The 144179-nt window shown below is 32.9% G+C and overlaps 3 protein-coding genes and 1 long non-coding RNA gene across 11 annotated transcripts; 2 read left to right on the top strand and 2 right to left on the bottom strand.

Moving 5' to 3' along the window:
* Positions 1-1763: 1763 nt before the first annotated feature.
* Positions 1764-35466, bottom strand: LOC124366565 (uncharacterized protein C1orf112 homolog). Of its 2 annotated transcripts, none has more exons than XM_046823165.1 (14): positions 35251-35466; positions 30538-30645; positions 29564-29713; positions 28452-28532; positions 28031-28173; positions 26085-26242; positions 23752-23952; positions 22863-22998; positions 18076-18175; positions 14331-14517; positions 11836-12034; positions 8827-9085; positions 4372-4554; positions 1764-2516 (listed from the first exon to the last, which is right to left on the bottom strand). In XM_046823165.1, the coding sequence occupies exons 2-14, from the start codon at positions 30634-30636 to the stop codon at positions 1911-1913; spliced, it is 2502 nt and encodes an 833-aa protein (XP_046679121.1). In that variant the 5' UTR covers positions 30637-30645; positions 35251-35466; the 3' UTR covers positions 1764-1910. The 2 variants fall into 2 exon arrangements, with proteins under 2 accessions (XP_046679121.1, XP_046679116.1); XM_046823160.1 differs by having other exon boundaries at positions 4339-4554; positions 35251-35464.
* Positions 35467-46431: 10965 nt separating this feature from the next.
* LOC124366559 lies at positions 46432-50615 on the top strand. Its single transcript, XR_006922828.1, has 2 exons — positions 46432-46864; positions 50259-50615. It is a non-coding gene; the product is annotated as an uncharacterized LOC124366559 (long non-coding RNA).
* Positions 50616-56330: 5715 nt separating this feature from the next.
* On the bottom strand, positions 56331-126088 carry LOC124366506 (ankyrin repeat domain-containing protein 11). Of its 6 annotated transcripts, none has more exons than XM_046823096.1 (13): positions 125822-126088; positions 119788-119908; positions 111239-111385; positions 84157-84299; positions 83814-83934; positions 76535-76646; positions 73438-73733; positions 72927-73266; positions 71561-71999; positions 70761-70973; positions 67872-68123; positions 64647-64822; positions 56331-56455 (listed from the first exon to the last, which is right to left on the bottom strand). In XM_046823096.1, exons 2-13 carry the CDS (start codon positions 119897-119899, stop codon positions 56449-56451), a joined length of 2358 nt encoding a protein of 785 aa, XP_046679052.1. In that variant the 5' UTR covers positions 119900-119908; positions 125822-126088; the 3' UTR covers positions 56331-56448. The 6 variants fall into 6 exon arrangements, with proteins under 6 accessions (XP_046679052.1, XP_046679060.1, XP_046679067.1 ...); XM_046823104.1 differs by having other exon boundaries at positions 64643-64822; positions 125822-126087; XM_046823111.1 differs by having other exon boundaries at positions 71675-71999; positions 125822-126083.
* Positions 94958-97978, top strand: LOC124366547 (transcription factor Adf-1-like). 2 transcript variants are annotated; one of them, XM_046823145.1, is made up of 3 exons: positions 94958-95466; positions 96450-96530; positions 97446-97621. In XM_046823145.1, the coding sequence occupies exons 1-3, from the start codon at positions 95289-95291 to the stop codon at positions 97475-97477; spliced, it is 291 nt and encodes a 96-aa protein (XP_046679101.1). In that variant the 5' UTR covers positions 94958-95288; the 3' UTR covers positions 97478-97621. The 2 variants fall into 2 exon arrangements, with proteins under 2 accessions (XP_046679101.1, XP_046679092.1); XM_046823136.1 differs by having other exon boundaries at positions 95245-95466; positions 96450-96603; positions 97446-97978.
* Positions 126089-144179: the final 18091 nt, after the last annotated feature.

The following is a 144179-nucleotide window of genomic DNA, read 5'->3' as shown; positions in this document are numbered from 1 at the left end:
CATCATTTTCTAAACAAATCATTTTCACCATTTCTGGATTTTTTCTTTTGTCAAGTCTTTTGGAATACCCTTTCGGTTTCGTCTTAAGGTTCCATAAAGATGAGTTTGTCTCGATAACAAAGAGTTTGCCTAGTTGAACAGAGGTATATATAATTGTCAACATATACGTTGTGGCCACTGTTCAAATGGTTTTGCCATGAGCTCCATTACTACAGAGGTAGCTACTGAGTTTGTCTGTTGCAGCAACGGTACCTTTCCCCATATAAACTTTATATCCATAAGTATAGCCAGTTTTTGTCCACAAAGTTTAAATATTTTTAATAACCGTACTTATGAGCTTTGCCAGGTATGTACTGGGCGGAAATGTAACCTAACCACGGAATGGTATCATTGTCTCATCGATGACAAGGTCTTGTTCGGCTTCTTTTAGTTAAAAAACATACCATTTTATAATAGAAAAGCAAGGGTTTTATTTTGCCGATACGCCCATCTCTTTGCAGATTAGTTGTTATCATTGAAGTGCCAAAAGCGTAAAATTTAATTGGAGAATCTATTTCGGCTCATTACTTTTGAGGCACCTGAGAAGCTGTATAAAGCATTTGTGGACCAATAATCACTTATTCGGGGAAGTGTTACTAGGCCCATGTACAAAAAAAGTAGGCCTATAAACTTTTTCATTTCTTCTGGATTGGTGTCTCGCCAATCTTTAAGCCTACTCTTACGGCTCAATCGTAATTTAGAAAAATTACATCGTAGAGCATTCCGATTTGTTTCTGTGACCATCAGATCAATGACATCGGCATTAAGACACTGTTCAAAGAAGTATCGATCGGTTTTGAATCATTAGTGGTAATAAATTTGAATGTAGGCCTAGAGTTACAACCTCAAAGATCTGCTGTTTACCTTCAAAAACTATGCCAATTGTCACCTTCGTCAGGAGTACTGTTAACTGTCGTTATGTAGCTATTATCAACATCGGCGTCTGTGTCTTCGTTTGGCAATCCATAAACTCATTTTCAGCAGCTTCGGTCCGACGCCATCACTTGGTTGAAAGTCAGGGTCTGAATCCGTGTCGTCAACCACACTATAGTCCCCATGTCCTCAACACTTTCATCTTCACTTAATCCCGCAAATAAAATCACCTTGAGATGAGGTAAGGTCAGATTAATTCTGTCTGTCAATTTTTCCATTGTCGCAAAGGAATCGGCGCCATTTTACGAACGCACTTCCACTTTCTAGGCTCAAGCTTCAAAAACAATAGCAGGTTGTAAATGAGAGAAAAAGGCGCGAAAGTAAACAGTTGAGGTGTCGTCCGAGAGTGATGTAGATACACAGCTGACCTACAGCTGCAGTACACATCCAGATGAGGCTATTCTGCACTACCAACCACAAAAACTTAATATCCCACACCCTAATATTGTGTCGTCCATGTTACGAACCCGACGGCATATTTTATAGTGTACTATGTAAACTGTAAATGATCGTGTCGGCCCAGGAATGACCGACGAATGTAAAAAACGTTAATATATACAAAAAAAATTATCAAAATCACAATGGTAACGTTGGACCCAACTAACAGAAAAACAACATGAATAGTACCTAGTTTTTTTAGCCACGGGATAATTTTGTGGCACTCTAACGCTAAAAACAGAATATTTAGGCTCGGCATCTAAACGTGTTAATAACCAAATAATCCATAAAATTGTATACATTTTGTATACATTTTTTAACTCTTTAAAATGGTTCAATAATGGTTAGCCTTGTTAAAATGTTGATTTTAATGTTTTATTGTTAAGTTTTATAAATGTATAAAATGATAACAGACTTTGTATGTTCGTTTTCTCACATATACTGATAAAGTTACTATATTACAAACAGGATTATTATATCACACAATTTTAGTCTTACATTTATTTAACTATTTTGCCTAATCGCGTATATATATTTATCAAGCTGGAGACTTGAGATGGTGTCATCGTAATACTACTTCTGCACTCTTCAATCAAATCCAAATCCTTTTCCATCCTTTGCAAGGCAATAGATACGGAATCTACATCAAACGAAGACTTCAGTTTTTTAGATGGACGGTTTTCAACTGTCTCTTCAAATTGCAATTCATCTACCCGATTTCTTCTTTTACATTTATGAACAAACTCTTGTTGCAAACATTTTAAATGTTCAGAGAGAGATTTTTCAGAAGCTGTTGTTGGTACTCCTTCTAAATAGTTAGTTATTTCTACTTGCAGTTGACAGTCATTGGCAACAGTGTCGGCAACAATTTGTTCATACTTTGTTACGTAAGCCAAGAATGAAAATGTGTCCATGGCAATTTGCTTGGTCAGTGGATCGGTTTTCTGCATCAGATGTACAAACAGAGATGACATCTTGCAACACACTTGAGTCTGACTTGAGTCATTGACAAGATTTTTTGTAGCAAGGCTTCTTAGAAACAGGCAACTGCCACATTGGAGAATAGATGAATTCACACTGGTTGCTTGTATTAGCACATCCAATATCTGCAATAAAACAAAAAATACTTTAGAAAACCAATTCCAAAAATTAAAATCGTAAAATATAAAAAACTAGTTAATTACCCTTTATGATTATTTATATTTATGATATATGTTGGTTTTTCTATCTGTAAATTTATTTCAAGCTATATAGTATAGGGATGTGTTGATTACAACTCAAAATTTTGGAATTAAATTGATCCCCACGAATATTAAGATATTGCACATCTTTCTGAAATTTACTCAATTACAGTGGTTGCTTGAGGTTCACTTTAAACACATGGATTACCATTTTAGACATGTTTTAATTATTACCCATATATAAACAAAATAGTACCAATTTTATAGAATTTGTTACACCAGCTGATTATCAAGCTCTTAAATCATTATCACAATGTAGTTATGTAGTTGTAGACGAATCAGTGAATATTTGCAATGTAATACGAGGGGTTCCTGGGCAGGGCTTGTTCAATACAAACTTCTGCCTCTAGGTGTCGATAGTACAACTCATCACCATTACTGTGCTGCCTGGATCATGATACTGGCTTGTTTTGTTCTTTTCTGGTGACAGTTTTTGTTTTATATTATTATATTATTAGTGGTTGTTTTGTGTTATTTTCCATTTTTATGACAGCATGTTTGAGTGAACTTTGAGCAGCTGTGAAATTTTGTTTCTTGCTCGATAAAAATGTTGTTGGGTAGAAACTGTTTTAATATTAAAAATTGCCTACAAGGATGCTGACGTGGGAGTAGACGAATGGTTTTTCTCAGTATAAAAGTGGCATGTCCATTGATGTCAAGTCTTGTTTCATATGTCCATCAACTGCACAAATAGATGAAAATGTTCAGAAAATTGATGAAATTGTGCTTTCAGCTCGTTGACAGATCATTGATCAAATGTTAGTGATTAGTGGCTTATCTTGTAACTCAATTCAGCAAATTTTATCTGAAGATTTGGGAATGAGAAGGGTCTGCCAAGTGTGTGCCTCGCATTCTGACTAACAATCAAAAAGTATGTTGAATTTAAATATGTTGTGATTTAAAAAAACATTTTTAAACTGATCCCGATTTCCTATCAAAGGTCATTACTAAGAAGGGTCATGGTGCTACAGTTATGACCCAGAAACAAAGCAACAATCAAGCCAATGAAGGATGGCATTGTCACCCCATCTAAACAACTTTGTAAAGTCAAATGATACATCAAGACAATGTTCATTTGCTTTTTTGATGTGAGGGAGTAGTTCATTCAGAGTTTGTTCCTCCAGCCCAGACTGTTAATTAGGCTTTTATTTGGAAGTTTGGGAGTTTTTGGAGATGTTAGGCGATCTGGAACATGATCTGAGGTAAGAAAAGTACCAATCGGAAATGCCCCTGGCCATCAGTACAGGCTTTGGTGATACTACCCTCACTTCTGACAAAAAAAGAAAAACATCTTTGAGGTAGTACCCAAATTCAAGCTCAGATCATGTAAGTACTCGTAAAGGTTAACTTTAACTTTAGTACTACTAGAAAAATATTTATGATAACTTTATCTACACCTACTTATGTAGAATAATAACAATAAGTAGATAGGGACAGAGTGACCTCAAGATAATACAAATGTAACATATTTTGTTGTAAAATTAATATGAAAAAGTAACTGAATAATTGAATAAGCTAATCACTAATCACAAGGTCTTCTTATTTCTTTTCTGCAAATACATTGATTTAACTAGACTGACTCATTTGATCAGATCGTCCTAGATCTAGAAATCAGATAAAACTTCTACAAGTAGTCATCTTCTTTAAACATAATGTAAAAGTTACAGTAGAAAAAGTGTTATATTACATGGCTAATGTGACAGTTACTGAGCGAGTCTACCAAACCACATGTGATGGTAACAAGAGCTGAATACAATCCTAGAAACCAGTGGGAACTCTCAGTACTTTCAACCTCAGGTAGCACTGATACGTGTCGCCACAGTTCACACACTGCCTCTGTCAGCATAGAATCGGAGTTGGGCAACAAGTCCACAATGTCCTTGACTACCATAAACCTCTCCATCTGAAACCATCATAACAACACAATTGTCAAATCTCAAAATATTAAAAACTTAACAGGTTGAAGGAAATATAAAAATAAGATATGAGTGTACTTTCTTACATTTAACAGGTGTTAGCAAATTTTTTGGAGGGATTCTACTCCAGGATTACTGATACTGACTAACTGATCAGTAAATAATTGATTACCTTTAGACTTTATACATTGTACAGAACAGGATTTTTCTAGACATTTGCCATTAATCAGTGATACAAAAAACAGATCTCGAAACATAATTTAACTGGGTTTTTTGTTGTATCACTTATATCTGGAAATATCCTGTTTCTTTCAAAATCCTTCCATTGTCCAAAACAAACTTCAAACAAAGAATTCTGTAGTGTTTTGTCCGTTAAAAAAGTTTAAAACGATAAAGATATTGCATTCAATCAGTAGATTAAAAATCTACTAACTAACTAGTTAATAACTATTAACAATGAGAAAGATGATTAGAGATTTAAAAATATATTATAGAAAAATGTTGTTGACATAAGCCTGTTAACCAGTGGATATGTGCAGCACTAAGTGTACTCTTTTAGATTATTATACAGGGTGTTTGAAAAGTATGGGTACGGCTTAATATTTTAAAAACCATAGGAGATAACATCTATAAACTTTGCATAGTGTCATATGGCTATGTAAACTATTTTTCCTTGTTATTACCATGACATGCCAACCATGGGGGGACGGCCCACAGAGGAAAACATGGAAATCTTAAATTGAAGCATGGGTCGAGTGATACCTCATTTGAAAGAGCTCACTTAGTAGAGTTGAATGCCGCAAACCGCATCTCAAAAGGTTTATTCAATCAGAAATGGCGGGTTGTTTTAGGTACACATTGTGAAGTACATTATGCGCTGCCATTTCTGACTGGATCGTCGTATTCTGATGCGGTAGGCGGCGTTTCACTCTACTATCCAATGTGTTTTCACTGACTTTTATTAATTAGCAAATTATGACATAAATTTATAACACAATAAATAAAACACAATAAATACCGATGTTTTTTAGTTTTATTTATTGTGTTATAAATTTATGTCATAATTTGCTAATTAATAAAAGTCAGTGAAAACACATTGGATAGTAGAGTGAAACGCCGCCTACCGCATCAGAATACGACGATCCAGTCAGAAATGGCAGCGCATAATGTACTTCACAATGTGTACATAAAACAACCCGCCATTTCTGATTGGATAAACCTTTTGAGATGCGGTTTGCGGCATTCAACTCTACTAAGTGAGCTCTTTCAAATGAGGTATCACTCGACCCATGCTTCAATTTAAGATTTCCATGTTTTCCTCTGTGGGCCGTCCCCCCATGGTTGACATGTCATGGTAATATCAAGGAAAAATAGTTTACATAGCCATATGACACTATGCAAAGTTTATAGATGTTATCTCATATGGTTTTTAAAATATTAAGCCGTACCCATACTTTTCAAACACCCTGTATAAATACACAGCATTAAGTATAGACTGGGAATAATTAGTATGACATTCACCACAGAAAACCATAACAATTTTATGCTGTTATGTTAACATAATTCGTAATAACCATAAATGTATATCTACTCAAGAACCAATAATTTTATTGCCATTGACAAATTTACATTGAATAAGCAAAATCAACTTTATTATACAAATATAATTTATTTAAAGCATTATAAAAATAAAAACAAACTATCAGTAGTTATTATAGAATAAGAATTATTACATAATAGTTAACTCGGATCAATCAATTTGATAATTTATAAATATACAGTTTAAAACATTCTTATAAATCAAATAAAAAATACAATTTTATTATTAAAATAAACTTTGAAAATATTTAATTTAAAACCTGCTTTAAAGCAAACTAAACAAAACAGTAGCATAAATCAATAATTATGCTATGTTTATTTATGTAAAACTACTTAGTCAAAATAGTTAAGAGTTGTTAAGCTAAAATTGTATATCAAAATGCAAGTCGAAAATTCATTTATGCTATAAAATGGATTTTAAATAAGCTAAATAGATATTATGTTTAAGGGTTCTAAAAATAAGAGATTTTGCACAATCAGGCAGTCTAGAGAAAAATAAATACAGGTTAGTTTGAAAGTGGTGCCAATTTTAGCCAGTCTGTGGGGAAGTATATTAAGTTTAACTTCACTTCTAGTATTATACTGGTGAATAACATTTCTAATTGTAAAATTCTGTAAGGTTGATTTGGTTTGTAATAGTACCTGAAAACATACAAATTTATAACTGTGGGAATTTTGAGTTGAATGAAAAGTGGCTTTTACAGTAAGCAAGCAAACACACTCCTACAATATTACGGACTGCCTTTTTCTGTAATAAAAGAATGTCACTTACATGTGGAAAATGACCCCCAGCTAGTATACCATAGTACTGTATATGTAATTGAAACAGATCAAAATATGAAATTCTTAATATTCCAAGCTTACAGTTTTCAATTTCCATAGTAGGTCATTTACTCTTATATTTTTTTATAAACTGTTTCAACATCAGAGACCATTGCAACTTAGAATCTATTTGAAATCCCAGAAGTCTGACAGATTCTATGTTAATTTCTTGCTTGAGCCCACTCTTCTGCTTGTTTAGTGATCTGTCTGTTTTAAGTAATTGAGATTGTTGTGACAGGCAAATTGGTGTTATCAGCTTAAATAAGCGAATAAACATTTAAGTTTTTTAGACAAATGAAATGTATACTAAGGTCTCAGAACAGAGCCTGTCTCAACAGGTTTTATAATTGAACATTAATTATTTTTTACTGAAATAAATTAACTCCTTACATCTCACTCAAACAATACTTTATATTACAAACCCAAGGGAACAACTTTCTATTTTACTAAATCATGTACAGTATCTCTAAACTCCCTAAAATTGTAACCCCTAGAGTGCTTAACCCTCAAAGTGCTACTATCGCACTGTGCGATATGTTCGTACCACTTCAAAGTGCTACTATCGCACTGTGCGATATGTTCGTTTTTTTTATATCACAGACGAACGGTTCGCTCAATAACGACGTGGTTTATAAGGCTACATGTAGGAATAAATTCCCTATCAAGTAACGTAATTAGAACTATGTAATTCAGAAGTTTAGGAGGAAGAGTAAGAAGAATAGTCAGCTGATTTCGATGCGTGTTTGTCTGTTACGGTCGTCTCGCAGCCGACGCTCTGTGACGTTATTGTTTTGCTTCGTTCTTTTGATTTGTAAGTGACATATTATTGTTTATTGAGTAATTATTTGTGCTATGAGTGAACTTAGTAATTCAAGTGCCATTAGGTGCTGTTTTGATGACGATTTGAGTGGTAATGATAGCGATGCAAGCAGCACCCCCACCAGAGAGTGACTCAGACTAATTTTTTTTAGTCTAATGTAAATATGTATATAAGCCATTTTTTTTGTATTTTTAATACTTTATCTGTCATTTTTCTTACTTTTACTCATATCAGTAACTAAATATGTGTTTATTTTGAGGCAATAATCACTATTCAACAACTTACTGCCACTTGTTGATGTGGTAAACATTTTAGTAAAATTTTTGCGAAAAAAAATTGTTTTGTTTTTTACCAATTAGTATTGTGATATGTTGTGCAAAAGGTTAAGAAGTGATATTTTTCTTATTCAGCATTATATTTGGAACATTTTGCATATTTTTAGAACTAGGACTACTACATTTTGTAAAAACTATACGTCAAGGATTTTGAAAAATAAAAATATAAAAAACTAAACAACCGGTTAGCAGTACCAGATTTTTTTATGATAAAAGATAAGCATTTTTATTTTTACTTGATCTTATAGAACATATGTTTGTGTAAAAAACCATATGTAATACATGCAATTTGAACATATGTTTGTATATAAAAAGTTGTTTAAAAAAGAAATGTCATATGCTCGAAAATGGCCTAGCACTTTGAAGTGGTTTAGTCATCACTTGGAGGGTTAATAACAATACGTTGTGACTGGAAAAGAGTTCTCGAGATTTAGGTAGATAGCTTATAACATACAGGGTTAGTCACTCGATTTACTAGCTCACTACTTCAAACAGACTTTGTCTTTTAATATTAAAAAATAATTGTAAGCAGTTATTAACAATATAACATTTTATAATATTAATAAATGTTTTCCCTTTACATTTTAGTTCATTATTTGTATCATTGTTGCAATATGTATGAAATGTAAAACTAAGTGAAGGAATTAAATACTGGTTAATTCGCCAAGTACAAGCGGACTTACCAATGACTGGAACATGACGACAGTGTTAACTGATACAGATGCAGTGAGAAATGTAGTGATGTCAGTCACAAGAGAGGGAAGAGACGGAAGGCATGACGGGAAAGCCTGCAGGTGATGAGGGGAGAGGAGCCGCAACAGTCGGCTGAGAGACCAGCTCACATACACCCACTCAGGCCGTTGCCAATCCCAGGCCTGCCACTCCGACAATAGCGCACATAGCAGGCTCGCTAACTGGAGACACAGCTCGCTGCACCCAAATCTTGACAGAAACAGAATAATGGTGGATTTACATTAATGATATGATTACTATTGAAATTTTATATTGAGCTTTAATAAAACTATCTAGAAAGTAATACATTTTATGCACTTGAAGGGGATAACCATTTATTTGCCAATAAATCATTGAGAAACTGTGAAAAAGATTAACTGCAAATATTTTCTATTTACTGTTTATATTGAATGCTCAATTCTGCTTCAAAATTACCTGTAAACTGTAATTTTACACGATAAATTTCCTTCTTTAGGGTAGCAATGTCATAATGAATATTGTATCTCACAAAAAAATCTTTTATATTTATTATTCAGGATTAGACCACAATGAATAAACATGCTGAGTGTGTCATATGTAAAACAGTTTAAAACACTAGTAATTATTTTTTTAATGCGTTTAACGTTAACCTATATTACACCTTTTTTCTTAATAAAGAATTTTTTGCCCAACAACAACACAATCCTCTTACCTCTCTCTCCATAAAAATCTTCCAACTATTCATGATGGATTAATAGTAACAACATTGTTAGGTTTCAATCAAACAATAAGATATATGTAAACTGTGAGTTATGAAAACTAGAAAGCGAGCACGATAAGTGGAAGAATGTCCCTCTCCCAACAGTTGGAGGACTATATTACCCCTTTAAAAGCATCCTAGCCGAACAGGAATACTCTTAAATCTACCCTTGAAACTGTTTAACCCTTTGGGATTGGCATTAATCTTATATGATTATCCTCTTAGATCACCTTATTGCATTTGTGACTGGAATATACTGCAATCTCTTAGTAAAAAAGTAATTAAATTAATATTTCTCTATTTGCAGCACATACCATAATAAACATCGTATCCTATCAATTTATTACAATATTAGTGTATTTGGTGGAAACGAAGCTCAAAATATGGAAACGAGTTTATATTCTACAATTTATGATACAGGTCTACTTGTGACTAATTGTATTTTTTATTCTGCTAATAAAAATACTTTCAAACAGTTTAACCTACAACAAATTCCGTACTAATTGCTCAATTTAAAAGCAATTAATAAATAACCAATCAATAAAGTTTCAACCTTGAAGTTTTTTAAACTTTGTAAATTATTTGAGAACTTCATTAAAATCTCAGTCACTTAAAGAACCAAAGGTCAAATTCTGCCCTTTTAATCCGAGCAAAAGTTGACGTACATTGTTATGCAAACCCCATGTGGTGACGCAGAATGCAGCCAGAAACTATATGTGGCCCAGAGAGCTGAGAGGACAAATGCCTGAAACTACATCCAAGCTGAGCAAGAGATAAGTTTTGGTTAAATTTGTTACATCCCGATCACAAAGGATTAATAATGTTTCTTGCATAAAATATATTTTATAATTGTTTTATAGTGACTAATACAGACTGAGCTAATAGCTGAAATAAACAACAGTTGATGGCAGTTTTTGTTACTGGCAATGCATGTTAGCACTCTCCCTCAACTATTCCTTATTGAGTATGAAAATATAGATTATCTCCTGGACAGAATTAATAAGTAATATTTATTTAAAGTTTTAGCAATATTTTTTATATTAGTGAGAAATTATATTGTTTAAGAAGGGCATTAAAGAAATAAATGTTCAGTACTATCAACTACCTTTTCATATCCTTTATAATCCATCTAGTACACATTTAGGGCGTTCACACATATTTTACTTTTTAAAAGGCATCAGTCTAAATAAGATAAGTCTTATAAATTATGTGTATGATTAATACATTACTCTCATACAATCCAAAACATAATACCCATTCAAATGTTTTTAAAAGTGATGTACAACTAAAAATGTTAAGTTGAACGATTCTTTACTTGCACAATAGGAACAAGGCATTGAATGAAAATAAGAATTGCACAAATTTTAACTATAGAAATATATTTTGTTTACTAAAACATTGTACATAATTTGAAATTAATTAAAATTTGTTATTGTAAATGGTAAAGTTAAATAAAACATTTACTAAAATTGGAATTTGAAATTCTTGCTAAACACAGTTAAATTCTAACTCCGCGCGTGGTGATTGGTCGGTTTAGTTCGTTTGTTTGGTCGCACTGTTATGACAGGTTAGAGGTTATAATTTGTTATTTTAAATGTTTGACTAGCAATACGCGCTGTTTCTTCTCAATCGACTGAATTACGATTGATTGCAGAGTGATTTAAACTAATAATTTACTTAACACTATCAACATTTGTCAATAGTATGACATAACCTATAAACTCAGTTTCTCAACTTTTGTGTCAATCTAACAATTAATCAATCAATCATAGTTTACGATAATGAAATATCAGTGTACAATTATTTACCTTTATTGTTGTAGTTGTTGTAAATGACGAATCTAAGCACTCCACATTTTCACGAATAAACATAGTTATCTGCTTTATCCCATGTGGCGGACCCACAGTTATCTGCTTTATCCCGTGCGGCGGACCCACTGGACGGGCATCGTAACATTACCGGGCGTTACACTTTTTCATGAGTGACTCCGAGCCGCAACCTAATTTAAGACGTTGTCACGTCAAAATATTAAAACTATGTGAATTAAGATTATGATTACTTCACTTAAAAAGTGGCAGGACTACAATACTGTCACAATTAAGGCCAAATTAAATATTTCATAGTAAAACATCAGCAGGCAGAGTTTGTTTTCCACGAACTTCAGCTGTTACTATGATTGACAGAATCAAGGAGTATACATTAGGAAGAAAAGACCACAAACCTGGCGATCAGACAGAGAAGATCAGATGAGAACATTGCTGGCCACAAGGAAGGCTGCAACAACTGTCTGACTAGAAGTCTCTCCAACTGAGGAAACATTTCCTCAGTACAAGATGCTACGAGAAAAGCCGCAATATGTACAAGAAGTGCCTGGTAGATGTCATCTTCTTGTACCTCAAACAGACCTCCATTCCTAGAACCTTAAGACATAGAAAGTGATATACTTTTCATAAATGACATAACCATCATAACGTAATATAATCTTGACTGTAAATTAATTTCTTGTCAGACAGATGATTGAAATGCCAAAATTGTCAACATTATTACATTATCAGAAACTACTGAGTTAAATACAAATAACTAATTAAAAACGTATAAATAAGATTGTTGTTAGCTTATTTTTTAGCTTGTATACATATTATTGATAAAATTATGTTAATTATCTTTTAATGTTATGGAGCTAAAACTAAAAATAATAATTACACTGGCTTTTAAGTAGAATAGTGATTTGGTGAGTACTCATGATTAAATTAGTATCTAAGGAACATATTATTGTTCGTTCTCTTTAATACTTGCATCACATTTTTCAAACAAATTTGAAAGGATAAAAGATTATGGTTTCTACTGCATTGTTGTTTATGATTAACTAGCGTTATATGTCATATTGGTTATCTAAAAAGGTGCAATAAGGGTAATTAATGTCATATTCTTTGTTGTTTCCAAATCCTAGTTTAAACCATTACAACTTTAATACCAACTTTTCAAGTGTCAACTTTAAGGAATCAATTCTAAACCCAAATTTATATTTTGAGTAATTTATATCTGACTAAAGTATAATTAAAAATGCCTAAATTATCATGTAATTAAACATTTTTAATGGAAATAAAAATGTATGCAAAGCTGTATAATCAACCTGAGAAACTACTACAATCCATATAACGATAATTTTAAGTTTCTTGATAGAAGGGAATGTAGATGACATTTGTCTATATTAATTATTCAGTGCTTGAAAAATGTTAACCAAAAAGGCAAAATATTTAGAAAACTTATTAGATTAAACAAAACATATTTTTGTATCATTATACAGGTCAACCATCAACCCTACAAATACCATCGACGCCTCAGGAAATAACTGAAGTTCGGCAGATGTTTTTAACATAATTTTATTTTCCATGTTGTGGATATAAGTTTATTTGCATTTTTTAATGTTCATAAATAAATAAAACCAACTATAAAGTAAGTATATACTTTGTAATAGGCATGGTAGACTACAGATAACGTATTAAAATATAAAAATATTTCATTGTGTAGGTGTAAAAAAGCTACATTTAAACAAAACTTGGATTACATATTTACAACAATTTTAAATATACACATTTTCAACAAACCGAAAAAAATTTTGTTTTCAAACACTAAAGTATATATAACTATATACTATATATTTTTTAAGTAAAAATTTGGAAAATAAATTAGTTGTCGGTTGCAATGCAAACACAATATTTCAGTGTACACTTCCAGGGGATAGTACAACATAATGTTAACTTTTGTAGATTTTAAATAATTACTTATTTTTTACAAATAAAACAGCTCAATATTAGTTAGATACAATGTATTATTATTCAGCAATTTATTATTGTAAAAATTGGTGGCTAGTGGCAAAAAACAATATATTTCTCGACCTATGCTTAGATGACAATTTTTTAAATGATGAGTACTATTTAGCCACAGAAGTTTGTGACACCCTTTTGTGAACATTCTGTATATATTCTCAAGTAAAAGCCATATGTTCAAGAAGTCCATTTTATTGTCTATAAATTCAGCATAAAAGATAGAGGATGTGACTTGTAATTCTTAACATACAGAAGTTTTCCACAGCCTCTGAAAATCCCTATAAACTAAAGTTGTTTTCTTATTTTTATGTGTTATCAGGTGGCGACCATTAAATTCAGCTTAAGTTGTAACCGTTTTGTGGAACATAGAATAAAAATAATACTCTCAGATAGCTGCCAAACTTACAATTTTTAATATGATAGTTATTAAATATATTTCGTAAGAGTACCCTCAAGCCGTAGCTTGACTGGAAGGTATAGGAAATTCCCAGATTTTCCGATAGTGGTAACCCCCTCCTCCCCTAATAGGTAATTCTGGATATCCCTATGTATGTGTAGGTGTAAGACAGCATCAAATCATAAAATCTAAACTAACTGGTTATTACCAAATCTAGTCCACATTTCTAGTAGTCACTTTCTACTTTATAACTTTACTTTATTGATATATTAAGGTTATAAATAATAGAGTTTCTAAATTTATGTAAGTGTAACAAGTATATTTTTATGCTTGTAATGCATCTTCAGTTTTATACTTCGATATGGCAATCACACACCATATCTGCCTTTCCTCTAACACTGCCTTGTAAGAATGTTTTAATAATAAAACAAAATATGCAAGCAAACATATTACATAGTTAAACAGGAAATACACATGAGAAGGACTTACACTGATGAAGAATCTTGAAAACATTTTCAACAACTGGGACAGATGGCTTAAACCAAAGCTCTTTGATTTCTTCATCTTTTGAATACAAGTGAATCAGTTTCTTCAGTAAAATGTTGTTTAGCTTGCAATAGCCAACTTGTGTATCCAGAGAACACAAATGTAGTTTATCAGCATATTCAAAGTAAATCTAAAAAAAATGTGCAGTAACAATTAACCAATATTGAACAACATATGACTAACCCTAAAACTGGCTACAGACTCACAGCGAGTCCTTTGTATAAGTTCCCCCACTGGCAAAGTCATGGCGAGTCTTTTAAATAAGGCTTTTTTAATCATATTTATTCACATCCAAATACAATTTACAATGTAATCCATATACAATTGAATTCAAATTAATATGGTTACTATTTTGATATAAGATACGAGGTATACACAATAAACAACTTTATAATAGATTATGAACTTTGCTAAAAATCACAATCAACTGTCGAGGAAGCACAAATAACAAACATTTTATATAGTATATCATTTTTGGATTCATTACTGAAGTTGAATGTTTTTTCTCAAGTACCACTGTCTTGTATTTCTCTTTGGGTACAATCTAATCATATGCTCACTAATTCTGCTGCTTTGTTGTTTGAGTAAATGATTTTATTCTACAACGTAGTTAGCAAGTTTATATTTTGGAAAAAGACTTGTGTACGAGTTTTGGGGGTTTTACGGTTTGTAGGAAATTTATAGTACTTATAATGTTACAATCTTATCTTAAAAGTATTACAAATGCGAAAGTACATTTGTTTATTTGTTTTGTTTTCATGTATAAACTATTCTATTGATTGCACTGAAATGATGTTCCTAGGGTCCCTAGGATGAACATAGGCCTATTCCTCTTTCGTAAATCCTTCCGAGCTACGCCCCACTGGTTTTTAAAGCAGGAAAACATCCCATCTTTTGTCTCTAAAGTAGTGTAAAGTGTATTCAAAGAAGTAGTTAAATGAATTCAACCGTTAAGTGTAAACAATGTATTATAACAGCATGACCATATGTTTAATTACTTCAAATTCTTAAATTTTTTTAAATTTATAGAGTGAAAGCATAACAAACGTAGACTAATGGTTATAGTCTCGACTCTCTAACCAAGAGATCATGAGTTTAAATCCCGGGGAGGTCCAATCATGTACTTTGAAAATAAAAACCCGTGAACATCGAAGCCAACATAGCTGAGACGCTGAGGCTTAAATGAGATTAAAAAAAGAAACAATACTTCTTATATCAACATCAACAAGCAAACCATTTTGTTTATTTTGGGTCATAAAACAATACATGAGACACTAAATACAATTTTTATTACAGAAAATCGTGGAGGTGACATCGCATTCATTTCTCACCGATGAGGTAAACGATAGTTCCAGTATACACATACTGATATAATGCCTAGACTGGACCGAGGAAATATTATGATATAGCGAACATGGATTGAAAAGCAAGAACTTTACTGTATCATGTATAATCTTTACATATAGACAGCAACTTACTGTCATAATGTAAGTATTGAAATGTGTTAGTATTATTGGTAACGGTATGGAACATGATGGGGTAACTTTGCTATGTCTATTTTTCATGATTTTTTATAATGTACCTTGCAGACTCCAAAAATGCCTTGCTGGTACAGAAGCTCACCATTACCAGTTCTAGAGTTACCATTGTATTACTATCAGTTTTCAAATGTTTATTTTATAATTACAACTGTAAAAATATTTGAATATCACTGCAATATGTTTTTTAAAGTTTTATAATTTAACCCTTATAAAAAACCCTTTTGGTAGAATGCAAGCATACTTTCAAAAATTAATAGAAAATACTGTTTGTCACTTTAACATATGTACCTAGACTATGTACATATGTATTATGTATGTATAATGAAGGTAAAATTATGAAGGATATGTAATGCCAAGCTACAGTTTTCTGTGCTATTTTGTTTTTTATATATTCACAGAATAAATGTAAAATAAATTATAACAGAAAAAATTTTAACTTTTGGCCTCAAAATATATTATGATTAATTTTTTGGCAAATTGAGAATATGTAAAATATGACTAATATATTGCTATGAACAAAAATGTATAATTCATATTATCTTATTTGTTTTAGAAATGCATTAATAAAACAATTACAGACTATTTGGAATGCACTGTAAGAATTGTATATAAATAAAGTCAGTCAAAAAGCAATATTTACAAATAATTGCCCTGAATTTATAGTTTAGTTGTTAAAATATCATACGCACGCACGCGCCCACACACACACACACACCTGTATATTTAGAGAAAGGAGTAGACATAGTGAAATAAAGTTATTGAATTAAACACATGCACAAATAGCTCAGATTAATCTAAAGACAACAGTTCTAGCCGATCAAGATTTTATGTCTTGTCTGTGAGCGTAACACATTGTATCTGTACTATCGCCCTTATACTGTATCGTTTTCCTTCTTATTATGATTCGATCAGATCTTTGAAAAGGCAGAATATGAGGACCTGCAGAATAAGACTTAACAAACAGTAAGGTCTCTCATTAAAACAAATATTTATTAAAATATTTTATTTGTTAGACCCCATCTAGTTTGCAAATTAGTCGTTGGAAATGTACGTTGGAAACAAAACACACAATTTTTACATCTTAGAGGTAACATGTGGTCATATAACGTGTTACAACTGTTATATACGCAACTGTTGGTGGCGTGGAGACTCTTGAGTACCAGACCGGACGCGCGCTTACGAAGTTATTTTGTGCAACATCAACAAACTAAGATTGAACAGACTTTTGTATAACAACTGGTACTTTACATCGCAATTTAATAAGAAATAAGCATATAAGGAAAGAAAGGTAGCGAAATCTCAATAATACAGAAAAGTGTTTTAAATGTGCAAATGTCTCACCTCTTAATTAATGGTTCACTTTGATATACAATGTTGATATTCCTTGTTAAAGAATTGATTGTAACACACACACACACACACGTGCGCGCGCGCGCACACACACACACACACACAAAACTCAATAAAGCTTTTTACAATAAAAACAACACTAATTACTACCATGACACAAATATGATTACAAAACAACAGTTGCACATACTCATAACGGCCAGTGCAGAATTGCACAAAACCACAACACAAGTAACAACAGACAGAAAGAAATGGCGAGGAATTGTAGTTTACAAATCAGCAGTTGTTAGAATTCTTGGAACTAAATGTAGTTCACCTTAAACTAGATTTGTTCTGTTACTATATAACATAAATACAAAAACAAACCATTAATAAAATCATCTGTTTTATGTAGTTTGAACATATCGGATTTCTGTTAAATGAAAATATTAATGAAACTGGTTTAAAAATATATTATTGTTCCAAAACTTTTCATGCTTAATAATTTAAATGGAAAGATTACAAAAGGAATTTAGACACTCTCATCTATAGTATTACTCTATCTGTTAATTATCAATACGTTATGAATGACTACTTGGTGAACAAAGGTTATTTTCTATGAAGATACATGTATTTTACTATATTTCAGTTTCTCATTATATGCGATTTCATGATAGTGTCTATTTTTCATGTGGTACTTTTTCCATTTCTAAATATCAAGCTCTTTATGTTAATCAATTACCATGTGGATATCATCAAATTCAAATTATTAAAAATGTAGTAAATTTTCAAACATTTAACTAAAGTGTGAGAATTACCTTGAGAAAGAGAGGGTCAGGGATGAGGGTTGTAAGTAGAGGGGCTGCTCCGGCCAATACCTGAGCTGCTACACCCGGAGCAACCTCTTGGCTGGCATGCCTGTAAGTCACAGATAACAAACTAAAACACACAAGAACAAATAATAATTTTTTACAGTTGACAAACATTGTGGAAAGGAACATTGGTTTAGCTAATACACTTGAGATTACCAATGTTTCATATAAAGAAACCTGAGGCTCGTACTGTACGAGGGCTTTTAGAAAAATATTCGTCCTCCTGATGTTGACAGAGTACACGACTGACTGTTTCTGACTTGATATGAGGATGAAGGGAGAACTGAGACAACCATCTGGAATTCACTGTGCTCTGCTATCAGTGAGTCACAGTTAATTAAAAATGCTTTTTTCCACATTTCACTATGACATAAGGTTTTGCCAGAAATTTGGCTATTCCACTTCAGATATACAGTAATCTCAATAATACAAAAAGCTTTTAATGACATGTTTAAGGTTGATACCAGGTCTGTATATAATGCATCACAAACAAACATAAAACCAATATTAACATAATTCCATGAAAAGTTATTTGGCTGGTATAGTAATTTGCTTAACTAAATTTATATATTTATAAATCAATCTAAAATTTTAATATTAATGTAAATAATAAGCTATCATTTGTCTTTCTACGGTAATTTATAAGATGGTGGTGGATTTATATGGTCCATTCCGATCTATACTGTTGAAAAACTCTCTTACTAAGTAGAGTAGTCTTGACTTCAGTTCAGGAACTTCAGGAAGAATCTCTTTCCTGAATTCACGTAGTGAAAGAATCTTGTGTCTATAGGCAGACAACCAAACGTTTTCAGTGCAAGTAGAGGGAAATTATTTAAATTCCTTGCAAGTAACCATTGAGACAAGTCAACATTGTTCCGCTGTCTGGTATTGTTACCATGCACATTCCCCCTTTTTGTGTTCAGATTTTCCCTAACAAACACAAGGCAGTTGAAAACATACTGGCTGAAAACCGTCATAATTCTAAGCTTTAAAAGACTGGCTTACAATGACCAAGTTTTATGTATTGATGCTAAATGAGCATTGGCTCCATGAAGAAGAATGTTCTTTATATATATATATATATATATATATATATATATATATATATATATATATATATACTACACAATTATGTAATTGCAAGTACTTATGTAGGTACAAATTAAAAATAGAGGTGGAGGTACTGTTATATTTATAAAGAAATGTATTGAATTTAATTATTGATTTAGATGATTTTTTTCTGAAAGTAATTTTAAAGTTACAGCTGTTGCCTAAAATTAATTTAATAATTACCACATTGTATCGTACACCAAATTCCAATACATCTGTATTTATAAATAAAATATAAATTTTTTAATTCTATTTAAATGAAAAATACAATAACTGTCATTATGCAATTACAGCAGATTGTAACACAAAATACAGGAGATACACAATTATTTTTTAAATCTGTTATGACCATTTAACACATATTGGGTCACTGAAGAGCCAACAAGAGGCGATGCATGTTTGGATAACGTAATAAAAACGTTGCTAGAGATCATCTGGACTGTCATGTAATAGAGTCTCACATTCCCGATCATGTAAGAGTATTTGTTAAGTTTCATACAACATTTGTAATTGATGATAGCTGTAAGATAACTACAAGTATAAGAGATGGAAGTACTGGAGCAATTTTAAATTGAAGGCAAAATATATCACAAATAAACTGGATGCCGCTTAGTAAGTTTCCATGTATAGAAGATGCATGCGACTTTTTATATTTAATATTGACAAATTCTTTTGAAGAAAGCTGTAAAATTAAGGAACTAAACTTAAGAAGTTCTAATAGATTGAATATAAAATGGTTCTCACAAGAACTGATGACAAAGAATTAGTAATTACTTTATATGATAGGTTTAAAAACAATATAAATGCTACAAATGAAACTGATTACAGAAATGATTATTAACAGGCTATAAGATTATATAGGAATAAAATAACTCATGCTACAAAAATAGTAAATAATAACTATATCACAAATTTTGTCTATAAATCTAAGGCTGATTTGATTATTATTAAAGCTGAGTCAAACAAAACAAAAGAAAATCAGGATATTTTAATACAGTTTCAGGCTTTTAATAATTTTTTTATTAATGTTGATAAAGAATTGGATTTAAATAAAGTAAATAAGGATTTGCCGGATAATAACTATATTTTAAATTACAATATTAGCTGTAATAATATCATTTTCAAGTGGAATGTAATTCAAACAACTGATGTAATGAAATATGTATCAAGCCTTAGTTTGAGAAAGGCTTTAAAATGTTTCAAAGCCAAATTATTACTCATACAGTTTATAGAGATGTTAAACCTGTCATGTTATTAGGAATATATCTGGATAGTAGACTAGGTTGGTACCAATATATCAAAGTATTTTGATTGAAATTTTCAAGTTGTCTATCTATTACGTAAATTAAAAAAAATTATTACCTTAGACATATACTTTTTTCACTCACATTTAAGATAAGGAATAACATCGTGGGGCAATATTAGTGGTATATAAACAACTTTTAATGGCAGAAAAAGGCTTGAGAGCTATTAAGAATGTATCTGAAAGAGAAACATTTGTACCAATGTTTAAGGAACTAGAAATAATGACAATATCAAATTTGTATACTTATTGTTGTTTAGTGAATGTTAGTCATTATGTAATTTTTCAACTACAAAGGAAATTCATAGTTATTTACCAGAAAACCCCATATTCTAGATTTACCTACTATCAAACTTGAAAAATTTAAATAAGCCACATTTATATGAAAATTAAGCTATTTAACAAATTACCGGAAATAGCATGGTCTGTACCTATACAAAGATTTAAAATAGTAATGGAAAGATTAAAAATATACTTCACTCTGTTGATAGTTTTTCGGCCTGTAATACTAATACTACACATTTTTAACTATATTAATATATTGTTTTTTCATTTATTTATTTCTGTGTTTGTGCTGTTGTTATCATATTTGTTTAGCATATATTATTTATATATTTATTTAATTATTATAACTTCTTTGTTACTTGTTGACCTTATACTCTTGACCTTCGAGATTATTAACTGGTGAGAATTTGACAACTGTCTTTTAGACTGAGAGATTTATATTAAGACAATGTTTAATTGTAAATCTCACTTTGTCAATTGCAAAATGTGTTTACAGGACAATAAAAATTCTTGATTATTGCTTCCGTTCCATGAAATTTCCCAAACAAAAGCACAAGGCTAGTTTCATTGTGCTTTTGTTTGGGAAAGTAACAGCATTGCAAATTAAAACATTAATTTGTAAATAAATACTTTGATATTAAAGTTTCATGCTACATTCAATTTGTAAAAATTGACTTTAGCCTGTTTCCGGATCCCAAGTCTACTAAGTAGAGAAATGAGTCTTGAACGCTTTATGACAGGTGTAGAAAAATCGTCTTCATTTTATAAAAACTACCATGTACACACTTTGTTATACCTTAAGTTTACAATGAGAAGTATTGTATATTATAAAAACGTGGTTTAAGTTCAGCTATTGCTTGTACTATTTTTTATCAATTGCACCATGCCTTAACCCTTATAACGTCAGTATATCTTTTCACGACTTCCAGCAAACGGCACAATATTAAAAAAAAAAAAATTTTAAATGTGTAAAGTTCATTTTTATTTTTACTTTCTATAATTATGGTAAGTATAAAAAAGTAAAAATTTTAAAATTATTTTGTACGTACATATATTTATGGGACATTAAATTGTAGATATAAATAAAGTCAAAATAAAAGGCACACAAAATTTTATTAGCTAAACTATAAACATTACCAGACAATTATATAAATGTAATTAAAATAAATTATATATAATAAAATTAAAAATAAATAAAAACAATATAAACAGAAAACACGATGAAGGAAACTGACTCAGCGATGGTTAGACACGCACTACCTGAAGCCAAACTACAAACAAAAGCGCGCGCGCTGTACGGTGTCTGTGCCGTGTGGCGGGGAGTGTCTAGACACCGCGTCTATTGTTTCAAACAATGTAACGCGACAGCTATATTTTGACGCTTGACATAGGTCAATAACCCACGCACATGGTTGACGCATACCGTTAGTGACATTGATCGGATTTAAAAGGAACTTAAATTTGCTATAGACGCAGTTTTGTGTTGATGCGCCGTACCGCATCTTTGCCGTTTGGAGATAGTTTGTCTATGCGCCATACAGCGTCTGTGACGTTATAAGGGTTAAAATATAATCTCTTATCTGCAGCCTGAAACCCCTATAACCTCAGGCCCATCAGGTCCATCTACTTAAGAGACCCTGACTTTTGTACATAAACCAAAAACAGAGCTTAGGTGAAGCAGAGAGAGTGGGTAATAACACGTATCATCGAATTGTCAAGTATGGCCAGCTTTATAAGAAAACAAAAAGAGCATATTTGTTGTTACAACCAAAAAATGTTAACGGAGACATTCAATTTACTGTCACAGTTTACCTTGGGTGTCCGTATCCACTTGTTTCAACCTTTAAATTTTGTTTCTATCACGGCAACCAAGTCAAAGTGTCCAGGTAGCCTAGTGTGACCGTGGTCTTAAAGTTTAAATTGCTATCTTCTGAAGGTTGTTCAATTATAGGGCATAACATTTGTTTCCACATCCACATCCACATACATACTTATCACTTGTAAGAAATAAGACTAAGTGAATTACTCTACTTACATGGCAAGTGAAACGAGACAATTGAGTAACTCCCTGTGACAATTTACCAAATATCCTTTGTAGTTCTCACAGAGCTTGATCAAAACCTTCAATTCTAAAGTGGTTATTTTCAGTGAGCGCAATGCAACCTTCTTGTCTACAAAAATATACAAATCAAATTCAATAGTCTTAAACTTGAATAATACAGTGATAAAACATATACCATAGAAAAAATCTAATTATTTCTTTTTCTTAAATAGAATTACAACTACCAATTTATAGTGATTTATCTATAAAATATTCATGAGAAGGAAATTTTAATCTTGGGATCTGTAAAAAAAAGAAAGGACTCTTCTAAACTTGTGTGTATATGCAATTTTGTTTTATTATTAGTGTTTGGATAGCCCATTTTAACTCTCAAATGTTACATACAACCATGCTTACAATACGTAAAATAGTGATTGAAATGCCACTGAAAAAATCTAGCATTTGTTAGCCAAATTATCCCGAGCAGACAGATCTTTTACTTAAAATTATTCTTTTTAGAAGCATCAATTTTTTCATATATAAAATAATAGTATACAAATACTCATTATGACTATTTTTTATACTATGAATATAAATAAGTATCTACAATAACAGTATTAATACTCAACTACATAAATAGCTGTCTTATACAAACAACAACATTGAGCATACACAATACTTTGGAGAATAGATTTAGTCCGGCTGAAATAATAAATGACAGGAAGTTAAGAGACAATTTAATTTGTTAATGGACATTTAAAAGTCATTCCCATTCCTTTACTGATTAAAAGAAATTAAGAACTCAATTTTACTACACAGTTTCTAAACCACACCGCTACAAACATATTTATATAATTATTTTCTTGACAAATAATTGACTGACCACTACTGGTGAAAATAATATTGGAGAGCTGTTGGTTGATGTTAATGGCTAAATAGTTGATTGGGCGATCAACACAAAGTCTCGAGCGCAAGTAAACAGCATAGTTCAATGTCAGCTGAACATAACCTTTCCAGTGCTCGACCAGGGACTTGGCATCCAAGTCTGCCATCACTTCTCCCATAGAGCTCAGTATGTCTAGAACTGAACAAAACATTAGTGTTGTGGTTAGAAAAATGTATACACAGCAATAAGTTTTATAGGTTCAATTTAAAAAATCAATAATAGACATCAACAGAGGATCTAAATCCTACTTACTTATGATCTCCATCTCAGGAGATTACACAAGTTGTCAGGGAAAGGAATAATGGAGTCTGGGCATTTATTACAGATCAAATAGCACACTATATTAAATAGTTTTTTTATGAGATGGGCCCATACACTATTTTAAGAAACAACATTTTTTATGGTAATATGACGTAAGAAGGGTTCACAAAAGTTTGAACACTGTTAAATCATTCTAAACATATTGTCTAGGAATTTTATTATTAAATAAACTTTTACAATTAATTCCTTAATTCCTTGTTCTCTTTTACCAATCAAGAGATGAAGTGTTTGAGGGCTTTTCCTTCTTTATTTTTCCAATGCAATCTCCCTGGCCCTTCCCTAAACTGATCCTATACCATGATCCTACTTCTTCTTATGTTATCTTACTATTTCATTCTAGGTTTCCTTATTTCTCTTCTGATTTATCTCCCAGGCTCTACTACAATACCTCCTCTAATTCATTTTGTGGATGACCAAATCACCTCAATAAGTTGTAAGTGTTCAATGTTGTTGTTTAAGGAAATGATCCTAAAAAGTTCCTAATCCCTAACCTCTTATAATAGTTGCTTTAAATCATAAAGCTTGTCATATGAGGTGTGTTCAAAAATATCTGTTATTATCCTGAATAAATGTATTTATCAACATTTTTTAGCAAGTTATTTCTTTTAAAATAGTCTCTTAAGACTTCAAGCACATTCCATTGGCTTCTGACTGTTTTGGAAGCAAGTCCTGAAGACATCTTTCAGAATTTACTTCAGTTGAGGTGTTACATTTTGCATAGTATCATTCTTTGTCGCAAATCAGGGCCTTTTAAGGGGAATCTTCAAGCGAGGGGGAGAAAACCGAAATTACATGGTATAATTTCGGGGGAATACACAGCCTGACATAATCAAGGATGCTGTTTTGTAAACAAGGTTGGAAAAGAATATGCTTGAGCAATGTCCTGATGAAGCTCTCTGGAGATTTTGTGATCAATATGTCAGATAGCTTTTGTCATACTGTATTATGTAGACAATTTTTAACTTCTAAAATGTACTCTTTAGTGATAGTCTGACCCTTAGATTGATTTTGCTTTGGACAAGATCTGTTTTTTCAGACAGGAAGATGTTGCATATTTCAACTGGAAATACTGCACTTAGATATCTGGGTCACTTCCACGCACCCATAAATTAACACCTGTTATGACTGTTTAGAAATTGGGGTCTTTCTGTGTGCATTCTAAGATTTTCTAAGCAAATTCAAGCCACAACTACTTTCTTTCTACAGAAAATTTTTTGGAACAAATTTTGCAGCAAGTATGCACATGGCCAAATTTTCTATCAAAACTGAATAAACTGAACCACTAATGTTGCTTACCTCAGTATCTAGTTCACAGACAAAAACACATCAATACATCACTAAAACTTCATCATTTTACTTTGTTGTTAGTCTTTCAGAAAGAAGTTCACTGTCCAATGGAGTGAGACCATCTTAAATACTGTTGTACCACCCCTTTATCCAAGTCACACTCAAAGCATCTTCTCTGAAAGCCTATTAAATTTTGCAATGGTTTAATGGAATTTCCAAAATCTGATGTAAAATTGGTTTATTGTTCCCATGTTTCCTCATACTACACAAAATAAAAATGTGACCAGCATTCGGTACAGGGTTTGATGTTAAACTGGTTGCGTCCATTTAACTGACACGATGTTGAGGTCACATGCATACGCATCCGTACTATGGCTGATTGCATCTAAATGTCAGCATGTACCACACTCCAGTCATTTTCTTGCATAGTACAGGATAAAATCAGATATTTTTGAACACATTTCGTTCAGTTACTAAAAGATTACTTTGCATCACTGGTTTGAAACATTGTCATGAATAAAAATAAATAAAAGTTTGAACTATATACTAATTAATTTTTAATAGTTTTATTTCACAATGTAGTAAGTCATAAATTTATGAAATTTGTAAATATAATACAGTATAATAATTATATTTTACAACAGAGTCAATTTTACATTTACCGTCAAGTAAAAGTTGAACTTCATCTTCCAAAGTGCACTTAAATTTAAGCTTTTCATTGAGTAAAATAAAAAGATTAAGTTGCACATTGTGACACTTGTGAAATAAACACATTAACTCGCTGCGAACAGCCGTGAATGCTTCCTTGTAATCTTCCTGACTGTAAATAATATAAAATGATTAATCAATGATGAATGGCTTAACACATTCAAATGAAAATAAGTACTAAAATAGTTTATAGTACTTAGTGTAATAGCAGTGTAGAAATTCACTTTACAGATGTTGAAGTTTAAAGTAATTAATCATCACCAATACGTCATAGTCTATTATTTCAGATTTTAATATGCTAATCATAATTATGGTTTAAGTATTTTTAAAATATCTTAAATATAAAACAAACAACTATAAACCAATACAGAAAAATACAAATTCAAAAAAATATAAAATTAAATAGAAGGAAGAGTTTTCATTGATTCCAATATTTTAAATAGATTCCATTGAGCTTTACAGTTGCAAAACAACAGTTTCTTACAGACGTTTTAAAAACATTCTTGCAGGCACTTATAGCATTGAATATAACCAATTAAAATTGCAATATAAATTACATAGAGAAGAGAGAAATCTATAAAACAAAACATTTATTTATATTAGAATAAAAAAACACTAGGAAATAAATAATCCAAACATACAAAAATACAAGAGTGATCAGAGCAATAGATTTAAGCCATGAGCCATGAGAAGTCCTGAAGTTCAGAAGATATCACATATTGCCAAAAATTAGACATTTTCAGTTTTGCCTGACTGTTTAGTAAATAATAAAAAATTCCTAAAAATAAAAAGTACTGACAAACTAATTAGGGTAAAAATGATATCTTCTGACAGCCGAGCCTAACCATGTAATAATAATTCAATCATTTTTCATTAAAAGGAAAATTATCTATAAACTCATGCAAGACTAAAAATGTGAAATTGGACTGAAATTAGGGCTTGTGTTACTTAAAGAGAAGGGAGTACAAATACTTCTTCCAAATTTATGTTTAACCCATTTATGCAAAACCATGTCATATTTAAACAGCCAATATTCAAGCTGGACTAAATATTTAAAATTATGGGGAAAATATGAATTTAGAAAATAGCATATAATACTATTACTTTCATTTTTATTCATAAATAATAGCTGTGTGATAAATAATCTAAAAATTTCCTGTAACAATATAAGAAATTTTCACAGACACATGGAGGAGGAAAGGACTTTTAAATGTTGAAATCTGACATACATGAAGGTATTACATATTTGACATAAATTACATGTTTCTTCAGATAAGTATTGAGATATATCCAGAAAGTAAGTGTACTAAGACTCTCACGACCGAAAGGAATCTTTTTGAAATGTTAACTACACTGCTGTGTAGCCTTGTTCCTCCCCTCTGAAACGAGACCAAGTCGAGGTCAGTACAGTGAGAACTATCGATGCGACAATACGTTTAATGAAAAATGTCAATCCAATCTCCCCCTAAGTGGAAAATATACTGTTGTCATCCGGCATCTCATTTGGAAGTGAAAAACTTCGGTTGACATTGATAATAAGGTAAAAATTTCAAAATCGAACCATGATGTACCATGATTATCAAATTATAGTATATAAAAACCTCTTTAAAATAATCTCTCAGCTATCTAGCACTAATAGAACTATAGTTATAGCAGATTTAGATTTACGCACATGTTAAAGAACACTGCATTTTGTAGTTTTTAAAAATTTGTAACTAAAAACTATGAGGGATGGAATTTTTTTAAATTATATTTCAGTTCAGGATCTCAGAGAGTATAAATGTACAAAGCTTCAACCAAACCTGAAATGGTCAGGTTGAGTGCCTTGTTGGTTTAACATGGAATGACCCTACTAAAACAAAATAGTTTTCTGTACTTATAATAGTATTACTGTACTAACCTCTTCTGACAGTGAATAAACACATGGTAGACAATTTCTACAATATTTTTAGGCACGTTAAATGTATCTGGAACTGATACTTGCTCCAAACTGACCAAATAGACAAGCAGACTTTCTATGTCTGTCAGTATATGGACACATACCTGAAAAAAATATTAAAGCGATAAGTAAAGCTTATGTTTGGAATTAACTTTCTAATAACTCAGGTAACTATGAAAAATTGTTTTAAAATCACATAATGAATGAAATTTGTTATTGCAGTACTAGGTTTGCATAATCCTTTAATTTATATTTTTGCATTGAATCACTAACTACATTTTAACTAGTAAAATATAACACTGTCTTTTACTTTACCTACAAAATAGCCTTTTTTTATTTGAATTAAAGGTATAACAGCCAAATATAATGTAAATTTTCATACCTCAAGTAACCTGGTAATTTCTGGGACTAGATGATTGATTGAGACTTGTGATTTTAGTAATTCATGGATAGATGATAGAGTCTGAAATAAAAAGAAACAAAATATACAATTTTATACATACACTATAAACAATTTTTTTCAACCTGTGCAATTGAAAAAAGTTATACTCGTTTAAAAACTCACCAAAAATTTGTTCTTTATAATACAATTCAGTTCAAATTACCATATTAAAAAATAAATTAGAACCATATGACATTAAACATAAAAATAAACTAAAAAATCTTTATTGAAAGCAACAGCAACAAAAATATAGTTTTAAAAAAGTAAACCATACTAAAAGTAATGATTTGACTGGATTTAACAGTATTACTATATATTTGATATAGTACAATACCGGAGTTCAGTGTACATTATACAAGGTGTCCAAAAAGTCACGGGTCAGTTAAATATTTTTCAAAATATTTAAAATAGAGTTACAAAACCTTAAACAAAGTTACTGGACGTAAAAATCTATTTTATCACATATTTAGTGATCCGCTACTTCTTCAGGGGGGCGGCCCGCCAGGAGTCAGAAGAAAATCTTAAATGTAAGCATAGGTTGATATGCATATCAAATAAAAGGTCTTTATTAGTAGAGTACTACAGAGCCGCAAACCCGACCTCAAACAGATAACAGAGTCAAAAATGGCAGCCGTTCAAAGATGGCTAGAGTTTGGGTCCAAAAAGTCCCGGGTCGGTTAAATATTGCATATCAACCTATACTATTATACGGAGGGAAGGGATCCAGGAAAGTTAAATCTGGCACTGACACAAAACAAACATATTTTATTGTTAAAGCTTCGTAACGTTTAAAAACCAAATAATTGGAAGGTATCCTTGCTTGATACACAAACAACAAACTGCTAATAAAAATATACACTGCATGTACTTTTGCACCTTAACTTTGTATTTTAGGATGTGGCATCTATAGGTTTTCTTAAAAAAATGACCAAAAATTGTTCAATTGGTGCTAACTCAAAAATGAACAAAATGTACCTGTTTGGCTTCAAGGTTCCGATCAGACCTTCACATCCACATAATAGAAACATAAAAAAAAAAAAAAAAATACTAACCTTGGAGAGGTAATCTTTGATCAGAGGGAGGAAAGGTTGGAATATTGTACGGTCAACATCCGGTAATGGCAAAGCTTGTACAGCCGGTCCCAACAATAAAGAGATCACTTCCGTTAACACTTCTGCATTTTCTTCATTCACAAAACACTCGTAGTTTTAATATTAAGGAGAATACAGTATTAAACTAGAGATACTCATATAAAATTCAATCTTAAGAACAGAATTAAATTATACGTGATTAACTAACAACTACATTAAGATTATTACATTATATCTGTTCAATGAATACCAACGGAATAAAACAAGTTCTCTTGAGTGTTCTTTTAATAACTTAAGAGAAAATCAGCGATGGTCTATCACTCTCAACAATTGAGTGTTAAATGTTTTAAAAAGTAGACTTATTCAAAAGCTTATATCTTGTATTTACAGATATACAACATTTACTATAAAAAATAATAAAAATTAAAAATACTTTTATTCCAATCATACGACAAAGAAGAAATATACGATAACCTTTCCAATACTGGAGTACTTCAGTGATCGGACACTTCAACTTTGTATAACACCCCTTTGCAGACAATAAACTTTCTAAAATGAACATTACATCCACAGAATAAAGACTTAATAAAATAATAATATTGTTTTAATTTTCAACTAGAACTATGCAATCACTAACAATGTCAAACAATACAGCTCGGAGCAAGTCAATAAATAACTAAAGTAAACAATGATGAAAAATGTAATTGTTTCAAAATTTTAATAATATAGATAATATTGTTAAGTTACTCTCTGGTAGCATAACATAAGACAGAATTGTAAACAACTCTTTACCTCAGTTTTAAAGTCAATTTCAATACAAAAGGTTCCCAAAAAATAATTAATTTAAACAGTGGAAGATTAGTTACTTTAAATTATGGAAGCAAGAGCTATTGGTAAATATATTTTAAAAAATATATATAAGAGAAAAAGGATATAATTAGATTTGGTAGAATGCTTGTCAGTTCATCACAATTTGACAGTATTGCCTTCAGCTCATTTATGATTTCAAACTGAGAATGGTCTGAATGATCCATTCTGATAACCTGCAAAAAACAAAATTATGATTAATTTCAATTATGAAATAACTATCAGCACTTCCTGCAGACTAATCTGTTTCATACCAGAATAAAAACAGAGTGTATAATAATACACAGTGTATATTATTTATTGTGTCTTAACCCTAGTTTTACTGAATTATTATCATTAGTAAATGAATACAACATTTTCCAATATCAAAAGTAATATGGGAAAATGTTGTATTCATTTACTAGTAATAATAATTCAAACTTCTTTTCAATGCTCCTATATTCTTCATCCTAGTATTACTGATTAGTCTTATTTTGGTGCAGTAATCATTTTGCTGCACCAGAAAGTTTGTACTCTTCAACAGGGCTCTTACAGTAATTTATTGATCAGTGAGATATAGCGAAGCGTACATGGTCATCAAATCCTGTACCGCTCTCATTTTATTACAACAAACTTAGCATTTACTCATATTTATTCTCTTTTAATACTTATTCCCAATCTCTTGATAGTTTTATAGAATTTATAATGGTAATTCCCTCTCTAGTATGATAGTAAATGTTTTACAACTTCGTTGATACCTATAGCCTAGTTTGTTATTAATACAATATATAACATTTATCAGTTATTTCTCATGCAATAACCATTTTAATTAGATTTCATACATACATTAAATCCTCTCTTACAACAATTCTGCATGTTGAACCTATAACGTATTAAAGTACTTTAACAGTTAGAGGTGACTAACAGTTACACGTGGCTTCGCATGCAATTTTGTATGTTTTGCACCTTTATGAGCACTTTTGGTTCAAGAGAATCAATTTCTGATGCTAAATTTTAGTTTGCCTTGTTCCCACAATTAAGATAAGTTAAAAAAAAGTATTTATGGTAATTTTAATTTACTCCAGTCTTAGTAAATTTAACAATAAAATTACAAAACAACAAAACCAATTATGGCCTAGACTTATCAAAGAAAACTTACAATGTTACAACTTGCCCAGCTTCATATTAAAAAATTACTGCTTTTATTAAATGGAGGAAAGAATTCTCCCCATGGGTTACCAGCAGCCAAATCCACATGTTGAAACCACTTAAACAGTCACTTGTAAGAAATATCTCACATATTTTCCTCATATTCATCACTACGAGGGTCAGTCAAATATAAACAAGACTTTTAACTTATACGTTTATTAAAGCTAAACAATACAATGATTACATGTTACTGCTTTTCTACATAGTCTCCCTCAACTCTCACACACTTTTCCCAGCGTGAGGATAGCTTATGGATCCCTTCTTCATAAAAGATTTGAGGTTGTGTCTTGAACCAATTGCACACAAATTCCTGTACTTCCTCATCACTTTCAAAACGGTTTCCACCAAGTGCTTCTTTGAGAGGACCAAAGAGGTGAAAGTCACATGGAGACAAATCTGGGCTGTAGGGAGGATGTTCCAATGTTTCCCAATGAATTTGACGTAATTTCTCTTGGGTCAAGGCAGCTGTGTGAGGCCTAGCATTGTCATGAAGCAAAATGACATCTCTGATTGGCTGATTACGCCTTTTGTTCCGAAACGCTGCTTTTGCTTGCTCAAGAAGTTGACAGTAATAAGCAGCGTTCACAGTACGACGTTCGTGTAAAAAGTAAATAAGCAAAACGCCTTTGCAGTCAAAAAAGATGGTGACAAGAACTTTCCCAGCAGACAACCGTGTTTTGGCTTTCACAGGGCGAGTTTCGTCTTTCCTTCGCCACTCCATTGACGCCATTTTGGATTCAGGAGTGTAGTGATGGACCCACGTTTCATCACAGGTTATTATGCGATTTAAAAAACCATTCCCCTCTCTCTCAAGCCGATTCAAAAGCCTTTGGCAAATGTCTCTCCGGGTTTGTTTTTGATCGAGAGTCAGAAGCCGAGGGACCCATCTTGCACAAATTTTCCGAAAACCCAGATGCTCTGTGACGATGGAATGCACACTACCATGACTAATTTCCACTTCACTGGCAATTTCATCTATCGTTAAGCGTCGATCATTTTCAAGAAGTTCACGAACAGCACAAATGTTCTCATTAGTCAAACTGGTCCTTGGACGCCTATTGTGACTTTCATTTTCAACTGTTTCACGTCCGCCTTTACACTTTTTAACCCAATCGTACACTTGAGAACGTGATAAAGTCTTATCCCCAAACTGAGTTGTCAGTCTAACAAAAATTTCACTTGGTTTAACACCTTCGTTTGTCAAGAACTTGATAATAATTCGTTGCGCAACTGCAGGTACAACCTCTTGTTCAGACATGGCTACAATGACAAACAAAACAGCACTGAGAACGCATTGTTGCAGCTTTCCCTCTCCCCCATGCTGCCCCCTACCACTACTGCAACATGGCTACCTGCTACAACCTGGATGTTGGGTATAGTAATAATAGTCTTGTTTATATTTGACTGACCCTTGTATTTTCAAAGTTTAGAAATATTAGTTACTTCCTGCTGATTATTGTTTACATTAAAATTATTATAACTAATAAATTGAAATCATATGCTAAGTTAAATAAATTGTAACATCGAATTATTCCCTTTGGATAAAAACAACCAAACCATTCGATAAAAGCAATTGAATAACGAGTATAGGCCGCTTATTAAAGTCTACCCCCATATTGTTCTTTGAAATATCTATTACTTATTTAGTCCGACATTTTGCTTTCAGTCCTTTGGATGAATATCGATGATTCCATATCATTTGATAATCATCATCTGATTGTGTTGTAGGCTGCTTATTATACTGCAGTCCAAATTCAGGGTACGGTACGATAAACGGACCCGGTTTTTTATATTGAAGAATGTAACCATCAACTTACATTAAAACATAAAACCAATATTTAAGACTTTTATTGTTTTGTCTTTCGATAGAGAGGCTATCTTCTTCAGACACATCACAAAAGTAAATACAGAAAGTAAATTTGATTTTTAATAATAGTTAAACATATGTGATTTAATATTAATTTGTCCTGTGTGGTGTAGTGTGTAAATACAATTAAATTATTACTGGTATTATACTATATAAATTTTTAATGTTATTTTTGTAATCTTCGTTTAAGTAATATTGAATTTTGTATTGGTCCATCTTCTTGATTTAATAAATCTTCTGTGTTTGTTTGATTAATGTAATATGACTCCCATGCATTTAAATATCTTGGAGTGTTAACATGTTTTAATAGTTTTAGGTTTTTCTGTGATATAGTGTGTCCAGTATTGATACAGTGGTGTGCGACGGCCGATTTTTTTTCTGTTGAATTTAATGTGGGAGCAATGTTCTTTATATTGTATATGAATTTTTCTTCTTGTTTGTCCAATGTATTTTTTGTTGCAGTCATCACATTTAATTTGGTATATACCAGATTTATTATTAATTTCTTCGTCATCTTTTGGATTTTTCAATTTATTCTTCAATTGACTTGTTTAAAAGTCTTCTAATTGACTTTATATGTGACGTTTTTATTTGTATATTTTTTTGAATGATTTTTGTACATCTTTTGATATATTTGTCCATGTAGTCCTAATCCAATTTGTGTTTGTGTCTTTAATAGGTAAAAGTGTTGTCTTTTACTTTTTGTCATGTTTCTTTTTAGCTTTTTTAAATATATATGTTCGACTAAATCTGTTTTATATCCAGTAAAAAAGGCACATCTTTTATATACTGAAGTTTTTTTTTTTAATTTGTCTTGTGATAGAGGAGTGTTTAATAATCTATATATCAATGAATGGAAGACTGCTCGTTTTTGTGTTGGTAGATGATTTGAGTCATTTGTTATAAAACGATCAGTGTGTGTTGGTTTACGATATATATCGAATTCTAATCGCTTTGAAATTTTGTTTTTTATGTTTTAATGTAAGTTAACAGTAACCAATATAAGCTCCATCTACAGCAACGTAACCATCGATACCTAATATTCGCATCTCAAATCCTAGTCTATCAATCAATATAAAAGTATCTATAGTCCTCAATAACAATCATACGTTTTAAATTTAAATATGAATTTAATATTCACAGTGATGAAACAAATTATTATAACCAAAATTAGGAAAACTGAAGACGACCATATTTGCTCCTCTCACAGTTACAGTTTTTTCTTTCCCACAAATTTCACATAATGGATTTTTCTGTACGAGTCCAACATGTTGAAGCCACGAAAAACACGTCTTATCATTTTTCAAAGCAATGTCGTGTAGTTTTCTAAAATTGACTGCCATTTTTAATAATCAAATGTTACTTTATGTAAAATTGAAATAGTATGTTAACTGTTCAAAATAATCTAATGTTAGTATCGATGGTTATGATTAAGTAATATCATTTGCCAATTTCGATATAAAAAACCGGGTCTGCTTATCATACCCTACCCCAAATTCACACTGCATTGAAAATATTTGTTTTATATCTGCTGACTGAAGAAGGTTCTTCAGATTAATTCAAAAATTGTATTGTGTATGCTGTTTCAATGGGTGTGACCGGAAAACTATGCTTAACACATCTGAATCTGTATATTTTTAGCCTTTAATTAAGATATATAGATAAACAACAAAATATCTTAACAAAAACCTCATTTTTCTCATCTTGGCTGGTATTAAAATCTTACCTTCAGATTGGCGAAATTAATCTATTACCTAATTCACCGTTACAATTATTCATAAATTATCTATATTAGTAAATAATACTTTAAATGCCTTCAAAGTTGAGTATTTGTCTTTATTTATCTTCGCGCTGCCTGTTTAACATCATTCATAACATTGGCTACAGTGCAATTAATTAATGTTACTTTTAAACCAAACACATCACATGCAGACGACATATCCAAATCCAAAACATGTGATAATGATTTTGTTTCTAAGAAATGGCGGGAAATTCACAAATGAACGCGCAGACCTTGACTTCAGTGACTGGGAAATATATATTTTTTTTCTTTTTGCCTGTTGGTTGGCCTTTACAAACTTATAACGCGGCCACGTTATAACTTCGTTCTATATATTTTAATGTTATTTGCCGTATTTATTTTTTAAACATGAACCTTGTGGTTGCCTGTACAAAGAACAAAGTTGTTAAGTTAAGATCTCCCACATTTTTAGACATCCGTTGGTCTATCTATTTCAAAGAATATTATGTTCTTTGTTTTTAACTCTGTGTTATGTTCTAACTTTGATTTTCTCAAAGACTGATACATATTCAAAGATTTCGCCCAATTGAACTACGGTAATAGCGTTAGAGAGAATCCATCAGCTGTTGAGTTGGTTATAATTTTGGTAATTCTAAGCAATATATGGGTCAACCTCGATTTTTCTCATATTACAACATAATGTTCCAATAGTCAATTAGAAAAGGAAATGACTAGAATTTCTTGCCGGAAAGCAGTTATAGGGAGCAGGCAACTCATATTACATTATAATGTTCCAATAGTCAATTAGAAAAGGAAATGACTAGAATTTCTTGCTGGAAAGCAGTTATAGGGCGCAGGCAACTGCAAGAATTACCTATTAGTGATCAGGGGCACTGACGTGATCTGGGCTTCAAATTTGGAACTACTCGAGTTAATTTTTTTTCTAAAAGAGCAAGCAGCGCGAAGCGCTGCGCAGCGGGCAAGCATCGTGCGTGATCTTCGTCTATACTGAATTGATTCAGGCAAAGGAATGACACAGATTACTTACGGAGATTTTGTATTGGGCGGATTATATTGGTTTACTTTGCTTTCCAGCATGTAATTATGTGTTTAAAATTGTTTTACATACATTACCTACATTATATTGTAATATGTAATAACAATTTATCAAAAATTTTTAATAAAAAAAAGGATCACGCACGATGCCTGCCCGCTGCGCAGCGCTTCGCGCTGCTTGCTCTTTTAGAAAAAAAATTAACTCGAGTAGGTAGTTCCAAATTTGAAGCCCAGATCACGTCAGTGCCCCTGATCACTAATAGGTAACTCTAAGCAATATATGACCGTCTGGCAGTTGCCTGCTCCCTATAACTGCTTTCCGGCAAGAAATTCTAGTCATTTCCTTCTCTAATTGACTATTGGAACAATATATTGTAATATGAGAAAAATCGAGGTTGACCCATATATTGCTTAGAATTACCATAATTTTCACTGATTGAAATACTTATTACTACTGGTGTAAGTTTTTCTGTTCTTTCGTGTGCACTAATATACATTGACACTCTTTATTAAGTACTAAGCGCTTGGTACAACTTTTGTATTTGTTATCGTTGTAAAATGTGTCAAACCATCACTATTCAAACATAAACTTTAGCCCGTCCTTCTTATAAATTGTAAAACGTCAACCATGAACTGCAAACAGTTAACTAATATGATGTCGAGCCACCTGTTATTTGCAAAATATCAACAACGAACTGATGACAACAATGACAGTAAAATAATATGAATGTTGATTTTAGTTCCAGTTCACCCGCCTCTTAATGCAGCGTCTGGAATCTAAACTGGACGAACTGGAGCTAAAATCAACATTCATATTAAATCAACTCTTCCCACCATGGGTACGATGTGTGTAGTAAAATGATAGACAAAGCTCTTCACTAAAATAAATTGGAAAATTATCATCCTAACAAGTTAACAAATAAAAAATATGTAACTGACATATGGAAATACATTGAACCACAAAGTAACAACATATTCGCGAAACTGTTAATAAGGGGACTCTAAATAACCTCAGCTACTTAATAAATCTCCATAACAAACCGGACGAGGATAATTTTAACAACAGCGGGGTTATAAAATATAGTGTAGTGATAGTCCTAAGTACTATCTAGAACAAACGGGTAGATCATTCTAACCCTGTTTTAAGGAACACCTTTCAAAGAATACTGCTTCTCAACGGCGAAATTGTCCTAAACATCTCATACAATATGGACACAACTATTACAATATAAATCAAAACCTACAAATAATTCACATATGCAAAAAAGTAGTCCACACTTGGAAATTATGAGTTATATAAAGCAGTAATATGGCCCAGGCAACGGCTGAATTATAAGATAAACACTCAAGTCTCTTCATTGTTTGAGACGACAATGCACCTGGAGATGATGGATTAGTGGACAATGAGACTTGGAAATTAATTTATTCTAAATATTGTCATAGAATGTTCGTTGGTAATACATAGTTTTTAAAACTATGTAATTATTCTACTGAGCCGGGGCTCAGTTTGGACAATTTATTTTTGTCTTTTATTTTGCCCACCTCGGCCACTCTTGTCAGTCGGTGGGGGAGTCACTCCGTCAGAGTATTGATTTTCTGCCTGGTTGAGGTCAGCTGGTTGACCTTGACTAGTTTACCGACCAGCTGTTCTCCGGCACCGGCACTGGCTCTGGCTACTGTTCGGAGCGGTCAGACACGTTCGGAGAAGCTTACTGTGTTCTGGCTGTTCTCTGTTCTTCCCTTTTCTCCATGGCTGGCTAATTCACCGACTTTCGGCAGGGTCCCCGTGAGTGCCGTCAGCGGGACTGGTGCGGCGAGTCTGCCCGAACAACTGAAGCCAACTGAATGCCCGCGCCCTGCCAGCGCTATTGGACCGGCATCCAACCGGAGTGTAGTGCTCCCATTAATTTCTTCTGGAACAAGGTTGGATTAAAAAATGTGTTTTTTACTTCTTATACTGAACTTGCGAGGACTGGGGTGCAGGGAGCGCTGCCAGATGTTAGATCTGGAGGAGGGCCAGTACCTAGCCAGTATTTATTTAGTTAGTTACATGACCTGAAGGGGAGGATTTCATCTTTAATTCGGATTCGTGGAGGCAACTAAGCCCCCGCCTCCTTCGAAAATTGGCTTTAAATATATTTTTTTTTTAAATTTCGGCTACAAACTTGAAACAAAATTACTTTTCAAAAATAGTGGGCCTAGAAATTCTACAACCTTTTTCCTCCCCTCAGTTCATAAAAATTACCAGTTAAAATTTTGCTACTGCCGTACCTGATATATGTTATTTATAGACCAAATTTCTATTTATTGTGTTATTATTATATTATTTATTTATTATGTTATTGTCTTTATTGGAATTCTATTGATTGTTGTTATTTAGTTATTAAGTTACGCGGTGCACCGTGGTGCTGAAGTAATTGTATTTTGCATGGAAATGTTTGCCACCTACTAATTATATTTCTTGTACTCGAAATCTTGTCTCTTTTTGTCTCTTCCCACTAGTGGCATGTGATTGTTTTTTTTTTTTTTTGATTTGCTCCGAGTTTGGGAGGGGCACGCTTCCGAGGCCTCCTGTATTTTTCACTAACTCGGAACACTACAATTTATTTGATAATATGGGTTGGATTTTACTAGTTAAGGATATATATTAATCAAATTATGAAGGAAACAGGATTTTTCCGGACATTTGCCATCGTTCAGTGAAACAAGAAATCAATAACACTACGTTTCGAGATCTGCAATCTGATCTCTTCTTCAGGTATAACTAACCTAATACATAATTAATAATTATCAGATTGAAGATCTCGAAACGTAGTGTTACTGATTTCTTGTTTCACTGAACGATGGCAAATGTCCGGAAAAAACCCGTTTCCTTCACATTCCTTCCATCGTCAAAAATAACCTACAAACAAAAAATAATCAAATTAAATGTAAGGTGTTACATTTATGATGATTATTAAACACTTATTACCGACGTGTTAAGTAGGGGCGAAAAATACCCAGGTATTTATAAATAGGGCAAATACCTAATGTTAATTCAAGGTCATATTTGTAAATACCTGGGTATTTTGAATTTTATTTCAAAGTTTCGTCTCAAAGTTAAACTTTGGAAAATGTATGGAAACTCATTGTTCAGTTTTTTTCTCAACAGAACGTTGTTAAAATTAACTGAAATTATGATGGGAAGTTAACTGGCAGTTGACAAATATACTCATTATTTTACTTCTGCTAGTCTAAAAATTCAACTCAATTCATATATTTGAACATCATACTTGTGAAGGTAGTTAAAAAGTATAGATACAATAGGATTATTATAACACAATAACAAGCCCTCCTACAAGTTAGTGCATTATCATATAAATAAAGCTACATAAATAATTACGATACATATACAGTATAACGTTGTCAACTGAAATAAAATATATTGATATTTAACAAACTAATATTGCTGTTTTAACGTTTTGCTAATATTATAATAAGTTTGTACAATATTACAAGATCTTTTACACATTTTTCATATTTTAATTTATGGAGATTTAAATGGAAATTTAATTTAAATTCACATATTCAGTTACATAGGACTCTTTTAAAATAAAGTGAGATTATAAAAAGGGGAACATAACACAATTTTTGGGTATTGACAAACAACGCCAACAACAATTTCCTATGTGTGTCCAAACGTATTTGATATCATATTTGGATATGACCTACTTTACCTGCTTTGCATGAATATATTATATGGACAGTCAAAGGGTCAACCACTATAACTGCCTCAGTAGAAGCCTATAAATTAAATAATAATAAAGAAAAAAAAAAAAAAAAAAAAAAAAAAAAACGGTAAACACATTACCTAAGATGCAGTCTCTACAGATGCTTTAGTCTGTCCAATAGTATATTCAATAACTGAATTAAAAACCAGTTCGATTTCGGCATCGCTGTGAAACAGGACGTAACTACGGCACTGTTTGTTTTAAGTGGTTGTCCGCAAGTAGATTCCTGTGTGGTACTGTGTTGTATCCTATATCATCCAACCTTGTAGATTGGGGTAACTATAACATGTAATTTAACCTATAATTTTCCTTTTCCTCATATTTGTTTATTTAATTTCCTTCATTCTATTTTACTGTTCTTTGTTGGTATAACCCCATTTAAATTTTTATACAAGATAATATTCCTTTCGGCTTGGTCCTGACATGTCGTCAGGGTCTGGCCAGGCAACGTGATGGACGATGAAACCTCTAAGGCAAAATAGTAGTCTATTTTAACTAATGAAAATTCCACAATAAAACTGAAAACATGAAAACGATGACATTTCTGACCTTAGAACATATAATCAAAAAAGTGAAATTGCTCCCCCCTAAACCAAAAAAACCTTTCCACAATCAGATATATAAACCTGAAAATAAATGGCCCCTTTGAGATTATTGTTCAGGACAAAAAATAAACTAAACTCAATGCTTTTCATATAGGAACAGATTATAAAGCTACACCACACAGTGAGCATTGAGTATGTTAAAAAACCATCCGGCCGCAATGTAACAATTTTTTTTGCAAAATGCGCAAACAGCAAAACAATATTGTCGATTCCCGTCATTTATCCCAATACAACGTTTTTGTTGTACCTTCCAATTAGAATACACTCTAATGGTGTAGTGAATATAGACCCTAGTATCAGTGAGGATGAAATAATTAAAGAAACTGAATCCAGACTGTACCATTATTGAGGCCAGACGTATTAAGCGTAGAATCAATAGCGAACTTTGTGACACACCTCGCTCTACATTATGTCAAGGTTAACTTCTTGTGATTCCGATACTCTCCCCCTAAATTACATATTCATTTAAAGCTATGTCAGGGTTCAACGTAACCCCCCCCCCCCCTATATAATCCCTGTGTAACACCCCAGTGCTACCGCTGCTTTGCCCCCATACGGGCACGTGGCAAATTCCCCATGCAAAAACGGAGAGGATTTTGCCTGAGAGACTGTGGCCGCTAAAATTTCATTCTCCCCACACCCCCCTTCACCATGCCCCCCCCACACCCTCCCTCTCCACCACGCACGTTAAATGTATTCCACTGTCTAGGGCCCCCACAGCATCCACACTAAATACTGCCTCCCTGAATTCATCAGACAAAAATCAGATCAAAGAAAGGATGAGCCTAAGAAAAGAAGACTACTTTACATCTAGTCAATTCGCTACCGGTTCACTTATATGGGAAAGAATATTAGGGGACCCAAAAGATCCTCACAAACTTTTGGCGAGGCAACCAAGTCCCTTGGACTCTTCAGACACTAATCATTATCCGAATCTTCCACAAATATCTCCAAGTAATAGCCCTAATTTCCATCTCTAATAGAAATACTCATCCCATAGCACTGTACTAGATACGCCCCCACCACTTCCGGGTTTACCTTCAAACACAGTTTATCGAACTACACCAACCCTCAAACACAAACCACACTCAAACAAAAACTTTCACTACTAACTATAAACCTAACTCAAACCAAACCAAATATATGCTAACCCTAAACCTAAAACCTAACCTAAGCAGAAACAAAGACAAGTTGACAGAGAACACTTAACAGGCTCTTTTGAACACTAAAATTACAGAAATAAGAAATAAGGTTAAAACTTCTAAATGTTACAACAAAAAGAACAAATAGATGAGCTACTAGCAACATTTATAATTTCAAACACTGTCACTAAAAAACTCTGCTATACTACTCCCAAAAAAAAACTTATTCAAGTACTAATAAAAATAAATAGCCCACTCTCCCCCCTGATAAAGTATGACAATCAGAAAAGCTAAAACATACTCCAATGGGAGAATTGCAGGTCACTTAAACCCAAGTGGCCTATATCACTCAATTTTTGACTAAAAAATCAATTTCATATTGGAGGCATTTCAAGAAACATGGGTTAACTGATAATGAAAAACTATCTGATAGCAATAACAACATAATTAGTGTAAATAGGCTCGATTGGATATGGCGCGTACTGCCTTTCCTTATACATAAATCTATTATCATTTGAAAAATGTCCGAATACAATGATAATAAAGTTCAACTTCTGGAAATTAAAAATAAAACTATATAATAAATGTATCCATATATACAACATCTATTGTGCTGATAGTAAAATTGACGCCCACTAAAACGCTTTTTGGAGTAACAAACTATTTATAAAATGGCAATAAAATATACATTCCAATATGCGGTGACATGAATGCCCACCACCCATATTGGTTCTGCTTTAAGGCAAACCCCGAGTTTAAGGACATTTTCCGGGAATATACTCTCAATCCCCGCTATATTATGATTAATAAAAATGCATTTACCACCATCCCCAATTTGTATAATAGACAATTCTACTATTGATTTAACTTTTGCTACCCCAAAACTACATGCTCATATCACAAACTGGAATGTCTTAAATGATCGATGGGAAGCAATCACTTCCCTATCTCTATGCAAATTGAATTCTATAGTAGGCCTACAAATGAAACATCTGTAAACAACTGAATTAAGAAAAAATTGTTAAATTAGCTAATTGGGATCTTTATACAAGAACTATACAAAACCAAATACAATTAATTGAAAACTTACCTTCTGAAATACAGTTTAATAAGCTGCTTGAATTAATACATACCTGAAGTGTGCCACGGGAAAAAGGCCCATGCCAAATATTTAAAGCTCCTGATATATAAGCCAAATTTTTATACAAAACATTGGTGGACGGGAGAAGAAATGTTCACAATTTGTTTGGCACACAGGAGAGATTGGCCTTTAAAAATTTTTAGAATTAATATGGACCCCCCAACAACATAATCATATTTATCAAGTAACTCAAATTAAAAACAAAAGATGTAATTAATGCAGCAAAGAAAGTAGGTTGGGAAAAACTTGTGCCAAAAAATAGGCAATAAACCTCATCAAAAATATGCTTGGAATATTGTTAAAAAACTAAAAAAATCCACATGATTTATGAAATCAAAATCTGAAATGATAGATAATCTTTGAAAAAATTGGACCAAAAATTTATGCAAACACTTTTTGCCACAATAAGTACCACACAAAACTGAAAATTCAACCCCCATTATTTTCTGAAAAATCACATATACTTGAAACTAATTTTAACATCAAAGAATTATATACAAGGCCTCTTCAAATCTAAGACAAAAGACACCTCCCCTGGAGCAGATGGTATTACCATACTCCCTGATTAAAAAACTACCACCTGCAGGCACTAGATATATTACTAAAACTTATATAATAATATTTGGAATGGTTTTTATAATGGATTTTTTCTCGCTGATAGCTTGGAAAAAAATTCAAGGTTGTTGCACAGACCCTCCTTAAAACCTGGTAAAGAAAAAGGGATAAATGAAACATCGTATCGACCAATTTCCTTAATACCATGTTTGATTAAAATCATGAACACAATGATCAAAAAAATAGGCTTGTATGGCTTGTAGACTATTTAAAGATAATCCCCTGATGCACAACAAACGCTTTTAGAAAACACCTCGGATGTTGGGCTGATTATTTGGTGCAATTAATTTCAAATATACAAACTGCTTTTACACACAACGAAATTTTCCACTATTTTGGCGGCTTTAGATATTTACCTGTGCGTTATGACAATGTACATTTGCCTACTTTTATATGGACAAAAATGTTTCATTAAAGGTATACCTAGGAAATTTATTGTGTCCACTGTCACAAATGGCTGGTTGATAGGCAGCTGACAATTCACCTTCCCCGACTATCAGATTTAACAAAAGGACCACTTGTCGAGGGATCCCGCAAGGTAGTGTCCTGAGTCCTTTATTATTTGAGATATATATATCAGACATAAATATATGTCTACCTACTCATGTAAAAATCATTACAGTATGCTGACGATGTCACCTTTATATTCATCTGGTAAAAGTTATGACAACGTACAATATTAATATGCAATTTGCATTAGACAATATGAATAAAGTATTAGAGGATTTAAATCTAAGCCTAAATCCTAGTAGAGTGTCATAAATGCCATTTTTTTTACTAGGAAAAGGTCAATTACAAACCTCAATACACAATTTTTATATTGATGGCTCAAACAATAAGAGTTGAAGATAAATTAAAACTCCTAGGCGCTCGCGCTCACGCTATAGATAATACATTAAAATTTTAAACCATACTTAGAACAACTTATTATTGCAATGTCAGAAGGACTTAAATATTTTGAAAATGGTATCATGTGGCAGAAACGGTGCACAACCCCGATTTTTGTGCTGAGTATATACAAAAGTCTAATATTAGATCCAGATTGATTACTGCTCTTTTATTTATGGTCATGCTCCCTAAACTATATACTTGACAGACTTGAAAAAGTACAAAACCAATGCTCTCCGATTAGCGATTGGGGCCTTTTAAAAAAACTACCCTATCATTGGCATGCAATTTGAATGTGCTATACCTACTACTATCCCTGAGAAGATTATCTCTTACTGAGCCGACTAATTTATAAAATAATAACAGATACAACTCACCCAGCCTACTCAACAGTGTCATGTATCTATACATTGCTAACTAATAATAACCCTTTCTGGAACAAAAAGAAAACTCCTGTTATATATACAAGCATTAAGTAAGCTAGTACATAACAATTAACCCCTATAGAAAACAAACTTAAAATTATTTGCTGTACCCTCACGATTTAACCAAATCCTATTGAAATTACTGACGTAAATGTAAGCTGCAATACACTAATTAATGGTAGATTGCTTGACAAGAAAGTGCAGCAATCAAATATTGCAACAAGAATGGTATAATATGGTAAACATAACTATAAGAATAATATTATGATCTACACTGACGATCAAAAATTTTTTTTTTGACTCGGGCTCTGGCGCAGCCTTCTATATTCCGTGCTATGACGAAAGACATATTTTACAAAAAACTCAACCATATCGTTTCGAGCTATACAGCCGAAATGTATGCAATACCTGAAAGCCGTTGAGTATTATAGAAAGATCACAAATAGTGAAATAGTTATCTGCTCTTGACTGTAAATCTGTCATCGAAGCAGTTGATCAGGCATTATTGGGGAATAATAACAGTAAGGACCTGACTTTGAACATTAATAGCTCGCGAAATGATGAGAAACAACACAAATAATTACACTTTACAATGGGATACCTGGCCCATTAGTGGGATTAAAGAAAACGAAAGCCGCGTAGATAAATTGGCAAAAGAATCAACCAGGTCTAACTTTCACCAGCTACGAATTCTATGTAACCAAATTCTGATGATTTCAAAAAATCGCACCAAAACAAAAAGATTGGGACTGATAATGACCTGGTATTTTATTAACATCATCCTTAAAGGCAAATTGGTACAAAAAAATATCAAGCAATGTTTCACAAAGGACACCTTGGTTCACAGCCTCTAAAAATGTCGAGAGGTGTAAATAGTTTAATATCTGTAGGATTAGGCTTGGTCACGCTAATGTGCGATACGCCATGTCTTCACAGAATTAAATGTTATTTTACACCCATTATGTCTAAATTGCACCGAATGGGAGTGGATGAAACATTGGAGCATCTAATCTTTCAGTGTCCAAAATTATATGCATGAAAGAAATAACTATCTCCAAAAAAACAAAAATCATTTAGTGAGACATTTTCCAAGAATCAAAATCTAAACTAATTTAAGTCAGCACAGAAAAGTATGAAAATGTATAATGAAATCAACAATTTTTTTAAAAGCAATCAAACGAAAACTTTAAAATAATAAAAACAAAGTCCATCGTATACACAGACACAATACATAGATGTCATTCCCAATCCTGGGATCTTCTTTCCTTGGCCTACCCTTTTTTTACGGGATAGGACATTTGCCTGGATCGGCCCCTGGGCAGAGAAGATGATTTCCTACACCTTCCCTTCCTGATACCCATCTATATTACAAAATCCTTAGGAAATATCACTAGCTTTATTGTAACTAAACATAAATACTACAAAACATATTACCCTACTGTACATTATTGTTGTAACTAACGAATCCCCAAATGTTTTTTTTTCAGATTACCAACCGAAGACTGATGTAAAATTTTTAAAGTTCTTGTAAGAACTACCTACAAAACGACGGACAACCACAAAAGTGAACATCGGGTCCTCATGGATTTTTAATCCAGGCCCGCCACAAAAAGGTGCAAAAAGAAAAAGAAAAAAAAAAAAGAAACTGAATTAACCATATGGTTTCCCTTGGACTTTGCCCTTGACTAATGAAAAAATTGTCATCATTCCCATGTGGACTGTATTTTTGTTGTTATTTGTTGCCTAGTGACTTGTAAGGAAAGTAATCTGTGTTATAAACTAGGTTATAAAAGTAATAAAATATTATTTTGAAGTGAGTTCCGGACACTTTTTAACTAAAGCCTATAGAAGTTAAATCGATTCAGCTGAGCAAATACGTAGTAAACAAAACTACTGCAATGGCTGGATCGTCTACCATCAATTTTTTAAAATCATTATACTATGATCCTTTCAAATGGTAAGTCAATTAGCCACTAAATTGATAAATTAGTCCTTTGATATTACTACTACCATTATTTCTGTAATGATTTTATTCAATTGAGAGCCATTTTTTTATTTTTAAATGGTTTGAAATAAACGGCCAGGGTAGGGTACGATAAGCGGACCCGGTTTTTTATATCAAAATTGGCAAACGATATTACTTAATCATAACCACCGATATAATCAATGATACTGATTAATTATATTGAACAATTAACTTAAAATAATCTATATCAACAGCTGTAAACACTTTCAAATAATACATGTAAGGTAATATTTCAATTTTACATAAGTAACATTTGATTATTAAAAATGGCAGTCAATTATAGAAAACTAAACGATATTGCTTTGAAAGATGATAAGACATGTTTTACGTGGCTTCAACATGTTGGACTCGCACCGAAAAATCCATTATGTGAAATTTGTGGGAAAGAAACAACTGTAACTGTGAGAGGAGCAAATATGGTTGTGTTTAGTTTTCCTAATTTGGGTTATAATAATTTGTTTCATCACTGTAAATAATAAATTCATACTTTAATTTAAAAAGTATGATTGTTATTGAGGACTAAAGATACTTTTATATCGATTGAGAGTCTAGGATTTGAGATGCGAATATTAGGTACTGATGATCACATCTTCGATTTAAACAACCGGGTCCGCTTATCGTACCCTACCCAACGGCCAAGTTAAATCGACTAGAATCAGACAGTTGCAGCAATCTAGGCTACAGAAATTTGTGACTCCACATTTTAGACCATTACATGAACAGAAGCCAGCCATTATTTAAAAAAATATTGCTACAGTACAAGTGCCGCCAACACAACTGGATGATGATTGTTGATTTTAAATATCGATACTATCAAATACGATGTTTGATTTATAGATATACATAATTAGTATAATCGTTGCCAGCTTTTTTCATTTAGACTAGAGGTATCATTACTAATTGTTGTTATTTCGTTTATTTAGAAGGTTAGTGACGACAAGAACAACGATGATGAATATGCAAATATTGGTGCAAAATGTTTTTATAAACAAAGAAAGCTTTAAAAAGCGGTCTCAGAAGTGAGTGCACTGCCGATCATCTTGTAGAATATATGAATCGACAAGAAATTATGATTATTGGTAGTGAACCATTTGAGCATTTTTTAAATGCTATCAAACATGGGGGAGACTTTAATAAGCGGCCTAAGCTTGTTATTCAATTGTTATTATAGAACTATTCGATATATTATCCAAATTTGTTATTATCGTAATATATTAATCGTACGAAACAAGAATTATAATACATTTGCAAGAATAATACATTACAATTTTTAATAACAAATTTAACAGTAACGTTACAAAATATCAAAACCAACTATGGCCTAGACCTACACATCAGTAATAAGTTACAATATTTAAAGATTGCGCAGATATCAGTGAGAAACCGCTTTTGTGAAGGCAGTAGCCTAATCCACATGTAAATCTAGAAATTTATCACATAATTTCCTCATATTCATTGTCATTTTCAAATTCTCAGTAAATTAGTTACTTTTTGCTATTTATTGTTTACATGATAATGACTGTAACTAAAGTAGCCAAGTTGAGATAGATCTGGCGATCTTGGTGGCGACTCGATACTTCTTCTGCCTATCCAGCGGTTTGGAAAAATATATATGGACTTTGTACTGCTGGGCGACTTTAACATTGATGCGATGAATCAAACTCATCCATCAACAAAACGCTTTGTCGGTATACTGCTATGCTTTGCCTTGGAGTTGCTGGTCATAAATTTAATTAGAATGACACCAACAACACAATCTGCTATTAACAATGTCATTTCAAATTTCATAGGGTCCATGATCAACACAGCAAACACGGATTATTATGGCCAAGAGGCTATAATTACAGGACAACAAATCGAGAGGGAGCTCAAAATTAATAAAACAAGGCTTAAGGCCTAGCAACATTTCTCTCTTAAATGCCTCTCTTTTTAATGAACAGTGGCATTTTATAATTTCAAGCCAAACAATAGAACAGCAGTTCCAGGCATTCAATAATTGCCTAAATTTTCATTTAAATTTATACTGTCCTACTAAAACAATTAAAGTATGCCAATAAATACATGGATATCACAAAAGGAATATTGCTTTCAAAATATAAACTAAAATTCCTTTCCAAAAAGTGATCTAAGCAACGAAATCTTACGATTTCTCAAAACATTCTTTCTTCCAAAATTGTTTGGAACATTATTAACAATAACAACAAAGCTCACAAACAGATAAAAGTGAAAATTGGAGATAACTTGATACAGGATGAACCTGGGATCACCCATGAGTTTGAGATTTTTCATGTTCATCTGGATAGATTGTTGATGAACTCATGGATATCTAACCAGGAAGAATATCTGATATATTGAGAGCACATACTTTGGAAGGCTAAACATGAGTTAGAGGATTTACAATACGATGTAGTTCACGAGAAAAATCCAGTTTTTTACTTAGAGGTAATGAAACATTATCAACCCCATTGTGGTTCCATTTACATTTTTTTAAGCTTTATGTTCATTAATATGATAGATGCAACTACACACTTACATCCTTCTAATCAAATTATGTTGGTCACATAGTTAATGTACTGGTTCACATTATAAGAACGTTATGAATCTCAACATGTTTTTTCTATGAAGGGGATTTTCACTCTGGAAAACAAAAAAATACTTGCTGTAAAAATGTTGTGTGAAAAGCAGTGTGGTGCTCCTTTTAAAGAAGTTGTGAATATATATTATATATTCATGTAAATTTTGAAGGAATAGAGTGAAAAAGCTTTGCTTGTGATACAACTCAAAAATGAGACATTAGCATTTCTAAAACTTGTTATACAAATTAAGTTCATGAAGACATTCAAGCTACAGTCAAATCACAGACAGACGAGTACATGGTAATATTTTAATAGAATACTGCAATTAAGACTAAATAAAAATTACTGACAAAGAATGACAAAAACCTATTTGATTATCAATACTTCCATTGTCAACCAATATTTATTTTTGAACACAGAAAATTAATTGCTTTCAAAGTAGTTGTAGCATCAACGTGGTTTTACATGAAAAACAGATAATAATATGTAGTCTAAATAAAGTCAAGGAATCAAGCACAAACCTCTGGGATGCATGCTTATACAAAGCACAAACGATTGGCACTGGGGTTTTTTTCCAGAAATGTTGAAGTTGCACTGCCAACTTTGTTTTTATACCACAGCACTCACTCATAAATAAATAAAAGGTTTCATAAGATCACAAAATGTAGGGGAGAGTCTTGTGCTATTTAATTGTTTCTGTGATATTTTACAACATTTTATGTTTGTCAATGATTTTATTTTGTTTTCAGGAACCTCGTCAAGAGTTTTGGATTCCTTATACTTGGAGTGGGAATAGCAAGAGAATTCAAAGGTGTAGATGTTATGCCACCTATAACAATGTAAAAATACTAGAAATAAATAGAGCACACTTTAAGTCACTGTTTAAACCATTTGTGTAAGGGGTTTTCAAATGAAATCTTTTTTAAGAGTTAAAATATTCATTACAAAAATAAATGTAATATATGCTTTTTGGAAAACATTCATTATGCGTTAATGAAAGCAAAGCAAGTTAGAATGTATTAGACGTTTGTGTGTAACTATTCTCAAAATTTTGTTTCATAACTAAATGTTAATAAACGGCTTAATAAGTCTTTGTTAAATATTTATGTACGTTTTTTCATTTAAAACCTACATTGATGTCATATACTATATGTTTCACATCTCTCCTAGAATCTTCATTCTATTTGGAGGTAATTTTTATGTATTTTTTTTAAATAGTACTTACTACACGCAACAAAACATGAGCATTTAGCGAACCCTCTTCCGTCAGTTGCTGATCAACAGAATCTGACTTCTGTTTGTCTGTATGCACGAAAACTGTCAAATAAGTTGCCCCTAGAAGGTTGAAATTTGGTATGAAATTTTACCTCTACTGCCATTACGTCATATTAAAAACAGTAAAAATTAGTCTATTGGGAGTTCCAATTTCTGTCTCATAAGGAAGTGATCCTGTTTGCAATGGTCTTATGGGTAACCATGTTGGCAGTGAGAAAAACGGAATAAAATTTAGTAAATAGAGTATTGTGAAGGTTAAGACAATGTAGTTGATATCAACATGGGCTTGGTTGATTTTGCATAAAGCTTGAATATTTTATCTTTAAAACCTGCAATGTTATTTTCATGGCAAGCTTCCTTTATTCTTTTTTGTAACATTTTTAAGCTTCAAAAAGTAATTTTGATGAAGCTGAGATTATGAGAGCACTCTGTTCAAGTTTCGCTTCAACTGTTCAAAGCAGTTTCCATGTTATGGTGCACAATGTTGGACTAGACATACCCTCTCTGTCAACAACAAAAGCTTGAATAAGTAAAATTACCCTTGTTTCTTTTGGCAGTTTCCTAATCTAAATTTTTTAGAAGTGAATCTCTAAGACTCAATACTCTTACTCAGGATGTTGGTGAATGTAGGATGAATCCAAGTGTCACTTCACAATTGCTTCCCAAAACGAAGTTGGCATTTTTATGTTCAATACCATATTCATTGATACAGAGTTGCCACCAAACTCATGTCGCCTAAAATTTTGTGATGCTCAAAACATGATTTTGTTTTACCATGTATGTAAAGATCTGCAGGTAGGTAAACTAATTAACAAATGATCATAGTTTTGCAAATATATTTATGTTAATACATAGCTGCCAGTTTTTTGTTAATGTTTGCTCTAATGGCAGTTGACCGGTAGTAAGCAAAATATCATCCCTGAAAAATATTTTTGTTCTATTTTTTGTATGGAAAGGCATAGATAACCTAAATAACAAATAATTTTATAAATAATATGCTTATGGTTCTATATGTACATTAGATATCTGCCTTACACTACTGATCAAGCACTGAACAAATGATCTTCATGTATGTAATTTTTGTGTGTCTTCAGGTGGATTCGAGAATGGTTTTATTTAATTATTTTTTTATTTATATATTTTAGAATGTTTTACATTGGATCCGGCTGACTGCATTATGACACGTAATACAAAGTGAACTGATACATATAGCCGTTAACAATTTCAGCTGAACTTCATCAAAGAGACAGAAGCATTTTTTTGCATTTAAATGTTAGAAAATATTAAATTATTGTTAAGTGCTTGATCAGTAGTGTAATGCAGATTGCAAAGAAGGAGTTATTGTCTAATTTTAAATTTAGAATGCACAAATGATCAATAAACCATTTAATGAAATGGAATATTTAATAGCTGTATAAAAATTACCCGACATTGTGTATGGCATTTTTACTATAGTTAAAGAAAAGCAAATTGATAACACACTGTTCCCCTTATACTAGAACCATATATCTTTATAACCATGAGGTCTTGAAAACCAATACATGTATATATTTTATAAATCAAGTAAATAAATTAGACCAGAGTTAATTTAATCAGCCGGAATTAGCTTTTTTTTTACCGAAGTAACTTTTAAGTCATACACAAGTAATGTATTTTCTTCATCGTAACAAAGAAGCAAACGATTAACTATGTCACTTGAAAAATCTAAGATCGAAAGTAAATTAAAGAGCCGAAAGAAGACTTTTTATAATCAAAGTTGGATTTTGTTGGTATATTTTTTTGGATCGTAATTCAATACAAATTCTACAATTGTACTGGAAATATTTTAGACAGAATTTCTTTCTGACTCCTTGTGGGCCTTCCCCCTGACACGACAAAATAATGGTAGTTACTTAAGTAGATTAATAAGTGCAGTAATGATACACCAAGTCTTATTGCTTTGCCTGTAATTGTTGGGAATTATCAAGCCCATGTAAATAGAATATAATTCAATAAAATCGTAAATTTAAAAAAATATTATTTGCCTTCTCAAACTCCTTTCACCACTACCACAATTAATTGACAGTGCAAGAGCAAAAATCCAATCATATACGTGGTGTATGAAAAATATTTGACTAAATGAATAATCACAAAGAAATGGGGCTGATTAAAATGCAGGTTTTGGTTTTATATTTTCATCAGATTACTCTTCATATTCAATAGGTCTTTGTGTATTATAGGTCTGTTTAAACTAAAATGCCTATTTTCAAAGTAATAAGCCAAAAACGATAATAAAAAAACCATGTATAAAAAATATTTATATTTAACATCATAATTTTTGTTGGAAAACATCAAATTCGTGTTCAGCAACTTTGAAAATATACAAATAGCAAACAAAATAACAGTTGCACCAGAACTTTCCACTTCAAACCCTTTAAAACAACCATTTAAATGGCCTATATGTATATTCGTATACCTGTTGATCAGCAGTACACAAATTGCAGATTGCTAGAACGTTTTATTGTCGTACTTTAAGAACCTCAATGTGGCCCTTGTCTTTTCACAGTAAATCTGCTCTAAATCGGTTATTTATTACTTGATTTTTAAATAGTTTTTATGTCATTAGATTTATGATCAAATTCTCTTGAAAAATGCTATTCTTGAGTAAAATGGCTTGTTTTTAAGATATTCAGAATTAAAAAGTTTTAATGCCCGCCATTTTGAAAATATTAAAGATAATACAATAATTTTTGCAGCAACTGGCCCTGTTACCATACCTGTGTACCATAAACATTTGAATATTACTAAATGTTAATGAAAACACTACTTTTCCAAATTGTTTTATTTTTTGGACGAGGCCTTTCGAAACCAAAGGTTTCATCTTCAGGCCTTTGGTTTTCCAATTGCACCAAGTGTCTTCAATAAACATTTAACCCAAATTTGGTAGGATTTAATTTGTTAGATTTTAAGATATTAATTTAATTATAAAGAAAAACACATTCACACAGACAAATAGGTAAGTAAGCATCAGAAGATCAATGTTTATATGCACAACCACTGTAGTCTAATAGAGAACTCCTTGTTTTCTGATGGAGAAGAACCTGATTCAAGTTCAGACAGTTCTGATGATGACTTATGTGAGAGTGGAGATTGCTGTTGGGAAGAGGGAGTGTAAAAATAAAATATTAAAAAAATAAACATAAATTGATTCGTGGGTGGCCAGCAGGGATGGGAGCTGAAAAACCTGTGGAGTATTGAGTATTATGACAAGCACCAGTTGTGGCAGGCTGGAATTCCACCTTTAGAGAAATAACATCATAATGCCAGTTAACAAGTTCCTGGACATCTTCAATGAACTTTTTGGATAACTAGACCACATTTTCGAGAGAGTACAATAACTTGTGTTTTTACGCATTTTGAGCACTTGGCACTTTTTGTGTTATCAGTGGGCTCCAAGAACGGCAGAGATTGGATTGGTCATAATTTTATTTTAATCATAATTAAGATAAACAATGCCATTAGAATTAAAAACTTGAGAACTGAATTTGTCAATTACTATTTTGAGCATTAACTTACATAGTCTTGTTGCTGAGGCAACTTCCATTGTATAAGCATATATTCCATCTACTAGATAGAGACAAAATGGATTTTACAGATAAGAGTATTGTTGGCTGATGCTGGTCTAACTTTTATTTATGTGTCCAACAGGTGGTATTAAGCAAATGAATAAATAAAGATACTGACGTTTGGTACTAACTTCCTCTTTTACATATTAAACATTGTATTTTGCTGTTTACAAATCTGTAAGGTCTTTGTTGAGTGATCTCACATAATTGCAATTATATTTTTATACAAAATTAAAGTTGCATCTTTTTAACATCTGTGTGGCTCCATACTGAGTGACATTGACTTGTCTCATCAGACTACTCTGCACTTGTGTGTCTGCGACAATCAAATTCTTAAAGGAAAAATTAATTAAGTTATGATACTGTTTATACACTTACAGTACAGGGTCTGATTTTTGTGTGACAAATCACACACAGCTATCAAACTATTTAAAGGGCTTTAAATCATGATATATTAATAAAAAAAATAGCAGTCGTGGGACTGCCGATAGAAGTGAAAACGGAACTATTAAGTTGAGAGTAATTAAAACTATATGCAAAAATTATATGAAATTTTTTATGTTTTATTTATTAGTTACATATGATGGGTTAAACAAATCATGAACAAAATATAAATACAAAGTGGTTGAAAAAATAATTAATATACAATTATCTTAATTATACATAGTATTTATATTTACACGAATTTCAATGAATTCAAGTTTGAATATTATTTTCATTATTTACAACATTGTCATCATTAATTTCGACAATACTTAGATTATCTGTTCGTTCAATCATTTCATTGTATTCTAAAAAAGATACAATAGGTTTATGGTAACTGAAATAAGAAATAAAAATGTTTGATTGAAATTTATCTAAATATCGTATAAAAACAGCATCGATAGTCGTTTTATACTTTGTTGTACTGACTTTTCGATCATTAGACATAGTCAAACCTAATGTTTCATTCAAAAATTCAATTAATGATAAATTTTTGTCATCTGCGAAGTTAATATTAGTCTCCGCTTAATATCAATGTTTAAAAATATATTCGTTGTTTTCATTATTCATTTATCTGTATAAAAATATTAATATGTTTCATACTCACTTTTATACTGAAGTCAATGAATTTAAATTCAATAAATAAACAGTAATCCTTCAATTAAATAATTACAATAATAGTCAAATTAAAAATTCACTTAAATAAACAAAATCCAGTACACACAAGTTGACTTCCCACGTGGTCAATTTAACTGTACTTATGTATTCTAAACTCTAATACTTAATGTACAACGCATCACATTTACAATTACAGATGTACTGCTACTATAACGTATTGTTGACGTGACTCTCAAAATTATACTTATCCAAAAAGCGTCCAACGCGCACATAATACAGTCAGAAATAGTCGATGTATTAGTGTATACGTGTACACAGGCTACTGCGCGTGCGCTAGTCTGGCTCTCCATAGCTATAGATATACTATTATCATTAGCATATTACATTGCGTAGATTTAGTATTAGGCGTTTAATATATCATAAATAGCACAAAGTGACTAAAATAGAATAAACAAATTTTCCAAAGATTATTAACGTTTCCATGGAAACCACTCTAGCATGTCGGTGACGCGAACCGAGGATTTTACCCTCTACCAAAACACTCAACGCGCCTAAAGAAGTTTTCACTTCAAAAATTGTTGACTCATATTTTATTTATTTCTATCGCAAAGCCTATGACATCCATAAATGGTCTGAGTTGTTCATGTATTTTTAAATTTTTAAAGTATTTTTTTAGAGTTCATGAGTTCTTTTTTACTTGTATGTAAGTAATTTGTAAGCTACTTTAATTTTATAGATTTTCAACGCATGAATTTTTTCTACATTAACTGTGAGGAACTGCAAACCCAAATAAAATTCACTCCCTATACAATAATTGAAGGTTTGAATCATACAAATCAATATAATTAATATATTTATTCAACATCACATTAACTATTTACATTAAGATTAACCTAGAAAAGTCAGTCTCTATATTGGAGTAAGCTCAATATCACATTTTAGCTGCAGTGTTCTTTCTTCAGAACCTGAAACAAAACAAAAGAAATATACTTACACGGAAGCCAATCCTATCTGAAAAAAGATTATGAGTTTTTTGGACGAATACAGAGGAGAAACAAATTAATGAAAATAACACGATAAAAATTATACAAAGTTTTCTTAAATCCTCCAACTTATACCTTAACTGCTGACTTTACAATATGATTTACAAATTTCTAATATATTGCCCTATCTCTGTAAAGTAGGATCCAAAAATAAACATTAAAATTATAGTGCCATATCTATAATTCCCACATTCCTTGTGTATGAACAAGGCCGATTTTTTAAACAAAATTCCAAGTACTGTAAATGGAGGCCAACAGATGCCACAGACAACTAATACGCAAGTGCTTGGAACTTTTAAGATAATCCTTTGACCATATGGTTTGATATCTCCATTGAACTTTGGTGTTCCTAAACACAAATCTTGATGGCCCTTTCTGTTTACTCTGTGTTACTTTACACACAAATTTGGGGTATTACTCCCCACAAAACTTAATGTCCAGAATATATAATATAAACTTGTCGTTTCTCAGTTTATTTACATTTCTTTAAAAATTAAAATATTGAACAATAAATGAACTTATCTACGTAAGTTTTTAAAGCCTGCTGCCTTGCTTACATTGTTATTTTTGTACTTAATAGTTTTTTAAAACATTTTTAAAGTTTATAGTTATTATTATTACAATTTTAGGCCATTTTTTTTTTTTTTTTTTTTTTTTTTTTTTTTGAGGGAGAGGCAGGAAAAATGCAATTACGCACACAGGTGGCCAGCCTGTAGTGTGGGACTCCCCTAAAAACGGGTTTACCCACTAAAAAACCTCCTCTACTCTTTTAGGATTCTAACCTGGGATTTGTTTATCACATTACTTCAGGCTAGGCCTAAATTTGTGGCTTAAGCCCGTGGGGGCTCGCTCCTTATCCAGCCGCTCGTCAAGGGATCTGGGCCCACTTCGCGGTCCAGATCGGGTCTCTTTTCCAGGAGGATGCCCCCGGACGAACTGTGACAAACAATCCCAGTTCCCCTCATCCTCCATTATCTTTTTCGCAGACCGTATCCACCGAAAAAACCCCGAGTTTTCTTGTGGCCTCCAGGCGGGGCCTTTCCCAACGCGGACAGCGGAAGAAGGTGTGTTCCGCGTCGTCGGGAACGCCCGGGCAGTAGGATGCAATCCGGTGAATCGGTCTTGCCCATCCGGTTCAGGTACGACTTGAAATAGCCGTGACCTGTCAGGAACTGCGTGAGGTAGTAATCCACCTCGCCATGCCGCCTTTCGAACCCATGGTTGAACCTGCTCGATGAGTCGCGCAGTCCATCGTCCTCGGGTTTTCGTGCTCCCAGCTGTGTTGCCACTGCTGGAAGGTTCGGGCACGCTCTTCGGATCTTGCTGCGTCCTTGCCGATCTCGCCTTGTCTCTGATAAATCGCCTTCCTCTCCCCTGCCAAGAGCTTGACAGGGATGACTCCGGCAACCACCAGGACAGGCAGGCTCGGATACTGTCCGATTAGGCGGAACACACCCGGAGCGCAGCTTGACGCTGAACCCGGGCGAGTCGCAACCTATAACATTCCTTGGTAAGAGCGTCTGCCCACACCTCTGCCCCATAAAGGAGTACGGACTGGACTGCGGACATCAATAACCGTCTTTTGCTGGACCGAGGACCCCCAACATTGGCCATCAGCTTACTAAGATAAAAGACCACCTTAGCAGCCTTGTCCGCCGAACGGAAGATCTGGTCTCTCCAGCTAAACTTATTGTCCACCATGACTCCGAGGTACTTGGCGGCACGCGTTTGACTGGACCACTTCCCTTCCCACACGCAGCGGGAACCGACGGTGTCAATTCTTTTCTTTGTGAGAATCACGATCTCCGTCTTGCTCAGAGCAAGCGAAAGACCGTGATCGGACATCCAGGCGTTGACCACTCGCATGACCTTGTTCAACTTTAGCTGGGCCAGCTCAACGTTGCGTGCGGCGATGAGAGCCGCAACGTCCATCGGCGTACCCAACCAAGACGGTTTCCTCTGGCATCTCGGATCTCAGGAAGGCTGTCATAAGCGATATTCCAGAGATCCGGGCCGAGTATTGAACCCTGCGCGGCACCAGAAGGTGACTTCCACCGTCCGCGCTCCGTCTCGAGTGTCATATATCAGACCCTAGAACGGAGGTAGTCCCTCGATGAGCCGCAACAGATACGTTGGAATTCGGAAGGTGTGTCAAGTGCATCCAACATATCGACCCATCTCGCGAGTTGAAGGCATTCTTGACATCAAGCGTAACAAGAAGCACTACTCGGCGGGAGAAAATGGTTTGTGGCTCTCGGCTCTTTCAACCCTTTATGTACTTCCGTAATCGCGTCGATTGTTGATCGTCCCTTTCTGAAACCGTACTGACGAGGGCATAGGTCCCCGACAGCTACCACGGCAGAATAGGCCTACTATAAAAATCAACAATAAATTTACGGACTTTGATTTTTTCAACAGATATTTGACCCTTTGAACGCCGATATAAATTTAGTGTTTCTTTTTTAGATTACGCTCATTTAAGGTAAAAAAATAAAAATTTCTTACTGCTTTTTTTTTATTCATTCCTAATGACTAATAGTCACAAAAAAAATAATTTTACAATAATGTAATATTTGCATTAAAATAATCACATGTTTTCAATCAATTTCAATCAAAATCAAATTCGGTTACAGAGTAATCAAATCATGTGATGAAAAATATGAAAACTATGTACAAGGATAAAAAACAAATAAAGTGTAATATGCTGATCTTGATTAGTTTATACGTTCTGATAATAGATTTAGGTAGTTGTAAGGTAAACTTCAAAACACAAATTGGGATGAACCCATGGGGTTCATCTTGAGACATGACTTGCAGCCATAATTACACAACAGAAAAGAAACAATAAAAACTTGATTATAACACCTAAAACATGGTAACGATAACTTTCTACAACTGTTTGTACAAGGAATGACAACGCAAGAACACTTCCCGAAAGCACAATGCGTGCTCCACTGATAGTCGGTAATGGCAGATAGTATCGTCATCGCCGTACAGACGGGAGTGGGAGAACAGCTGCCAGCAACAAAACAATTTATTGTTTACCTACTGTGGCCAGGTGACAGCTGCAACTGGATTATTTGGTCAAGCCAGTACATTACTTAGTATTGTGGCTTATATATTGAGCTTATAAACTTCAAAAACAGTAATAAAATATATTTTTATCGATCTGCAGATTATTTCGTCTTTGGCGTTATAAGACCAAAAAACATCGCGGATTATTACGTCTACGGCGTGCTAAGGGTTAAGCATGTCTATTAAGGCCTATACAGGTTGTTCCAAAAAGGTCTTTACAATTTTGAAAATTGATATAGATGTATTCAAATAAGGTACAGTGCTGGTTTTAGTGTTGTTTTAAAGGGCAACATTAAGTTTTGACGCATAGTTCGCTAGTGCAGAATCACACCATGACAAGCGCTATCGGCAGTTACGTTTAAGATGGCAGCCTTTATTGGACTGGAACGTGCTAGCTGTGTGTTTTGCTTTGAAGAATCAAAGTCGGTGACATCAGTTCAGTACAGATCCTCCTTGTAGGCCTACAATTTATGAGTGGCATTAATAAATGTTTTGTAGAAAAGAGATGCTCAGTAAAACTAAGAAATGGTCAGCCCGTTCAAGCACATCTGAAAAGTCGTTGAGCAAGTGAGATTAAGTCCCACATCTAAGGTTTGACACGTGTTAAGAAAATGTTTGTGTTTGAAATCATACAAATTTTTGTTTTTACATGCAATTAAATACACCAATAAGATTACCATGATATGTTGTGTGGATACGTTAAATAGACTGGATGATGATGAGCATTTCCTGGACAACATAACCTTTTCTGATGAGGTAACTTTCCACTTGAGTGGCAAGGTTAACACACATAACTGTAGGGTTTGGGGTAGTGAAAACCAACATGAAACATTGCAACATGCTCGTGATAGCCCTGAGCTGGACGTGTTTTGTGCGTTGGTTAAGAAGAAAGTGTCCTTTAATTTCCAAGAGAGAACCATCAACGGAATAGTGTACCTGGATATGTTGGTATGACAGATCAATGAGGATGACGTAGACCAAAATGTTTACTTTATGCAAAATGGGGCATCACCACATTATATCACTGATGTCTGGGAATTTCTCAATGACCGCTTTCCAGGTCAATAGATTGGCGTGATGTGCAAATTGCATGGACCCCGATTTCCCCAGCCTCTTCTTTTGGGACTTCATAAAAGATATGGTGTATGTGCCTTCTTTACCCACTCTACTGGAACTTAGACCAAAAGTCTACATCGCACTGAGCAAGTTACACCTGCAATGTTAATGCGAGTATAAGAAGAAATCAACTACCAGTAGGATGTCTGCAGAATAACTCACAGAAACCACATAAAACATATCAGGTAAAACAAAACCTTGATGTTTTCATTTAAAACAGCACAGTACCTTATTTTGTATGAATTTATATGAATCTTCAAAGTTGTAAGGCCTTTTTGAAGCACTCTGTATAATGATTGTATACAAATACTATGCTGTAATTGTTGTTAGCTGTAATATAGCATAAATCAATAAGTGTGACCAATGTGATGAAAGCTCCTTTTGGTTGCATATGTCATGAAGACATTTTGATGAAAAGGAAGCATTATGGTACACTCAAATTGTCTTTGTGGATAGAAAATAGTCACGAGGTTTAAGTTGAGTAAGGCTGTGTTTAAATCCTGTTTTCCCATTTTCTTTATAATCTATATTTTTCTCTTAAAGATACTAAACTTCTAGGAGTAGAACAGACTACTTTTTCAATGTTAGTTCAGTCTATTACTCCTATGAGTGTCAATGTTTGATACATTGGACATTTTGAAAAGCCAGGTATATTTTCTCCTACTAAAAGAAGTTTCATTCATCCATATTTGGTAGTCTGTCTTCCTAAAATTGTTTTAAACTGTAGTTTATTACTTTTTACATATTTTTAAAATTGGTAGCACAAAAAAATAAATCGCTTTATGCGCAGGGATCCGCCATTGCATATAAATCATGAATGAACATTTTTTCAGTAGTACTGAGGAAAACATGAAATTTTTGTATATATAGTGCAAAAGCAGAAGGCAAGATAAGGGCAGATATAATGACTGAGTAATGATAAGTGAATTCAACTTGACATATCAAATACTGTAAAGTAGTAGCAATTTACATCTCAACAGAATCAGGTTCTGTATGGTAATTAGTTTTTAAACAAAAAATTATTTACAGTATTTCAAAATTGACATAAAACAAATTACTGTATTTTGTCTTTCATGCTAGTACGAGACATTTTGTTGCAAGCCTGCCCATTAGGCTTTATTATTTATTTATAATGTAAACATTAATAATTTTAATATAATTGTTATAGAAAGAGACTTATTTTTGAACTCATTTGAAGTTTAAATAATATATTTCAGGTCTAAGTGTATTAAACAGTTTAATTGCTACAACCCAGGCTTACAATGCTATGCCTCGTACTGTAAGCTTCGATCAACACATTCACTCATGCTAATCCAAATTCATGCTGCATTGATTATTTTGTTAATACTTCTCTGTAGAGAGAAATTTTAATATAATCCGAGTTATAGTTAGTCAGCCCCGATCCAATAGAATCATCAAAACTATGCTGTACATCAAGTTAAATCAAATAAAAATATTTTTTAAATGCCATTTGCACTAGATAATATCAAGAAATCCCATTAAGTGTAAAATGCATGGAGTTGTAAGTTTATCCGATAGGCAATATATTTGGTTTTTTGGGTCATCTGCAACAAGAGATAGTAGAATGTTCACAGCGATCACACATATTAAATGCCACTGCTTGCCTTTGTATGGCTGCCACAACACAGCAGGAGTTGGTATGTTTCTAAAGGCACGTTTTTAACCGTCTAGTCCTATGCAGTTCAGACCTGGCATCTGAAAATTTTCTCTTGTTTCCAAAACTGTACGGTATGTGTAGGAACAGATTCCAAAAATGATTTTAAGCAGTAATTTTATGACCAGTCATCTAGCAGCAGATAATTATCACAATAGCACAGAAAAATGTGTCTTCTTATAAGTGCATTGATTTAAAAAATGGCAACAGTCAGTTTGAAGATTATCAGATTGGCATAGTATCAACTCGATCCTCTGAGAATAAAATCACAAAGAAGTTATTTAATCTCTTAATAAATTCCAGATATAACTGCAAACAACTACTGTCTGAAGATTAAATTGTCCAATAAGCATTTTTTAAGTAAAAGAATAATTATTTTCAAGACGTGAATTTTTTACGTGAATTGTATCTGCATTCAGAATGTTTTTATAGTATTTTCCAATAAAAACAGTGGTTTACAATTTTACTTATTAACAATATATTTTCTTGAACATTAATCGTATATAATTATCAAAGGAATATATAATTTATTCTGGATGGGTAAGGTTGGGAGTGGTTTACAATTTTACTTATTAACAATACATTTTCTTGAACATCAATCGTATATAATTATCGAAGGTATATATAATATATTCTGGATGGGTAAGGTTGGGTGTGGGGATTACCTCCTATCGAGGTCCATGAGGAAGATTTTAGGGCACTAATCTCAAGTCATGTCCCCTCTGAACCAGCCATCCAGTAAAAGCTCGATTCACAAAATAGGACAATTTACACAAGGTGTAAGGAGTACCACATCAAATGTCGTGTAACAGTCTTTGCTGAGATTGCATGCAAATCTATAACTCAATTTCATTTTCAAGAAGTCTTTCTCGAGATATCTTGCTATTCATACCCATTTTATGTTCATTAAATTAGGTTTCATGAATGCTGTTTAAATAATAAAAATTCCATTAAGCTAAGGAGGGTACTACAACAAAGTGACATGTACCACAATCGAACTCAGTGTTTTTTTTGTTCTCTTAGGTCAAAAAGCTTATAAATTGCACATAGTCCTGTAAGGACCTTTGCGCTGATTTTGGAGTGATAGGATATTCTGGATGGGTAAGGTTAGGGGCTAGGGGCCACCTGCTATTGAGATCCATGAGGAAGAATTTAAGGGACTAATCTCAAGTCATGTCCCCTCGAAAGAAGGGGAGGCCAGCTCTGAACCAACCTCTCCAGTAAAAGCTGGCAGGGAGTGGCACACCTTTATGTTGAGGCTAGTAAGAACTTAAGGAACGAACCCCACCAACTCCAACAGTCATCTCCCGCAGTTAGAGATTTGCCACTCCTGGACATCCATAAGATTGCCCAGATTTAAGTGACACATCGGTTTTTGCTGTGCCCAGTGTAGGTTTAACAGGAAGGTATAAACCAGCCAGAATTGATTCCTGCTGGATCAATAGCTTAGTTACAGAGCCACAACTGATACGTGTTGTTCGCAAGGATTGCTGAGAGACGGTGAAAACACATAGGTTTTGGTCACATAATGTATATATTACAAAGGATTAAAAAGAATGTCTGAATGAAGACCGAAAATGACTTGCTACCATGACAACTTTTGACTGACATTTTTTAATGTCTACCTGCTCGTCAGTTCAGCATTTCCTACAGAGCCATAACCAAACATATACATGGCGTGCATTACTGCTTTCTTAGTTGTTACAAGTACGCGCATCTACTATGTATCTCGTTATTATTGTTCATCGTGTGGTAGTGTTGTGATTAGTTTGGAATATTTATCTTGTTTTACAATGAAATTAAAATTTATTTAAAAAAAAGTTTTGTAAATAAATCTTTTTTATTTTTATCAATAAAAATGCTAATTTTAAGCAAATTGTTTAATACTCTTTTTGCTTTTACTTTTTATAATTTAGTTACGGTATAATAAAAATTAGCTTTGATCTTAAAGAAACAAACATTTTTTACTTGTCTTGACATCATAGAAAAGCTAATGGATTTAGTGGCGTGCGAAGGGTTAACAATTAAATTCATTAATATGTTGGTGACTGGAATTGATAATTTTATCAATCACATAGTAAAACAAATAACATTGTATCCTTTAAACATATTTTTTATTTACCGGCACTAAAATTTAATTTAATTACGTTATAAAATTTGAGAATAAATTTTTGTCTAGAGAATAAAATATGTAATGTTTGGAATTTTCCAGCAAGATTTAAATCTATTATTGGCCTGCATACCTACGCAGGAAGGAGGTCAAAGTCGTCACTGACGTGTACCATGGGGACGTGAGAGTCCTCTATGACAGGTTTGGCCTTGAATTCACAGAGCCCCAACTCCTTCATTTTCCACTCCCAGTCCATTTTTTGCACAGCATACAAGCTCTCTGCTTCATTGTGGTGCCTCAGCAGCATGGCCTCCTACTCAACAGTCAATACAAAATGTTGTAACCGATTTATATTTATACATTTTCTCATTGTTTTTAAAAAATATATTGTACTTTAAATTAATGAAAATGTGTTCAAAAGGCATTTAACAATAAGGGATTAATTACACAATTTTATTTTACACAGTTTAGATGCATTACACAAGTAATTGACTCACTAAGCTGACGGCTAAGAGATTTTTACATAAATAACTTTCAAATAAAGTGTTATTTTTTAATGCAACTAGTTAGGAAATAAATAAAACAGAAACAAGAGAAATTTGATTTTATCTTTATAAATGAAAATCCAGTCTTCTTATCAATTCTAATGCTGTTTCATCTGCCTTATGAAAATAGGCTAGCCCCCTGGAAAATGCATGCAAACAAAATGTTTCTACTATATGACATATTGTTTGAATTTTGACTCCACAGTGGCAGGAATCAATGGGAGCCTAACCTCAACCAAACTTCCAAGACCTACCCACTATCCTGTTGGATTGTGTTGGATTGAGAATCAAGAACTTATGTCTGTTGTCAAATACATTCCAACACATAATCCAGGTGTAATTGGATGAAAATTCATTTCTCTTTAGGCAACGGGCAGTCTATAGAGAGGTAGATGTCTGGACAGCAGTCAGTTAGGGGTTTGACAAAATCTTCTCATATTCTCTTAGTAAAGCCTCTTTGCAATGTATAACAAGAGGTGCTATGTTACTGGGAGCCAAGGAAGAGGAGAGGGTGTCTCAATGTGCTACCTAATGTCCTCATAACTCTTCTAGTATGAGAACTGTTGAGCCAGACGGTAGCGCAGTATTCAGCTGCAGAGTTTACTAGAGAAAAAGCTGACTTACGCAGTGTGTTGGCTCTCCAAGATAACCCTACTTAAGTTCCCAAATGTGTTTGTTCCAATACATCACCAATAATTTCATGATATGGACTGCCAGGCAAGATTTCTTAAACAACGACAAATTCAGCTCTCTACAACTCGCTACCCATATAGCCTTCACCACAGTCATGGTGTTTCTAGATGTAAACATTAAACTCATAAATGGCCCATTACAGACTGGAGCCCATTTCAAAACAACAAACAACCTACAATATCGTCACTTCAACTGCCACACTAACATAAAAAAATTCATTCGATTCTGTCAAGCAGTCACAGGACAGCGCATATATATGCTTCAACGAGAATGAACTGATGAAGCCTTTGTACAGCAGGGATACCAAAGAACTTATCCCACACCAAATCCACCTTGCCCAATATATCAATAGGACTCTACCAAAATCCAAATCTGATAAGTTCCTGTCTCTCACCACATTTAACCATAGCCTTACAACACCTCTATATTGAAATATGGTTTAAAATGTTACAAGCCTCTTCTTACACAAAGGCTTTCATACAATCTGCTCTCCTGCCACTTTTAAACAACCCCAAATCTGAAAACTCTACTTATTAATCCCAAAATCCCTGATCTCAACACACATAATATAAAAATAATTCCAATACAACCGAAGGCTCTTTCCCATGCAATAACCATAATTGCAAAACATGTTATATAAACCAATCTACTGACACCTTCACAAGCTCATCAACAAAGGAGGTATTTAAGATAAAAAAGGACACAACACCTGCTTTACAGAAAATATCATTCACTTACCTCAGTGCCAACATTGTCTTGTACAATGTATAGGCCTCAAAGTAACCTAATAACGAGTATAAATGGTCACAGAAAAGATGTCAAAGTAGACCACAAAGACAAACCAGTCCCCTAACATGCTACAACCACAAAGTTAGCAGCATGTTGTCCATCTTTTATCTTTTTGAATATAAGTTTTAAACCAAAAATGATTCATTAAAGTTCATTCAGTAGTCGTTCCCAACAGACTGCAATCCATCACAGTTAAGAGACTGGAACTAGCATGGGTAACAAAACCCAGAAATCCTTCAAACCTAAACCTGAGATAATTCCCTCCCTCACTCCCCTCAGCAGGCTAACAGTTATAATTTATTTACACAAGTATGGTACTTAATACAGTATCAATCAGTGTCTAGATGTAGAGAACAGACAACCCTGCTACCCACATTGACTCTACAACCCAAAGTGGACACACAACTGGAATGCTAAAAGAGAGAACTGGAATATACTACTGGCTGAGAAAGATTACTGTGCAATCAAATATTTCTTTAATTGTAGTGCATTGAATCATTTCTAAATATGTGTACTTCTATGTGTCATTACGCCTTTCTTTCATATCTGTAGACCCTAGACGGAAGTTTTTAAGGCAGGCCTGCTGATTTTTTAACCATTAGTAATAGTAAGTAATTTAAAGTGAAGTAGTCTCACTTTGATGAAAGTTCTTAAATGCTGGTTTGCTAAGCAATATCTCCTGCATAAATTAGCTTCTTGGATTGTGTTAAGGTGAGGTCAGCAGTGTATGAATTCAAAAGCAGGGAAGCAAGAACCGACTCCTGAGGCAAACCATCCTTGAGGGTTTTGAAAGGGCTCTCCCTATGTTCCAGACAGACCTTGAACTTTCTGCCTCTTTACAATTGAGAAAGAGCAAAAGAACAGGGAACTGGACAAGAATGTAAAATTTATAAAGAAGAACTTCAAAACAGTGTCATAAGCCGCAATAAGATCCAAGAAGGCGACAGATATCTGGATTTCTTCTAATAACTTCCCCCCCTATTTCATAACATACAAATAATGTTTGGATAGAATGGTAATAGTACACCAAAAGACCATTACGGATTTTAAACTATAATTCACAGAATCAACTATGATTAACAAATTAATTGATAAAACGAAAGTATGCCTATCCCCACAAAAAAAAAAAAAAAAATCATTGAGTTTAGATATTTATATAAATATACAACTCAAATAACGGGAGGTTATACAATCAACCAAACCTATTTCTGCTTTTCAGAATTCGCAAATAACAAAAAACAACATCTAGTACATTAAAGGAGAAGATTGATTCCATATTTTGACTATTTATAAGTGATATTTTGTTTTTTAAATAGATTTTTTATACCAAAATACCTTAATTTTTTCCCATTTATCATCGACATCTTGCAACCAACTGAGAAAGAGCCGACCATTATATCGTGACCGTGCGTTGCGATCCTTCTCCTCCTGCTCTGGTGTGATAGCACTATACACTTCCTCATCACGCAGTATGGTGCAGGCAGAAAATGGAAGAGCCTGATTAGCTAGCGCTCGGGCGGCACGGCCATGGACTCTCAGAATTTCTTGCTCAACAGACAACACCAGCTTTTCCTTCTCAATTACATGCTGTGACAACAAACAATTACTAATTAAGATTACAACCACAAATAATCCAAGAACTAGTTATAAAATAATAAGACTGATTTATTTAACATTTCATGCAAACAATGTCCATAAATTTAATTTAGCTGACAAGCCTTATCAGACATGAGAGTATGATTATATTTCTAGTTTTGTTGTATACTGAACTGAGAAGAGATTACAAGTTCGTTAGATGCAAGGCAATTGATGTGGAACATGTGGGGGTATTGGTGCGATCTAAATAATGCTGTATTCAGAATCTGTTTAATGCACATCTGGTAGTGTCTTGGCATTGTCTAAACGTTTTAATACTTTCATTTTTTCTCCTGAAAAATCACACGCCTTTTTCGTTTTCCACTCATGTTGTAACACTAACACTGTACACTTTCCATACCTAAAAAATGGGTAGACTGCAGTGACAAAAATAACAAACGAAACGAACATGTCCAAATAACTCGTGTGACTGACTAGCAGTAGAAAATTCTGTGGCATTCCAGAAATATAGAAATATGGCAATGTTGCAGTGTCATTCAGTGAAAGTTCATTCCTATAGGCTACTCTTGGACGAGCCTCCTTCAAACAAATGTCAGGTCATCATCATCATCATCGTCAGACGTTTCCGTTCTCACGGGTCGTCGTCGTACACAGCCTCCTCCACTTTAGTCTATCCTTCCAGGTCTCCTCTTCATCCACCTGTATTTTCTGTAGTCCCCTTCTCTCTATGTCTTTCCACACTTGGTCCTCCCATCTTCCTCTCGGTCTTCCTCTTGGTCTTCTTCCTCCTTCCTCCTTCTCCAGTGCTATTCTAGGCATTCTATTATCTCCCATCCTCTTCACATGCCCCATCCACTGTATTCTTCTTCCTTCCATTGTCTCTTGCAGTGAAACTACCTTCAATCTTTCTCTGGTTATTTCGTTCCTTATTCTATCTCTTCTTGTAGTCTTCTCTATCCCTCTTAAAAATCTCATTTCTGCAGCTTGCAATCTGCTTAAATCATTTTTAGTCCACGTCCACGTCTCTGCTCCATATAATAAAATTGGTTGGAAATAAGATTTATACATCAATACTTTTGATTCTTTCCCAATGTTCCAACTCCACACAATCTTCTTCACCATATTGAAAAACTTTCCACTCTTCCATATTCTGTTTCCTATCTCTTCTCTTATTGTGCCCCTATCTGTTATGATACTTCCTAAATAACACAGGAGGTGACCTAACATAAATCAGAAACTGTTACGCCACCAACAGGATGCGTATTTCAAGTATTCACTACTCGAACCAGCAACAGCCAGAGTACACTCATCACAGATCGATATAGCCCCTAGTCACACACATTATCATATTATTGTACTACTACTGCTTGATCTATAAAAAAAACATTTTATTTAAGGCCTCAGGGTTAATTGGGACTCGGATAAGCAGGAATTTACTGTAAATTTAAAAATGCTGTAAAATGTATGTTTAATATTTTATTAAATTAAAGCATCTTACTTTCCAAATGACTCTTGTGTTAGATTAGTGATCTTACAGTCATAGCATCTACCCCAAAAATCCTGAACAATAAATGTCTATACTTTTATTACTTCAATTTGACATTCTAAAATCTATTTTATACAGTTGTTCATATGTTTTCAGCAGCTAGGAATTATTTATTGTTCCATTTACCATAGTACTAAAATAATAATAATAAAAAAAAACAGAGTGGCTCTTTTATAAAACATTTAAGAATAATATTATAAAAGTCAATTCATAAAAATTTTGTAATTCCTATATTTTTTCTACACTTTGATGTGTACTTCAAGAGACACAGCATACTTCCATTACAACCTATGATGACAAGAGGCCTAGTATTTTGCTACAAAAGTCTTGTTGTTGAGATTGGCATACAATGCGTTAAGAAAGAACCAGAACAGTTTAAAGCACAATTCTCAATCTGTTCAGACGGAAAACATAACAATGCTTATAAAAACGCATAAAAACTATTATTTCGAATCTCTAGCCAATTATTTCCAACATCCACTGATCTGCCAATATTAATCAGGTATTGAGGTGAAACAAGCAAAATTAAAAACAATGAAGTCTTAAAAGTTAACATGTCTGAATAGTTTGACAAGACATAAATGTAGGTTATGTTTCTATTGAGAACCAATAGGTAAGCACTAGATATAAGATAAGTTGAGATTTCAGATTTATTGAAATGTACATCTATATAAAACATATTCTAAAAGTAAACATATTCAAATTTTGGAGTCGAAGCGAGAAATAAAATGTGTAGCTTGCATTGCATGATACACAATTCTGATTTTATAAAGGATTACACAATTTGAATGGTTTAATGTTACAAATAAAATAGTCTCAATTATAAAAAAATATAATAGAGAACAATTTGCCTAAATGGTTATGGAATAGCTACAGAATTAATAGTAGGGTATATTTCATTTTTAAAACACATAAAAATAATAGTGTGTCTGCAGCATAATTGATTCTTCTGTAACTAAACAATTCAGGTTGTTGAACTATAATTAAACATGTAGTAACTAGAAAGAACCATGTAGTAACTGAATGAGTTAAAGAACGTTTTATATCATGAAAAAATGTAAGTACTTCTCCACCAAAGTTACCTGTGTCCGGAGCCTGAACCGCTCTTTCTCCTGCTCCACAAAGAGATCTTTGATGGGGCCCTGGAGGGAGGCAGGGGGTGCCACTTGTGACACGGGAAGTCTTGAGCTGGCATTGCCTGCAAGGACGTATGTGCAGCGGTTCATCAAATAATCCTTGAAACCCTGAGGAGGCTTTGGTTGCACCGGAAACAAGCCTTTCCGTCTTCTGTCAATCTGTGAAGTATTAGGGTGCATTAAGATTACAATATGCAGTCTCATTACTTTTCATGTTACAGATATGACACTACATATCTAAGAGGTAAGAATTCAATTATCTTGGATCAAAAAAGAATATCTAAATGTATGAAATCATAGTAAAGGATTATTTGTAGATATTTTATAGCTAAAAATTACAATCATAACAATTCCAATAATGTGTTTTATCATTAGTCACTATTTAGGTTTGGTACCCAGAAGGAACTAAATACCATACTAACCAGCAAACATTCCAATAATAAACAAGTAAAACACCCTTACAGTGTTGGAGTCTTTTCAGCCTAGACAGTGCACAGAAGCCTGACATGATGACACTAAATACGGTAACAAGAAAGACAAATACTTACTGTCATCAAACAAATACAGCTGGAAAACCACTGGGTCGGCGTACTGACCTGTTACATCATGATCACTTTTCTATTGTAATATGTTAAAGAATTTTTAAAAGAACTATATGTAGAATTTTGTTTAAAAAGTCATGCACAATTAACTTATTCATGCATTTCTAAATGTCAATAAAAATAAATAAAAAGCAAGAAAAAAACCTGAACGTGACGTCGAGCTGAGCTTGTCACTGTATTGTCAGTCCCAGGTTTTATGTGATGATCAGCCATCTTAGGGATCCATTGTGGGTTAACAAGGTTCCTTTTATGTCCCACCTGTTTGCGTATGTTGAGGAAGAGCTGGTAGCAGTTGGTGATGGGCTGCTCATGTGGGTGTACGCTGACTTGGGCGCTCGTTGAGGCCGTGTCACTGGACTCACTTGTGGGCAGCGTGTCACGTGGCTTGAGTTTGCGTTTGCGTGGGTGCAGCTCCACTGGAGTGGGGTGATTCTCTGAGGGGTCGACAGGCTTCTCCTCGGCAGGGGTTTCCGACTGGGCTGCCTCTGTGGAAGGGGCCGGAGACACATGCCCTGGAGATGGATTCTCTGGAGCTACTGGAGAAGAGCTACCGCTAGGAGCGCCACTGCTTCCTCCAGACCTACTGCAAGATCAACAGTCTTGGGATTAATTTACAGTAAGGTGGAAATGGAATTTTCAATATTAATATTAACATTGTTTATGCACTTTTGTTTTTTCAACTACAAGGTAATTACTCATCAAATATAATTTCTTTCATTATTAAAGGCAGTGAGATTAATGATTCTTTAGGATTAGATATTTACTTTTGCTATTCTGACTTTCCTGCAATATTCTTTTCTTTTATTTATAAATCTTCGAACATTGATTTTAATCTTCCACAATAAAAAAGACCTAAAAACACTAATTATGGTTATTAATTCTCTTTTCAAACACAATAGATGTCACTTTTTTAAACATTTAAGAGGCTATATGTAGACAATATAAATATTAAATGAATGTGATGTGCCTTATTTGTTAGCCTTATTATAATATCCACATTAGCTTGTGTGAGCCTTTATATCTAGTTATTAATTGATAAATACTTACATTTCCTATAAATTTTTGTCAAACCTATAGTAATTAATCACACAGTGTGGTTGTAGGTACTATTAGGCAGGTCATACACTGCTGAGTTGGTCTAATGACTGTTGATCAATTCTAATGGAGGTCAACTTTCAAGCCAGTTCAGATACATGATTTATCTTTTTACCTTCTTCTTTGTTGGCATCAAAAGAAGCAATAATAATAATTGGTACTTCTAACTTTAACTAAAGATAACTTTTAATTATTGACACTAATAAAGATGGCAACATAGGGTACTGTTCAACAGCAAGATCCAAGTCTAGTACAAATCCAAATTAATATTGCTGTAACTGCGATGTCATAAAAGGACGTACACTTTCATCTGTATACATTTTCCAATTTTATTGTCAGTAGTGGATGTGGTGACCAGGAAATGTCATGCCAACATCCAGCAAAAATAAAACACTGAACTAACAAAGAGAAGTACCTGTGAGTGCTTCGAAGTACCCTGGAGTGAGATCGCTGCTCTTCAGTCATTTCAGATTCCAGAGTGTTAGGTGGAGGGGTGGTGGTGGTAGTGGGAGCATCTGTTGGTGGGGGACTGGTGGTGGGGGTTGCACTCGCCACAACATACGGAAGTGCCGAGTGATGCCTGGCAGTACCACATTTACCATTCCTCGCCCCTTGTTCTGATTCTAATGAAGGTATTACGATTTTCAATGGTGGTACTTTGGGTCCTGGGCTTTCAACATTTTTCGTTCCTTCTTCGCCATCGCTATCCCCCGTGGCAGACTTCGGACTGCCCCCACTGTTGCTCCCACTCTTCACTGTTGTGGACAGGCATTATATGAGTTACAAATGTAGAAAATATGATTACTGTTTTTTAATCCTACCATTTAATTAATTTATTGGTTAACTTTCGTCAATCTCTACATTTGGATATAACCTTAGTTGCTGATGATGGATTAAAGGGTAATATAGGCTGGAACTAAATTTACCTCGAGAAGCAGAGGAATCATCTTTACGTTTCTTTCTTTTGTTTTCTTCATCTTCCTCTGTGCTGTGACGCTTGAGATCCTTGGTCTCTTCCAAAGGCGGCTCTGGAGCTGCAGAAGAAGATTCTGATTCTTTTGAAGGTTCACTCGAGGCTTCTGGTCGCTCTATTTTATCTGTTGTACTCACACCAGAGGGTGTACTCACTGAAGTCATTTCTCTTTCCTTGGAAGTAGATTCTTCGGCTGGAGGAGGACTGACATGAGAAGTCGGTCTCCCACTACTGTTTTCATTGGCAGGGCTGGAAGGTATTGAAAGTATTTAAAAATTTTCCTTTATATTTCCTAGTTAGTTATATATTAATTAATTTTTTAATTCATTATATCATTTAAGAAACATAGAAGTGACTATATAAATAGTTACAACTTAGAGATGATTAATTATTGATAATATATAAACTGATAAGAGTAATCCTGATAACAATAATTAGTACAGGTGCTTGAGAGATTCTAAACATATACTAATTTACTTGACATGCATGAATTTTTAGACTTCCACCAAGGTTATTGTAAGGACAGAAATTTAATTTAAGTTTTTTATTTTTTACGTTTAAAAAATTTGATAGAGCATTTTATTTTTAACTGAAAATTTGTTTATTAGAATATAGACTTAGAATTTAATAAAAAGGCCCATGATCAAACGTCATGTCCACAGTACTAGTTGTTGATTTTTATGTTCAAGAAATTTATTCATTAACAAGTTAAGTGCCATACTAACCCAATTGATCGATCCTCTGACAGTGTTTGTACAGTTTCATGTTGTACTTGACTCTAGAGGTAATTAAAGAACTACATATTTGAGTCAGATATCAGCTTGATCAGAGAACATTGTTCTTTAGTTAATTAATCCTAAATGGTCCTTTGTTTAAAATACCTCTTGGATAGTTGTGTTTTGTCTATTTGCAGTATTTTTTTGTTTATAACTGTAGAGAATTATGTTCAGCATAATTTGAAAAATGTAAATATGATATATTATAAAAGTGAAATAACATAACGATAGAACATATTGGTTTTTGAAAACATAAATTTCAAATGCAAGTGTAGGAGTAATATAAATAATTGTATATCCCGTAAGTATAAATTTAAAAAAGTTTGTATTTTGTTTACCAGTTACTAAAAAAGAAAAGTACACGTAAAATGTCTTAAAAATTACACTATATATAACAAATGTAAACGGACCTTATGAAGACCTTCCAAATTTACACATTCTGAAAACCCTACTAACAGTACAATCAAACTTTGAAAGCTTATCACGTGATAACTTTGATTTTAATTACAATACAATATTTAAAGCCAATTTTCAATATCTCATACATCGACTTCACCTTGTAGAAAAAACTAAACAATGAGTTACTTCAACAATATAAACATTTAATCAATTTAAAGCAAACTAACAGACTTTTTGTTGGAAAAAACTATTATAGTATTGATGAGTATTTTTGATGGATCCTGAATTTTAAAATTTAATTTTAACATAGATTACATCATGTTTGTTATGTTATGTATGTATTTGTTATGTGTATGTATGTTATAAGTAATGTATTTTCATGACTGTCACTTTTGAAGTTGGGTAAATAAAATAATACTTACTACTTCAATGTTTTTTAAATCAATTTTGTTAGATACAGGCTAGGTAAGAATTAGAAAATAAAAAAAAAGTATTAAAGTAATCATGACTTTCTTGTTGACGATTTTGAGTAGTCTCTGCAAAAATTAGGCTTCCTAGGTATCTCACAGAAATTGGTCACTTTCTTCAAGTTCTCTGTTAACAAAGGCCTATGGTGAGTGTGCTATGAGTGAAACAAGGGTTTACCAGTGGTATAAACGTTTTGAAAATGGCCGTGAAGACATTGAAGGGGACTAACGCTCTAAATGACCCACAACATCAACTGATGAAAACATGAAAAAGTGGAAGAAATGGATATGAAAGATTGCTGCTATATTATATTCAGAGAAGTCACTGATGATGTTGGCATATTAATTGGCTCATGTCATGCAATTTTTTCGAATGTTTTGGTTATGAAACGGTGGCAGCACAATTTGTTCCAACAACAGCAGTGAATGGAAGTTGCTCAGGAGTCAGAAGTCGACGACGATGCAGAATTACTGAAACGTGTTATAATAGATGACAAATCATGTGTTTGTGGATATGACGTTGAAACTAAGGTTCAATCATCCCAGTGAAGGCATGGTCTACATCACCAAGACCGAAGAAGGCTCGACAAGTGCAGTTGAATGTAAACGTTATGCTCACTGTGTTCTTCAATTTTAATGGCATAGTGTATAATGAATTCTTGCCTCAAGGTCAAACTGCCCATAAGGAGTACTACCTGCATGTTCTACACAGTTTGTGTAAAGCAATCTAAAAAAAAAAAAAAAAAACACTTGGATTTGTGTAAAAAAAAACTTTTGCACCATGGCGATGTACTTGCTCATACTTCATTGCTTGTTTGTGAATTTTTTGCCAAAAGCAGTACTCTAAAATTGCCTCAGACAAGGCTCTATGTGACTTTTCTATATTTTAGAACTGTCGTTTTGTAAGTATAGATAATATTAAAAGTACATCGTTGAAAGAGTAAAGGCTATCCCAAAGAACAAGTTTGAGAAGTGTTTCAAGGATTGGAAGAAGCACTGGTACAAGTGCATAATATCTAATGAGTACTATTTTGAAGGTGACATCATTAATGTAGACGAATTTTAATTTTTCAATAAATTAAAATTCCCATTACTTTTCGAACATACCTTGTATGTTACAGAAAATTGAATGATACAATTCTTTGAGTATGAAGAATATGAAATGAATATTTTACTATGTGTCAGTTGTATGGACATTTTAAGGATACAAGTTGTTGTATGATTAAATTCTCAAATATCAGACAGTAATAATTAAAATAATTAATACATTGAGGACAAATCTTGAAACAAATAATTTGAAGTTGATAAATCTGAAATGTAATACACAGATTAAATAATAATTACATATATTTTAAAAATATATTTATTCATTGTTAACAATTTGCGAAAACAATATATTTTTTTGTACCTGCTTTCATGACTTTCGGCCTCAACATTTCCCTTGGCACGATCTTTCTTCTCCTCCCTAGCCTTCAACTGATGCAGCCGAAGAGTTACACGTGGCGTCCCTTTGTTTTCCACTGTTGGATGAAAAAAAAACTATTATGATCTATGTTACACGCTTGTAGAAGAAGAGGGTTCATTTTAAATTATGGCCCGCTTATGACACTACCTATTACAATTTAGGTACACATCCTAAACTAATTTATTTGGTATTATTATACCAAAAGAAACATTAGAAAAAGAACAAAGTAAGAACAAACACTACTGTAAATGACCTTAGAATTCTAAAAAAAATGTTTGTTTCGTGTTATAATGCATAATGATTTATGTAACATTCCTTTTCCAAACTTTGAATGACCGTCATATTGAAAACTTAAAGAGATATGGAATAAAGTAAAAGTTACATATAATTATATAATATAAGTAAAAGATGTATCCTTTAGATCTATGTAGCGAATTAGGTAAGTGAAAAATGTTGCTCGAATATGAATGGCCGCCATCTTGAAATATTTTTATTGGTTCAGACTGGCTAACAAACTTATCCAAGCTATGTACAAGTACTGCCTTTGTCCCCAAGTTAGACCTGGATATTTTCAAAATTATAGCAGTTAATGTGTTCACAAGCTTGTGTTATAATGCTAAAGCCCCAAAATACATACATCTATACTTCTATACAGAGGTGCTGAGAAGTCTTGAAACGGTCTAATATCTTCTGTACTTGTAAAGGTACAAGTATAAACCTTTGTATAGTGACATAGGGCATAAAATTGACCTTTTTGATGCAATCAGTAGCTCTTTACTACCTCAGGAACCTGTAAGGAGTCTGTGGAAAGTCTGTGTAAGCAGGTCGATGTGCACTTCATTTTAAAGGGCTAGTCAAGCAAAGAAGAATGCCGCATACCGAACTTCAAAAGCTTTATCTATTACAAAATTGTAGCGGTCCAAAGATTTTAAAAGTAAACTCTAAATTCAGGAAATTGGTTTGGTTCATTTAATTTCACATTAATAATTTTTAATGGTTAGTAACAATAGCAACACAAAATCATATACCTAGATTGCTGTAGGTCAAATTGTTTCTCCTTGGCTTCTTGGCAAAATCAAACATCCAATAGATGTTTTCACCACTCATAAGTTCACAAAACTCCAAAAATTAAAATCATCTTCACATAATTTGTGAACTAAGCGCATTTTATTACCTTTAAAATGATTTCGTTTTAAAATTCAAGTCACTGAAAAGTGGCTAATTTGAGTTCTGATGCAGCTGACGTAAGAGAGCTATGTGGACCTTCAACAAATGTCTGCAAGACGTCCAAATTATTGTCCTTATACGTAGCTGTCTGTGGCCTTCCAGATTTTGGTCAATCTATAACGCTACCTGTTTCTTCTAAACACTTTATTGTGTAATAAACAATAGATTTTGAAATAGCATTTCTATCTGGGCAAGTATCATTGAATAAATTTTGAACCTCTTCCAACGACCGAATACGATCACCATAACCACGCATCATTAACAAAGTAATTCTTTCGTTCTCGCTTAGTGACAAAAAGAGTAATTACGCAAAATGCTGAGTTACTGCTAGCTACTACACTCAATACTGTTGAAAGGTAAATGAACTAGCAATTTTATTCCTGACATGGGGGCACCCTTAATGATGTTATTATTCTACTAATGGGCAGAGTTCAACTGATTGATCAAATAAACAATATCTCAGAACTTTCCCTTCTACATTCCAATGTTAGGAATTCCTAGATTAGATAATAACCATTTGGGTGATCCCTCAATGAATATGATATTGGCTATTTCTTTGTTGTTGTGATTTTAAGGTAAACATAAAGACAGGAAAACTCTTTAAAATAATGCCTTACTGTAATTCATAATAAGGAACCATTTTGTAATGGAGAAAGCTTTTGAAGTGCGGTTTGCAGCATTCGCCTTTGCTTGACTAGCCCTTTAAAATTATGTGCACATCGCTATGCTTACATTTAAGATTTCCCACCGACTCCTTAGGGGGCAATTCCCATGAGGTGAGGAAGAGCTACTTACACAGTTTCAAGACTTATCAACACCCCAATACATATACATTTTTGGATTAAAGTGGTTTTTGAGTCTGGGGGGTCATAATTTCGAGAAAATCAAAAAGATCTCCCGGTGTTTGTAATAGGCAGATTTCTAGCAGGCAACATTATTATTTATAAACTCTTGGATGACAGTGGATATTTACCTTTCTGTACATAGAACACTTTTTTCAATTGAGCTTAATGATCTGATGTCACACGTATGTATAATTTAAATATTCACTTGGTTACAATAAATATTCTTAAGTAAGCAAAGTCGTATTTTTTATTTTTTTAACAAATAAGAGTTTTTACTTCTATTACATTAGAGTTTGAAGTGAATATCGTGTTATTGCTACATTATATTTTGTATCAAGAAATTCGATTTTAGGTGTCTAAAACAATTAATTTTATATACATATTTGGTATCAATCGCAAGTTATAAAAATGTCTTGTGGATTTGAAATACATCGGACTATAGAGCTCTGCCCCACAGATTCCAAAGTTCCAATGTTTACCCTTGTGACTCATAGGAGTACCATGTTTTACACCACTAACAGATTGGTATAAAACAGCTCATTACTATCACACATTGCTTAAGCAGTTTTATTCAATCCACTAAATAAAACTTAATAGACCTATCAGCTAATTTCTTTAAGATGGTTTTCATGTTGTATTTCAATTTTTTATAGAATAGAAAGTTTAGGGCATTTTTAATCAAATATCATGCAAAACTGACAAACTATAGCCTATCTTATTAAAATATAAATCTGCACTTTAGTGTCACATTTGATGCAAAAGTATGAATAATTTAAAAATTGATATAATATGTACATGTTCATAACTATAATACAAAACATCACAGAAATACTTTTTTAACTTTACAGTTCTTTTACCTTAACAACAATTAACAGAAATCACCTGAAATGTATTCAATTGTCAAGAGAATTAATGTAATCATGATCACATCCAATACATAGCATACATTTTAGCAATTAACTTGTTCTTATTAAAGATCCTTTTTACACCCAATTTCACATTATTTTTCAAGATAAGAATGATAAATGTTTAATTGTTAAATCAGATTATGACCTTTATATAAATATTTTAATAGTATAAAATGTCACATCCAATACATCAAGAATGGCTAAGTTATTTCTTATTAGAAATTGATGAGGTCTAGAAACCTTTTACACATCTGATTAGCACATAGGCTAAGTAAAACTTAAAAAAAGCTTTCAGTCATTACATAAAAAACCCAATCTTAAGTTTGATTAAAAATGCCCTAAAATACATAATATATTATTATTTGTTGTAGATGTATGAAAAAAGGTACATACTGTGTTATACATATTGCTTGAATTTTTGGTAAAGAGGTCTTCGATTACAAGTAGAGGTAACATATGGCCAAGACTAAGTTAATGTCTTGATAAATGTTACATATATTTTTTATTGACAAAAAATTATCTAGAATATTAATATCAGAATTTTATGGGCTATGTATATTTTTATTAGTAAAATCTAATTTTCTTCTATAACTAACTTATTCTGGAATGTATACAGTCTGAAATCTTGACAAAAAATATGATTCAACAATAGAAATTTATTTAAAATGTTGAAAAATGTTCTATTGCCTTTCTGAATACCTTTTAGCAATTTATAAAATAATACAGGTAGGCCTAATATTACTATGGCATTTGAAGTTTAAATTGTTAAAACAATTATTGATATAGTTGTTAGTCAAATATAAATTTAAAAGCATACAAATTATCAATACAACAAGAATAAAAGCTATTTCACTAATTATAATAAGGTTAAAGGTAGAGTACGTGAACCTGGTTTTTATATCAATAATCAGTATGTTTTAATCTAAACCATAAATATTATTATCTATTACATAGTTCTAAACAGGATCCTAATATTTGTTATTCTTCTAAATTAAAATGATAGGTAACCTTTCGTTCAACTAAATATCTACAATCTTATCCCTCTAATCTTATTTACATGTTTAAATAAGGCATCTTTTTTACTTTAAATGAATAGCCTAGCTTTAAAACATGATAAAACTGTTTTTTTTTCTGGCTTCACAACATCGGACTGATCCCAATAAACCAACCTCCTTGAAGGTCAACTCTGTGGATATTTAAAATAGAATTACGATTGTCTAGCGAGGATCCTCTCATCTACTTTTTGAAAGTGTTGGATGGTATCAGGCTCTTCTAGCATTTCAATCAATCCCAAGAATGTACTATTTCCTGTTTAAATTGCTTATTTAGTTGTTATATTTCAATTTTATTTTTATAAGTATATGTTAGTGAATATTAAATTAACTCTTAAACTTGTTAAACTCATTTTTATTTTCTATCTCAGATAGCCTTTGTTGTTATTGATTGACAAATCAATAAGTAGTCTAGGTCTGATATTCAAATTTTTAAATAGGCTGTAGTTTCTGATATTCAAAATTTTAAACTGCGTCCTTGTGTACTACTCTATCCGATGTTACTGTGTAAATAAGACGTAAGTAAATTAATCAATTCCAATACACTATGATATGCTATAATAACAATTGTAAATGTATGCTCGAACAAAAATGTATCCCTAAAGTGAAATACAAACACATGTAAATTAACTAACAATAATGTCCTAACTTATGCTAGAACTTTTTAATGCAGGATCTAATAAGTTAAGTGGGTAACACAAATTATTTGTTGATCAATTGCGGTACAATACTCATTCCAAACATCTATATTGTAAATGTAAAATTTTCGGATTTAAAACTAGTATAGGTTATAAAAATTAATGTAGGCTAAAATAGTATATTGTTTATAAAGCAACTAGTAAGCCTATACATATATGTGTTAGACTAGCTTACAGGTTACACTTAACCTTATTGCAGGGTGGGCCTAGGAAGTCTTAAATGGTTAATTAAATTTAGTTTTTAATCAGTAAACACATTTCCATACAAACTTACTGAAATAAACTGTGTGTTGAATTACATCTGGACTGAAAATAAAAGATTTAACCTCAAAGCTCTACACAACACTAAACAAAACATGACAGACTTGACAAAGAACTGTTCAAACGCACACAAACACGTTTACCGGGTGCAAATCAATAACGTATGTCGCGCAACACAATAACCTTCTGTCAGAGCTATTCTTGGAAACCACACAATCAATATTGTGGTTTGTATTTGTCAAATAAGATTAACTTGATCCGAGAACAAAACTTTCTTAGAGGAATACGACCAGGGCAATCCCCTCTCCCCACCCGTCTACCTACACGAACCCGACCAAGGCCATAAGTCAATGCACGTTCTAAACTAGGCTTCTACGAAGTAGGATAAACAATTCCGAGAAACTAAATGAATTACTTACCTTTGTTGAGGGGCTGTCTCCGCATTTCAGACGAACACACCACGCACGATTGGCGACGAGCGAGGCCTACACTTGCACTACACCCCCATCCCGACCTCGACTTTATTGCTCTCAATCATTAACCTTTATGCATCCCAGGCTGACAAACAGAATTTCGCACAAGATTTCTACCAATGTTGCGTCAGTTTCGACACACAAACTCACAATATTGGCGAACTCAACTAGACCCCATACGCCCACAGTGTTTACATTGTTCACGCCTTGCACGGGTAAAACAGCTGCTAAACATATAGACACACGGGCAAAGCTTTTGGCCAAGTCCAACTCGAATTCAGCACAGCACAAGCGAAGCACACATTGCGACGGGCTGTGTCCGCAATCGATCGTTATAACTTCAAAACTGCAATTAAATTTATCGTTTTATTTTTTTTATTCTATAACATTCGAAAATTATAACAGAAGCAAAGAAATAATTTACATAAAATATAGATATTTCTATAAAGTTTTCATATAAATAAAAAATACTCCCATTTTTACAGTTTCAATAAATCTTGTTGTCACTGAATATACTAGTTATGTTATTTACACTGTACACGAGGAACTTCAAATAGAACAAAGATAAACGCAATAACAGACACTACAATGTCATCAGATAACATCAGTCACGTACTTCCATGAAATTTACGATTAACAAATGTGTTCTCACCTCACATTTCATAAACTTAATATAAACAAATTTAATCATCTAACATTATAAACTAAATTTATTGTAATTCCTTATTTATTATTTTTCATCATTTGAAACACTTAACTACATTTTATTTGTGAACGTACATAAAAATATCACACTGGTTAGAAATACACCTTCATAATACATTACAGACTGTAAAAAGTTTTAAAAACATTGCAATCAACATACAAACAGTATGCTAGTTTTTACTACTTTACTATTACTAGCAATATTAGCAATTCTGGAGCTTTCAGAATTTCAGTTTTGTTCGTAGCCCAAACCCATCATCCCATATTTCACTACGAGATGGGAGAGAAGTTGAACTGACTCCTCTTTTTAAGGGTATTTAAATACCGACATCAATCAAATTAAAAACATAAAATATTTGGGGACTATAATGTTTAACATCACAAAGATTCTTTAACATTCTCAATTACACTTTGTTAATTACTTGAATACATTAAAAATATATTATTTACTGGATATTTTGGTTATCTGAACTTATAACAGGAAGTTGGTTGTAGACTTGCTTTTAAGACAGTAAGTATCTCATGGAATAAGAAGTAGGAACCAATTTATAAACTTTATAACAAAAACAATAAACCGTTTAATTGTTTAAACCCTTAAATGGTATAAACAGATAATAAGATTAAAGCTGTCTATGTATTACTTTTTCAATATTTTTTAATAGTAATTTTAATTCGACGTTACTTGACTTTTAAAAATAGTTATAAAATATATGATATAATAAAAATTATATAAAATACAAAATTCCTAAAAATGGCCCTTTTTAATGAGATTCTACATTTCATGCAATCTCTCTGATTCTGTGTAAGAAACTTTCTTAGCTTTCTTCAAGAAATTTTTCAGATAAGTAGTAACGTTTTCGAAACTTTTCCAACTTTTAAAGGTTACAGAATTTTGAGTGGTCGGTTTGAGTGGTTTGTTAAGGAGGAGACCGAGAGGAACATAGTGCTTTTATTATTCTAAAGCTTTAGGGGAAAATATACATGTTAAAATTACTTGCTTCCCCCACAAAAGTAGCAAGCAACTCATAAAACCGCACTGGTTTGCACACCTACCTGAGGCGGCCCAGCATTTTAGGAAGCGGGTGAGATCGACTCCTGCGACATCTTGCGGCGTCTTCCCCCGCTTGTTCTTCTGATGTATATCGGCGCCGTTGTCCACGAGCAACACAACCAACTGAAATAGGATACGATATAACATTAACAACGTCAAATTAAATTTATTTCTATAGCTAACAAAACACATTTTACACTTTTTATAAATGAACAAATTAATATCACCACAAAGACTAGTGCACGGTGACGAGTTTTATTTTTAGAACTAGAACACATTTGTTGTTCTATTTTGAAGGACATTAATTGGCAGTTTATTTCATCAGATCAAACTTCCCAAAACTACCTTGCTGTGGCCGTTGACGGCGGCGTCATGAAGAGGAGTATCGTCGTCCAGTCCTCGAGCGTTGACGTCGGCTCCAGCCTCCAACAGGAGTTTCGCCACTCCCAGCCATCCATGGTTACAAGCCTCGTGCAACGGTGTCCATCCTGTACCAACCAACACCGTGAGCTTTACACAATACTCAGGAATAGCGAAATAAATTATGAGTATCAGTTCTGTGATACCGTACATCCAGTTTAACCAGTCATTAATTCCAAATTTAATTTGTTATATGTACTGAAGAGTACAAAGTTCCAGATACACTTTATTATATAGACCAGAAACGCTAAAAATGGCAATTGGTGGGGGCAGGGAATATGTTATGTTAATTTAGTAAAGAATGAACATCAATGCGTAAATGATAATCTCTCATGATAGGGTTGGACTCTGCGACTAGCAAATACAGGATACACTATAGAGTATAAAACAGCCTTGTGTGACCAGCCTGCAATAAGACTACGTTTGTAGACCCTCAAGAGATACTGTATACACGTTTCTTGGTACGTATTGGATCTATAAAACAAATCTTATTTAAAAACACCCGATTGTTTCTATTTTCACGCACAAAGTGTTGGTTAAATTATCATTGTAATGTTGCATTCTAAATCGATTTGTTGAAATGAAAGTGAAAATGTAACTTCTAAAAATGTAAGTTTGAGCTCTGACAGAAGTATGTGGGAAATATTCACTGTATAACTTGATACATATTCATGTTATATCTTCCGTTATAAATACTGTTACTTTTGTGTGATAATAATTGTATGTATAGTTAGTTTTATCTATTTCCTTTTCTGAATGTTGGGCAGTTGCATCCAAATATCTTTCAGTAATAATTTATAGATGGGAATATCGTTGATGACAAATATTTACATAAATTGGAACTGAAACTATAATTAATAATACTTTTATTAAACAGTTTAATAGCAGTCATCAAGACGCTACTATAGTTCTTACATCTAACAAGTCATCTTCTCGCGTCAAGCAGTATTAAAAGCGAAGATAATGACTTAATACTTATCCTTTGAAGATTATCATCACTTTTAATACTGTTTGACGCCAAAAAATGACTTACTTGAATTCGAAACTGTTAATAGTAGCGTTTATAACTACTACAGAACAGACTGACGAAGGTATATGATACTATTAATTGTCTATTAACATGCTTTTATCGAACTTAGACATGAAACTACTAATAAGTAAATACTGAAAAGGATTTCCCGACTGTTCTGTAATTCAATACTCATGTTTGTCGTATCGTTGAAAATGTTATGTAATATTAAAACACCATACACATACTGCCCATCAGTTTTAAGATGTGCCATTCCAGTGTTGCTGAAAGGGTAGGAGATAGTTGGCAAGTAAAGTAGATTTAGAATGAGAAGGACGTCACAGTCTAAACTTAGCCCTGGGTTGTTGGCCGGCGGCGGCTAGTCGCTTTTCCGGTTCTTGGCTTTCTGCTCTCTTAAGCTATATTTACAGTGCTGTTTCATGAAATATATACATGTTATCTAGAAATGCACAAATATTTACTTATATAACCTACTGTATTAAAGTTTTAGGAACCAATTTGAGAGTATATACAGTAACTATAAAAATTATGAAAATAATAACAAAGAAATTGAGTCTTTCTTAATTAAAAAATTACATTTATAAGTTTACATTTTTAGAATGTAACATTATATGAGGTATATTATTCTTTGGATAAATAAACAATTTAAACCACCATTGGCCGACTTACGATAAACTGATTACACAACACAGGATTCCTGTGAATTGTAATGTTACATAGTAAGAATGTTTCACTGGAACGTGAATAATTTCTAAATTTAAATTGTTCTAATTTTAAATGATATAAATACGAATTTGACGTAACCTTTGCTGAATACGACATTAAGTTTGGTCTTCCGACTATTTTTTAAACCAAAGTTTATTCAGTTACGAAATCTTTATTTTTATTTGCAGATATGTTATGAAATTATAAGCACATGTACTAAGAGATTGACTGCAACTGAACTTCCAAAGTAAAAGTTGGAAAATAAACTGGAAAACATTGTTTCAAACTTATATTAAAATCACATTCGTGGTTGATAATTTAAGGCGATTCTTGGTAACTCCCATAAAATGGAGGTGATGAATCTAGAAATTACTCGATTCTACAATAAAAAAAAACATACGACACTTCAAAAGGAACAGTATTTAACAAACTTTTATAGCTAAAATATCATTTAAAGATGAATAATTTGACCCAAGAAACCCCGTATATAACATCAAACAAAAATCACAAAATTACGGCGTTGACCACATGTGTGACTGAAAAGAAGTAGAACACAATAATTAATTGTGAAATTAGCTAATAAGCAGAACCCTTAGTATTATAATGTTGAAGAATTCGGATAGCCTCTAATATCCTATGCAGGCTGAAACACACCTTTTAATCATTTGAAATTAACTACAATTAAAGACGTACCTATAATCTTTTATTTTTTTCCAAATTGGTGTGTTGGTTTAGATATTTAATTTTAAAATTTTTTGTAGCACGAGAAATACATAAGTATACAAATACGTCTATATAACTTCCATTTATTTAAGTTCTCTGCTTGCAAAGGAAACGTTTCTCGTAGCGACAAAACAAAATGCAAACTTACTTCCAATGGTAGGATTCAATTTGTACAGTATCGAAAATATATTATTATACACATAACACATGTGTGACATAATGATTTAACATAAAACAAGTGCATTGGAAAATGTCTTGACTAATGTTTTTTACAAAATAATTGATAAGCCATACTGATACTAGTGGTTAATTTTCTATAATATGTGATTGGTCTCACACGCCATAACCAGAATTTCTTATCACAAAGTAAAAATAATTATAATTACGAGATTACTCTTGGAATCTCTATGATATTTCCTCAGTTAGCTCGTCTCAAGTCTCTGGACCTCGGCCACAGTCACCAGGCAACGCGAGGAGACGTGGCAACACCGCGGTGTTTAGAAAACTGGCAACGTCGGACTCGCCCAACCTTGAACTTGAACGGAATGACTCAAAACATTCCTGCATATTAAATTCGCGCAATCACATTTACATCCATCACTGCGCGGAGCATATGAACTGCATATTGTCAACACAAAACTGGATCATGATTATTACTTCTTTTAAAATTCATTATTATAAATAAACCGATCTAAAGTTTCTATTTACTGTAATTAACATAAACCTGTATTACTAGCTGTATTTCACAAATCTTGGGGAAATTCTTTTACTGAATATTATAGAAAGTTACATTGTAGGTTTCTATCGCCTGATTTTCGGTACATTTATGTAATATTCATTTAAGTATGCATTGTTCTTATATTACAGACAATATAATTAATTCGTGATGTTTAATAAAGTGTACGTCCGATACAGAAAAAATCGTTTCCGTGTTGTGTATCTAGTGCGGTCTTATGTTGTAAAGAAAACGACAACGTTGTTTATAATTTGTAATTAAACGCCTTTTATCTTCACATTACGTAAGCCCATAAACACTCGTACAGAACCTTGAATAAAATCCTGTATATATTAGGACACTATAAAACCAGCTGTCCTGTCCACAACCTAATTAATGTTAACATCAATAGGCAGGCCTATATTTATTTATATACTTATAAAAAAACATTTACAATATTTTTCTTTACTGCTACTTTCTGTAAATAAACTTAAAGCTAAAAACCGCACTGGAATGTGACATTTTGTATCTGTTTAGAGAATTCATTTAAATTTTAATTTACGATTAGTTATTACTATTAAATTCATGTAAAACTATCGAAAATGTAGATTATTTTACGTCAGGAGGAATTAAGTATAGGCTACTCAGTTAGCCGGCCTATAGTTATTCCAACAAATACGAAATTATGGGACACGACTTGATAAAATAAAAAATGAATATTTTAGAGTATTGAAAATTGCACTTCCTTTTTAATGCTTACGTCAACGATGTTATTTATGAGCGATTCAGCACTTTTATTTAATTTGTGAAGCACCGTTTTGAAATCAAACAGGGTTTTTTAATTAAGAAGAAGTATATTTAATATAACACATCCCTCACGCTTTTATTTGTTTTGGTTACATGCAAATTATGAGCAGTAACACTTATAGATTTTTAGCACCGTTTCGAAATCAAAGAGATTTTTATCGATACAACCTTAATACTGTAACACTTTTCCCAATGCTATTTTGAAAATGGTAGTTTTTTATTAGTTTGAAATAAATTCTTATTAAGATAGCAAATATGTATTTCTTGTAAAGGGGCATACAGGCATCCTCAATGTCACTGCTACAATTTAAATACCAGCATCGGGAAAAGTTGTCCAAACGATAACATACATATCGATATGTATGAACGTTGCACCAAATATGCAACACCACAGACAGATTATGTGCAGTGGCAGAAACGCAGCTGGTCGGCGGCGCAGCGTGAATGGTGTATTATCCATCTGTCTGTATTGATTGCGTCGGCGGATATACCCTGTCCCCTGGAAGATGACCGGCCAGCTTGTGCACGTGCTTGCTACCAATTACCGCAAATTGTTTTGTTTGGCTCAGAGCATATCTGTCTGTCTGTCAGCCTGACCTTATGCACGCAATTTGAGACAAACACTGAGGTCATCCATGTTAAACTTAAAAATAGTTCACGTCTTTCTTACACACACATTAAAAACAGTCTAACGAAGCAATGAAAGGAAATTAAATAATGTTAAAATTATAACTGGGATAAATTGCACTGGTATTTATATACACGGAAAAGTGTTAAATTAGTAATGCTTTTAATATTGGTTAATATAGAATAACAGTTTTAGAACAAATTTATTTGTTTTTCACTGGTAACTTGTTTAGCACACAATAAAAGATAATAAATAACTACTAATAAAGAGATGGGCTATTACCTACCATTAATTATTTACACTTCGACCGGCTGCAATCTCGAAAGACTAAGAATTATCCAACAAAATTAAAAGAATACAGGATATTTAAAATTGCCTAATATTCTTGTAATAAAAATGTTGTGTTTGAGTTGGGAAATACTGAGGTTAAAACTCTGCATGAATACGAAAGGCCATCTTGAAAGTTTGTATTTGTTGAAACCGGCAATCGACCTATCCTAGCTAAGTGCAAATTCTGTCTTTGTACTAAGTTTGGTCTAAACCTACTAACGATTTTGGTAGTTACTGTGCTCACAATTAATTCCATGTTAATGTATGCTACTCGTAACATTGTACGATAGCTTTCTAGAAACCTGAGACACCAAAAACATGTAAGAACGAATGTTATTGTAAATTACAGTACTTAGAATTCTAAAATACATTTTCTGTAAGATACTTAATACGTAAATTATTGCTACGATACTTAATAACTGGTATATAACAATTGTAAAAGATATCACACACTTTGAACAACGACGCCATCTTGAGACCTCATAAAAATGATGTGAAAATAATTATTTAAAAATACCTAATATTTTTATATTTTAAAGAAAGTTAATCACCACCATGACGGAATTTCCAGATGTTTGGCATCTTTATCGATTGTGGGCACCATAACTCAAAACCACTCTAATCCGAATAGCTGCCGTAATTCCAGACTAAACTTGGTGTCGAGATATTATTTGCATAGTTAGACTTAGACGAGTTCGTTAGTCAGTGTTAACCAATACAATTATTTAAGTTAGCGGCCGTTCAATTTTGTGCCAAAAGTTTGACTCTACATTTCTTAAATGAAAGCAAAAGGAAACGTGTTCTACAAATACTCTCAAGTGAGTTCTCAAGTCATTTACAATAGTGTTCGCTCTTAGTTATCTCTCAAAGTTATCACATAGCGATCTAATTATCTCAATTTTGCTGATGTAATTTTATCCCGAACAATACTGTGATAAAAACGAGGAGCAAAAGGCGGGTAAGATGTCTTCGTCGTTCGGTCATGACAATACTTCCTGCCCGACATGACCTTGAAGCATCGTCTGGGGAGATAGGCACGGCAAGGTAGACTGTAACGTCACTATGGGTAGGGCCGGAAGTGACAGGATTGTGTCGTTTTCACCTCCTGGCTGTGACTGCCCCAGTATCATAGTAGACGTACAGATCATTGTCTGCTTGTCATTGATAAGTGATAAAAATAATATTTTACACTACGTACCTTTCAGATGTTTTATTAGATAATGTTGTTTGAAATGGGGGTGGCTACTTCCTTCAAATGTACCATCCCTCCTTTTTTTGGTAAAGATTGTAACGGGGTCATTTGGTCACTATTGCCTTAGATTGATTTTTTTTAAATGATGAATTACTAAATTTATTTATCTACCTAAAGAAAAAAATAATTTTCTGCTGAATTTACAGTTTACTTTTAAAATCTTTGAACCGCTACCATTTAGTAACGGATAAAGCTTTGAATAGCCCTTTAAAATGACCTGCATATCATCAAGAAGTTGCTTTAATTAGTTACATGTTCTCAGTACCCTTGTATATCTTTGTATTGTATATTCCACTCATGAATGCCAACGAACGCTAAAATTACGTAACCAAACTCTAATCGAACTATTCCACTAGTTTTGACGTATTTTCGTGAACACACCAAAATCATGATCTAATGGCGCCCACTATAATTAAAAATGCTCACATTGATGCTAAACTAACTAAAAATAGCTAAACAAATTATTGTACTGGATTTTGGGGTATTTTTGTAAATTGGTGCCGCCATGCCCGTATTTATTAATTTGCGCCCCTGTGCCATCAGTCATCCACCGCCTTCCCCCATTCTTACCCACGCCTTCCCATCATCCATCTCCGTGCAGTAATACATACTTTAATTTAAACCTCACACATTAGAGACCAATATATGATTCATACAGTTAATATATTTTTACATCGTAATTTTAATAAATTATAATTGCATTTCTTCAATAATCCACTGTTATAGGTAAACCGCTTACAAAAAACCTTGGTTGATTTGAGTTCACGCAGGGTGGAGTAAATATCCCTCCACCACCCCTCCAAGTATCGCCACCACTGCTCGGCGCTCACTCTATTTTATCAGCTTACTAAACCGGCTCAGTCGGTATCGTTCACTGCTGCGACCCGTTCAGTTGAACCGGTCAGTACAGAGTTACTGAGCCTTCCCGCTAGAGCGTGTTATACCGGTCATCGTGTGGACTGAACAAAATTAACGAACGACTGGATGTAATGACGGAGTGAACAAAAGAATCTGCTAGTAAAAAAGTATTCGAATAGACGAAGAAACAGCATATAGTACAGTATAGTTTTGAATGGATTGATATATAACAATAAATGTATTATTTCAGGAATCTATTAAATATAAATTAATATATCTGTTAAAACTTATTTAAAAATGTAATTGTAAGTTACCAGATTACATTGTTAAATATTTTAAATGTTAATATTTATAATCAATGGACTTGGTTGATTGATATGCTTTGATTGATCATAAGTAAGGTTATTTCCTACAAATGGGGAGACTCCCTAGTCCCACTGTTGAGTTATACTATTACAGTTTTATTCTTAATCGGTTAGCAGTGAACGAAAGTAACGACTAAACAATTTTGAGGACTTAGTGTAACCCATTGTATAAACTCTATATTTTTGTAGTTATTTCCATATGATGCTATTTTTCATGGATAAGAGCTTTTAAATGAACTTACTAATAATATTATAAATTTTAACGATCATTAAAAATAACATATTTGATTTGAAAAAAATATCAAACTTTTTCAGTTGGCAGGGAAAAGTGAACGAAACGTGAACGGGTCTTTTAAAACACTCTGATCTGGATCACTTGACTGATCCGTTCGAATTGAACGACACATCTCTAATGGCCACTGCCACTGCACGGATAACCTCAAAACAAAATGCAAGCTTCCTGGATACATCTATGGCTACATTAATCTGTTCAATTAATATTTTACGCTTAGACTGCGACACTTGTATATGCCTACACAAAAAGATGTATAGTTATAGAACAGGTAAAGTAGCTGTAGTGTAAACAAAACTGTGAGAGCGAGACACGATCCACAGAGCTGATAAACAGATACAAGAAGGTGCTGTTCCCACTCCCCACCCCACCCCAACTCCCTGCAGGAGGGGCCCCTCCTGCGCGGTACTGCTCAGAAATTTGCTTCTGCGCAGGTTTCTTTAATAGCGGTTAACCTATAGTTCTAAAGTTTGCATAAATAAACATGGAAATATGAATCAGAATTTTTAAAATAAAGCATATTTATTCCCAAAAGCCTAACAATTACAATAGTTAGAGTGAGGAATAAAAAATCTTGTTGGAATTGGTTTTCTTCGAGCTTTAATGGGTAAAATCATCAGTTACTTCATCAAGACGTAAACTGAATGCAAAGAATTGTCACACTAAAAGGCCGAATGTAAGAAGTATTATAAATAATGTAATTATATTAGAAAAAGGGCTAAATAGCCAATATATTAATCTTTAAACCTGCTACTGTAGGTATGTCCAAAGTTCTCATGAGAAATGATGATCAAATATATTCAAACAACCACAAATCATCATACTTCTTTTTCTTGCAATCCAAGAGGCGAGCTAGCCGCGCACGATCATGCTTTGTTAACATTATATTATAAATATGAAAATAAAATTTAAAATGTTGCCGCCCTGTGCGTGACCACAATAGCACGTGCCTAATACGCGACTCGGTTGCGCTAGTGTGAAGTTAGCGGTGCCTACTTTGTGTTTGAATTATTTCGCACATTAATACCAATAAAACGCTGAAACTAGCACAAAACAAGCTAAACAAAATGGGAGCCACAGCTTCACACGGCTTAAGAAAACCCATTATCGTCTCACAAGAAGTGTAACGTGCTAGTTTGTTGTGTAGTCAATCATATTTGTATTAAGTGAAACTTGTGTAACTATTTCATCTATATACAATTTAATGACGCGTATTTAAATTATATTTCAACGTAGAACGTAGTAAATTACACGTATCTTTCCTTATACAGCAGACGTGAAGGTCACTTGCGTTGCTTCGCATTATCTATGTCTTGGAAGCGGAAGTTCGCGGAACTGATAACAGCAGGCGTCCCTGTACAGTTTTCTGAATGTTATCAAGAAAGTTATTTAAGAGTCAGCGACTGTAGTAAAGTAGTCTTGAGTATTTCCTCATAAGCACAATATTAAACCTCATGAAATTGTATGCCCTTATGCATCCAAAAGTGTTTTATCGATTTTTATGAGTTGTTCAGAAGAAATATTAAACTTTGATGGATGCCATAGTTTAAATATTACAAAAGAAAAATATACTTTACACAAAAATAAAAAAACGTTTAGATACTAATTATACCTTAAAATGAGACATATCCCGTAAGTCTAAGAGTAAAAATATAGGGACGTTAAATTTCATAAAGTTTAACATTGTTCTTATGGGGAAAACTAGGTAATTTTAGTACAACAGGCTCCCAGTGGTGCCATGACCTACCACTGCTACTGTTAATTTACTGTATGATAAATGTCCCTAAATTTGTTTACAAACTGTATGCAATGGTGAAGTTAATTATTGTGTATTAAATAAACTAACCCAGTTTATTCAAATTATGCTTGATTTTTAAAATCCTAAATATAACACATTTAAAAATTACATTAGGTATTTTAGGAATTTTGTAGGAATGGACCTGTTATTTCGTAATAAACGTTACTGGATAAGCGTAAGCAAAGCCATTACTCGAGAGCTGAAATAATTGAATTTCTGCCTATCTGTCCGCAGGATACACAAAGCGGCTAATGCCAGTTCTAGCTGGACAAAGTTGGTAACTTTTAACGTAATGCACACGAAAGATGTCTGACCACGTCTACACGCTATACATTCATTACAATCAATAATAAATAATCTTGAGGTTATGCTCTAAGCCCTGAGGCGAGCTTGGGTATCTCATCGGCCATTAGAATTAGTTTCAATACTAACAAAACAGCTGATAGAGGATTTTAATGCATAATGTGAATCAGTATTATTTAACAATTTTTTACTTAAAGGTCGTTAGCATTTTAGCTATATTTTGGCTGAGCGTAAGTGAAACGGTAAACCTTCGGTCGGAAACCTTTTGAACTATCATATTTTGTATATTCAACTTATTTTTGTATATATTACGTATATAATGATGTTAGTGGTTATCCCTGTAGTCATGCCCTAGACATTCTCCCTATTATGTTTAGTTTAAACTGCACGTTATTTTCAAGGTTTTTATGGCAAAGACATTTTGATATGGAAAAATTATTATTTCACGATACACGGAAACGTGTTAAATTATAAATTCTTTTAATATTGGTTTATATGGAATAACAGTTTATAATTTATTTATCACTGACTTGTTTATATACAAAATGTAAAGTACTGATAACGAAATTACAAAATATTTGGCCTGGAAGGTATTCTTATAAATTACATTAAGTAGCTTAAATGCACGCTATAATGTTTTCACTCGTATAAATGCAAGTAGGTCTAATTGTATTACAATAAGGTTTCGTCAAGCTGTAAAGTTTAAATATTTATTGATATTTGTATTAATTGTTAAAATACAAAATTTAAGTATTAGTTGTTAAAAACAAATAAGTAATTGTTTGTATTCATTGTATGATCAGTACGAGTAGAATTTTACTGTCACTCCAAACGACTTCATGAGCGTTGCGTTTGTGATTCATTAATTCTGGCTGATTTACTGTAAATGAATTGTGATCAGGTGTGTGACTAGTGATTTCTAAGTGATGTGTATTCTTCCACAACACCACTCTGATCATACGTTACTTGCACCATTACGCTCTGTGGCGTACCTAGAAATTTATTTTAGGAGGAGTAATAATCTCGGGAGTTACGAGCGTCTCTACATACTATTCGCTTTATATCGATAATTTTCTTACAAACCTTTACGATAAGAGTTTATATATAATCACGGGTATACAAATGACAATAGTAGTATGTTATCAATGTTAGGTCGAATATAACCCGAACGCGACGAGTAGATGCGCGCGCAGTTTCACGCGCCAGTCAATCGTACCGTCCATTGATCCACGCGACAGTCCTAGCCAGTCAATGGCTCAGTCAGGCACGGTCGAGGTGCCGCCCGTCGGCGGTAGAGTGTGCTGGGAGCGACTGATAGCCCTCGTACAAGACCGGCCGCCACTCTACGACTATTCCCACCCGGCCCACTGCAACCGCGATGTTACCGGCTACATGTGGTCACAGATCGCTGCCGAACTGGGCACGACAGGTAGGTTGCAGGCCTACACTGTGATCCTAACAGTCACCTTGTTATCAACTTCAAGGGAACGAAGTTAATATCAACATTTTAGTACTGGTGTCAAAACAGCATCATTAACAATTACAATTGTTAATTTGACAAAAATGATGACTTTGAAAAATTGTAATAGAGTATTTCAAATGTTTGAAATTTTAGATTATAAAAACAAACCAATAAAGTGTATCCACCATAATTAAAAATGATGGAATATTTCTAAATTGGTTTTATTGAGTACTCGTGTGTGTTGAATTTAGAATAATACACTTGATCGTATCACAATAAATCAGTGCTTGCTTAGTGACCAACACATGAATACTCATATTGCAACATTGGTAACAAAATACAGACACATCATTGGGTTTGTGTCCTTATCACAATTCAAGTACCAGTATTACATAATTTTTTATATTCTTGGTGATGATGGAACTGTTATTGATTCATAACAAAATATCAGTGATTGTTAAGTGATATGCATTCAATAACACCCAGTCACATATCAGATGTATTATAATGCTTAATGATGTACTGAGGAATTTATATAGGGAATTTGTATTGCACACACACTAAATTAAATAAAGTATAAATATTAAGAACATGTACAGGGATTGAAAACATATTCTATCCCCTGGGTACATCCCTTAAGCTTTTTTACAACAACAATAATAATACTATCTAGGATCATGATTTGGCAAAATCACTATAAAATGCCAATTTCTCCATATCAAATGTTGTAATTAAAATTTCATAAGCGGAATACAAATAAGATAAAAGATGATAAAACAGTATTATTGTATAATAATCACTCATGTCAAGGTATTCATGACTTCTGTATGGACCTAATGTATAAAAAATATACAACTGAATTCTATTTTAATGGTGTTTTCTTACAATTGCTATTTTAATCAACTAAATTAAGTTTTTAAAGGATTTCACATGATTTGATTTTGTTTCAGAGATAATTTGCAAAACTAAATGGGCCAATCTACGAAGCAACTTTGTTCGAGAGTTCCGGCGTATTCGTCCATCAAGTGATGGTACTCTTTGGGCACCCCAATGGCCCCTCTTTAAACCATTAATGTTTCTCTTACCCTTCCTTAAAAAAAGAGGGTGAGATATACAATTGTAGCCTAAAAACTTTATCAGACAATATACCCATTAGCAGATAAAAAAACTGTGAGTTTATAGACAGCTTTTCTTGTGTGGCTTAAAGTAAAATCCACTTTCCATTCTATTTTCTCTATTTGATATAAAAATTTAATTTATGTGAAAATCTGCATAGTTTAGTTAAGATTCAAATAGCATCCGTATCTAAATGGTGGCAGTTAATACTGTGGCATGGCTTTGTCTGTTTAAACAATTTTTTTTTATTTCACCTTCCTTTAGTGCAAAAATTTTTTTAACATTAGTCAAAATTACCAAGGGATTTTCAGACATATTACCCTAAGTATCATTCCATATTCAGAAATTTCTGTAAAATTACTAACAATTAGTAATTATGTTATTTATTGGCCTAGTTTCACAATTTTCCTGTTTGTAAGACAGCTTTCAATGTAAGAAATATAAACAACAAAAATTTATCTCGTATTTTGTCTTGCATTTATTAGTGTTTTAACTTTAAAATTTTTTTAAAATAACAGTATTTTTAAAGTAATAGGTAAATTTATAATTCTGCTTGATTTGATTTGGAAATATTTGGAACGAATTATGTTTAGGTTATAACACATGAAACTAAAACTAAACTACAGTACAACAAAATAACTTCTCATTTTATTGTTATATTGTCTCAAAAATAATTCTAATAGTTAAAAAAAAAAATGCAGAATAAGGTTTAGAACTACATGAGACAAGTTACCTGTAAGTTATCACAGATATATACAACTAAGGGGAGATTTTTATAATTACAATATATCAACAAATAAATATTTATCTTTGTAAAAATATTGTTACAGGTCTGCAGGAAGTTTTGAGGAACCAACAATAATAACATTGGAAGATTTTCAGGAGTCAAAGAAACAAATTGACAATGTTTCCACAGAACATGTGCCAAAGAAGATTCGAATTGATTCAAGTATTCCAGCCGAAGAGGAGAACAATGACGACAAGTTGTTTATGTTAAGTTTAGTTCCAAAAATGAGACATTTGCCAATGGTGGAAAACATTAAATTTCGAATAGAGGTTCAACAGTTGCTTCTGAACAGGTTATGTCAATTTAGTGAGCAATCTGACCCAGCGGAAACTGTGCAAGTAATGCTTGACGAAGACAATGATGAGAGTGATTTTCAAGAATTATCTGTGAAAGCTGAATGAAGTGAGTGATATCAGTTAAAAGAAACACACTTCCTTGACCAGACAGTACAAATACTTTCATTGCAATACTAATATTTACAATTTTTATACAAGCTACTACAATCAGACTTTTTCTCACTTTGTAATTTCTTATTCATTAACACATATAATATAAGTTTTGCTAAATGAAAACTCATTGAGAAAAGTTATTTTAAAATACTGTTAAAACTCACTTAATTTTTAATATTTTATACTTAAAGCAAAATAAAGGTCATCTAATTTTTTAGGATTTACAAGAACAACTGAAAGGATCTGCAGGTTATCTTAGACTCTTAAAGAGGTTATTTTAGTCTAGTCTTCATCTGCTAAAATAAAACCTCCTTTAAAAATTACATTAACTTTTAACGTTGAAAATTATAAAAATATTGTAGAAAACAAAAATGAAAAGTTTTTAAAGACAGTGATATACCCTTCTCCACAAAATGTTGTGGCTGCCTACTTCACTGAGTATATGAGCTACGGAAACATAAAACCGATTAATATTTGACTGACTCTTACTGGTACCACAAAGTTGACATTTCATTAAGACTCATTTCCAACATCCCAATCTTGCAAATTACAACAATATATTAGAGGCTAAAACATTCCCTGTCATATAGTCTAAACTTAGTCACTTACAAGTTTTGGTATAAATATATCGTTAGAAATAAAATCACAATATGCAAAACAGCATTTAGCATTTGTTTCGTCAAGATTGTTGAAATTAAAACAACCCATAACTCACAAGGAGTGGGTCCGATAAGATACACACATTAAACAAACAAACAAAAACTAGGACTACCTGGTCTGCACATTACAGACACCCATAGACTTTAAGTTTGGAATGCAGGACAAGGTTTTTCTAGTCTATTATTGTTGAAATTTAATATGGTTCTCAAAGGTTAGCAATTATGTTAATGAACTTAGGTTGTGAATACTATAACTCACGTAATGTTTTAGAGATCCAAATTAAACTTTGTACAGTAAGAATATTTGTACATAGCTTGAATGTGTTCATTAGACATTACTAACCAATAAAAAGTTTCAAGATAGCGGCCATTCCCATTTGTGTAAACACTTTTACCTAAAATATTTCTAACAAATTACACATTTTCTACAAATATAAAATAATGTTGAATAACTTTTACATTTGTACTTTTTTAATGTCTCTTAAGGTTTAAATATTGTTTCAAATACAATTTGGGTAAAAGTTTACCCTTCACATTTATGCAAGACTTTTAACTCAAGTATTTTCCAACACAGATGGAAAATGTCAACTTTCTCAGGTAATTTACAATAATATTTGTACTTATATGTGTTTTGATACCTCATAAGGTTTCCGTGACGACCTTACAATTTTTCAGTAATATACAAAATTACAAAAATAACTGTGAATGGGAATACTGCCATAAATTTTAACAGAATCAGACTAAACTTGTTACAGAGAGAGTATTTGCACATAACTTAGATGAAGCCAGTTTTAAACAACAAAACGTTTAAGGATGGTAGCCATTCATATTTGTGCAAACATTTAAACTCAGAATATTTCCCAACATAGACTTAAAAAATTACACATTAAAAGTATTCACTTATTTTAAACTGATTTTATTTTTATAGGTATTTTGATTTATCTTACGGTTTCAAGATGGTGGATGGTCAAAGTTTGGAAAAGTAATGGTTATATCTCAGTTACTTATGATGACATTTGTCCTTGCATGATTTTTAATCTAATAAGCGATGAAGATATCATACTGTTCACCGAAAACTTTGACTGTCAATGGAAGTGCCAGTTGGCTTTTTCTAGAGTACAACAAGTAACTTTGGACTAAAGGATATATTTTTGGCTTTCACAATCACGGCTGCAAAACTTGTATGTCTTTATCCGCTTAAAGTAATGTCCAGTTGCAAGGGGATTGAGAAATTAGTTTCTTCAAAAATCTCTCATGTAAGATGATAGGGAACAAGTATCTACAGATGAAGTAGTGATAGTCTAGGAGCCAATAGAGGAACCAATTTGCATTGTATAAGCACACAACTAGGTTTTTCTTGAAATCATCAAAGGAATTTGTCCTAAGAAATAAAATTTAATGTCAAGTGGCTAATTTTGGCAGAGGTAGAAATGAGAGGGTACCAAAATAGTTAAAATATGAAAAAATAATATTTTCTCAGATGTGCTTGACACATTAAAACCAACTCTCAGATAAAAAAATTAAATCAGTGTTAACTAACCTTATACAACTTTTGAACTCTATTTAGTTGTATAATGATGATAAAATTATTTACGTGTCTGATGCTTGATTTTAAGTCTATCAAACTAGAAAAATATAATCTGAGAAAAAGTATCGTTTAATATTTTGAAGCCTTTCAATACTGTCCCATTTTGACTTCTACCATAATTTATTATCACAGCTAACAATTAATTTCTTTCTAAAAGAAATAGCTCCTCTTATTGATTTCGACAAAAACCAGGTTTTGTGCTAATACAGTACAAATAGGCTGTAAACTCCTAGACTATGTTTTGTGAACTTTACAGTTCAACTCAGCTGTACCAGTAAGAGTTCAAATGTCATTGCATTAACAGTGTGTATAAAATTAACTTCCATTAAAAAACTGGGTTAGTATTGTATTCAACTCATTCAAGGTGAAATAAACTGTCTGCTGACAAAAATACACATGACAAGAAGAAGATGGTATTTGGATATCCAGTGTTGACAACACATGGTTATATGACCTAACGTTACACACTAATGAAGTTTACATTCTTGGTAATCTTGCAAGAAACAAGTTATGCATTGGCTTATCGACTTGGAAAGGGAAGGGGCCATCAGAACTGACTATTACATTCATTGCATTGGCAAAGGAGAATTATGAACATATTGATCCATCTTTTCTGGTCCATGATGATCTTTTATCTATTTCACACTATGTTACTCTTTTACAATATCAAGCTTTCCTTTCAGAGATGATGACAACCAAGTTGTATAAATTCTAGATAGCTAATTCATGTTTATTTTGGTAATATATGTGGTGTTTATAAGACCATAATAATTTTTCTTCAGATTGGTACATTTTTCTTGCAGTCATGAGCTTTCTACCAGAGTAAACAAATATTTCTTCCATCTGAACTGAATGATCATCTAATATCTCATTTGCTCTTCTTGTTCTTATTACTAAACAGAAGAAATTGAGGTAGTGTAATGGGTTTTCAGTTGGGTTTATTTTTTTTTTAAATGCATTATTCACAGACATTAAGATGCCTTACGAAGAGAGAAAAAAAAACAATTCTTTTGATCAATCCACATTTTTTTGTTTTTGAGGGAGAGGCAGGAAAAATGCAATTATGCACGCAGGTGGCCATCCTGTAGTGTGGGACTCCCCTAAAAACGGGTTTACCTACTAAAAAACCTCCTCTACTCTTTAGGATTCTAACCTGGGATTGCTTATCACACTACGTCAGGCTAGGCCTAAATTTGGCTTAACCCTGTGCTACTTCGCAGTCCAGATCGGGTTTCTTTTCCAGGAGGATGCCCCGGACGAACTATGACAAACATTCTCAGTTCCCCTCATCCTCCATAATCTTTTTGCAGGCCGTGTCCATCGAAAAAACACAGAGTTTTCTTGTGGCCTCCAGGTGAGGCCTTTCCCAACACGGACAGCGGAAGAAAGTGTGTTCCGCGTCGTCGGGAACGCCCGGGCAGTAGATGCAATCCGGTGATATATAAAATCAATCTATATAAAGTTATAGACAATGAAAATAATAAACCAGATGAACTTGTAAATAACTAGGTGTTTATTACGACTAGACCGTTGATTATGAAATGAAAAACATATGGAGCAATACATCAGGTTTGAAGGTAATATATGAGGCATATCTAGAAAGTAAGTGTACTGAGGCTCTCATGGCCGGAGGGATTGTTTTTCAACATGTTGGCTTCACTGCCATGTAGCCTGATTCCTCCCCTCTGCAAAAAGACCGGTTCCAGGTTGAGAACTGTCGATGCGACAATATGTTTAATGAAAAATGTCAATCCAATCTCACCCACCTAACGGACAATTTGTAATATCCGAGAGTCTTATGGTGGTTTTGTGTAACAGAGACCAGGAGATTTGTGGAAATATCGCAAAAACAGAATATCCACAGTCAATCTAGAAAAATCATTGAGAGTAAATCCAAAAAGATCACCCACAATCAATCTGCAATCGTTAGGAGTGTATTTAAAAATTTTCCAGAATTCAAGTGACAATTGAAGGTCTTCCATTCCTCTGATAATCATGCACAGATGTACAACCGATTTTTAAATTGTGACACCACTAGAACAAACTCATACAATTCATAGCATTATCAACATATGCAGTTTTTATTTCTCCTCTCCATAATTTGGAATTATGCAGTTTTTACCTCACTATAAACCTCAACCAGAGATTTTTAAATTGTGACACCACTAGAACAAACTCATACAATTCATAGCATTATCAACATATGCAGTTTTTATTTCTCCTCTCCATAATTTGGAATTATGCAGTTTTTACCTCACTATAAACCTCAACCAGAGATTTTTAAATTGTGACACCACTAGAACAAACTCATACAATTCATAGCATTATCAACATATGCAGTTTTTATTTCTCCTCTCCATAATTTGGAATTATGCAGTTTTTACCTCACTATAAATCTCAACCAGAGATTTTTAAATTGTGACACCACTAGAACAAACTCATACAATTCATAGCATTATCAACATATGCAGTTTTTATTTCTTCTCTCCATAATTTGGAATTATGCAGTTTTTACCTCACTATAAACCTCAACCAGATATTTTTCCTTCCAAATGAGATAACAGATGACACAGTGTATTTCGCACTAGGTGGGAGATTGGTTTAGCATTTTTTATGAAACGTATTGTCACATTGACAATCCTCAATGTACTGACCTTCAATCGGTCTCGTTGCGATATTCCTCCATCCGTGAGAGCCTCAGTACTTTCTGGATATGACTTGTATTATAAATAATCAAAATGTTTCTTTTATTTGTTATTTTAAAAATAAAATTTCTGTTCGTAAATGAATTTCAATATATATATATATATTTTCAAAGAGTTGGTAAATAAAAATACTCTAACTCCTATCTTTATATAAAATACAATCCAGTATTAAGAAAAGAAATACAGGAGGATTGAAAAAGTTTCAGCGATTTTTTACAAAACTCCAACCAATTTTTACACTATTAAATTTGAAAACTTATAGATTTGTACATGGCATAAAAACTTGATTTTTAGCTCCCCAAGTTAGCAAAGATCTACCATAAAATTTAAATTTTAACTTTCCTTTTGGTAAACATCTAAGCGATAGCCAGTTTCATATGGTATGCACTCAATCATATCAGCGATAATTGCTATTAGTGCGTTAATTCACTCTCTATCTAAAAATTTGAAATTTTCAGTAGATACAAAGTGTTTAAAATGACCCGTAATATAAATATTTTAGGATTTAGCTCAATAGGATTTAGGTCAGAGTCTCAGATGGTCAAAACACAAAACCACTCTTACCAATCCCGTGGTCGGTTCATTAAATATTTTTTTGGATTTTTATTCTGAAGCAAGTATCACATTCACACTCTTCCTTTTCCATCTCTTTAATTTAGAAACACTTTTATGTTGAATGTCCAAGGAAATAGCTCATACAACATAACCTCACAACTCATATGGCTTTAATTTTTTTAAATTTAATCATGAACACATTTTTATGAATATTTACATTAGTCAGTTAACCATTATAAAAACTTTTTCAGTACACAGTGAGGGCTGATTCTATAACTTTTTGGTAGAACATTTTTCACGCATTTTCTGCCACGGTCATATAAAATATAAACAACGTAGTAATATATTTGAACTAGTGAAAATCTACTTTTATACAAATAAAAACAGGTTTCATTACATTAACTCGGTCAGAAGTAGTGCGGTTTAAGAGGTGAGGACAAAGAACACCCAAGGTAGGTTAGAGTAGTGAGTAGTTATGTCTGCTGGAAAGTCCATCACCAAACATTTATACACATATAGAAACACATTGACCAGACGACAGACAGTTAATCACAACAACATGAGACACCCAAAGCATCACAAGACAACAGTAAGTAGGTGGAGGAAACAGAGAAAGCTATACAACAGAGAACAGAACTAGCAATAACAAACATCACCATGTTATGAGCGAGAAGGGACATCACTGAGACTCTAGACAGCTCCCTGAAACATACCAACAAGCCTTACACTTGTAATCCTTGTCACTAAAATCATTTCCAGCAGTATCCACTGTATAATTAATGTCATTTAGACACCGAACTCTTTGAAATATAACTAGTGTCCTCAAAACTAACCAATTTCAGTGCAACATTATTAATGCACATAGAAAAACCTTCAAAAGAATTTCATGCAACCGATTTATTATGACTGCCAAAACTACCTTAAAAGCTTGGTGTTATTATTTAACTTTGTCCAACAATACACATGTCTGTTTAGTAACAAACCTATACATCTATACCATACTTATATGTTATATTTTCTATAATGAGGATTAAACAAAATTGCATCTAGTATTGAAGTTATACAAAGATTGCTAGCATCAACAGAAAAAATTACATACTTTTATAAATGTTAGACTGTTGATAATTGTTATTTTTTAATAATGAAACTTGCCCATTGCTCAAAATGTTTAACTTAATTTTATCAATATTTCTGTATAAGCCTGGCTAGACATTTTGTTGTGCACATTTGTGGATACACTGTGAGTCTGGATACAAACTGTGTATACTCCGTATCTGGGGGCACAATAAACTAACCTGTCTATTTATTTTAAAGTTTCTAAAATGAGTCTTATTTTAATAATTCACTTAATTGTGTTTTTGATAATTTTCATTAGCATGAGAAATATGACAGGGTACATGAGGGTACTTCATTTTTACACACTAGCCGAAGTTGTTGGTGAGTTTCACAATTGAGCAAATTCATTACCCGCAACGCATGTAAACAGTCTATTTTGGCTATTTTAAATAAAATTTTCACTAAGTTGGGGTTATTCAGGTTTATCCAAAACATGTTGTGGGTAAAAATTTGGGTGAGAGGCCCATTTGGCTATTATGACTAATAATATATTTAATAAAAAGTAATAGATAATAATTTCAATGATTTGGAATTGTCCGTTAGTTGATTGTTATTTGTGAGCAAAGAAATAACGGGAAATAGCATAGGGTTTTCAATACTAGTGGAGCGGATGAAGTTAAAATGCCGCCCTGTCATTAATGAATACACACACATACACAATGATTGTGAATTTAGTGTAAAGACTTGATCAGACACGGTCAGATAAAGCTTGTTATTTCAACACCAATGCTACCCCACACAACATACTAGTACTCATACACAATATTTTATCTGTGTTGTGTGAGTGCTGTTGCTTTTAGTGTTACATCATAAATCATATCCTCTATGAGAGATTTTGGACAGTGCTTTTGAGACCAATTCAAAGAATGACAGTGCGTGGGTTATGCTTGAAAATTAAAGAATGAACAAACTACTGAATCATTGGATCTTGAGAAAAATAGGTTTTAGGGTTTACTATAAGACTTGTACAATTGAGCTTGCTTTAACCTCAATTATCTAACAATACATGTGCACTCTGGCTGAGAACTGACACAAACTAACAATAACAATTTAAGTTACTGGTTATTTGAGCGATTAGCACTGGTTATTAAACATATAAAAACCCACTTATAAGTAAGTATTTACTAGTAGTGTCTGTAATCTTGCTGCTAACAAACAATTCAGATGGAACTGGCACTAATACTAATAATGACATTGTTTGATAAAATCTGTAGTGTATAATAACAACCAAACAACCTTAAAAACCAAACCAATCATAAATGGCTAATGTTTAGAACATTCATGTTGTTCTCAGTATTCCACAAAGGGGTAAGTTCAATTTTTTTAAATATCTAAGTTTTCTAGATATTAAACCAAAGATCTGTTGACAGAAGATGGATCCCCACAGCCACCCCTGCATATATCAAGAAAGGAACTGGTAAATAACATGGTGTGAACTGAAAATTTAGATTTTAGTTATGATACTGGCCATCTAAGGCTAATAACTATGATTATCCATTGCTTGTTCATTCCTCCACTGGTCATTTTTTGGACATTGCTAGCATTTTCATTTTTTTATGTTAAAACTATAAGTATACAGAAAGGAAGCATTAAAACTAAATCTAGTATAAAATTAAATTGTAATGGCAGTAAAAGTGTAATTCAAAACCTAACAAAAGTATTAATGTAATTTATTTATGTCAATAATGTTCATACAGCTAGCATTTTTTTAAAAGCATTAGGTATAATTTCCACAGAGCATTTTTTACTATTATTAATGAGTGTATGGTGTTTGGGAGTAATCATTAGAGAAATAAACAAGATAGAAATCAAACGCATAAATTTCCTTTTCTTGGATACATTTTATTTTATATTTTATGCCACTATAACATTGTTTGGGCTTCTGAATTCTAAAAAAAAGTTAAGCTAATGAAGACTGTAAAAAGTTCACATAGTATTATATAAAAACTTGTTTTTAAAGACAAGTACTTTAGTATAATGATATTACTATAGTTGAATTGTCTAATATTTTGTTTGTTCAATTGTTAGACCACTTACATCATTATCAATTTTGGTTCTTGTTGGGGCTCTAATCTTAGGTTTGTTGAATTGAACATTGATAAATTTGAGACTACATTTGTTATTTACTTGGAATTGGTAAAAATTATGAAATTACAATTATGATATAATATTGATAGATTTCATTAACATTACATTAGATACACAATTAACTATTAAAATACAATTCATTGCAATAAACAAAACTTAAAACCTCTTCCATTATAAATATCATGTATAGCTATAGAAAATTTATCATTATTAAAATGCTATTGTAATCAAATGAAAGTCCATGAAATTAATTTTAGAAAGTTGGAGCATAAAATGAATTTATTTGCAACTTCAAGTATTCCAAAATTTATTTACGTAGCATTACATCTTCACTTCTTTAATTAATGGTGTATTGTTAAAAATTATATTTATTAAAAGTACTGTTCAGACGCTTCAGGTTTAATCGTAAATCTAGGAAAGAATAAAGTTAAGTGCTTTTAAAGGGCAAATACCAGAAATAAAAAACGGTCAGTATGGAACTGTTTCTCCCCTAAAAAAGTAAATTTACAATAATCGAAATATATTTAACAGTTGGTAATTATCTCAATATTAGTTGCAAATTATATCCAGTGTCAATAATTATAAACATTCGTAATTATTTGATTATTATTTGTTTGTGCACTTAAAATCACTTAACACTCGAGATCCAAAGAGAAATATCCAGACTTTTGTGTGGATCAGTGTTGCTGTCAAATTAAACCATTTGAATGTGCCTTGCTTGTCACAGTTCAAGGGAATTTATAAATATTTGACAAATATTATAACACTTATTTGATAAATATTATAAAATCAGTTTATTCCTAAATTGTTAACAACTTATTTTAAAATTGTTTTATAAACATGAATTTTCAAAGATGTTATGCAAACACGAACCATAATTTTGTAAATGTAGTGCCTATGATTTTGTTAAGTATAATACAGGTCAGAAAATTAGAAAGCCCAACATTGTGGGTAATTTGAAAACTAAATAGAAGCATAAATGCTTATGGGTGTATCAATAATGCAATGTCATATAGAGGACAATTGTGAAATTATATTTTCTTTTCAAACCTTCTTTAAATTTAGCAGCATTTCCACTTAATATTTCAGATAATCTTCAAACAGAAAGTAAGTAATCTTTGCTGCATATGCAATACAGTATGCAGTGAGCGCTCATGCCGTCTTTGGTCAGTTTCACCATTGCTGCCGAGCGGCACGTGCCGACAAATATTACCTTCAGATGAACTAAACTATATTTGTATAATATATATTTTAGGAGATTGTATATACTCATTTTTCAGCATTCAACGTGTTAATGAAAACTGTATTTGATCTGTTTCCACTGTGTGTGTTTACAGAAAATTGTACGTCAGTTAAGCCTAAGAAATGTGTTCTTGACAAAATGTAAGGCTAGAATTCCTATTCTGTCAAGTTCAAGAATGAATTAGTCGAATTTTGTCGTTTTAGCTATAAAGAATATTTGAAAAATAGTATGTACTCTGAATCATGTTTAAAATGAAAATTTATATTGAGGTTATCTTTAGGAATTTTTGTAGATAGGGTTGTATTTATAGAATAAAATAGATTGAAGTGGTTATAGTCTATGACATAGTTGAAGATAGCAATTTAATAGGAGCGTTTAATAGGAGAAAAATCATCACTACACATATCTTTATGGTACTCATAAAAAGAAATATCGTTATATAGCCTATAATAGTATTAATAGAATATAATGTTTTAACTATTATCATAGTTTATGAACTACAGGGAGCACCATTTTTTATATTTAAAAATCTTTAGACTATAATAGTTTTATAACTGATGCAACTTAATGTTTTACTGTAAAGAAAAAGACCAAGTTATTTTCGGCTATATTACTTCAAATGTATAAATCAGATATATTTAATGATATAAAGTATCAGCTAATAAGGAGAGCAAGGGGGCCTTAATATTACTGGTTATAATTGACTACAAAATCATTGTTAAGATGGACAAGGGTTAACAAATTAACATCTCCTGATTTGGCAATTCACAAGCAAGCAATTTCTCAAGCCAAAGTAGACATTGATATTCTTACCATTGCATTTTAATTCAACTTTCAAAATAACTGGTAAATTCACCAACACCTATGGCTCAGATTCCAAATAGGTCCAAGAAACCTTTTTTTTTAATTTTCATGAGGCTGACACAAAATAAAGGCATTGTTAAAATACTAAAATGGTGTAAGCATATTCACAAATTGCTCTATAAAAACTCACACTGCATTTTTATAATCATTTGAAACAGAAAAAGCACAACAGATTACAAAGCAAAGTGGATGGACAATGTAAAAACACATTAGTGATATGGATCTACAAGAATCACTTTTGAAATCCCTAGAAAACATTTTTGCCAAACATTCCGGTCATTATTATCACTTTATAGTCCAATCAGTACATGTTCTATAGCTATAAGCACTATAATCCAAACAACAGAAGACTAACAGTATATTGCTCACTGACGACTGTACAGAAACATAAGTCTTGACACTAACAAGATAGGTTTTTCTAAAAACCTATTCTTGAAATGTGAAAGTGATTTACTTATTGGATACACTTATAAATTCAAAGGGTAATGTCTGTGATCATGATGAAAACACTGAGGAGGGGAAAGGAGAAAGAGAGCAGGCTGCTATATGCGATTCAATTTTTGCCCATAAGGGTGAGTGACTCATGTTTTGTGTTACTTGGAAAAATATTGAATATCAATATTGCCAAATTAACAAACAATAAATCAATGGAGAGGACCAAGAGCACAAACGTGTCACACTCGAACTAACAAAGATGAAGGACCTCGAACTAATGTTTTACCTTTTAGTTTGGGTGTGACATGTTTGTGCTAAAGACTCCTGTGCAGTGATATCGCTTGGGCTCATTATCGCCAATGACTTTATGCAGTTCGTCAGGTATCACCTAAAATATTCTAACATAGAGTAACTAACAGTCCCTTGCCACATTTTTAAATTTCTTAATGTCTTAAGTTCTTTTTCACACATGAAAAACAGGGTAGATTTCAATCCTCGAAATGTAGTGTTATACTCTTTTGTAACAAACATATAACGATGGTAAATGTCCAAAATCCTAATATCCTTTCAAACGTTCCATCATCAATAACAAACTTTAAACCAAAAATAGGTTTCATGTTATGAACTTTTAGTTTGTGTATCCAATGTGCTCAATTTACAATACAAGGTTGTTCAAAAAGAATGGTGCAAAAATAAGTCACAAAATTATGTAATCTGTATGAAACAATTTATTATATTAAGAAGTTTTAATGTACATTACAAAAATTTTAATATACACAATGAATGGATGATATGAGTGCCATTAGTTACTCTGCAAATATTCAGACAATACTGAAGAATGATGCAAGACTAACCATTTGGTACTTCCGTTTGCATTAATTAAAACAGCTGATTGTTGCAACAATAGAAATAGAATATTTATTAGTTTGTTCCGATAAGGTTATGTTTTGTCTTAGTTTTTTAACACTCAATCGTTTATTAAATGGCTACCACGAAGCAAGAAATAGTATTTGTAGTTCACTTGAATTCTGCTATTGTGTTAATATACAATGGAACTTTCTGACGAAATTCAGAAAGTATCCTCCTCATTCAACCTGCTGCTCATAGCTTGTTGGCTCAAGACAGTTTGAGACAACTGGCTGTTTGTTTGGCAAGAAAAGCTTCATGCTATCCACAGACTTCGGTGGACGCTGTGGAGAGAATTAAAGTTAAATATATGCATGTAGTCCTAAAACATCAACCTGCAAAGCTAGTGATGAACTTCAGATACCACAGTCTACTGACAAACCAAAGCACATATATTTTTACCTTGTTATGATTAAACAATTTGAAAACTATGAATTTGCTGGCAGATTAGTGTTTAGCGATGAGACTATCTTCCACCTCAATTGACAAGTAAATCACCAAAATGCAAGAATATAGAGGTTAGAAAAACCAAGGGAGTATATTTAATACAAGTAAGAATCATTCAAACTGAATGTTTTTGTGCTCTTAGTAACCATAAAATGTCGCCCTTCTTTTATATTGAACACACTGGCACGTATCTGGCATTATTTATTTATCGTAAAATTTTATGATACTTGATTGAGTAGCTCCAAAGTGTCAGCCTACTGAGTGATTGGCTTCAAATGACGCCTAGCCAAGTTCCATAGATGGACATGCACCATCATAAAACTCATTCTTGTATATGTTAAAATGAAGTTTCAATTTTAAAGTCTATACATAAAATCTTTCTAGTCATTTATTGCCACATTATACATTCACATTGTTCTTCATTAAGTTGGGTTTCATTGCAGTGTTCATATAACACAAGTTCTGGTAAGCTAGAAAGGGTACTACAATGTAAGAGTGTCCTGAAATAAAATCTTGTCACTGATTGTCAACATTAACTTCCCAACAAAAAAATTTAACTCTATGAATAAAAGTGTCACCTGATTGTACTCAGCTTTAAAAAAAAATTATTTATTCTGCTATTTTCTTGTTGCCACCAAAATGGGATCATGTGCTTGCACGTTAAATTTAAGTGAAAATGAAAAAGTCATACAAAGTAATTTTGTATTTCTGATAAAAATTATATACATATATTTACCAGCCACATTTAAAATTTGCAAACACTGACAAGATAGCTAGATACCTGCAAAGTCTCGAACATTAGGATCTGAGCCCCGTTGCAGCAGCTGGCGTACCTGGTCTTCATCGCCCTTGATGGCAGCAATATGAAGAGGTGTCTCTCCACGCTCATTGCGGTGCCTCCCTCTCGAACCCATTTTCATCCCATTTTCTAAAATAAACCGTTTAGATATATTTGGGATACTCAATTTAGTTCTAATCTTACAAAATTAGTATGAACTAAAACTACTATGTTGATTCTCTCCAATACATTTTGATCTATATTTTGCACTGTAGATGTGGCTAGAGTAAACAAACACAGGTCATGCTACGATTGGAACTGAAGTGATGCTACCGCTATAAACTCTCAGTGATCAGGTCAAATAAAACTGTTTTAGATCTTTATTAAACCTAAATTACACATTAAGTGCATGATATGAACTGTTTACGCCAGGTTACTCATCTTCCTGAAGAGAGATCAGATTGCAGATAGTAGAAACATAGTGAGTTGATAGCACAGTTCTAGCCTTCTCCAGTCAAAGCGGGCAGTGGAAGCCATTCTCCCTCATGTTTAGGTTTTAAAATTCCATTAACATTGAGGAAGGCCTACTCATTCCAACAACTATTCTCTGCAGTAAACTACATCTATTGACTAGCATTTTTTTACCCCAATATCTCAACACCTGCAGTTAGTGATACGCCCCTCTTGGACCTCCATTGGATTGTCCAGATTTAATTGACACATTGGTTTTTGCTGTACGCAGTACACATTCTACTGGCCGGTATAAACCTATGAAATGAACCCTTTTGGGGTATGAAATGTATAAAGATTCCTATAAACATTAAAGAGTTTAAAGTAATTTTCTTGTGTGACTGACGATTTATGAAATTCTAATGCCTTAAACAGTTGATATCATTAATATTTCAGCCTCAGCTCAGATGATTGTTTATTAGCAGCAAAAATGCCATACCCAAGCTGAGATTTGAACCTAGATCTCTAGGATAAGTTAAGATAGATGTTAACTATTCAGCTACTAGAGATAACTCATTTAATTGTGAACAAGTCTCTAAAAATATCTGAGTCAAGCAATAATGAGCGTTTGCCTCCATGGAAGTAACTGTCCTGTACTTTTAAGCTGCCACTCACTCAATCTATCCAGCATTGGCATGGTTAGAAGCCACTTAAAACATAGGTCTAGAGTCCTATCAAAATGATAACCCTAAAAATGCTGACATCATGCCAAGAATTCATGATTCATGAAATGATGATATTTCTCAATGTATTTGATAACATAATAAACTATATAAATGGCATTACTATTTTATCCACATGCTGCCTTTTCTTTTACTAAATACTGTTGTTAGACTACAGATCAATTTAGGTCTGTGTATCATCAGCTGGAATCATCGTGTCTTATTGCAGTCACTCTTTATACAAGTTATTTTGTTGATATACCAACAAGGACTCTTTTTGGTTGCTATAAAACTCATGTGTTGAAGCAATTGTTTGAATCAGCCAGATTTTTAGGGCTTTTCAGCAGACACAAACACATTTTTTTTTTGTTTTTTGTTGTTTTTTTTTCTAAAAACTAAATGTGTAAGTTGTATATATTTATTTTTTGTAATACATTTTTTTTTATTTTGTATTTTTTGAATTTTTATTTGAGTGAGTTTAGTACTATACTATGCTAAATGTAAAAAGAAAGTTTTTTTTCTAAAAAAGCCTGTAAATAACTTTTCAAAATGCAATGGTAAGTAATTCTAATTATTATTTTCTTATTCTGTATCTTTTTCTGAAAAAAGATATGTACTATTTTGCATTTTGTTAATTTTTATGTATTTATTATTTACTTTTAACATATGCTTGTAAAACTACTAAAAAAGTGTACCAGGTGAATATAGTCAGCACTTATGGTATTATAAAGAGATTAAAAAAGTTTTTGGGCTAAAATTAAAATATATTTCGTTACTCTTAAAAAAAGTGTTAAATATTAAGTCTCTCTGAATACATAAATATGTTATTTCTGAGATTTATCATAATCAGACCATTAATTTACATTTAAATCAACCTGAAGTTTAATTCAAACTATTATAACTTTTAAATTACATTTTTTACAGAGGAGCAGTCTGTGCCATTATTACACATGTACTGAGCTATATACAATAAATGTTTTTATGATTATACATTTTAAATATTTATGAAGACCAAGATATGCAAGTATTCACCAACTCTACACGCCATATTCAAGCCATAATTGAATGAGAAGATTTATTACAATATTTTTCCCTATACTGTACCACACAGATATTTAAAAAGTAACAATACAAATTTAATTAATAACATTTAGTGTTGGTTAGGTTTAAATTAGAACCAATAACTACACACATCAGTATACGCCCATTACTCTACAATTGAATGATTGCACTTCTTATTAAAATTCCCATAAAATCCAGTAAATTTAAATTTTGTATCTTGCTGGATATTACAACGTAGAAAGAATTTAATTAAAACAAACAAGAGTGGGGTTTCATTAATAAGTATTTTGAATACTAACAAGAGCGAACACTGCAGTTCCTTAACTGGTGCCATTGTCAATAACATAGTATGATAACCTACAAATAATAATTACCAATTGTGCTGTCCGTAGTCACCTTTGCCCAGTGGCCTACTGACGTGTAGTTACATACTGGGAGGAATGCCCTGAGTCAGCCAGACCCACTTCATCACAGAAAACTCAACCTCATACATTTACATTAGACTTGCTTGTAACACCTCATTAAAACTAGAGCTTCCAACCAAATTTTCCTGCACAACTCTATTCTTCTACTTATATATTACATAATTATTTATGAATTAGCCTGGATTTGTGTTTTAAAAACAATTAACTCCATATCCAAGGTCAAAAAATATATAAAAAATCACATTTTAGCTAGTAAATTATTTATTAGTTAATTTATACTAAATTTGTTTAACTTCTAATAGTACATAGTTGAAAGTTAACCAATATAAAAATAGCAATTTTCTGAATGTATTAAAAGTTAACTTCTACCATAAGGCTATTGGGTTTGAACACCTAACCATTCCTGCTGGGTATCACCTTAGCAAAACCATATAACTTAACAAGCTAATAAAATATATTTCAAAAAATGTGAAAAACCATGAAGATCTTAAAACACCTGTCATTTACTAGCATTTAAATTGTCTTAATACAGACATTTTGGTTACATCAACATAACAAATGTTATTGGACATTACTGGTTTAGCTTATACTTATGAACTAAAAATAACTGATTCAAGCATTTTTCTGGAATGGTACTTACAGAGATATCAATACTTACATATATTGTGATGTTTGAAGGAATCAAAATTATATTAATTTATTTGAATATTTACAGCTCAGACATAAAATAATTATAAAATGGATATCTATGTGTTAAAACTTAATGAACCAATAAGACAATTTTTAATATAGTAAATTTAAACAAGTTCAACAAAAATCTTACAATACTGTTCTGATCAGAAAAAAATGCTGACACTAGGAAAATCTGAAGAAATTGTCTTATCAAGGCCAGGTGGGTACAAAGCAAATGCTGAACATGATTCTTGTTTCTTGATCTAACATGCACAGTAGAGGAGTAAATACAACTAGTGCAATTTTTTTTTGTCACTCATTCCTGATTTCTTCTTCCATATTTTTTACAGTCAATCAAATATCCATTTTATTTTCTTAAAAAAATCTTGTGATCATAAAATTAATTTAACAAAAAGCCTTGTTCAAGAAGTATCCTATCAGCCTAAATAACCTGTTAAAAATTCTCAATACACTTATTCCAATTTACAAAGTAAGAGTATTATACAAACATTGTAACCTTCAACAATTCAAGACAGTTTCCAATGTACATAAGATTTTTATGTTTAATATTTTAATATTTAAACATTGGTTTTTTTAACTGTAAAGTCCAATAAAATTGGCTTGATATGTATATCCATCAAAATTTTACTATAACCGGAAAATTATCTGATAATAATTTTTTAGAAGGTAAAATTTATTTATTTTTTATATAAAGACAAATATCAATTGTGATAAACATTGTTTAAATGACAATTTTCAATACAACAATATGAACCATCATTCCCTATTTCCCTACCTACAGTACCCATTCCTGCAGCGACACTACTATTTCAAAATGTGAGTAAACTAAACAAAATTTGCACTAAATATACTGGTGGTTTTAATCTAAGAAACCATCTTTCTCACCAAAACCACATTTTCTTTAAAGAGATTACTTAATTATTTATATATAAATCTCATGTTGTGATGTGATTTATGCTATTCTACAAAACTGCTGAACCGATTTCAATGAAATTTTGTAGGTATGCTTTGTTTGGCCCAACTTAAAAGACATGATAGCTTTTATCCTGATTAATAAACATCAATGTTTTAATTTCAACAATAAGGTTATTTAATAGATAAAGGGTTGAATTCACTTCTAGAGCCTGTTAAATAAAATCAACTGATCTATGTAAGCATAAGTTTATGACAGTACAACCCTATGTTTAATTAATTAAACCACAACTTTCAATTTCTTTACATTTATAGTTTTGAAAGTATTAAGTAAGAAAACATCCAGATAAAAAATTTTAAATTGTAATAAAAATATACTTTTAACTGTACATTTTAGCAAATTTTAAGTACACAGTGCTAGGTAAGTACTGTAATGTTGATATAAAAGAAAAAGTTTGTTACTATCTAACTTTTATTATATACTTAACCCTTTAGCTACGCTTAGTATTTTCCTAAATGCCAAGCCGTCTTCCCCAGTTTTGTAAACTTTCTTTCTAAAATCTGTAAAAAATAGTTTTTTTACTAAAAACCTAACTGTATTTGGTATCATTTTATTCACAATGGATAGTATAATACAATAATACTAAGTTACTAGGGGTAAATATTTTCATTTGAATTTTTTTTGGGTGAGTTTTTTCATGTAAAAATGGGTAGGGGTGTGCCTGGATAATATTGTCAATTTATATCAATTTCAAACTCCAGGATAGCCTAAAGGTCACAAATTAGTCTAGTTTCAGAAAATTTATAGCTTTGTAGGAGTCATTGGGTAAATAAATTAGTTTTAGCACAAAAACTAAAAGTAGTACAATTAGTATGGGTTTCATGATCAAAAAAACAATTTGTAAAAATGTTTATAAACTGTAAACCTAACTATATTATGTATAATTTTATTCTAACAATGCTTTGGGGTTTTGTAACATTTTATAATAACCTAAAGGCCATAAATTTAGTATAGTTTTATATACAAGAAATATAATATTTTCTTATAAAACACCAAAAACAAAAAAGTGGGTGAAACTAATTTTTTTGTAAAGACAAAGACAGAAACATCATTCTAAAATTACTCCACTGTCAGAACAATAAAAATACCAGTGCTGTGTTTGAGAACTTTTTACCTTTCCAATGGTATGAATTATGTTGATACTTGATTGTTTACGTATTATAATAAATGAGATTAAGCGGGCCCACAGGCTAATTCTACAGATATTTGTTGATTGGCGTTTATGGAATGAAAATAAAAGGATATCCGTTGAATGGTTGGTGGAGGATTAAAGTATGTTATAAAACCCATTATAGTTGTCTTTTGATAGAAGTAGGCTTCCCTTTCCTGTGTATATATATATATATATATATATATATATATATATATATTTTTTTCTTGATTGGAAAAGCAGGTAAATTCAATGATGGAACAAAAAATGCAAAGACCAGAGTAAATTACAATGGCTATAAATATACACTTTTTGACAGATTTTCTTGATTATGACAAAAAGGTAAATTCAATTTAGAGAATGAGACGAGAAAAACAGCATATCAGCTACACAATTGGTTATAATAATCATATAAGAACCAAGTCACACCTAAGCATGGCCAGGCCAGTTAGTATATTATATTTATATTTTTGGAAATGTTTATAAATGACAATAGCCTGACTTAATTTTAATAAAGACTGATTCACAAATAGTATTTGCTCCGCCAGGATTCCACCTACAACAAAGAGCTCTTTTTTGTGGATAGCTATTTTGTATTTAGCTATTTATATCACACATTACTTATTTATAATTAAACTTTATTTAAATTAAATTAAACTATTGACATTTATACAAATGTTTAAAAAATATGTACGAGTAAGTCTTTTGGCGGGTACTTTGTCTTCCTTGTGTTTAAAACACATGTGACAGAAAAAGCCAAATACTAAATACGAGGCGTGTTCAGAAAGTAAGTATCGTTACATTCTACTGCCGCCGTAGCGCTGCAATCGGTGTTCCGCGCATGCGCACTAGTCGTCCTTGTTCACTGGCTATTGATTCACACCATTTTAGTTATTCTATGTTGTGTTTTTAGTCTTCTCTCAACATATAAATGTTTAAGACAATTAGTGATCTCGCCGATTGTGAGATTCATTCTTTAATAAGATTTTTTTAACACAAGGAACGTGAAACTGGCTGAAATTTATCATTACCTTCGAGATATTTACTGGGAAGACGTGATAAGTGAAGGAATGGAGAGAAAGTGGGTTAAAATGTTCAATGGCGGTCGAACAAACATTCGTGATAAGAATCAGAGCGGTCGGTCTTCTCTCATCACTGATGATCTGGTAAGGGCAGTTCACGAAAAAATCCAAGAGAACAGATGTTTGACTTTGACAATGCTATCTGACGATTTCCAAAACATTTCATGCACTCTTTTGTACGAAATTGTTACGGACCGCTTAGGTTATCGCAAGCTGTGTTCCTGATGGGTTCCAAAAATGTTCACTGATGTGCACAAAACCAAGAGACTCAGAAGTGCTTTGACTTTTCTCACACGGTACAGTGGTAACAGTGAGCAGATTTTAAACATAATTGTGACAGGTGATGAAACTTGGATCCGTCATGTCAAACCGGAATCCAAACAGCAGTTAATGGAGTGGTGACACACGCAATCCCCGAGGAAACAAAAATTCAAGACAACAATGTCTGCACAAAAAATTATGTGCACTGTATTTTGGGATCAGAAATGTGTTTTGCTGGTTGATTTTCTCCCAAGAGATGGAACCATTAATGTGGCTAGGTGTTGCAAATCCATAAGAAAACTATGTTTGGCAATTCAAAACAAACGGAGAGGAATGCTCAGTAACGGAATTGTGTTGCTCCATGACAATGTACGGGCCCATACCGCTGGTGACACTCAAACATTGGTTTGACATTTTCGTTGGGAGCAGTTCGATCTTCGTCCGACTACCACTTGTTCCTGTGCTAGGCGGCCAATGCGTTGAAACCGACAATGAAGTGAAAACTGCCGAGGAATCATGGCTACATTCATTAACGGCAACCTTCTATGAAGAGGGTATAGACAAATTGATCACACGCTATGACAAGTGTTTGAACACCGGTGGAAACTATGTTACAAAATAGTTTAAGGTTTGGGCTTTCATGTAAAAATAAAATTGTGTTGAAAAAATTATTTTACTTGAGTTTTTTTTTTTACGGTACTTACTTTCTGAACACACCTCGTAGTTACATTCAAAAGGTTAATCTGTAGACCCTACAATATATCTTAAATAGAATAAAACCACAAATTGACTAGTGACTTGACACAACCAACAGTAATTACGTTTCATTAGCTGACAGTTGGAAAGACTAGTTTATAGACCCTGCAATATATCTTCAAGAGGATAAAAACTTTACCAGTGACAAAAAAACCTACATTAACCATGATTCTCTAGCTGACGAAGTTGCTGTTACATTTGAAAGGCTAGTCTATAGACTCCACATATTATCATGAAGGTTAATCCTTTTAGTATATGTATTGATATATATTCTATCAAAGTATAGAATACAAGAACATTTGATTTTCAAAATAAAGAACTGTAACTAAAGGACTCGCACAGATATTTGCCACATTTCCAAGAGACGTATAGTATCATTGTCAACTTTTCCTAGAATCATTGGGATAGTAATATTTATAAAAATACATGTTTTGCTACTAGCTTCAAGGTTAAGCTTTCCTTTATTTGCCAACTCCATATTAAAAATTTAAAACTATCTACCATGCATGGCTAATATTTCTCGCATTTAACTGGTGTATTAGTTATACTCAGTTGATTATTACAAAAACATTTTGAAATGCCAAAAAGAATTACTTATATAATGTTTTAAATTATTATAAAGAGGCCTGCATCTCCTTTATTCATAGAATTCTTACATTGGTTCCCAGTATATGTATTTTAAGTTCTCCATCTCTACATTGTAGTTCCAAAATAAGATTGGCTATACAAAATCAACATTAATATATGAGTTAGAAAGTAAAGCCTATTGGCAAGTAACCATCTTTTTTTGTATTCAGATTTACAAACGAACCAATATGAAAAATAAGAAAAAAGTATATATTAATAATGAAATACAGCTTGTAATATACATACGTGTTAAACAATAGGACACAACTACTTTAATATTCTAAAAACATTTTTTTAAATCTAATAGGTGCACTGGTTTTAAAATACTGGAAATAAAACTTTTTCTCAAACCTGATTTTGGGGATGTTAACTGCTTTAACAGTGCCAGCTGTTGTCTCTCAGACACTGGCACCGACCCACTGATTGTCACCCGCCCACCGGATCTCTCCACCCCGGATGGCATTTTATCATCCTGGAACATATACAAATTTTTGTTAGTCCCTGGTGGATAACTCACTAATGACTTTCAGACATTTACATCGACAAATAAGCAATTTATCATCTTGCAATAGACCAAAACTGTTCTGTCCATGATGGATAACTGAGTAGACATGTACCCGGATCCCATATTATGTTTTATAATCTGAAACATGAAAAAAAACATTTGGTGGTTATAAGAGGTAGAGCTAATTGTACCAACTACATGAATAGCATAAATTACTGTTTCTCGCAAACTAATGGTCACCTCACTAAATTTCCTGGGCCTCCATTACCTGAGATTCTGCGAGTTTTGCAGGGGGGGTGGGAGGATAGTCTCGGTGATCATTGGATAGCTTGTCTAATCAGAGATCTAACAGATGGATGGATCTTAGTCCTGGGAAGGTTGACTGTTATCTGTAGCAGTTGCAGACAAGGCATGGGTATTTTAGGAAGTACGTTCATTGTATGTGGAAAGTTAAGTCATTACAGTATTTTTATGATAAGTACGTTCCTCATACTTTCTTTGTATGTGGGTGCTTTGGTGAGGCTAGAAGAAAGAATGCCTTCACTATGAAAGAGGTTTAGGTCAAATTCAATGTGGAGGTGATCCTTAAAAGTGGGAACACATGGTGAACTGATTCCAAGTATTCCTTTATCCGAAACATGAATAAGAATGTCTGAATGACTTCTAAAAAGAGGAGAATACTCCCAGCAGGGTCAAAAGAGCCCAGGTGATCATTTATTCCATAAGGTTTTGGTCCTTGGCTTGTATGGGGTTTAATGTGTAGTCCTTAAGAGAGATTTTGTCAAGAGAATCCCAAACTCCGTGCATCACTGCATTTTGCTGGGGTAAAAAACTTGATATTAATCACCCAGAGCATAATCCACTAGCCTACAATTACTCATACGTCTTGTCATCTGGATCTACACATATTATGCAACTTTGGATGTGTCCATTCTTACATTAACATTTTTACAAACAACAATGATAATAATAATTTTCTTATTACAATGATGAGAGCAAACTTCTATTACTCCACTTTGCTTCGTAACCATTACTTGAATGTAGAATCAGGAAAATCAACAAAAAGCGCAAGTGTAATCGGTTATTTATAATAGTATTTTTTCCAATAAAAAAGACTATAGTCAGAATGATATAAACCAAAATAGTTTTCCATTTCATATCAGTAATACCATGTATAGGATGATCTTGGATGTGGATTGACTTCACACACAGGAAATACTTCATGCAATAAAAATAAAGAAATAAGAAATGTAAGATACATAGGAAATGAAAGAAATATCTAAGTAAAAAAGATAAAGAGAATAAATTATATCAATAAAAACATGATATTCTACCTACGGTTACTGGACAAACCCATGGTTTTTGCCTCAAAGAAAATAATTTGGCCTGATATGACACATGACCAGCAGGTATAGTGACAAGTGTATAGGGGTGGGAAAGAAGTGGCTTCTATCTGTCTATATGCATGAAAAAATCGCTTGTAACATGGAATAACTATAACATAATATTGAATGATAAAGTGTAAAGTGTTTTCTTTCATAAATAGCCAGTAACGTAAAAACAAACATTAAAAATTGTATTCACATATATTTGATTTGGGTAAGAGGAAGTAGTAAGTGATTACATGTATATGTGGAGGTTAGGTGGCTTTCAAAACAAACAAAATCTTTTTCCAACTGTGTTAAAAACAAAAATATATTTCTACTTAAAACAAACCTATCTGAGATGAGTGACCGTTTCAATGACGAGATAATACTAAGGAACAAATGATTGCCTATTATGAGGTGCATTATTTTCAGTTGATTTGTTTAAAATGATCGTCCAGAACTTATGGAGTTTTATCAACTTAATGAAATAGAGGCTACCCACTAGCTCCTACGTGCAATGGGCTCATCTTAACGGACTTGCTTGAAATGACATGACCCTTTCCTGACTTTTATTTTGCGTTTACCAAGGCGAATAGGTTTGCACCCACCCATATCTTCGATATCTTCTCCACTCTATCTTCTATTAGTTTCACATCTACTGAAGTGATGGAGACATTGAGCAAATTCAATACTACTAATGGAATAGGGGACGCTGACAGTATGCCACCCACTTACTTTTACCACTATAGACAAAACCTGCCCCATCTGCTTTTGTTCCTCTTTAATGTTTCAATCTACCAAAGAAAATCTCCTTCCATACTCAAATGTGGCAATAAAAAGTCGACATGATTAAAAATTACTGGTCAATCACGAATATTTACATTGCATAAACCCTTCCTACTATAGTTGTGTTATGTTGTCTTTATTGATTTCACTAAGGCCTTTGATAAATTAGAACACAATATCTTAATCCTTTGCACTTGAAAGGACAGTAGTAATATTTTGAGATTGTATAAGTGTATTTATAATTGATGTCTAAAGAACAATCCATCCTTCAATATTGCTGATTACTCCTATCATGATGTCATTTGATATAGGATGAACGGCCATACTTAACAGCTACTCTACTAATAGTCTTCATGTAAATTTTATAAGTAATCTCTATATGATAACACCTAAATAGGGACACATATACTCCTAGGATTGCTCATGCACTCCATTCGAGATAAAATAAGTCTAGACAAGCTCAGCACACTATATTGCCCCCTAATCTGCCAATCTAGCAAATACTAAAATATGCGAGTCCTGTGTGGGAGCCTGTACCACACTGTAAAGAAACTAGAGAGAGAGCATAGAGCATCTCACAGGAAGTTTTTGTAGCTTGTGAGACTCTCACAAAGGGCATCCATTATTGAGATGTTCTGGTTACAACCTTGCAGGTGTCACTTTATCTTTCAATTAATCTAAGAGATGGCTCCAATTAAGTTATGAGTGATAACACGGTACTCTTGAACCATTCATATGATAAATGTATATTAGTTGTATAAGTGTACCTTTTACTCTATATGAAAGTACGTTATAGTAGTCTACTGTTACCAAAGTTTACAATATATCTTATTCATTAAGTTCCTTGTTAAAATCCTGGACATAAGCGTAAATTCTCTCAGGACCAAAACTGAACTTTCTTTTGTTTTGTATTCTACTACACAAAATACAAAATACAGATTTGAGAATTTCAGGAAAAATTAAACATCTCTTATATTTTTTTGTTATAAAAATAAGTTATAGGCTATAACAGAAATTTTATGTTGAGTGCTCCATTATTATAGGTAAGTGGTTTTTGGATGATAAATTCATTAGCTTTCAACTAACCTATATTAAAATCTGTTGTTGATCACTAAGGATATAAAAACGAATGAAAACTTGACAGCCGAAGTATCACGAGTGAACCAAAACCGAATAGAGGACCGACGAAACTGGGGGAGACTTTAATATGCGGCACACATTCATTATTCTATTGTTATCGTTATTATTGAACCATTCAATATGGTGTCCAACACAATAATAATTATAATACATTAATCACAAGAACAATATACAATTAGAGTAGTTATATTTAATAAAATAAACGTAAAATAACATGATAAATTACAAAACCAACTTTACCCAAGACCTACACATCAGAAAAACTTAACGGATAGTAGTGAACGACAGCTTATGTGAAATGGAGAAAAGCATTCTCCACATAAGTTACCAGAAGCCAAACACACAAATTGAAGCCACTAGAAACAAATCTCATCAGTTTTCACACACATCTCACATAATTTCCTCATATATATTGTAATTTCCAAATTCTCCAAAACAATTAGCTAACTCATGGTTATTCTACGGCTTAACAATAACAATTATCTGTTAACATAAAGATAAAAACCATGTAAACACTTGATAAAAACAACCAGTGAATGTATGCCGCTTATTAAATTTTACCAATGAACCAAACCAAGACGAGCTGTTTTGGAATCCGTTTTGTAATATGCAATGTAAAAGACACAGCTGCGAAGTAAGATGGTTACCACAGCAATTTACAATGTAAGGCATTGTAACGTTTAATGTTTGTTAAGAAATAATTGAGACTTGACAGAGTAAAAAGAAACTTTAGCCAAAGTTACAGATGTAAAAAATACAGCTGTCTTTTTAATTACTTGTTGATGACAAATAACATGGTTTTAGGAGGTCTACTCATAAAAAGTTAAGTTTTAAATATTTTAATGTTCTGTTTGTATGCTGTGTGTCATCTGTGTACTTCATTTTTATCTGCGACCAGTGCTCTGGTCTAGTGCTTCACAAGATATCGTGTACTGTAGTTCGGATCGAGGGAGTGCCTGTCAATCATGGATCAAAGGGATGTTTTTCTTTCGTTGACATCCGTGTGGAGCAGCATCGCTGCCGCAGCCTGCGCTGATGACCGGAGGCACTCGTCTCAACCCAATAACAACTAATTAATTTGTAGCACGAAATTAAGAAAAAAATCATTCATTTGGATTAAAATTCTGCTCATTTCTGTATTAATTTTCATTGACGTTTCCAAAGATGGTGGTGCATTTGATGACGTCAATATTTCAATTTCAATCACGAGGTTGAATCACGGTCACAATAGGTCAATATGACACCTGACGCAGATGTACAACATGGAAATAGTGCTCCACTCGTTCCATTTTTTATGTTCTACAACTTCGTTATTTATCATTTCCACCCTGTGAAACCTTAAGTTATATATTGTTTTGTTCAGTAGGACGATTCCAATAAATTATTAACACGAAACATATATTTTGCCACTCCGGCTGTTACTTTCACAATTACCAACGATTATTACTGAAAACTTTTTTCTGAAGTGCTATACCAAACAGGTCCTGCTGGCAAATGAGAAAAGGCATTTTAATAAAGGAGCAAAATATTTTCCTAGGGTGCAAAAATTCTTAGAGCCTGCATTTGATATTAGGCTAACATGATTCGGGTAGGGTCCAATAAGCGGACCCGGTTTTTTATATCGAAATTGGCAAACGATATTACTTAATCATAACCATCGATATAATCAATCGATACTGATGAATTATTTTTAACAACTTAAATAATCTATATGAACAGCTGTAAAACACTTTCAAATAATACAATTAAGGTAATATTTTAAATTTCACGTAACATTGTGTATTAAAAATGGCCGTCAATCTTAGGAAGCTTCACGAAATTGCTTTAAAAGACGATAAAATATGTTTTTTATGGCTTCAGGATATTGGGTTGGTACCTAAGAATCCATTATGTGATATTTGTGGAAAGGTAACAAATGTAACTGTCAGAGGAGCTAACATAGTCGTCTTCAGATGCAAAAAAAGAAGGTAATGGTGGACACAACTTTAGTAAAAACGTTTTCGTTCTGTTTCATTTAGTTAAAGTTATGAGTTTTCCCTGATTTTGGTTATGTTCATTTATTATTTGTTATCATTAAATTCACATTTTAATTTAAACATATGATTGTTATTACTTTTATATCGATTGATAGTCTATGATTCGATATGCGAATATTAGGTATCGATGATTATATTCTTCGATATAAAAAAAACCGGGTCCGCTTATTGGACCGTACCCCATGATTCTTTAAAGTTTTTTCTTGTAACTGAAGAACATTTATAGAAGCTGAAATGTACATTGCAGAAGATAACAAAAAAAAACTGTAGTACTTGGGTATAATATATGTAGGATTTTGACATAAAATCTAAAGGTACATTACAAGAAAAGGCATGTTACATAAAAATTAGGGTAAATAATTGGAAAATGTATACAAACAGTTTAAAAACGTAATAGGATAACAAGTGACTTGTTTAAGTTAGTATACAAGAGCTAATATAAGCTCAGGCCACTAACTTAGGCTATCTTATCAGCATCTGACATAGTTAAAAATTATTAATTTAAGCTAAATAGATAATAGCATCTAAACAGATAACAGATTATAACAAACCTTCAAATTCCTCAATTTAGTATAAATGATATGTAGGCTACGTTATAGTAACGTAAAAATATTCTGTAAAGGTTTAGATTATACATATAAACAAATGCATTTGTGCAATAAATCAGAATTAAGTTCCTCTATGAACTGTATTTAAGTAATAATTAAATAACAAGTTAATATATAATAGTTTAACAAAAATGACTCTACACGTATAAATTTTGTTTACACATAACCTAGACACTTATAACCTCCAAGCAATAACAGAACAAACTCCGCGCAATTTTATTGCTTTACAACAAATTCAACCATTAAACACCAAAGAGTAACCAACACAAAACTAGAATTCTCATGGTCAACGAAAATAACACTATAATTACACTCTACCAGCTTCTTCTTATTGGAATCAAAAATGTTTAATTTATGAACAAACACTCCAATGACAAAACAAAAACAAAAATAAAATTTCTTAATTATTGGAGTGTTCATAAATTAAACACTATAATTAGTTAATGACTCATCTCTACAATACTACAATACTATACTAATAATTAATAATTAAATGCTCATCTATACATTATTATCTTAAGAATATTTATTTATGTTAATAATAATTTTTTATAAATCAAAGACTAAATTATTAATAAAAACTGAGAGTGAAAAGTTCCAGCTGACAAGTATTGTCGCCGTTTATTACATTTCGTTGATTGCTGAGATTGTGTCCAAAAATTGAATTAATCTAATGACAAACAGAGTTTAAACATTAACTCCACAAATTGGCTTCGCTCAAAAATAATATGATTAACATAAATAAATTATTTTTACTGTGTTTTGTGCCGTACTTCATTATGAAACCGAATTAACAGCTGATATTTCTAATTATACATTTCTGGGAAACTTACTTCACGGTCTTAGAACTCATACAGAAACCTATCTACTATCCTAAAGATTTTCAGCGAGGCGTCCTAGTGTCTATCAAAATAGTACCAATTCTCATCAAATTATAAATAATATATAATATAAATCTTAAATTTGTCTCTATTCCCCATTATGAAACGATCCTGAACTATGCTTACACCCTTACCGTAAAGGCAATGTGTGTATAAAGTATTTAACAGCAGTATTGTAAAAGAAATATTTAAGTGAAATAAAAATAAGTGAGTGGTATTCTGGCAGCAGAAGACCTTGGGCACTCATGATTAGACTACACCCGCAGATATCATACAGAACTGTTTAAATATCAGGCATCAACAAATCCCAATTTGTACATATATTATGTAATTACATTAAACTATATAAACTGGAGTCTCAAAATAGAAACGACAGATATAAATTAAAACCATTTGTGCAAAAAGACTTAGATTACACTAATTGAAAAAGCCAAAATGTTTAGGACAAATCGTTTTATAAAGATACCTATCAACATTTGAATAAAAAATAAGCCAGCAAAATTGTACAGTGAATTAATATTAATTTTTGTAAATCAAAGATGTTACAGTCTCAAAGAGTATTCTGTACTCCCCCCCCTTGCAAATTCCCAAATTGTCCTATTCCTTCAATTCATGTCCCAGTCCGAAGCTTGTGGAAAGATGGACGACCATCAAAGTTACTATATTTAGCTCATATTTAACTGTTTATGGTGACTTCAATATTCAAAAGTTTGACGACGATAATCACTCTGCCGATGATGCTACTCTATCGATAACCGGTGTATTAAAGACGGCTGCAATTAACTCCCTCGTTCAAGTAATTCATATCAGGAATGCCTCAGAATTTCAACTTGGTTGTTCCTATGTTTGGAGATTATTGTACAAAATAGTCCACTGAAGTACGATGGATGGTCCCCATTATACAACGGTTCTCAAAGGACCTTGTTTACTTAGAAATCCAAATAGAGAAATAACAAAAGCGTTTAAAGACAACTCCTCGACACATGGGCTATGTACTACATTGATTTCTCAAACAAGATGGTAAGCTTGCTTTAAGAATTTGTCAGGAGTATGTTTATCAAATTGAGAATTTCATACCTAACGACTCATGCAATTTTTGGAGCTCTGTGTATTCCACCTCCAAAAGATATCAGCATTACCTTTTTATAATGACTCTAAATTGGGTTTCCACTGAGGCTAACGCAGTAATTGAGATATATTCAGTTCTTTTCCATCTTCAACGATCTTTTCACATTCTGTGTTACCATCTCTCATATTTAAATTTGACAGTGCTGTAACTTTGAGATCTATATGTTTCACAAGCTCGAAAGTCTTGAGAGACATTAAGTCGTTGAAAGTGAATAAGTGAAAGTGAATGCATTCACTGAAAACAGAGAAATGTTTGACATAATATGAACGGTTAATCGATATGATCTTGCTTAAACTTCAACGTGTCGATCTTTTTCCATCAGATTCTTTTGCATAAGATTACTTTTGTAAGGAGTCGCTGTCTGTAACACTCTGCCACACTCCTTTTAAAGTAGCAATTCATCGGCGTTTCCCAACTGGTTTACGAGTGAATGTAAGTAATAATTTAAAAAGTAAGTTATATTAAAAACGATAATCCATAGGGAATACAAACTAACACTATATCGTATAAAATATCAACAATTCTATAGAGTAAGAGAGGATTGCCGTGCATTGTCTAAACAATGTCACAGTGCAGATGTACAGAATGTGCTGAATGTTATCAACGTATACCCTAGAATATTCTGGAGTTATGTGAATAATGCAGGAAAAATTACTATAACTCCTACCTCGTTTTTCTTAGATGTAATTCCCTCATCTCATCCCTCTCAAATTTCTGAGTTCTTTTCATCAGTGTTTTCTCCCCCACCTGAAGTAAATCCCGTGGGACTCCAAGTTGGAAGTGAGATTAGACTCTTTGATTTGTCCTTCACTATGGGCTATGTGATTGGGGTATTGGCGAAACACGATGGCTCTAAAAGTACCTGTCCATACATCATTCCACCTAACATGCTGAAGCCTTGTAATACATGATTGCCGAAATCCGCACTAAAACAGGTCACTCAAGACAGGAGTCTTTCCCAACATCTTGAAATTGGAATGCATGGCACCTATGTCCAAAATGGCCCAGGTAACAATATAAAGAATTATTGAAAATTATCATCCAACCAATTTTGTCCAAACTGTTGGAAAAGCTTGTGTTGAGTAGACTATCCATTTTGTTCAAAATATTATTTCTTCCTGCCAATATCCTATAGATTTACTGCATCAAACCTTTTCAGTGACGTCACATCAGCCTTCAGGGAGGCGCAGAGAAGTTGACATTGTGCACCTAGCCTTCACCAAGGCGTTTGACACGGTGAACCATGGCCATCTCCTAGCCAAATTAGTATCACTTGGCCAAATTAGAATCCTCTGAATTTGAATTTTGGTGATCGGGTCCGTAATTGAGTGATTTTGTCGTTATCTACAACACTGAAAACTAAAAGTTAAGTTTTCGGGCTATTTCTTCTGAGTTTCTGGCTACTTCCGGCATGCCACAGGGCTCACATATGAGCTCTCTTCTTTTCAACGTCGTTGTCAACGACATTACAAGAGCCTTGTTTGTGAAATCCTTGTTGTTTGCCGTAGTTTTTAATGTAAAGTTGTACTATCAAAATGCATTGTTATGAAGCATTGCATTCTCAGCCATAGTAGCTCCAATTAGGATGATTTGGAGTCCTTAGATCCACAATTGTCATTATCTTGACTGTTTGTTTGTTGTTACTTGTTGTTTATTGTATTTGTTAAACTAATGCAAGATTTAAAACGAGAGAAAAAGTTAAAAAGAATCTCTCCAACAGATACATGGTTTGTTACTCTTTAGGTATTGAGCAACACTTCTGGATTATGTAAAAACTGATTCAGAACCAGTTTTGGACGCAATTTTCGAACAAGTTTTGAATTATTAAGACCACAAAATTCTGATAATGGCATTCAGAATTCTGTATGACATAGTCGTAGAAGTACTGAATAAACACCATTATATGGTCGAGCTTGTATACATTTTATTTCAAAGTTACATCATTAAAACTTACGTTAATTGCAGTAATTTGAAAGGAATATCAGAAACCAAACTTAGACTGCACTAATCCTACAGGAAGATATCCAACTCCGCTAAGCCAACAACAATATCTACAACCACAGAAACCAAGGAGATTTTATCGCTATGTTTGGATGAACAACACGTTATTGCTTCAGAAGCTAAACAAGAATCAAGAAACAGATCCAATAAATTCGCTTACTAAAAATATAGTGATTAATGTACAAGAATTTTCTTGCGTTAGGGAATTGTTATAAGTTTATAATTATCTATTAAAACAAACATTGTTTATTATATGATTATTATTCTGAATTATGTACGAGCCAACCAGATGGGCTGATCAGAAACCTCGGAGAGAAAGAGTGGGGGTAGAGCCGAGTAGTACCGACAACCACTGATATAAACCGATCAGCGATCTCTTTGAGAAAGCGAAGCATGAAGGGGGGCTAGCCGAGCAGTTCCAAAAAACCCAAACTTGCGGCTGATCAGTGACCTCAGTTCGGAACGATTCTGATTTATATTGTCTATTACAAATTAATCAATAGTAGGTTATATTGTAAGAATAAACAAATCCTTTTGGCTTTAAAACTCATTTTATTGTAGGTTTATATCCGAACAGATCTGAAAAAATTGAAGTTAAATAGAACGTATACTACAATAATGTTTATTAAATTAATTACATTAATATTGAACTTTCTTTATACCTCCAGAGACACGATAAAATGTGAGATGGTGCACAACGGATATTGTAATAAAGTGTCATAATTTTATCACATCTTTGCATATAGGCTTAAAATGACGGTACATATATTTGTTATTCCATTAGAAAATCGTTAAAACTAATAGGACAAAGCAAAGCATTCATATGCATAACTGCAACATATTATTAACATAGGGCACTTAATTGGTAATACAGAAATAATGAATTAAGCTTCAAAAGCTGTAATAAAGAGTTATCACAGTAGATGTGTTAAGAACTAGAAACGAAGGGGATCAATCCTTTGCTTTTCTGTGCCTCTTATAAATATTTCATACCCATGATTTATTTATAAACTTCGGAAAAAATTTTATTCACTTGCTTTTTCAGTCCCGTCTGAAAGATTCTATTCTACTGCAGGTCTTGGTACCATTCACAAATGATTATAGAAATAGATTGAAGATAAAAACAACAGTCATATGTTGTTTTTACACAATATGGAAAAATATTTATTTTTGTTTTTATTGTTTACGAATGTATTCTTAATTGAATAGTTGTACAATTATACATACCGTAGTTGGGGGTTACTAATGCCAGTTTTCAACTTCAACCATACACCACTTCAATTCTGTATAGCTTTAAAACAAATCAAAAGCTGCATAAAATAGGTCTATTGTTATACTTTAGTTTTACATTAACCAAATTTCCTTGCAACAAGTATTTTAGAAGTAATATTTAAAAAATAAGGTGGTTTTTGTTACCCCTTAATGTGGGGTAACAAAAACCATGCATTGAATATTAATGGATGGCTTATGTTATCTTATAGTGGGGTAACAAAAACACACCAATATGAAAATGACATTGTTTAATTCATCATAAATGCAAAGAAAGTTACAGAAAATGTCTTACAAAACATTTTTAGGCCTAATTGGATAGTGAAAATTAGTCAATTTTTAAGAACAAATGGAAAAGTATGATGTCCCCTTGTTACTTTAACAGGGTTTACAATGGTGATTATGTCAGAAATACTAATGTCCATCACATCATCAACACAAGGAAAAACGTAATCGTTTTTCACTGACTTTGAACTTTTGCGAAAGAATTTTACTGTGAGAGTTTTTTCCTCAGGTTGTATATTTTGTATGAGAGCATAGAATTGCTTTGTCACTTGTTTTTTATTGTGTTGCCATTAAATAACAGTTTTGTAACTACAAACATGCCTGGCTTGAGATCTTCAATTTTTACAGGAGATTTCTTTGGCATAGACGATGTTTCTGAAAAAGAAGCTTCTTCCTTATCAAAATCTACATCTGTTAAATCACTTAATATTAAATCCGAATCAGAATCCTTAAATGAAACCTCAATATCACTTTCATCACTTGAGTCACTAAAATAGTTTTGCCTTTTTTTCTTTGAGGTGCTTGGTTTTTGAATTTGATCCTGTAATGTAACATTGCCTTCGGCAGAATCAAACCCTTCAATACTTCTTCCAGGAGGAACATTGAGCCTCTTCTTCTTTATTTTTCTTTGTGGTTCAGTCTCCTTTCTTCTACTCTCCTCTAAATAGCTTTGAAATGATTCCACCCAAGTGTTGCTAGAGTTTGCATCATTTTCACAATTACCTTGGTCTTTTCCTCCTGGGAGCCTTTTTAACACTTGTTGACGATCCATAGGAACAATGCCTGCACCTTTAAATCCACTTTTCAAGTTTTCTTTTATGTTTTCCTCGCCCATATCATTAATACATTTTTTTAAGATGCATGGAAACTTGTCCTTTGGCACGCTACCACGGTTTTTTCTCTTTCCACTCATTTAAGGTTTGACGCCACTTGATCTTTAAGGGTCTAAAAAAAGCTACATCCAAAGGTTGGGTGTATTGGGTGCTGTTTGGTGGTAACAGAATAAACTTGATGTTTTTCTTGCATTCATGAACTATGTAGGCAGATATGTGGCTTGAAAGATTATCACCGATTAATACTTTTGCCACATCTTTGTCAAACTTCCGGAAGTACGGAAGGGCTATTTTACAAAACCAATCCTCGAAAATTTCAAGGGTAAATCACCCACTTTTCGACCTATACCTAGTACCTAGTGGACCATTCTCAGTCCAAGTGGCGTATAGATGGCTTACCTTATATGTAATATAAGGAGGAAGCATTTGCCCATCAGCACTCCCCGAAAACATAACGGATGTGCTCGATTTTGAGGAATCAACAATTCTCTCTGGATGGCGTGTTCCTCTTCTTACTACAACTTTTTTGTACCTGGATCATCTGTCATATTCGTTTCATCATAGTTGACGATCATACATGGTTCAACATCTTTGAGAGAAATCGAGAGCTCATCGAAATATTAATTTATTGTATCACTATTTACAGCCGCTCTACTTCGGTTGATATTTTGACACAACCTGGTTGAAAGGACATGATGATGTCTTTTTAGAAAAGACATTACAAAATCAATACCTGGCATGTTGTTCTTGAATCGAGTAACACTACGTCCACTGCGGTCCAAAAATCCTTTTATGATTAACCTAATGTCTAAAACTGTTAGTGGGAATCCCCATTCCCCGGACATGCTGAGACATTCTGCTAAAATGAGTTGGTCGTCAACACTCAAAATAAAAGGCCTTCCAACCTTTCTAGTATTTCCTTTTACTGCTGTAGTCAAGGCGAATCTTGACACTCCAAATTGTTCTGCAACCTTTCTTAACGAAACACCTTTCTTAACTTCTTCCACTGCTTTGGCTAGTGCATCATCGGTGTAATCTTTGTATTTCCTAGCCCCAATTGGTCTTTTATAGTTTCTAGGCATTATGTGACCTGAAACAAAAAACAAAAATGTAGTTATATGTATTTTGTTCTTTATATAGTATAAAAATGTTGTATAGGGTAACAAATGCCACTTTTGTTTTGTAGCCTTTGTTACCCCAACTGCAAAACAGCTTTGGAAAAAAATTAAAAAAAAACTATTGGTAGATACTAACCTAAAATAACTAGTAGGATTAATAATCACAATCACACAACTGTACCAAAAGTATTTAGTAAACCAACTACAATAGATTTAACCTTCATAACTCCGGAATTATACGCTCAACTTTTACTATGGGAAGTGGGAAAAGATCCTATGGGAAGTGACCATTTTCCAATTTATATTAAATTTAAAGTACAGTCTAAAAACAGCCCTACTAGGCTTCCTATGTCTAATGTTAAAAATCAACAAATTAAATTCATTAACAAAAGAAATTATAAAAAAGCTAATTGGAAAGGATATACTAAAAGTATTAAAGGAAATCTAACCAAATTAGAAACATATGGAACACAACCTACTATCGATAAACTGTATGATATAATATACCAAGCTGCGGAGGAAAATATTCCCTATATAAAACCAGTAATGAATGCATCATTTACACCTAAAGCATGGTGGACACAGGAATGCTCACATGCCGTAGCAAAAATAAGATTAGCTTTTAAAAAATTTAGGCTAGCTATGACTCCTAGTAACTATAAAATATTTCAAAACGCACAGTTAGAAGCTAGGGAGGTTATTAGAATAGCAAAAAAGAGAGGATGGGAGGAATTGTGTCATAAGATGGCATCTTCCAATTCTACCACACATGCATGGAATATTATAAATAAATTAAAAAACAAAAACAATTCATTTAATGGATCGGACAGTTGTATTCAAACAAATGAAATACTTGGAGAAAAATTTCTTAAAAATATAATCCCAGATTATGTTCCACATGTAACAGAGCTAAATTCACCAGTAATTTTAGAAACTAATCATTTTCTTGAAAATAATTTTACGGAAAAAGAATTACATCTAGCTATACTGACAAAAAAAATACAACTCCTGGAGTGGATAATATTACTTATAACCTAATTAAACACCTCCCTGTAAATGGTATGACAATGTTATTAAACATATATAATGACATCTGGAATGGAAAATTAAATATTCCTTCTACATGGAAAAATTTTAAAATCATAGCCCTATTGAAACCTGGTAAAAACAAAGAAGAGGAATCAGCATATAGGCCAATATCACTGATCCCATGTTTCATCAAGGTAATGAATACAATGATTAAAAATAGATTAGAATGGCTGGTTGAGAAACACAAGATCATTCCAACATCACAATATGGCTTTAGGAGAAAGCGAGGTTGCGCAGACTATTTAACTGGTTTTGTTTCGGAACTTTACAATGCACTGACATTTAATGAAGTTATAGTAACGGCATCCCTCGATATTGCAAGCGCATACGACCATGTACATTTACCAACTTTATATAACAAAATGTATATTCTTGGGATTCCTGCTAAATTCATATCGCATTGTAGTAGATGGTTATCGGATAGAGTAGTGACACTCTCATATGCTGACTACACAATAACCAGGAGGACTAGTAGAGGCTTGCCCCAAGGAAGTGTACTGAGCCCAATCCTATTTTCCATATACATCAGTGGTATAAGCAAAAACCTACCTAATGCAGTCTATTCATTGCAATATGCAGATGACGTTATTCTCTATACATCTAATAAAAATTATGATATTACACATGATAGAATGCAAAATGCACTAGAAATTATAGAAAGTACCTGTTCGAAATCAAACCTCAATTTAAACCTGTCAAAAACCAAAATTATAATATTTACAAGAAAGAGATCCCTTGATGTAAACAATAGGCAATATTGTCTTAATGGTAAAGAAATACCGATAGTAAAAGAATTTAGGCTGTTAGGAATATTAATTGATAATAAACTCACCTTCAAACCACATATAAACAACCTGTTAACTCAATGCCAAAAGGACCTAAATTTATTAAAAATTATCTTTTGCTGGAGAAAAGGGGCCCACCCAAAGATAGTTTTACAAGTGTACAGAGGATTGATCAGATCAAAAATATTGAGTATGGTTGCCATTTGTTTGGTCATGTAACGCAGAATATGTTAAAAAAATTAGACATAATACAGAATCAGGCTCTGAGAATTAGCACTGGAGCACACAAAACCGCACCAATACTAGCACTACAGATGGAAACTGCCACATTACCACTAAACCTTAGACGCCACATTATAACAGAACGATTAATACACAAAATTGTTTCGGACACAAATCATCCTGCATATGAGAGAATAATGTACATGAATATGATGTGTAGTATAAACCCATACTGGCAAAAGAAGACAATCCCAATTTTTATAACCGCACTTAATACCCTGGAAGAGGTTAACCCAAACCTTGCGCAAGGGAAAACAGCTTTAATAAATCACTGGGAATTTACGAGACCCCTATATTTGAGTCAAATAACGGTTAAATGCAATAGCACTATAAATGATGAAATGCTTAAAAAAAAACACAACACAAATCGTTGCTGAAACAATCATTTATAAGGTGTCTGAACATAACCTATAAAAATCACATGATTATTTACACAGATGGATCCAAAGATACCAGAGGCACAGGAGCTGCCTTCTTCATACCACAGTTGAACATCAAGAAAAAATACTTACTGAACAAACATATTTCCAACTATTCAGCCGAACTATATGCTATATATAAAGCTACTCAATACATTAATACCCTCAATTTTGAAAAGTATGTAGTATGTTCTGACTCGCAAGCAGCAATAGTGGCTTTTGAAAATGCAACTACAGGAAACAATCTAGATGGACTAATCATGAACATTTTAAAAATTATTGTCGATGGGAATATAAATATAACGTTTCAGTGGGTACCAGGTCACACAAATATAGAAGGTAATGAAATGGCAGACAAACTGGCCAAAGAAGCTATAGAAGATGGAGACAGAGAAGAGGAATTTTTTGTTGATATGCAGGAGTTGAAAGCTATCCAAAGGAAAACCTATATTGCCAAATTCATCAAAGAAGCACATGATTCGCCCAAAGCAAAATGGTATAAAAAAATTAATAATAAATACACTAATCAACCCTGGTTCAATGCAACAAACATGAGTAGATGTGACATTATTAACATTATAAGGTTACGGATGGGACATGCAAATGTCAATTACAATTTACATAGACTTAAAAAGTATTTCACACCTTTGTGTCTGAAATGCACATCAGGACAAATAGAAACAATAGAACACTTCCTACTACAATGCCCCAGTAATTTCCATATAAGACAACAGTGTTTTAAGAAAATAAATAGACTAATCAGGCAAAAAAATTACACATTAAGAGATATTTTGGCCTTAGAGGATATAGAGATTTATAAGGAAATCAATTTATTTATTTCACATTGTTACAGAAAACTATAACAAGACACACACAAACAAATCTTAGAGAAAATTGAATGTATCCTGGTCATGGGTTCTGTCTCCCGTGGTCCACACCTTTTCGGGATAGGCTAAGACTGACGGGCCCCTGGCAGGAAGATTAACCCTAAACCTAACCTTCCAATTTATATCCCATGTTAATTAGAAAATCCTGAACTATTACTAACAAACACGGTTAGGTACACAAGAAAAAAAAAAAAAAGAAAAAAAAAACTGTATTTACATGGGATCCCTTAAAGAAATGCAATCCTAATAATTGTGTATGTGTTATATGTACTAACCACTAAGATGTAATTGACAAATCTGTACAGATGTGACTAATGAACCAAGGTAACCACAAGAGATTATGATAATAAAAACGAAAATTCCGTATGCGAGATAAAATAATCAGTGTTACAAGAGGCTTATTGGGTCAAACCTAGCCTGTGCCAAGGGGCACCAACAAGATAATAATAATAAAAAAAAAAATAACTAGTATCACTGTTTATACACAGTTTGAGGTTAGGAAACCAAACAGCTACAATTCTTTTGATCCAAAACTGTAACCGGGATCAATAAAGTTATTACATGTTTGAAAAATGATAAATTTAACTCAAAATTTAAAGAAATATTTCAACTTACCTTTCAAAACCAAACTGTTCAATAAATAGTCGATAAATCTGACGTCAAATAACAATCCACTTGCAGCTATCTTTCTTTCTTCCTCTTGTTTGCTGAATTTCAGCAGGTTCTGCTTACTTTGAGCATGGAACCTCGATAAACATTCTTGTATGTATGACCAGTTTACACTTTTTACACACAGTAAGTTCACTATTGCACTCAGTATCCACGAGAGTTGTATGCTTGGAGACAAGGTTGTTCTTGGTGTTCTCGGTGTTATGGGTGTTTTCTGTTTTGTTTTCTATTTTTTGTTTTTATTTGTTAGTTTTAGTCACAACCTATTAAGTCACAACCTTAAGTCTATTGTTAATACTTCCTATTGTTTGTTGTGTTACTTTAAAAGAAGTTGGGGGAATTTCTTTAAGGAAGGTATTTGATGTGTGTAGGATTAAATGGAAACGGTTGTGCACCCAACTTCAAGGACAGAATGCCTCACGCCAGAGACCCTTCAGGCGGCTTCCTAGTCCAGAAACAGGAAATGGGCCCTGGAAAGAACATTTTGTTATAACCCATGGTGAAGACATTCATGTTCCTAAGACAGGTCACTTTCAAGACTTAAGTTATGTTAGTATGTTTTTTTTATATATTACCTTATTTATAGATTTAAGAAAACTTACAATTTCCAGTATTATTTCCATATCAAAGCTCGTTAAAAGATCTTTCAATATATAAGGTGGATCTATTTTCTTCGCTTTCAGTTTAGTGAGCAATTCATGTCTGAAGTCGTTATATTGCACACAATCAAAGATTAAATGTTGAAGACTTTCTATAGAACCTGCATTGCATTTGAGGCATAACGGAGTGAAATAACAATTTATCTTAAATAGGGCTTCATTAACCCAAGCATGACCAATTCTTAGTCTATTTATCGTTACTATTTTATTTCTACTCAGTTTGTAATTATTATACCATGGGGAGGGGCTATCAGGGGCAAGTAGTGATTGTTTAATTGCGCTAACAAAATCTTCCAATGACATTTTAAAATCTGTTGGTTCTTCACCTGCTTGGGTTGCCTCTTTTGCCAGCCTATCTACATGTTCATTGAGGCCTATCCCCACATGACTTGGTACCCATTGAAAAGTGAAGTATTTATTACCTCTCATCATGCAGATTGTAATGGCTGATGCCAGATTTTCTTCATAATCTCCTGAACATGCTGCCTTTATGGCTAGTATAGCAGCTTTTGAGTCAGAACATACTACAATGTTATCATAATTTTGTTCGTTTGCTATTTCAACAGCTTTCTTTATGGCATACAGTTCTGCGGAATAGCTGGATGCCTGGTTTGGAAGTTTATATTTGTATTCTATTTTTAAGTCCTGTGTATACACGGCAGAGCCTGTGCCATCCTTGCTTCGTGAGCCATCAGTGTAAATTCTTAGATAGTTTTCATATTTCTTTCTCATTAATTCTAGAAATAATGCTTTAATGGCTTCTGGTGGGAGTAATGATTTTTTCCCAACTGTGTCATCAATCTCTAATTCAAATGCTATTTTTAAGTTCTTAAGCAGTAGGGGGCTATCAACGAATTCCAAAAGATTTGAATCACTTACTGCAATATTGTTTAGATTCGCCAGATTATCTACTGTGTTCACCAGTTCCATGTATAGAGGTTTGGTTTTTTTGACCCAGTACTTATGATGATAAGCTACTGCTTGTAAATATCTTATATTCACATAGCATGGGTGTTGTGGATTACTTAGTGTTTTAAACAATATTTTCCTTATATGTAAGGGGAGGTAATGCTGCCTCTGCATGCAGAGTATTAGTTGGGGAAGATTTCATAGCTCCGAGAATGCATCTTAAAGCATGGTTTTGGACTATTTGTAGGCTTTTAAGGTTGACTTTTGGGGCATGACCAAAAATAAAGCAACCATACTCCAGCTTAGATCTAATTACACTTTTATATACCTTTGTTAGAAGCTGCGGGTGGACACCTAGCCTCCCAACAAGCCAGTGACATCAGGATGTCAAGGTCTTTTAGGGATTTGCTTACCAGTGATTGGATGTGCTCCTTAAAGTTTCATTTATTATCGATTATAATACCTAAGATCTTATGGCTATTGACTACAGGAATGACTTGATTGTCAACAGTCACTGTGGGATTTATGATTTCTTTCCTTCTACTTATTATGATAATTTTACACTTACTTGGATTTATATTAAGCGATACCTTGAACAGGTATTGTTCAAGGCTGGTCAAGGCTTCTTGGATCACAGCTGCACTAATGTCTAGCTCTTTATGACTACAGATTAGGGTTATGTCATCTGCGTACAGTAGAGGTTGTACCTGTCTTGGCATATACCTACCGATGTCTGCAGTATACAGTGAAAATAATATTGGACTGAGCACACACCCCTGGGGAAGGCCTCTATATGCAGTTCTGGTGAAGGTACCCTGATTGCTGATGAGGGTCAACCTTCTACTACTAAACCATTTAAAAATGTGCATTATAAATTTTGTTGGGATTCCTAAAACATATAACTTACTTGCAAGTGTTGGTATGGAGACTGAGTCATAGGCGCTACTTAGGTCCAGAGATGCAACAACTGCAGTTCTATCGTTTGTAAGGCTTACCTGAGCTTCGATTATCAGGGTCAGCAGGAAGTCATTGCCTCCACTCTTCTTTTTGAAACCAAATTGGTTGTCAGGGATAAGTTTGTTCTTAGTGGTAAACCATTCTAGGCGGTACTTAATCATTAAATTGAATATTTTCATAATACAGGATATTAATGAGATAGGCCTATATGAGTTTTCAGATGTCCTATCTTTTGTTGGTTTTAATATACCTATTACCTTTATGTTTTTCAAGTATTCCGGGATGTTCTTTCCCTGCCAAATGTTGTTAAAGACAATTAGCAGAAGGGTTTTGGCTGAAGGGGGCAACATTCTTAAGATTAAATAGTTAATACCATCCAATCCAGGGGCAGTGGACTTGGACCTAGATTTGATGGCATGTTCCAGTTCGATTTCTTTGAATTCACCCTCAAGTTGGTGATTATTACTATTTTTCATGAAGATGGGGAGGTCAGTTTCTGATTTTTCTGGAACATAATCTGGGGAGATAGTTTTCATGAATTTATAGCTTAGGTCCTTGTCATTTGCTAAATACTTTTCGAAACTATTTGAAGCATTCTTTCCTTGCCTTAGCCCATTTATCATTTGCCATATTTGAGAGTTATTATTATAATTTAATCTTTCGCATAGTGAATGCCATGCAGATTGTTTAGCTTTGACTATGATTTGTTTTGCTTCATAATGAGCTTTTTTGTAGTGGCTATAGTTAACAGGTGTCATCTCCTTCGTAAATTGGCTAAAATACCTTCTTCTGATGGCAACTGCCCTGGAACACTCTGGTGTCCACCAGGATTTTGAGTTAAAACCAATACCTTTTGGGCCATTGTGATATTTTGGCACTGCATTTATAATTGATTCGTTCAGAACTTTCATAAAATCCTCATATTCTATGTGACCTTTGGCCTTGACAGTTAGAATTTGTACAGAGGCTTTATCGGCAGTATTGGAGAATGCACACCAGTCTGCTCTTTTGAAGTTTCTATCCTGGAAACTTGCCTGGTCTAAAAATGGTGTGGGATTATTTTGGTTTTGGACATTCATATCTATAACAATAGGGTAGTGGTCACTACCCATAGAGTCCTTCATCACTTTCCAAGAAAGGATCCTCTGTTTCAGTTGAAATGTTGCAAAGGTAAGATCAATGGTAGAGGGTCTCCTACCAGGGGATCCTACTGTGGTACTGGATTTATCATTGAGGAGAATATAATGTGAATCATAGTAAGTATTGAAAATTTGAATTCTTCTATAATCCTTCCACCCATCACTGGACCAGTAGGGGTGTTTAGCGTTAAAGTCCCCACATAAGATTGAGAATTCTTTTTGCAAAAGAAATAATTTGTTCCATAGAGTTTGATCTAATGTGTTTGGAGCGCAATAGCAGTTGTATATAAATAAGGATTTTTCTAGGTTTAATATTTCAATACCTGTAAACTGGATTGGATAGTTCTCCAGGCCTGGAACTGGTACCACTTTCCATTCTAGAGATTTGTGTACTAGGATTGCTGTACCACCATACCCATCATATCTGTCATTCCTTACCGTGCTGAAGTTTTTAAAGGTGAACTTTTACAATGTTCAATGGAGTACAATGAGTTTTATGTTATTAATTGTAACAAAATGTTCTAATTCAGCCCGTTTTGACTTAACAGACTGAATATTCCATTGTATAATCCTAAGAGGTGGATTGTTTGTCATTACTGACGATGTCAATACCCACTGACAAGCCTACGAGAATCTGTTTAATATTTTCTAGAACTATATTGATAGCTTGCATCGGGTTGCCAGCATTATCGGCAGCTGCATTTATCATTAGCTTTTCAAAATATAATTTGGCCTGGAATACCTCCATCGATTTTTTGAGGTGGGCTCTTTCATCCTCAGTAAGCTCACCTGACCTACTTTGCTTAGGACTAGGCCTATAACCTTCAGCAATTTTTCCTTTGGCAGGGATATTTGATGAGGGTTTTAAATTTCTGTTTCTAGTCGCAGTTGTGTTCTTGATGTTAAAAGGTGCTCGTCTGTCCTTTGGCTTTCTAGCGAGATGTTGCCATCCACTTTCTTCCGTTATCTCACCCTCATCTTCGCTGCCAATTAAAGTGTTATAGTAATTATCTGCGAGGATCGGTTTTTGAATAGGCCTAATAGAGTTAAGTTGAGGGAAGTCCTTATGACTTGTGACGTTATGACTGACCACTGATGAGAAAGATTTGTGAGGTTTAACTCGTGTGCCTGGTGTGTGGCTCTTTGTATTACTTGCTTGAGAGGCAGTGAAGAAATCTACATTATATTCTGACATTCTGACCCTAATGACTAATTGTTTCTTAAATTCTGGACATGACTTGGAAAAGCTGGAGTGTTCCCCTTTACAGTTGACACATTTGGCAGCTTTCTGGCAGTGCTCACCATTAGATTCACCATGGGCGGGTTCACCACAGTTTTCACATAGGTTGGTGTTCTTACATGGTGCGCTTGCAACATGATTAAATGAATAACATCTGTAACACTGTCTTACAGGTTGTGTGTATTTTTCAACAGACATCATTACATAATCTAGTTTGATTTTATTTGGAAGCTCAGTACCTTCAAATATTACTTTCATAAAGTGAGTGTTATACACTCCATCCTTCCCCTTTTTAGTGATACGGTAAGCCTCTAATATAGGGATTGGGCTTAGGGCCCGCGTTACTAGCTCATTTGGGAGTACATCTGGTTCAACAAAAACTACTCCGGTTACCTGTACCCTAAAACTAGGGATAAACACATGGTAGTTAATAAGGTTAGATGGATTCTCACTTACGAGAGATTTTGCTGCCTCGTGGTTTTTACAAAAGATGGAGACATTCTTACCCTTTGTAATAATATGGTCTATCTTACCTTCATACTTACAGAGAAGTTTACCAACAGCAAAAGGATTAACCCTTGTTTTATTTACAGAACTTACCACAACTTCATATGGCCCAGCTGAGTCTGCATTATACCATCTTTGCATGAATGTTTTTTTGGGTAACTTGGCGGGATTCATTTGATAATTTTTTACTCCTTGATTCTGACTTTCTGTTTCAGTAAACTTTCTCTTATGGCTAGCATTTAATTCTAATTTCTCATTATGGTGTTACTCGTTTAGAGGAAATTCTGTCTCCATAATACTCAAAACCGCTTTTTCGGTTTCTAGAGCATTCTCTGGTGTGGCCATGGTGGCTGGACCCGTTATAACGGGTCCACCCTACTAACCTTACTTAGTTTCTTTGGATCGAGCCTGATAGTCTGAAACAACTTAAACACTGACACAGATAACAAATAAATAAATATAACAACCACTTACCCAACATAAAATTACATTTGAGCAACAATGAACAAAAATTAACTAATTATCACCGACACCAACATGAAACAACAAGTAAATGGAGAATAAGTTAGTTAAAATGGTAAGAGAGAGAGGTTAACTTTACAACGAACTATAAGATCGATTATATAAACTTAGAACAGTATTCCTAAAATAAAAATATAACTCAAGAAGATGAGAAATTTCACCACAGTAAAATCATACCACAGATCACACCGTTTACACTACTAACATAACCTCAATTGTCCCAACCCGGCTGCAACTCAACACTCAACTGCCACTTGCAGCTAAGACACACTAAACAGCTCAGTGTTACTAACATTTTAAATCAAAATATACCATGTATATTGGCATTTGTTACCCCAGCGGCTTTAGTAACCCCCAACTACGGTATTGTCAAGTTTTAGAATTTGTATTTTATTATTTATTTCAAATTAGTCAAGTTATATATATATATATATATATATATATATATATATATATATATATATATATATATATATACAGTTATATATATATAACAAATTTTCATTCCGGGCACTTGTTTGGTGTAGTTTCAGGAGTGACTTTTAGTCGAGAATGCTCGTATAATGGTGCGTTTAATTTAGACGATAGGACCTCTGACGGTCGACACTACGTTTTTGACGTTTGTATATTAAAATTTAGCTTACAGAGCAGCTGTGTACAAATTGACATCCCGGGCACTTGTTTGGTTTAGTCTCAGGAGTGACTTTTATTACAGAACGCC

The sequence above is a fragment of the Homalodisca vitripennis genome, chromosome 1, assembly GCF_021130785.1.
Source record: "Homalodisca vitripennis isolate AUS2020 chromosome 1, UT_GWSS_2.1, whole genome shotgun sequence".
In the NCBI taxonomy this organism is placed as follows: Eukaryota; Metazoa; Arthropoda; class Insecta; order Hemiptera; family Cicadellidae; genus Homalodisca; species Homalodisca vitripennis.
This window is presented reverse-complemented; position numbering and strand designations above follow the sequence as displayed.

Coding starts and splice junctions, on each gene's coding strand:
- LOC124366565 (XM_046823160.1), bottom strand. CDS start 30,636: ATGGATCATTCAGACCATTCTCAGTTTGAAATCATAAATGAGCTGAAG. Junction 18,176..22,862: donor TGTCTCGTTTCACTTGCCAT/GTAAGTAGAGTA, acceptor TGTGACTTACAG/GCATGCCAGCCAAGAGGTTG. Junction 4,555..8,826: donor TCGTCATGTTCCAGTCATTG/GTAAGTCCGCTT, acceptor TGATGGTTTCAG/ATGGAGAGGTTTATGGTAGT.
- LOC124366547 (XM_046823136.1), top strand. CDS start 95,289: ATGGCTCAGTCAGGCACGGTCGAGGTGCCGCCCGTCGGCGGTAGAGTG. Junction 95,467..96,449: donor TGCCGAACTGGGCACGACAG/GTAGGTTGCAGG, acceptor ATTTTGTTTCAG/AGATAATTTGCAAAACTAAA. Junction 96,604..97,445: donor CCCTTCCTTAAAAAAAGAGG/GTGAGATATACA, acceptor ATATTGTTACAG/GTCTGCAGGAAGTTTTGAGG.
- LOC124366506 (XM_046823096.1), bottom strand. CDS start 119,899: ATGCCATCCGGGGTGGAGAGATCCGGTGGGCGGGTGACAATCAGTGGG. Junction 83,935..84,156: donor CCGTCAACGGCCACAGCAAG/GTAGTTTTGGGA, acceptor ATCCTATTTCAG/TTGGTTGTGTTGCTCGTGGA. Junction 72,000..72,926: donor GTACTTCGAAGCACTCACAG/GTACTTCTCTTT, acceptor TTGATCTTGCAG/TAGGTCTGGAGGAAGCAGTG.